At 37.2% G+C, this 120,982-nt stretch overlaps 1 protein-coding gene across 4 annotated transcripts; it reads right to left on the reverse strand.

The window, feature by feature from the left end:
* Positions 1-10,970: 10,970 nt before the first annotated feature.
* On the reverse strand, positions 10,971-78,610 carry FAR1 (fatty acyl-CoA reductase 1). 4 transcript variants are annotated; one of them, XM_055317797.1, is made up of 13 exons: positions 78,525-78,592; positions 74,947-74,979; positions 45,144-45,339; positions 41,392-41,567; positions 34,482-34,661; positions 32,546-32,723; positions 31,428-31,472; positions 31,157-31,275; positions 30,141-30,208; positions 27,991-28,162; positions 21,201-21,330; positions 15,374-15,501; positions 10,971-13,859 (listed from the first exon to the last, which is right to left on the reverse strand). In XM_055317797.1, the coding sequence occupies exons 3-13, from the start codon at positions 45,330-45,332 to the stop codon at positions 13,697-13,699; spliced, it is 1,548 nt and encodes a 515-aa protein (XP_055173772.1). In that variant the 5' UTR covers positions 45,333-45,339; positions 74,947-74,979; positions 78,525-78,592; the 3' UTR covers positions 10,971-13,696. The 4 variants fall into 4 exon arrangements, with proteins under 4 accessions (XP_055173772.1, XP_055173771.1, XP_055173773.1 ...); XM_055317796.1 differs by lacking the exon at positions 27,991-28,162 and adding an exon at positions 28,468-28,639 and having other exon boundaries at positions 78,525-78,589; XM_055317798.1 differs by lacking the exons at positions 27,991-28,162; positions 74,947-74,979 and adding an exon at positions 28,468-28,639 and having other exon boundaries at positions 78,525-78,610.
* Between the last annotated feature and the right edge of the window lie 42,372 nt (positions 78,611-120,982).

Here is a 120,982-nt window from a genome sequence, read left to right on the forward strand (position 1 = left end):
TCACCTCCCTTTACTCATCTGAAAAATGAGACTAAGAATTCCTGCTTTGCCGACTTCACAAGGTCGCCAAGTGGTTGGGGTGAAAGACTACATGTAAACTGAAAGCTCCTTAAACTGTAAATAGCTGCATAAACAGTGGTTGTCACAGTGATAATCATCACGACGGCTGCTGTAGGCCCGGGCTCATGCCAGGAGTGCTGCCGTAAGTGGGCCTCAGGAGCCCAGGGCTCTGGCCGCTGGCCCAGTCACTCTTTCCATTGGATCCACCGCCAGGTGACAGGGGAAGCCAAGCTCTGTCCTGCCCGCCCTGCCCTGTGGAGGAAGAAATAGATTTTCCCTGAGGACCCCTGCCATGTAGCACCTTTTGCATCTCAGGATTGATGATAGAAACCGTGAGAAGTACACAAAAGCTTCTAAGATGTGGTCTGGCCCTTTGGGAGCTGCAGCATAAGGAAGGAAATCGACTGCAAAGCTCAGCTGCATCCTACACCCACATGCCTTTAGGTCTCCCCTACAGCCCATGTCCAGTGTCTACCCCATGCATCCCAGGCCCAGCCCTGACTCTTCCTTTGGAAGCTATTCTCAGCTCAGCTCTGCCTGTGGCTTATGCTGGTGCTTCTTCCCATGGGTTGACTTCTCAATGCCTCCCACTTGATTGACACTGGTTTCTGGGCCCAGAAGCTGCGGCTCTCTTGTTGTAGGTCCAATCATCTGCCTGGTTCACAGTGAAGGCTGCTGTGTTGCCTGTGATATCACCCCCACTGTCTCTGAGTTCCTTGAGGACAGAGGAGGAGTTGTAGCTACAGGTACCTTCCCAACACCTGACCAAGAGCCTAGCACAGGGAATATCTGTGGTTAGACACATGAAGAGACGGTCAGATGGCTGGCTGTATGAATCAATATATATAGGAGACTGCCAAGTGGCCCCTACTCCAACTTTATCCCAGTGAGGCCCCATGATAGTCTAGTCCTCACTATTTCCTGGTATTTCAAAAGATGAGTCTAGCTGGCTCCAGAATTTCTAAATAGAGCTTAGGAATGACAATCAGGTTAGGAAGATCAGTGAAGATATTTGCATTTCTACAGCAAGCACCTTTTAGTGTGTGTGTGTGTGTGTGTGTGTGTGTGTGTGTGTGTGGTAGACATGGGAGATGTACCACCACATTCCCCTTCAAGGGAGGAGGTGCTGCTCAAATGCAGTGTAGTCAGGGGACAACTTCTGAGGTCAGTTCCTGGAGGGTCTGCCCTGGCTCAAGAGTTGGCACACCCAAAGTTCCACCCTAACTGGGGCAGCACATATCATGTGACTGAATAAGGGGGGTGGTGTGTCAAGGCTCGGTCATGTTGGCTTGATCCAAGACATTTAAGAGGCAGTAGTGACTCCCAAGCTCCCTACTAGAGGGTAGAAGTCATATCAGGCTTCCAACAGACTTTAATTTCCCCCTCTGCCAATCCCGCTGCCACTACCTCCTTTTCACAGGTCTTGATCCCTAGGTAAACAGCCTGATCCTGAAACCCTGGACCCAGAGACTGCTCCTAAGAACCCAAGTAGCCACATTAATTTTTTGAATTTACAGATATAGATAGCAGTATTTTTAAACATTGTTATATTCAAGTTTTTCATGCATTGAAAAATTAATCCTTATCAAAAAACACCAAGTAATGGCTACGGAGTTAGTAGAGATGATGGAGGAACTAAGGCCCCTCCAGTCCCACCCTTTCCACTGATACTGACCTCTGGTGGAGCTCTCTAGTTTGGAAGGCACGAGGGTGCAGATGGACTTAGCAAGGGCTATGTCAGGGACAGGGAGCTGGGTGCCCCAGCTGTGTCTACTGGGACAAAGAGAGCTGTAGATTTCTTATTATCAGGCACCTCCCTAGTCACACAGCCAGAAACAGTACCAAGATCACCTGGCTGTCTCTCAGGAGGGACTTCCAGAGCCTTAGGGAGATTCTAGGATTGAGGGTAGTTTTGCTAGATGAAAGAAGCAAAGATCACAGTCTGGAGCTGCTGAGGTGCCTGAAAACTGAAATTCAGGATACCAGAAAGGAGAAAGCTCCTCAGGGCAGTAGCTCCTGCCGAATTTGCATATGGACTCTTGGGTTTTTGGCTAAGTACTAATCTGTAGATGCACAGAGCAAGACACCACAAGTCTGTCAGAAAAGAGTTATCCATCAGGGTCTGTGTAAGCTAAATGGAGATTCTGAAGGTGGCACAATCTGCAGTATTTGTGTTCTAACCAGAATAAAGTGACATCCAGGCACTGAGTGAAGTGCTCAGAGGGCCGTACATAGGAGTAGGTCTGCTCTAGCCTCAGAACAAGGGTTACAGCAAGCCCAAATAGATTAAGTTGATCTACCAATATATTAAGTGCCTAAAAGAACAAAAACCAATGCTCTTTATAGGAAGAAAATAAAATCCAGACTCTCAGTAATGTCATATCCACACGGTTCAGCAAGGAATAAAAATTATTAGACATGAGAAGGGGCAGGAAAATGTGACCTACAACCATGAATAGCAGCAACAACATAATGCTATCTCCAACCCCGCCCCCTGCAAAAAAGCCATCAAATTCTGAGAGGACATAGACATTGGAATTAACACCCAAGGACTTTAAAAGAACTATTATAAATATATGGAAGATATAAGGGAAAAGATGGATGTAAGAAATCGTAGTAGAGAAATGAAAACTATAAAAAAAAAAACTAAAATGGAAATTCTAAAACTAAAAGTTGTAATATCTGAGTTGAAATTTTACTAGATGGGTTTAATAGCAAACTGGAAATTACAAAAAAAAAAATCAGTATACTTGCAAACGGGATAGCAGAAACTTTCCAAACTGAAATACAGATCAAAAAAAGGACTGAAAAATTAAATACAGCCTCAGTGGCCTATGAGATAGTATCAATTAGTCTGATATATGTATATGTGGAGTCTTAGAGGAAAAGATAGTAAGACTGGCACAGGAAAAAAATGCATGTTACCTAAAGGGGAACAACATAAGAATAATCACTGACTTTATGAAAAGCAATGGAGACCAAAAGATGATATATTTAAAATTATATATTTAAAGTGCTAAAGAAAAAAAATTGTCAACCTAGAATTCTTTTTCCAGAGAAAACACCCTTTATTTATTTATTTATTTATTTATTTATGATAGTCACAGATTGAGAGAGAGAGAGAGGCAGAGACACAGGCAGAGGGAGAAGCAGGCTCCATGCACCGGGAGCCCGATGTGGTATTCGATCCCGGGTCTCCAGGATCGCGCCCTGGGCCAAAGGCAGGCGCCAAACCGCTGCGCCACCCAGGGATCCCCAGAGAAAACATCCTTTAAAACAAAGATGAACTAAAGACACTTCCAGATAAATAAAAGCTGAAGAATTCACCACCAGCAGATCTACATTACCAGAAATGTTCATGTTTTCAGGCCAAAGGGAAATGGTAAATTCAAAATATGGATACACGTGAAGGAAGAAAGAACTCCAGAAATGTTTTTTTTTCCAGAAATGTTAAATACATTTTGTTTCTTTAAGATCACTTACAAGAAACACAGTTGACTATTTGAAGCAAAAAATATTAACAATGTACTGCATCTGTAACATTTGGAAAAGTTAAAAAAAAAAGAAAAAGAAAAAAGTTTGACAATGGCAGGAAGAATGGGAGAGAGGTAAATGGAAATACTGTTGTTAAGTTTCTAACATGTTAAGTGGTGAAACAATAAATCAAAGTAGACTGATAAGTAGAAATACTAGCAAGCTGAATTCAGTAGTGTATACAAACAAAAGATAATAGACAACTAACTTGGGTTTAATCCTAGAAAAGTGAGGTATTTTATCATTTAAAGTGGAATAATGCACTTAAGTGTACGCAAATTAAAGTGGAAAAATAGTCTTAATGCTTTTCCTATTCTAGAATTGTGCTTTTCCATCCTGACAAGCTAACACCAAGCCACTTAAAGATGCAGAAGTTTGGCCAAAGACAGCAGATTCACTGCACACATGCCATGCTTGCTTTCTGCACCCATGACAGACATCACCAAATGATCATGCAGGGCATTCTCTTCTACTGAGTGTTTCGAGTCTCAAAATGTTTTCAACACAGGTTTCAGTTATTAACTGATTGGCAGTATAAGCTAAGATAAAACCTGTTTTGTGATCCCTGTTTTGGGCCAGTGGAATGAGAATATGGAATGAAGTTTCATCAGAACTACTGGATCACTTAAGAACAATGTAAGACTGATCTTACTATTATAATACCAGCAATGATTATGGTGACAATAAAGCAATGTTAGAAAAAAAAACTAGAAAAAATTAGCTGCAATCTGGGCTTTTGGATATTTGCAGTTGAAAGCATTCCTGCTCCAGACTTGATGCCTAAAACTGAAATGTGAAAGGTGGGAAGAACAGACAAAATTTTGGAGGTAGATGGATATATCAGGATCAAGCCAAGAGAAAGATTAGAATTTTGATAAAATGGCAAGTGGTTTAAGCATGAAGAATAGGATGAATGTGAGAGACATGAAGTTGTCTGGATCATAATAAGCTGTCGGAATTGTGTTATGATGTATGGACTTAATCCTGGAGGCAGTGTGCAGAAGGGAAGTCATTTAAGGTTTTAGGTAGAGGGGTGAAGATAAACAGATTTGTGATTTAGGAAGTTCATTCAGCTGCTGTAAGAGCGTGCTTTGGAAAGGAATCAGACTGGAGGCATGAAATCAGTTGCAAAGAGCAGCTGCAGAACACAGGAGAGTGGGTCTGCGGGAGTGAAAAACACCTCACATAGGAACTTTGCCTTGGGGGCAAAGGCAGGGGTGGGGAGACTCCAAAGTGAGAACTTGAATCAGAATTAGAAACTCAACCTAAATAGAATAACGAGAAAGCTCTAGCCAAGGGGGTAAAAAGGTAAAAGGTAACTAAGTTTATTTAGTGTATGTACTGGCTTACATTGCAATAGAAAAAAAATTAAGCCAAATCCCCCGTCCCCAAAAGACCAAAACAAAATTCCTGACGACTAAATGTGGAAACATTGCACATTCTCTTTCGAAAATGAAAAGGGTGAGAAACTGTATGGAATGCCTGGTGAAGCAAAGCCTCAAATCTAGAGCTGAGAACCTGTGATTTAACAATTTTTGAACAGACGTACCCTGCAATTTTTAGTTGTGAGACTCTTCCGAATTATTTTTGATTCTGAGGAAGGAGGCTCAAATAGGAGGATTATACATGCATATATGTGAGGATGGGATGATTTCCAGGGTTTGTTTGACGACAGTTAAAGTTTTTTCTAATTACAGGCCACTAGTCTTCCTGTCTTTTCATTTTTCAGTGTGAGGACCACAGAGTTAACTGAATATGAAATACTCTAGAAACCATGCTTTATAATTAGAAGACAGTTTTGTATTTCAGATCCTCTCTCTTAAATACGAGGAGGAGGGGAAGCCCCAAAATGTTCTTGAAACACAATTTAGGCCCAGGTCACATGCTCTAAATCTCTCACCCAGGAGGAAGACAAACCACTTGACAACCGGCAGACTACAGATCACTGGGGTAGAGAAAGAGGGTGAGTTGTCTCAAGGCGTATTAACGAAAATTCTGTGGGAATGGATGATTTGGGAACTGGTCATCTTTAAAGAATTCTGCCCTCGGTGAAATGACTAGGTGGGAATTAGGTCCTTGGATGAGGAAGTTTTGAAGGATCCTCCTTCCAACCCAGTGAGCAAGTTATTGGTGGCAGAAAACCCATAGTGGAGGGGGTGCTCAATGAAAGTGATATTAATATTGCAGGGAAAAAGGAACTGATTTCTTATATTTTTATTAAAAAAATATTCAGAATCTGCATGTTAAAACAAATGTGACAGAAATATTAGAAATGGGAAAATCAGTGTAGAATCAGGATGTAAGTTGAGTTGCATTAGTAGAATTCACTCTATAATTATTCATTTTATTCCTCTGACGTTTATGGTGATTTTGAGGAAGTAGTTAATGAATACTTCTTATGTATCATACACTTTATATTAATTATACCATTACACTCCCAGGCAGGTATTTTACAGATGTGGAAGGTGGGGCTGAGAGGCTAAATGACTCATTCATGGCCATACTGCTGGGAGGCGGCAGTCATTATACCTAGTCTCGCAGCAAAATTAATGCTTTTTCCACTATATATTTTGCTTCTCTGTCTTTAAGAAAAAGTTTTACCAGTATTTTCTGCATTTCAGAAGTGACTGTGTACTTGTGCTCTGCAATTACCATGGAACAGTATGTCAGAGATGCTGACATGGGAGTACTCATTTACAAAACAGAGTATTTGTGGAGAAATGGCAGTGGAATCTGCTGAAAGATGCAAAAGAATCACAATTTTGCATGTTTCTGTTATCTGCTTTTGTCTTATCTTCCTCCAAGGGGATGGTTTTGTGTGTGCCTCTTTGAGATGATGCTAATATGTCTGCCCTAGTGCCAAGGAGGATCTCTGCATAAAATCATCCTATCTAGGATAGGATAGGCTAAATCCTATCTAGGACCTGAGTAATGACATTTCAAGAAATAGTTCATTTACTCTGTAATGACCTAGAATCTGATGGTTTGTTAAGCTAACAGAGTATGGAGTGCTTGCAGGTAAAGCGCATCTGACAATACAGGAGAGGTAAGAGGGTGTTCTTAACATCATGAGTTAGGACAAAACTGAAATTATACAGTGAGGGAGCTGAGGGCTGAAGACATCAGGGCAGGATGCGCAGTTCTTACAGTGTACTGAGCAACCTCTTATGTCAGAGGAAAACAATTCAAAAATTGGCCCAAGACTATAAAATGCATTTTGGCATAGTGGGGAAGAAGGCAGATGATATAGGTAGGTCAAAATGTTCCATTAAGCCATTTCTGCAGTGCTGATGGTACACTCGGCCCACCCTCCCAAAGGCTTTAGCACCACTGATCAAAGTGTTTGTAAAGCTTACCCAGAGTTTTTTTTAATCGAAAGCACACACCATTAGGAATCATCATGTACCAGGAATCAACTTGCCCTTCAATCTAGACAACTAGGTTTCTTTTTTTTTTTTTTTAAGATTTTTAATTTATTTATGAGACACACAGAGAGAGGCAGAGACACAGGCAGAGGGAGAAGCAGGCTCCATGCAGGGAGCCCGATGCAGGACTCGATCTCAGGTCTCCAAGATCACACTCTGGGCCAAAGGTGGCACTAAACTGCTGAGCCACCTGGGCTGCCCAGATACCAATAAGTATCTTGGTAAAGAAAGACTCGAGATAATATAGTCCTCAGCGTTATTACTTTGATTATGACCTGCTAAGAATTTAGAAGATAGTATTTAAGCACGATTTTACAGTAGTGAATAAAAAGTCTGACTGAATAAAAGATGGTAAAATTTGTCAGTTGTGGAGTTTCTAACTTGGGGCATTTGCACTGTTTTGTTAGCATCTCTATGCTTTATATAAACAAAGTTATTGCTGGAAACAATTTTCACATCCTTTCAGCAGCCACCTTGCAAAATCTTGTACATGAGCAGGAAGCTGAACAGTAGTATGACTTCACATTATCAAGAAGTTGAAAAGTTTACTGAGTGATTTCTCAATGCCAGGTAACATAGAAAATAGGCCCTGCTCTATGGGAGAGCTCACAATCAAATGCAGAAAACAAAGTGAAGTGGTATTTTCAATCTAATGAGGGCAGGTCCTGTTTTCATGTAGCTTAACCCAACAGAACCCTGATCACTTCAGATTTCCTCAAATAAGATATTTTAAAATCAGCAATACTTTAAAACTGTCTGTACCAAGTTATGGTAGTTAAGAGAGGTTCCCAAAGCTAGAACTCAGCTTTAAGAACAGAAATACCTTCTCTGTCTACCAAGAGCTGAGTAGCCTCAGTGGGAGCTGACTGTGTAAACTCACAACTGACCGATGCATAATATGAACATTTAGGGATAGGATGACGTGGCTGCTCAGAGGACATATTCGTGGACGGCAAGGCCATCAGAGAAAGACCAAGCAGGAAACTAAGAAGCACAAGAAAATAAACCTACCTACCAAGAGCTAAAAATGAAAAAAAGACCTGGACAGTTTCAAGGGCTAGCGCTGCCTAGTAAATTGTCATTCCTTAATTTTGAGACAGAATTCCATCCAAGATCTGGAGTTAAAAATCCAGAATGAATGGATCTTGACTCTTCCTGCAGAAAAAGACATATATTTTTTTTACATTTTTGTTATTTTTCCAGATTCCATGTGCCCTCATCTGTAAAGTTACTTTAAAACAAAAACTGCCCTCATCTGTAAAGTTACTTTAAAACAAAAACAAATTGCAGAAAACATGAGAAAATAGGGACAAAAAGCCAATCATAATTTCACGTTTATATGCGTTCTTTCCTGAAACACTAAGCAGTGCTTTTAACATTTCATCCATTTCTTTCTTTATACGTTATATTAAAATTATGTTTACTTACCTATGTTAAGTCACAAAATCCTAAAGTGTAGGTAGTGTGTTATAGTCCAGGTGTGTACCACTGAGAAGCTTACAGTATGGTGGGTGATACAAATAGGTAAACAGATAATTGCAATATATTTTTTTTATTTTTATTTATTTATGATAGTCACACACACAGAGAGAGAGAGAGGCAGAGGGAGAAGCAGGCTCCATGCACCGGGAGCCCGATGTGGGACTCGATCCCGGGTCTCCAGGATCGCGCCCTGGGCCAAAGGCAGGCGCCAAACCGCTGCGCCACCCAGGGATCCCGATAATTGCAATATAAATCACAGCACCAAACCCATGATAAGTTCTGAATATTTTGATGAATGCTGGGTTTCAAACTGAGGAAGCCAATAAAGACATTTACAACAAGAGCATGTCAGACAACTTCTCTAAAGAGTCCAGAAACGTTTGTGTTCCTACAGTGAAAGACAGTGTCTTGTGGTGGGCACTGAGCAGTGGGGCTTTGGAGCTAGACCACCTGAGTTCAAACCTTGGCTCTGCCACTACCAGCATAACGTGGGTAAATTGTTCCTTTCATATGCTTTAGTTACCATACCTATAAAACAAGGGTGATAGAGGTACCCTCCTCAAAGTACTAATAAACATAAATGTTTAGAGTTAATATATGTAAAATGTTTAGGGTACTGCCTGACACATAACAAGTGCTCAACAAATGTTCACTAGTATTATTTCTACAACATGAAAGGCGCAAGGCTGGTTTTCCTTTCAAGAAACCAAGAACCAAGTTGGGAGAAATGACAAGAACCTGTGAAAGATACAACACAAAGCAGAAAATTAGGTGTTAAATGTCCAAAAATTAGGTACTGATGCAATATACAATCTCCCAGGATGACTATTGTAAATATAACCACATTCATCTGTATGTTTAGGTTCAGATGTTTGTTAAAATAAAACCAAAAAGCAGCTCTAATATTAGAATGAGTCATATGAAAGTCTTAGATCTTATTAGGTCTAAGAGAATCAAATATTAGCATTTTTATATGGTTCAGTCCAACACTTTCTAGTTATTCCTTGGCCACAAAATCTCAAGGGAGGTTCTCCACAGATATATGCACAAGAGACAGAGAGCAAGAATGTGTTAGGTTTTCTGTACAAGTAGCAAAAAATAACAGAATTCTGCCTCCAAACCATCTTTGGAGGGCACCTAATTCAACCCCATGAAGCTGCAGCATGGAGAAGTTAAACAGCTAGCAGAAAATCTTAAGGCAAGTATTTCAAAGAGAGTAACTATGAATATTTGTATATTTTAATGAATTCAGAAAAATCTCCATTGCCTCTCTTCTTCTTGTATAAAATCATAGGTAGTGTCTGTGGTCTGTGATGAAAGAAAGAAAAAGCAAGAAAAAGCAAGAAAGAAAGAAAGAAAGCAAGAAAGAAAGAAAGAAAGGAAGGAAAAGAAAAGAAAAGAAAAGAAGAAAAGAAAAGAAAAGAAAGAAAAGATTGAAAAGAAAAGAAAAGAAAAGAAAAGAAAAGAAAAGAAAAGAAAAAGAAAAGAAAGACAGTTAAAGCTTTATTCCTCTGAGTTCGGGTCCACAGTAAAGATATTAAATTCATACTCATCATCTTATGTTTTTCTATATAAATGTATTTTAGAGCCATCAACTTGCAAAAGGAGCACGTCAAACTTAATGTTACTCAAATTTTTCTTTAATAAAAAAAATCAAAGGAATTATTTAACAATTATGCACAACTATGCTCAAATGACAAAGATGATTAGCTTAGGAATCTTAAGAGTAACAAATAGAAGAGCATACCACCATAGAAAAAAAAGATAAATTCATTCTATGACTAGAAAATGCTTTAAGATAAAAACATTAATTCAATAAGAAAATAGTTTGTATTTCTTTTATCACAAAGACTATAAGTTTAATTAACTCATTCCTATATCAAACTATGCAGCATACCTTCCTGTCTCTAGTTTCTCATGCAAAAGGTTAGAGAGTTTTTCTCAAAGTAGAGCAAATCAGCGTTAATGGTTTCAAGTGAGGGCTTGGAGGCAGCCTGGAAAGCATTTGTGGAAGGCCATTTACACTCACCTGAACCCAGCCCAATGCCTTCTTTCTTATAGTTAATCTCTATTACTAATGAGTGATTCCCCATCCTTACTCAACAGATAAATTACTACAAATGTACCTATAAATTAAAATGATATTCAACATGGAGGAGAGTAGCTGGAGCCTAAATGGGACCCTGGCAGTCTCCTGGTATTATTTTTGGAAAAAACTATCTCATTCCAGACAATATGTAAAAATAATACTTTAATGAAAGGTATTCATTCTATGCTTCCCCTAAAATGCTTGTAAGAAACTCAATTAAATAACATTAGGATACAAGAGGTAATAAGTGCATCTAAAAAAAGTAAGTAGTATACATGAGGCCTGCTTCTTGTAATTCTAACCACATTACCTTATGGGTAATTTTCAGTAAACTTTTCAGGATAATTACTGTAAAAATACAATAAATACTATACTGGAAATATAGGGATTCATTTATTACTTTTTGGTTTACAAACAAAGGCACCCAATAATGCTTCTATTTACTTCTTATAAAAGATTATCAATTTACATTTAAAACAAAAAGCAAAAAACCCTGAACCAGTTCCTACAGACACACACAAAAAAAGGGAAGAAAATTAGATTTTTTTTTCCTCCCTGCTTCCAAGCTTTATTACCATTTTTATACCATGTTTATACCATTCTTAAGTCAAAGAACGTATTGCCATGCTTCTTTGTTGAGTTTTAAAACACGTTAATGTTGCCAAGTCAAATTTCAATATAGCCACAAACGATGTCACAATTGACAAATGCACAGAATCAAGAGTGAAGAGCGGGAAAAAAACCAAATGTTTTACAATATAGCTTTATCAAATGAATTGAACAAAGTATTAAATATAATTTATTAGGCTATCATGTTAGAAACTGAGTTTGTGTAGAAAATATAATCAAACAGAACTAAAAACCATGTCTAGCAAATGATACAAACAAAAATGATTTCCAAAGTCTTTGAGTTAAGCTTAGTCTAGTTGGTGGAGATTAATAACCTATATGCTCTTCATACTAATTTTAGAACTAAGTTCTAAAATGACATACTAATTTATTCATTAGCTTCTCTGACAACAGAATGCTAAACACACACACAACATTAATGCAGTGGCCTCAGCACCCATTCCAGCTAGCATTTCTTTACATTGGATTACAATGACACAGTCAGAAAACATACCCCCCTCTGTACTTCACATGCCTGTCAAAGTTGTACCTGATACTTCTGTAAAATACAAAAACAATTCATCTGATTCTAAGTATATTCAGCAGAAGAATAAACATACAAATGTTAGCATGTTTTCAACACATTATGGAAATGTATTTGGAGAGATGGAGTACTCAATGTATAGAGCATCTAGAGTTAATTAGTGGGCCACTTTAAATTAAAGGCATCATCATTTATTCCATTTTCAGACACTGTCATGGTCTCTCACACCTTACACAAGGTATGGTCCTAGACCAGAGACTTAGTATCATTTCAAAGAATATATATTTATTTATATACATATTTCTTTTAAAATAACGTTTAAAAGTTTTACTACAGAAAATCTGGCTTCAGCATGGAAGCATTTTTCCTTTTCAAGATTACACACCTGCATGGAAGAAGGTGGTTTCATTTACATTTAGTTTTTTCACAATAACAAAATAAGCTTCTTACACACTGCATTTAAATTGACAGAAAATTAAGATGTAAAGTTTATGTAACTTTTTGTATTGTGAACTGACCTCATTAGACACATTCAAGATATACTGTTGATGATTTAAATATAGTACAACTTGATCAGCTAAATTAGAACATGTTATGCTGATCAATGTTAAACCAAATGTATGTTAAGCAGTAAGGACAGTTAACTACTATTAAGGTTTAAAGGGAATAATAATGTATCATTAAAATATACATTAATTTTCTTGCTATTACTTGTTTCTATAATGCATTTCTTTCTAAAGCTAAAACTACATGCAGAAAAAATAAATGATATCTTGAAACTCATTCAATAGTTTGCGACCTTATGTGGTATGTAAATAAAGTCTTTAATTTTATACACGTTATTTTATGCACTATTTTATTTTTCTTGAAGGAATTCAGCTCTCAAGGTCAAAAGTTTAGTATGTGTTTACACACATGTGAGAACATTTTCTTAATGTTATGACTACCTGCAAATACATTCTTCCATAATAAAGCACTTTCAGTTTTCACTGGAAAGACGGTATAAGTCTTTTAAACATCCTATTAATAAAATGTATAAAGGGAAGAGAGCACAAATATGGTGAATCCCTCCCTACCTGCACCCCCTTTGCCAAAGTCTCAAGAAATTCTCCAGCTTTAGAACATAAAATTTCACAGGACTGATTTTTATTTGGTCATAATGTGGACAAGAAAAGTGTATGCCTATTGTTTTTGATACTAACAGCCTTATTGATATCATTCTCATTTTCCTTCAAAAAATACAGAGCATATGTTGATATGGATTCTCAAACCCATGTAGATCCAGTAAGGCCGTTAGAATAATATATGGCCTTCTGATTATGGAAGTAACTGTTAATTCAAAATAATGTGCATCAGACTGCTAATCAGAGAAAGGAAAAATGAGAACATGTCTTTCATTCATGTTGGAGACCTCTCAATAACGTACAGAATGATGTGAAAATAGTTTGGCTATAGTTTTAACAAAACTAAAACCCACTTCAACTGATGAAAGATATCAAACACTGAAGAATTAAATATCTACCAACTTAGCTAAGTATTCCTGTCCAAATAAATGCTTTCCACTGCACTATATATTAGAGTTAGAAATTCACTATATGTTAAGGCATATTTTAATTAATATGTTCCAGAATTGCACAGTTATACTGGTCAGTGTTCCTATTTCCCCACTCCTACCCTCACCCTACCCCTTGTCCCCAGGGATCAAAATGTTAAATCTTGGTTTTGGTGGCTATCGTAGATTTGAGCTGGCATAACCACAGTGTGTTCAATAGATTTTTATAAGCATAAACATTAAAATGTTACATGAAATGTACCATACTTTACTCCACACTCTGATCTAAGATGTAAGATGGTTTAATGTCTTGACAAAAGGTGAGATGACTTAAGTACATTTTACATTTTGTGCATTTAGACCACTATATGCATAGATGTTCTAATGCTAAATTCTTGTCTTCAGTATCTCATAGTGCTGGATGCTCGAAAGTATGACAGAAACTTGTAACACAGACTAACCACAAAGTACCAGATGTTTCTTGCCATTTGTGATCTTGCAATAAAAATGCGCCAAATCAGGATCACAAGGATAGTATTAAAACCATACCGTATGTTCCTCAACCTGGAAAGCAAATCAAGAGACATATCAGACAATGTTTCTAGAATAAAATATTATTGGATGGCAGATAATCGGTGCTGTTTTCAAATCCAGTATTAATTTGAAACTTATTTGAAAACGAACTAGAAACCCTTAAGAAGTTAGAAAGTGAGCAAAAGTCAAGCAAACCTGACCATGCAGTCCATCAAATGCCACATTACCTTTATTAACAATGAATAACACAAAGCTTTTCTATGACAGTATATTTGGGATGCAAATTTATTCATTCAACAAGGATTACTGAGCATCTTCCTGTGTGACCAGTCTAAATATATTGTAGGTAAACAGTCATGCCCCTTGTACTTCTGGAGCTTCCTATCTAAGCTAAAAAGGTTTGTTCATGATATACATCATTTTCTAGACAAAAATAAACATTTTTTTAACATCTGTGGGTACTTGCAAGTGGTCAGACATGTGAACTTCTTTAGTTATACTGACAGTCACATGATCAAAGGTCAAATGAGGACAAATCCTCACCCATGAATGAAACATGGCACTAGTCTATTTAGGAGGACTCTCCCATTCTCAAAGAGTAATATTAATGTTATCATGTTCATGTTTCAAAACATTTTTTATAATTTTAATGGTTTCAGAAAAGAATACATGTTCAGATATGTAACAATGTTACATAAATTCCATGAACTTCAATAGGCAGTCCAAGATAGGATTATAACATACAAACAATATAAAAAAACAAAAAAGTTTTGAATTAGGAGTTAAAGATAAGTATTCTAGTTTCCTTTGCAACTGAATACATATGGCTTAGGCAAACACAACTTCCATAAGCTTCACTTTCCTCAACTACACAACTAGCTGCCCTGCAAAGCCTCATACAAGTTAGGGACACAGAAAGAATCATAAGGTCTTGAGAATTGTTATAAAAATTGTTATTATAAAAACATCAAATCAAAGAGGTTACTACTGAAATTAATTGCATCTCTGAATTATGGGATAACAATGATTTTTCCTGTATTTTCTGAGCTTTTAAAAAAAAACATCAGTATATATGACTTTTCTAAGGGAATGATTATAACTCTGGTTTTAAAAACAATGAAAAAATTCTATGCCGAATGATGTATTATTTTATCTCTTTTCCTCTTCCAAAGATGCATTTGACTGGGACAACAACAAAACAAAAACTCCTTCAAATAAATTACCTTTAGTTTAAAATACACTTTTATTTCCCCTAATACATTTATTTCTTCAGCATAGAAGAAAAGATAACAGTGATTTTCAAAACTAAATTCCACCTGAAATTAGTGCTAAGGAACAATATAAATTGATAAAATAACGTTTCAACAATCTTAGGCTAATACTAGTTAATACTATCATAGTTTCAGTCTAAAGGCAAGCACTTTTCCTAAATGCAATATATTATGTTAGTAATATCTTTCATTCAATATACCAGCTTACCAAAAAAATTGTGTAATGTTTCATAAGGAAGACAAGATGAAATCAAGCTGATGTAAGCAACTTACTTGTTCAGATGTTTTCTAGCTGCAGGAAGGCCAGACATTTCTTCATTCAATACATATTTCTTAGTTCCCATGCAGTAGTTCTCTATATATTCTGCCCAATGTAACTGCCGTACATCAATATTAAAGGTCTATAGAAAGAAAGAAACAAACAAAAAACATACTGGTTACCTCCTTGAATAATTTTTTCACAACTAGTTAAAAATTCACCCTATCTAAAATTTTTTCAAGATTTATTTATTTGAGAGAGAGAGAGAGAGAGAGAGAGAGAGAGAGTAGGGGAAGGGACAGAGAAAGAAAACCCAAGTGGACTCCCTGCTGAACACGGAGCCCAACACAGAGCTTGATCTCAGGACCCAGGAGACCATGACCTGAGGTGAAATCAATAATCAGAAGCTTAACTGATTGAGCCACCCAGTAGCCCCCAAAATTCACACTTTCTTAAAGGCTAGTTCCACATGGCAAGATTACAAAATGTTTATGATATTAACTTTTAAAATCTTACTGCCATTCACAAAGAAATTCTTATCTCTATTTTATACCTTCCACTAGACACAGAAACATTTCAGAAGATAATCTGAAAACTCATGTCAGCATTTAAAAAGAAGTATAAGAAGTATAAGGAGAAAGAAACTTGTACCATTAAAAAAAGATAAAATTCCATTGTCCAAATAATCTATGTACCCCTCACCACTTTATACATGTACTAATACATTTATTTCCAGTTTATTTCTACCTACAGTATCACTTTTTAAACACCGTGCATAACATACAGAATACTTTTCCTATAGAACAGTGATGACATCAAGAGAAAGAATATGTTATGAAAGTTGGCTTAGAAGTTTAGGTAACTAAGGAGGCCATCTGATGACAAGGATGGACAAATCCAGAAAAGAAAGCTCTACAAAAATGTTACTTCGTGACAAAATAAAGAGGGGTATGCACTGCTCAGTCTCAGTGCTTCTCCATACACAATCAGATAATTTTTTTAGAGTAATAAACAGATCATTCAGTTTACTATCACCTAATTTGTTTTAAAGATTTTATTAATTTATTCATGAGACAGAGAGAGAGAGGCAGAGACACAGGCAGAGGGAGAAGCAGGCTCCATGCAGGGAGCCTGACGCGGGACTCGATCCCGGGTCCCTAGGATTAGGCCCTGGGCTGAAGGCTGCGCTAAACCACTGAGCCACCCGGGCTGCCCTACTATCACTTATTTGAAAATACCAAGTTGTAGACCAAAAAAAACTACCATAAATAAAACATTAAAGTAACACTGCACTAAAATGGAGACTTGACTTCAGATAGGAGATTTTATGAGAAGTCATTACAGATGTGTAATTGGATTCCCACAAGAAAAATGGAAAAGAGTAGAAGAGAAGCACTATCTGAGAAAACAGCTGGAAATTACCCCAAAATGATGACACATAAGCCACAGATTCAAAACACACATACACCACATATACATATGTATCTGAGCACATCAAAGTAAAACTGTTGAAAATCAAAGATGAACATTTTAAAGACAGCAGGAGGGATCCCTGGGTGGCGCAGCGGTTTGGCGCCTGCCTTTGGCCCAGGGCGCGATCCTGGAGACCCGGGATCGAATACCACATCGGGCTCCCAGTGCATGGAGCCTGCTTCTCCCTCTGCCTATGTCTCTGCCTCTCTTCTCTCTCTCTGTGTGTGACTATCATAAATAAATAAAAAAAAAAAGGCAGCAGGAAAAGCTGTTATGGATTACCTCCAAAGGGACAAGTATTAAATTCAAAAGAAGCAATGGAAGCTAATGTCTTCCAGTGCTTGAAGAAAACTGTTAACATACAATTCCATACCAGTGAAAATATCTTTGACAAATAAAGATGTTTCCAGAAGAATAAAAACTGAAAACAATGAGACATCAGCAGATGACTCACACTAGATGAAGTACAATAAAGGGTATTCTTTAAGTAGAATGAACATGATTCCAGATTGAAGTCTGGAGGTGGAAGATGAAATGAAGAGCAATGAGAGGACAATCGATGCTGGTAAATCTATGTGAATACTTACGGCACAGATTGTAATAAGAATAATGATTGTGAGACATATAAACACACATACAGAATTAAAATATGTATTGGTCCTTGTGTTATCCAAAACAAAAGGCAGAAGTATCAGTATTATACTAGTCTTTGATAAAGTAAGGAAGGATGCTGTAATCTCTAGAGTAACCTACTAATACAACTGAAAAATAATATATTTTTATGTAACTGATACAGATGGGAAAACATAAAATTGTAAAATATAACTCAAAGAGAACAAAAAAAAAGTTAAAACAAGTAAGACAAATAGAAAGCACCAAAAGTTATATTTAAATAAAATATCATCAGAAATTACATTATTGATTAGGTCTTCCAAATAACAGTCCAAAACTGTCTGACTGGAAAAAAAAAAAAAAAACAAACCCCACTATATGCTGCTTAGAAGAAAAATATCTGAAAGGTAAGGATACAGAAAAGTTGAAAATACAAGGTCAGAGAAAGATATACCTTCCTACCAACAATCTATGAGAACTCCCACTGGCCAGGGCTTTACCAGAAGGGTATGTTGGCAAGGTTTGTATTTTTGCAAACTGTTAAGTAGTAAATATCTCAGTGTAATTTCAATTTGCACTTCCATTTGGATGAGTGAGGATGAGTATCTTTTCAAATGCTTAAGAATCATTTGCATTTATTCTTCTGTAAACTGTTCATCTTCGCATTTTCAGTAGGATTATTGACAATTTTTGCCATTTCTACACAAACTTTTTATGTAATATGAAATGCATATTAACATTACATTGAGATAACACTATACGCTCACCAAAGTGGCTAAAATAAAAAATTAGAATGAAAAGGCCAACTCTTGGGAGGATGTAGATTAAGAGGAACTCTAATACACTGCCACTTGGAATATAAATTGGTGCAACTACTTTGGAAAACTGTTTAGCATTATCAACTACACTGAACATACAAATACCCTTTGAGTCAAATACCATTTGACTCAGCTACCATTCTATTGTAGATATAGATCCTATACAAATGTATACAAATTATTCCCAATAGCCGAAAACTGGAAATAACTCAAATATCTATCAACAAAAAAAAAAGAAAAAAAAACCACTGTATGATACCATTTACGTAAAGTCATAAATGGCTCTAATTACCATTAAGTGTTAGAATTCAAGATAGTTGTTACTTTTGGTATGTAGTCATTGGGATGGGGCATGAAGGGATCTTATGGGGATGATTATGTTCTATTTCTTCACCATAGAAAGTGAAATAGTGAATAGGAGAAAGTTCTATTTCTTAGAAAGTGAGGGTGATCACTAATAATCCACTGGGCAGCATGTGTTGTGCACTGGGAAGGGTGGAGGGAAGATGGGAAGGAAGAAAGGAATCAGCAGAAGCCACAAATCTTTTAACCTGAGATTACCTACAGGACGCTTGTCCCTTAGACCTTCTGCTTTGAAGGCTGCAGGCAAGGAGGAAGACTGGCTATAAAACCTATGGCCCCATAAATTAAGGAGTCTTACAGAATACTTCTGCAAAAAGGTAAAAATGCCAAAAGCTGTATCCTCAGAGCAAGAGTGGGAAAAAAGTAAACCCACCACACACATAAGTGGGCAGAAAAATTGCATACTTGATGCCTTTGTCATGTAGAACCAGTAGAATGAACTAAACCTCCACTATTTAATATGGTAGCCATAAGCCACATGAATCGCTGGGAAGTTGAAGGGGACCAGTCTGAACTGAGATGTGCTGGGGAGTATAAAATGTACACTGGGTTTCAAAGGGTCAGTATAAAAAAAGTTGAAAGTATATCCTTTAAACGGTTCTTTAAATTTTAAGTAATTTTTAAATTTTTGTTTAAATTTTATCATATTATTTTGGACATATTAAACAAAACATTAATATTTTTAAGGAAGGAAGTGGAGAAAGGAAGCTGAAACTGGGAAGATGGGGAAAAAAAAAACCCCTCTTTTGAGAAACTGTAAGCTAAAAACTTCGTCAGATATTTCAAAGTGGTCCTGGCCTTTGAAATGTCACCTGGCTACTAGCAGAAGAAGCAAGGGCAAATCCGTATTGGAAAACTGCAATTTCAACACAGGCTTCAAAAAAAATTCCCACAGAAATCTTCAAGGAATTTGAATTTACAGTCAAACAGTAAGAAATAAGAAACAAGGTGCCATGAGTGAGACCTAGCTTAAAGGACAGATGGTCAGAGGCTATGTTGCACAGCCCTTAGAAATCTGGATTATCAAAAACAGAATTTAAAACAATTATGTCTACTATATATCAAGAAAAAATATTCTAAAGATTTAAGAAATGTCTATAAGATTTGAAAAATACATCTAACTTCTAAAAATGAAAATATCTGAAACCCAAAATTCAAAGGAAGTTTAGACATAGATGAAAGACTGCCATAGAACTTTGATTAATTATTAGTTCTTAGGCCAGAAAGAGAGATACAAAATATGAAATAAAAGTTAAAAGACATGGAGGAGAAGGGTAGTGGTTAAGGGTCTGCCTTCGGCTCAGGTCATGATCCTGGGGTCCTGGGATCAAGTCCCTCATCGGGCTACCCACAGGGAGCCTGCTTCTCCCTCTGCCTATGTCTCTGCCCCTCTCTCTCTCATGAATAAAGTCTTTGGGGAAAAAAAAAAGACCTGGAGGAGAGAATGATCTAAAATACATTAAAATTTCACAAGAAGACAAGAGAATGGTGAAGAGGCCGTATGTGAAGAAACAATGGTTAAGTATTTCCTGAACTGCTAACAGACATCAAACTTCAGATCCAGGAAGCCCACCGTGAAACAGGTTATATTTTTAAAAAATTATACTCAGACATATTCATAGTGAAACTGCAGAATACCAAAGAAAAACTCTCAAAAAGAGATAACAATAAGAGGTCACCCACAATGCAACAGCAAATAAGATGGATTTTTCCAACAGCAATAACAAAGCCAAATATTAAAGGAATATAAAAAGAAGTTATCTTTAGTGTGCCAAAATCCTGTTACAGAAACAAGATTAAAATAAAGACATGTCAGACAATCAAACACTGAGAGTTCACTAACAGACCTCCTACTCCTCATATTCTGGGGAGATTTCAAGCTGAAAGAAAATGACCCTAACGATAAGATCTAATAGCAAAGACACTGGTAAGTATTGTTTACATCTAAATAAAACTAAACAAACTCATATCTACTTATAAGATTTAAATAGAGAACTAAAGTAATGTATAAACATGCATATTAGTGGGGTGGTAATTACAGCTCAAACACTTTAAGGTCCTAAATATCATTAAAGAAGAAACTATAGAAATTGCTTAATTTAGACTTTGTTAGGTATGCATGTTGAAATACTTCAGGTAATCTCAAAAAGAATACATGTACAGAGCTTACACTTCAAACTAACAGGGAAAAATATGGAATGATAAGACATGAACATATGAGTAAAACAATTTCGGAGAGGTTTTTCTCCTCAAAATTCAAAGAAAACAAAGTGGAGGAAAAATGAATAAAGAAGTCCAAGTTTTTTTGAATTTGACTAAAGGGAAAAAAGAATCAACATTTCAATCATACTTTAAAAGCACCTCTACCACTCTCAAATACATCATAAATTCTAAGATAAAGCAATTTTATTTTACCAACAATTACGACTGAAGCTTTAATGAGACACTATAAATAGGTCAAATGTCTTTCTTGTTGCATACTGATTGTGGAAAATATCCAATTATTTCTCAGGTTGCTAATGGTTCTCCAATGAGTGTGCTACATATTTCCTAATATAAAGCAGAAAATACTTGCCTTTTTATCTTCAGGGTTTAGTTGATTCATCAACATATTGACATTGTCAGTATTCCAAACCCAAGAATTACTTGTGAAATATTCAAGAAACACCATAGCTTTGTGAAGGCGAGTTATTGTTTTCATCATCCTGTATTGTAAAAAAAATGGACAGATTCAAAATTTGCATAGATTGTGAAAAATCTCATTACCACTCAGGGTACCAGTTTCTATATTGAGATTGTAACAGTAAAATTTTAATACATAATTCAGGAAGTATACCAAATCACCAGAGAATAAGAATATTTCTGCATCTTGGAAGAACATTTTATAAATCCAAAATAAAAAAAAAATTTTAAGCAGCAGCAAATGAATTTAATGCTGTCTAAACAGAGTTCTGTTGATATATGAAATTAATTTTCTAAGGAAATACAATAATTTAAGGTCAGATTTTCTACTATAATCCTAAGCAAATAAATGAATTCAGTTAGTATTCCCTTGTTTTCTGTTCCTTCAATCACATTTTAGTTCAGCTACAATTACTAAGATTTCCTGTGAATTCATAACATATGGTATTACATTATAATCTCAACTCTTCAGCATCACGGAGACAAAGTATACAGAAATATTCGTTTGCCATTTAATCAATTCTCTACATAGATTTTTAAAGTAACTTTTTCTTTAACCCAGACAGGTACCACTCTTGATTGTCTGAATGTGCTGTGAAATCAATGACTCATGCTGAAAACTTTCTGAAATAGATATTCAAGATATTCAATTAACTCCCCAAATCCCCTATTATCCATCCTTATAGAAATAAGGAAATTCAATATTTTTTGTTTGTTACTTTTTCAAAGGATGAGAGGCCTTAATCTTTAAATCTGTCATTTTATATTTCATGGCTCACTGTAAGTCATTGATGTCATAACACTAACCAGAGTAGTAACATCTACACAATAATAATTACCTATGATAAGTAGGAAAAGGGAAGAAAGAACTTTCTGAAATAAAACACACACCAAAAATTCCTGGCCTCTGATAAACAGAAAAATAATTTGTGGAAAAATATTTTAAAAGAATTCTATTTATTTATTCCCACAATAAGGATTAGCATTTATATAGTTTAGAAAGTCCTAAAATCAGGGGTTTTAGAAATGGGAAAAATGAGAGAAAATTAGGACATTAGAAGTGGGGGAAAAGTCAAAACAGTAACATTAGCTAAGCAATTCTGAGGACACATTCAATACGTTTAGAAAGAAACCCTGAATCCAGACTTCTAAGAGAAAAGGAGGCAGCATGGACTAGGCAAAGAAAAACTGTGGTTCATGCAAGAAAGTAATTCCAAAATAAAACTTCCATCAAACACGAAAAGAATTACTGAGCATCGAAGGCTGTATTTGGACAAGAATAGTTCAGACAGATAGAAAGCACACGGGGGGCGGGAGGGAAACAAGACATGCTCCTTGTAGAAAAGAGATTAGACCGTTTTTTTCTCTCTAAAAAAAAAAAAAAAGAAAGAAAAGAAAACCAAAAAGATATAACAGATCTGTAATTAAATCAGTATCTACTATCACAACCAGTATAGTACACTTGAATTACACACATACACATATTTGCTTAACATCATTTTCCAACAGACATATTAACAAGTTCTTCTTCCTAATTTTTTTTGTCACTGATAGTTCTCCCCTAGTCTCATCTTCAGATTCACTCAAGAGACAGAATTACCGGGCAACCAATTCAGCCATTCAAAAATAGGATAAAAAATTGGAAAGGGAGAAGGAAATTTGAAAGACCACATACATACGAAGTTCACAGAATATCAAGTGTAAAGTACTGGATTGAATAGTATGAGGACAAAAAGAAAATTTAAACTTGACATAGTCACTCTTTGGTTCAAATGCCCTATGAGCAGATAGATGCCTGAGACTACATTGTCATGTATGTTCTGAGTATGTATTTATTTTTTATAATGGCAACCTGCAAAAAAACCATCACAATCCTTTAGAGTAGGGCAAGATCTTAATGGTCATCTAGTCCAGGATTTGTCAACTTCAGCCCTACAGACATTTTGGTCCAAATAATTCTTTGCAGTGGGGGGGCTGTCCTGTGTATTGTCAGATGTTCAGCATTCCTGGCCTCTACCCATTAAATGCCAGTAGCATAACATCTCTCAGCTGTAGTAACTAAAAATGTGCCCAAATATTTTCAAATGTTTCTTGATGTATGCCAAAACTGCCCTCCATTAACAACCAGAAAGATAAAAAAATATCAGCTTCACAGAGGTTAAGCTAGAGAGAGTTAGATGAAATAACAAAAAAATTGGACAATGGAACCATTTTTCTAATGTCACTTTTAAGAGCGCTAAAGTATCTACTGCATTTCAAGAACCAGAGTGAATAACTTATACTGCCTCCACTTGTGATAATACCATGCATCCTAGTCCCCAGTGACTGTCAACCAGGATTCCTTATGATGCATGTTTGAGTGGTACTTTTTATCATTATGTCAAGATACACAGTAAGTTAGATTTTATCTAGCTGACACACAGAATAATGTAAATAAATAAAGTGGACACCAAGAATGACATGATTAACATAACTTTAGTGCAGGAGGAGGCATTATATTAGGGCCCCAATATAAGATATAAAGCCCAGTGCCTTGTTCAGTAAATATCTGAACAAATTAAATAATATAAATGATAAGATTTTGTATTTAACATTTACAAAACTACCTAAATAAAAACACCTCACTGGCTCTTATTGCTTTTAGACTATAAGCTCTCAGTGATCAGGGATCATCCCTGCTTTGATACTTAGTCTTGCACAGGACAAACCTCAGTTAAGAAGATACTCTACTTGCTGTTTCCTATTTGAAGCAGACTTTAAATTCCAAAGGTGATTACAATGTCATCTCCCTTCTCACATGCTCACCTACAGTAACACCCTGTCTTCCCACCAAGAGGTGAAGGTAACTTATAACCAATAAAATGATGTGGAAATGACACTGGGTAACCTGCAAGGGTGGGTAATAAAAAGCGATACACCGTTCTGCCTTGCTCACTGGAATACTCACGCTTGAAGACTTCAGTCGCCATATTTGCTGTCCAACTCCCCCTAAGGCTGCTTTGTTGAAGGAAGGCCAAATCAGTGCATGTGGAGAGATGGTGTAGAAAGGCTCTGAGACTACATGACATGAGAAAGATGCCCAGCCACTCCTGCTGCTCCGTATCTTTCCTTCTCTTTCCTACTCCCACGGTGTATCTGCTCCACTCCCTATCTGACTGTGTCCATTTGAAAGACCCTGAGCTAGAATCACTCAGGTAAAGCCTTCTAGAATTTGACCCACAGAAATCATGAGAGATAATTAAAATGACTGTTGTAAGATACTAAGATTGATGTCAATTATACAACTAGAAAAAAAAATATCCTAAGTTTGAGGTGATCTGTCATGTAGCACAGGTCATGGGACATATTTATCAGTACTTGGAATGAGGGGCTGCTCTAATAAACAACTAAAACATGTAGTATTGGCTTTAGGATTAGGTATACAGAATCTGGAAGGCCCCTGAGGACACCACTGGTGAAACCTGGAAGGACCAAGAAAAGAATGTTAGTGGAAACTTTAAGAGCTTTAAGGAAGATGCTGGTGAGTGCTTGAAGGAAACTGGGAAAAATATTGTTGGAAGTTAGAACTAAATTGTTACTTCTGGTAAAATGAGAAATAAAAACTGTATCTAATAAACTTGATGATCTAGCCAAGATTTCCTCAAAGAGGACAAAGATGATCTTTTAAAAAATGAACCATCTGAGTAGAATTTGGAAGGAATGTAAAATGTCAGCCAGGGATTCTTTAAGAGACAGCCTCTGAGCACAGATCAAGTCCAGAATACAGATGTAAGATTCTTTGTTAAGACCTCAGAAAGATCTAAAATAATACCTCATAGAATCTTCCAGAAAAACAAAAGGCTCACTCCAATCTTAAAGACATGTCTCATAGAAACTACTGTCGAAAAGGCAGAACCTAAGAGTCTAAGGATTTAAGAGGCAGTGATCGAAGATCTAAGGGTGTTGTTCCATAGCAACCCCATAAAGAAGCCAAGATAGAAAAAGGCATGCCTCAAAGAGATTGGTGGGTATAGCTTTGGTCTAATGGAGTCGATTGTTTTAAAACGAAATATACGGAAAACCTGCACAGTTTTAAGGAATCACATCAGTTTACATGTAAAGAGACAGAGACAGTACAAAATGAAAAGAGGTCTCTAGATCAAGGGTCAGCAAACCAGAGCCTAGGGGCCAAAGCACCTGTAAAGTTTTATTGGAATGTAGTCATGCTTATTTACTTACATATAGCTTATGGCTGCACAGTTGAGTAGTTGCAAGGTAGAAGCTACATTTAACAGCAGAGTTGAGTAACCACAAAGAAACCACATGGCCCTTTACAGGTAAAAGTTTGCTAATCCCAGCCCTACACATTCTCATTTTATGGGCAGGTTGTGGGATAAGAAGGCCATTCAATTGCAAACACTGGCCATTTTTTTCTCTTATGAAAAAGATGACTCAGAGGGCAGAACCAAGAGCCTCAAAATACATCCAAAGAGTAGGACTGAACCCTAATTAAGAAACCATCAAACATACCTCGTTGGAATTCAAAACTGTTACAGACCAGTGACTGCACAAAACTGTCTAGTCGTTTTCCTATGCCTGTCTCATCCTTACATGTTGTGTGTGCAAGCAGCAGGTAACTTGTCACTTTCATTCACAGGTTTTCAGACCAATACCTGAGGAACTACACCTGCAAAACCACTCTTAAAGAGCCTCATCTGCAATTGTGGCAGATTCAGTTGACCCAACAGTGGCTTCAAGCTGATGCCAGAAAGGTCTTAGTAGTGGGAAGTAAGCGTATTTCCCACAATGGAGGAATATGAACTGTTGTGGCCAGAAGGCTAACCATAGCCAGTTGCACTTTCCAAATGTCTTCAACAATACCTTTCAACTAACTTGCTCAAATTTTACATGATCTTGAACATTCTCTACATCCCCTTTCCTTGAATCTTGGAGGACTTGTGACTGGAGTGTGACTAAACGAATGAGGTGGTAATAGGGCCCGCGTGGTTTCTGTGGGTAGGTCAGAAAATGCACATAGCTTCCACTTGCCTGCTGAAAGAGTTCCCCTTAGACACTGTGTAAGCAGTCTATTTCCCCTAAGGCTTCCCCTTTCTACCGCATGCCCCCCTTTCAACTCCAGCTGATAATCACGTCAAAGACCCCTAAGCCAAAACCGCCCAGCTGATTCCCTCCTGAATTCCTGATCCTGAGAGAAACAATAAACCATAAGAAATAATAAAATAGGGAAGCCCCGGTGGCGCATTGGTTTAGCGCCGCCTGCAGCCCAGGGCGTGATCCTGGAGGCCTGGGATTGAGTCCCGCGTTGGGCTCCCTGCATGGTGCCCTGCTTCTCCCTCTGCCTCTGTCTCTGCCTCTCTCTCTAGCTGTGTCTCTATGAATAAATAAATAAAATCTTTTAAAAAAAAAAAAAGAAATAATAAAATAACTTCTGCTTTTCTAAGAGCCATCTAAGTTTGAGATGATTTGTTATTTAGCAACATTTACTATAAATTTCATGAATTTTGGCTATTCATTCATTGCTTTAGTTTATTAAGCCCCCTCTTTTGTAAAAAGCTTTGTGATGTTTGCCCTGTTTTACTTTTTTGATCTAGTTTTGATTTTTCTGCTCTAATATGCAAAAACCTTATTAATACCAGGAAAGCAACACAATGCCATCACTCATGAATTAACATTTGCTTTTTAGCCATGAAAGAATGCTCTCAATCACAAATACTGCATTTTGCACATCACTCTAAAAATACTTGAAAATAATTTTGATATATTTTGGATCTCTTTTCCATTAAGTGTTTTTTTAACCTATCCTTAAGTTGTTCAAGTCAACGCCTCTCACATATTTCAATATTTAACACATTGGGTTAAGGAACATAATGGACAAATGAATCCACAGAAAATCCCTACAGGAAACTCAGAACCTGATACACTATAACTGGCAGATACCTCACTTTTATTTTTTGAACAGTTGATGGAAGTTCTGGAATCAGCATCTTCTTTAACATTAATACTCAAATCCTGAACTCTCCAATCAAAGGTTCCACTGTAATGCCAATGTAGTTAAAAAAAATAAATATATTTATGGTACATTTCACTATAATTCTGATAAAGACAGGAGGAGGACTTTAAGTTTGTGGGGTTTCAATAAGAAAAGAAGAAAGAAAGGCTATATAAAAACCATGAGAAAATAGAAAGCTTCCCATTTGTTAACTCTTGTTTTAAACTATGACATTCTCAACCTGGAAAATTAGTCAAAAAACGTAATTACCATATTATAAGCTGAATGGGCAGCTGAGATATTTCAAGCCATTAATTTTTTTCATATAAAACTGCACAATCCACTCACAGGGCAAAACATTTTGCCCTTAATCCCCTATAGACTCACCTCTAAGTTTTTAAGGGAGAGAGATGGGCTCAATTTCAGCTTATAATAACAATGACAACCTTGATGGCTGGACATTTCCTCTACTATGGTATTCTGAAGGATCAATGGCCCAATAAGAATGAGATCCACAATTAGACTCCCCAAATATCCTTAATTTCTAAGAAATGTCCTAGCATCCTGATTGTGATTGTGATTAATCAGGTTAGTAATTCTATAGGTAAAGCTCATGCTAGCGGACTTTTTGTCTCTCCAGCAAGCTTCCACCACCTTACCAATATATAGGTGTATTTACTGCTATTCTTCTTACCACGGTTTCTGACCTGTCAACCTGAGTGCAAGATCGAGCAATAATGCAGGTACTGTGTGTCTGACACCCTTCCAATAATGAAGCAATAAGTTGTTGGAATACAACTTAATATTGGGGCGCCTGAACACTTGGTTTAAAGGATTCATCTTGAAGGAATGATTTAGATAATATCCTGTAGGAAAAATAAGCGTCAGAGCATTTTGAATGTTATTTGTTATTCAGAAAAAAATACCTAGACCTAGAATTCAACACATGACAATATTTTATCATCCAAACTTTAGAACAAATTACAGTGAGTGACAATACTACCTTTGCTTTTCTGACAAAGTCTTAAATTCGAGTCTTCTCATTCACAAAAGGCCATTAAGCCTTATCATAAGCATAAACAAATACAAAGTTAATGAATATGCATTTTAGCGTAAGCATGGGTTGTTTAACAGTCAGAGGAACAGATAAGACAGAGCTAGTCACCATTACCTTGGGCTTCTTCCAGTCATCCTGAGGTAGATATCATATAGGAATGCTGGGGCCTTATGGCTTACAGCAATCCAGTAATGATATAAAAGGTGATTGGAGGTTAGATTTACATTGGGCCGTCTGAAGGCCTGTTCGAGAGGATTCCTCTTGAAAGTGGAAATTACATGGTATTCTGAGGAAGAAAAGTTGTGTAACAGCTTTGATAATAACCATGTAATGAAGTTTTGAAAAAAAATCATGTTTTTACAAACCAAATATTTCACCAAAGATGTCAGAGTTCGCTCAATTAAAAAACAAACTTTTCTACTCTCAATAGTAGCTAAGAGAATATGGGTATTAGACTGCTGAACCCAAGTGGTTTTAGAACTGCCACTATTTATGAATGGTAATTAGATGAATGAATTTTTGCTACAATTCACTTTTAAAAATCCTTTTGTTTTACCTATGTCAGTTTACAGTGTCACTTTCTATATTTCACCTCTCACGATAGCTTCTTTCTTTCTGTTCCTCTTTCCAGATTCTTATTACTGTACTTACTTAAAAATGAAAAGGAAAATCATCATCCTTTGCTTATAAATAATTAAGTTGCTCAAATTAACATACATCAACAGCTTAAAACAACCCAAAATTAACTTCTGCTGTAATTTATTTAGGTAATACAATCAAAATCAAATCTATTATCTATGTTAATACTTTAATGGAAATGTATATTGAGAAATGCACTCAAAATAATGCTCAACTTGATTTTTACTAAACTTTACAACACAATGAGAGATTACAAAAATAAAAACTAACTCATTTGTGTTCTAAAGTTCTTAGAATACTATTTAAATAATTATCATAAAATTAAAATCACCCTAGATTAGTTTTCTTATATGTTATAATGGTCAATCTTTAAATTGAAATAAAAATGACACAGAAAAAAACCTCAGGACAAATGACATAAAAATCCACTTTAAAATCAAAACTCTTCTCCAAGGATAAAAACTGTTCAATGAGAAGTAAAATAAGACCTCTTACTAAATAATGCAATTGATATATTTTACTTTAAATTTGAATACATAAACTTAAAAATTATTCAATTTCAGTAGGCTTTAAGTTCTATTAACTCTAATTTAGAACAAGCAATAAAGCATATATCTATTCCTGTGATTTGTGAATTTCAAGAGATTAATAAATATAATAGAAAATACTCTGGCAAAAAATACTCTGCTTCCTAACTCCTTAATTTCTTACTCTTGGGACAGCTAGCTAGCTCCTGTAATACAACAACTGTTGTAGTTGGAAGTGATATTGCCTATGGATAGACAACATCAGGACTGAGAGCACCCACCGGGGAGGAAAAAAAAATCACTGTTACCTCACCATGGGCATTTATCTGTGAGGGATGCTGCAGACAGCAGCAAAAATGTAGTAATGGTCACAAAAGGGTGGGCCAGGAAGGGAATTTACTAAGGACATTTTTAAATTTTTTTTGGATATTTTTTTAATTTGTGAAATATTGCTAAAGACCAGAAGGCAGTACAGGATAGATATTCTAAAATGGTAATCAAAATAAGAATAACTTGGTAACTCAATGGCTTTATATTGCCTCGTGGGTATATTCTAACATAAAACCTCAGAGAATATTTTAAGATTTATTCTAACATTCAAAAACACAGGTAAAATCATACCAACTTCACCCCAGTGGAAAGGATTAGTGCTGCCTGTTGTGCAATTATACACCATGATGTTTCTTGGTCTGCAAAGACAAAGATCAAAGCAATGAAACATAAAAAGAGGCCAAACTTATCCAATTTAAATCTTACATGATATTCAAATAGGAAAAAATAATGATTATGGGTATCTTTTCTCCATTGATTATTTCAAAAATTATCCTTAAACTATTAATCTTTGTGTCTGAAGGACTATTTACACCTACTCTTTTTCCCTCCACTACCAAAAAAATTATTAAAAAATACAGTATTTTTCTCTTTTCATATTTTTCTTCCTTATAATAGCAGGAATATCTGTTATTAAATGTAAGGAAACCAACAATGACAAACAACCTCAGCTCTTCCTATCTCCTTCTCATTTCCAGAAGCTTCAGTTTAAAAAATTATGGACTGAGTTCCCTTTTACCAGAAACAGTGTATTCATATAATCATATCCCTCCTTTTTTAGGATATAAAATACTGACTTAAAAAATAAGAGCAGTTTATTAACTAGGGAAAAAATGTTATTGAAAAGTTTAAAATTTAAGAGTTACCTATAAATGCTACTACTCCCTTTCAAAAAGAAGCCTGAGTTGATTAAAGCTGCTTTAGTGTGCCATGTTTAATATATGAAAGCCATTGTCTGAGAATTTCAGCTTTTTATATGTTGAGTTTATATCAAGTTTTAGTTTGGAAAATTAAAAAAGCATCAGGGGGTGGAAGGGTTTTGGGTTTTTCTCATTCTTAATCCCAAATGAATTTTATCCTATAGATAGTATATGACAACTAATGTTAATTCTTAATTACAGCTGATGGAACTACTTGCTCTATTATTACTTGTGATTAAACCAATTCCTGCAATTGGAAGTGATAATACCTGTACATATTGATATGGAAATTATCAGTACTGAGGGATTAATTAACATTAGCCATTAATTCTGTTTTCCCTTCACAGTTACTATATATTTAACAAGCGACATTGTCACCTCATATACCTATTAACTCCGGAATACCAGGCTGCCGCAAGACTCGTGTTGACAACTACATCTACAGGAACAAGATCTGCAAGGGCATTGTTGGAGGCACGCATTGTTCGAAGAATTCCTTTCCCTGCCTTTGTTGAAATTAAAAACAGCACCTTAAGATATGTAAGCCAGAGTGCATGCGCGCGCGCACACACACACACACACACACACACACACATAAAGATATACAGAAAACAGAAAAATGTATGTAGAATGTAAAGAAATCAAAAGGTTTACTTACCGCAATAAAGAGACCACTTGGTCCATTAAAGTTATCAATCCATCCCTAATACAAAAATTAAAAATAGGGGGAGCTTAGAAATATTGTAAACCTAGAGATTTATTTATCTGAAATGTACAACTCCATATATATACTTAGTAGTTTTTTTCTAAAAACTAAAAAACAGACGAGATTCAGGCCAGAATATTTCTCTCCTATAACAGAAACAGTCTTTGCCTGAGATTGCAAATGTGAAGTTAAGTCATTCTCAAAAGGTTACCTACTCTTCCATTAAGTCTCCACAAAGAGAATTCAATAAAAAAGCTTATATTAAAAAAAAGGAGCTTATGTCTGTCAAATATTTTAGCTAAATTACACTTGCTCAAGTTTTATTTTGTGCTATTTATCTGAGGCAGCATCAATGAGATTTGGGGGAAATGGGAAATCCTCCTCAAAACTACTGAATAAAACAGAAGAAAAGAGAAAGCAACAGAAGCGATGCTATCACTTACTATCATTATAGAGACCTAGGTTTTTTGTAAATCAATTCATCTGTTAGTTTATATCTATTTTCTCTTATTTCAGGGATTCACAAATACCACAATGGCCTGCTTTTCTACGAGCAAATTATCATAGAAATCTCTTATGCCTTCTTAGCTTGTGATCTATACAGGGAAGAGTCTACCTCCTGGAAGGCTTGCCTGATTCTTGAACTAAAAAGCAAATGAAAGAAAATAAGATCCTGAATATTCTCATCTCTATTTCCTTCACCTCAACAAAGGAAACTAATCAGTAAATAATTTTAAAAACCAACAAATGCTGATGTGTCAGAGGCCAACATCTTGTCAGTCACAAAGACAATGTATAAGGCAAGGTCTGCTTTGACTCCAGACAACACCGCAGCCTTTGATTTAATTTTCAGTTAGGATTTTTTAAAGGCTTATCTGCATTTCTATATATGCAGCATTATGTTACAAAAAAGTACCAAAAAAGTACTCTATGAATGAGAACAATTTTACCATAGTAAGCCATGTACAGTAAATAACACCTGCTCTTACATCAAACTGCCAACTCTTTTTATACAAAGACAAGACTTAAAATTCTCAATTCCATTATTACAAAAATTTCTCACAACTTACTGGAAAAGGTTCTTTCCAACTGGCACCAACAATCGATGGCCTTACAATCGCCACATTTAGCTTTGCTCCTTCTTGCTGTACAACATACTCTGCCAATGCTTTCGTGTATATGTATGTGTTAGGTCTGTCTCCTATCAATTTTGGTGTGATATCATTTACTAGGCCATCATCCATCCACCTGGTCAGCAAAGAAATTGCATACAAAAATATTTTCAGATGTTTTACTATAAAATCTGAACCACTTAGCTTTGCATATTCAAACATATCTGTTGCTCCTATTCAAATGATTTTATAGTTTTTACTAAAAAGAAAAAAAATACATAAGCAGAAGTTAATCTTACTTTCATTAAACAACTACAGGTCCATACCTGTGTAACTGTGATATTATACAGACTTATATATTCAGTATAATGTCACACTCTCAAGATACCCATACTAATTGATAAGATTATCAAAGTAAGTTTTCTTCTGCATGTGGAAGAAAAAGAATCTAACAAAACTGGAGGTTGTTACTCAACTTAGGAGAAGTTCCACAGCAGAGATGAATTTTGAAAAACGGAACAGTTCCTACTTTAAAACAACAACTGCGAACGCTGGCTAAGCCAAGGAGACATTATTAGCCTTATCACAGGGAGTGAGTTTACAGAGCCAATCTATGAGTTACCCTAAAATGATCTGTTAGCTAGATTTCTTTGTAAGCAAAGAAAAGAGATACAGAATGAGAAGGTTAAAAGCATTTTCTCAGCAACTTAGATGTTTGGATATGCCAACTGCTAAAAAGAGATAAAGTAAAAAGCTTCATTAGCTTCTACTTTCAACTTTTCCCAGACATATTAAGCACTTCCAACTACTGACTCCTGGGGACAATGAGCTAAGTATTTGGGACCATCTAAGAAATAGAGTCAGAAAACAGAGACCAGAGAATTAATGGAATGTCTTGGTAAATTCCCATTCTTATTTATTTTCTTATTATCTGTCTGCTTCTTCATACTGAATAGCAGGAATGCCTTAAAGAGACTTATATGTGCTTACTCTGGGAGAAAACATGGAGGAGCGATGAACACCCTCTAGTGCCCTGAGGAAAAAAGGATTTAAATAAGGGACAGTAAACAGAGCTGAAAAGGGATAGGATCTCTGAGAAAAAAGGAAGCCTAAGGGAAACGAAGAAGAATAAAGGAGGAAAAAGCCTACAGGGCTATTATAGGAGGATTAATGATATGTTTGGATATAATGGACATGAGAATTTTCTATAATTCTAGTTCATTAAAGAAGATCCTTCTTTTTATTTTTGCTGTGATCCTGTTTGTTTCATTTGATGAGAAAGTACAGCCTGAAGCAAATGAATCTTGACCCTGCCGAATTCACTTACGCCATATCCATCAAATACTCACAAATTGTAATTGCTGATAGGATCCTAGTCCTCAGAAGTGATAAACAATAACACCAGGAGTATCATTTAAAGGAATGAGACTGATCCTCTAATAATTTAAGGCCTTTGTACAGATTTACTCCATTGGAGGGGAAAAAAAGGGGGGGTAATTTTTTAATCAATTAGAACATTGCTATTCAACAAGCAAGTCATTAGTCTCCATGGGTATCAGGCACTTCTTACATTTGCTAGATTAACTCCCTGGAAAATAGAGAACCTAATGTTATGGATGAGTTGTTCAGAGACCTTCCTCCAACCATCACACTTCTTCAAATGTGAAAGCTTCAACCTGACTTTACCAACAGTCATTCAGATATAAATCTACACAATTAGAACTTAGTAGATATGTAATAATTGGTTGAATAAGGAATAGATAAAATAGGTCAGGGGTGGGGGAGGGAGAGGGAGAGAGAAACTGATATAGACCAAAAGATACATATCAATAGATACTTAAGTCCAAAGTTTTGGGGATCAAAGCAAATGTGCATAAATTTAAAATAAACGTACTCTAAAGAATCAATCAGCTTCTTGGGATCCACGGGAGGTGGATAGACTACTTCATCAATATGCTTCCGATTACAGTAGGCATATGCTGTTGATACATGCATGAATACTTCCAGATTCTTCATTTGTTGTGCAAGCAGGATTAGCTGGCGTGTAGCAATCACATTTAACTGCACAGCATCTCTATAAAAGAAAAAGTGACAATGAAAAATTGGGAAGCTTTCCCAGGGAAAAATTAGAAAGTCATTTATTTTACCTGCTTAAACAATTTTATCTTCATTAGAGAGACAAGGAGACAGGAGATTTTTGTTTCTTCACAATTGACCCCTTATGTCTAATTTTGTAGATTTCATTTCAATATAAAGTACATTCAATCAGTTGTATTTAAAAAGAAAGATTTTCAGATTATAAAAGAAGCCTCACACTAGAACTTAAAAAATAAAAGTACAAATTAAAAATTTTAAATTACCCAGAAAGAAACACAGATAACTTCAGTCTTTGGCTTTTATATGTACATTTTGAAGTCATGCTAGACTGCTTTTGCACCTTGATTTTTAAAAGCATATTGTTTCAATATATGGAATTACAAAGAAGTAATCAGAATGGTTAAGTAATTTTAAAATGCTAAGGCAGAGTCACTAATAAGGGTAAAACAGTCAAAAAAAAAAAAAAAAACTCCGAAACATTAAATTACATTAACATATAATCAACTAAGAATATGTTTATTTCCCTGTGTAGCAATTAATCCAAACACTTCTTAAAGACTAGCTTACAAAATTCAAAGGGGTACTATAATAAAAACGGGTACATTCTGTCACAAGAGACACATACAGGACTCAAAAATGATCTATATATTAACCTCTTTTTGAAATTTATCCAAAGTAAATGATTTTACAAATGCAAAAGCATATATGCAGAAAAATAATCAGTGAAGCATCTAGTAATAGCAAAAGTCTAGAGAGCCTTTCATTCACTATGAATGAAATGAATAAACTTTAACAAAGCAGGTATTTTATCACAATGAAAGAATAGTGTCATTTTAAATAATTATAATAACTATAAAAACATGGGAAATCTTTATGAAGATTTTTAAAACACAGGCATTACAAAGTAAAGCAGGATTAAGAACAAGACTCTCGAGTACCTGAATTCAAATTCTGGCCTGGCCTACCTCTCAGTGACCTTGTATAGTTCACCTGTAAATAGGAACTATAACAGAGTCTACCTACTAGGATTTATACAAAATTAAAAGAAATAAATAGCTTGCAAGTATTTAGCATTATTCCTAAATAGGCACTAAAACAGGCATTCAATAAACATTACTAAAGGTAAAGAGATGGTGGATAGTTTTTGCTTGTTATTTGAACGAAAAAAAGTTGATATACTCAATACCAGTAATACTGTGAAAAAACTGGTAAAGTAATAGACTGTTGGTGACTACACTGATAGAACTGATTCAAAGAGATTAAGACAAAGTACCAGAAAAAAAAAAAAAGACTAAGTACCAGGAAGTACAGAAATGATGTAACTACTCCTCTAGTGAACCTACTGAAATTCACTCAAAGGAAAAAACTGTTCTTTTTTTAAAAGATTTTATTTATTTATTCATGAGAAACAGAGAGAAAGAGGCAGAGACACAGGCAGAGGGAGAAGCAGGCTCCCCACGGGGAGCCCAACACGGAACTCGATCCCAGGACCCCAGGATCACGCCCTGAGCCAAAGGCAGACACTCAGTGAGCCACGAGGTGCCCCAAAAAACTTGTTCTAACATTAATTTTTCAAAGAAAGAAATGAAAATCCCCTAAATTTGTTATACCTAGTGAACATTATACATAAATTATGGCATATCAACATGGTGGAATACAATCATACCACAAAAATTTTAACCATGAAAAAATCAGAAGTGTGGAAATTGTTTCCCCAAGTAAGATCAGTTCTATGTTTAAATTTTATGTAAAACAATGTATATTTGAAGACAGACCACAATGAGGATGTTTTTAAAATCACAATAGTTTTGAGTACTTTCCAAAATTCTTACATTTTCAGTATTAAAGAAGAAAAAAAATCTAATTATTCTTTTAAAGGCCAGGATATGTCACTGATAGAATCTGATCCACCTAACTCTAAAGCAGTGCTTTGGTATCTGTTCGCATTTGCAAAACAATGGAGATCGGAGGGTACTGTTTTGGAAGAGGTATACAGAAAATATTCTGTTACGGGTTCCTGAGGACAGGACAACAAGTTCTGGGTCACCAAGAACAAGAAATAATTCATGAGAGGAAAACTCCTGTGCATTATTTTTTCCTTTAATTTAACAGTATCCAAGGGTTCATGAAAACAGACTAAAAGTAATTTTTTTTAAATGAAGTAATTGGTTTGTGGTCTTAAAATCATGAGAATATCTTTTTTCTTCCTTATCTCAACTGAGAAGGGAAAAATCTGTTCAAATGGAAATCCAGCAAAAAAGGCATTTCACAGAGAGGATACAGTCCACTAGACTGTAAGGCAATATGCTATTTTCTTTTGCATTTGTGAAACAATGAAGCTAGGGAGGGTAATGTTTTGGGAGCAGTACACAAAGGATATTCTGTTACAGGTTCCTGAGGATGGTAACAGAATTTCTGGGTCACTGAAAATAAGGAATAACTTCAGAGAGAACACTCTTGTACCTTGTCTACTACCCTTGTGCCTGAGAGCCCAAACATGATGGCACTTTATATGCCCACATAAGTAACTCTCAATATCACTGTAAGGCTAATAATCTCACTCTATTTTACCACCATCCAAGTTCTACTCCACTGAACCTCAGACTGAGATCCTGACTCTGCTGTTAGATCAGAAAGCCAAAATAATAATAATAATAATAATAATATTAATATTCCCATGGTTTAATTATATGGAGTCATAAAGACATCTTAAATAACATTAGCTTTTGGAGGAGGAGCAAAATGAACAAATCTTTGTTAATTTATGGTCCACCATTAATGTCGACACAGAAGCCACTTCACAGAAAAAAAAGAATAAAGAACTCAACTTGAACTGACAATAAATCTTGTTTACCTGTCTTGAAAATATATCTTGAATTGCTCAAACTCTGTGTTGATATACTTCTAAAACCTTAAACCAGAGATCTCATGCTTGGCATGACAGACACCTGAGAGTCAGATTGCTGGAGCTAATCCTCAGATACTCTGTAATACCTGAATTGATGCCTGGAAAACTATATATATATGTTACACATACATGATTTATAATCTATATGTAATATGTAGTTTATAATATATATTTATATATAAAATACATATATTTATATTTTAAGATTTTATTTTTTATGTAACTTCTAGCCTCAATGTGGGGCTCAAACTTAGGACCAAGTCAACAGCTGCATGCTCTACTGATTGAGCCAGCCAGGTGCCCCTGGAAAACTATTTTTAAAAAGTTCCCCAGGCCATTCTGATATCTCTTTCCCCCTTCCCCCACTTCTGAGAAAATACTTCATACATGAGATCTCATCACTATCGCTGATTTTTTTTTTTAATTCAACAAAGACATAGACACAGATATCTCGGGACCAATTAGTCAATCTTAAGGTAGGAGACCCAGACGTCTGTAACTTAAAATCACACACAAGAGTCTTGCCACAAATAAAGATTCTTGGGGTTATTATCTAAAACCAGAGGGTCCAAATATTCCAAGTAGAGTCCAATTCTGCATTTTTAATACATTTTCCAGGAATTCCTAAGATTCATAATGCATTCTGAAATGGGAGAGTCGATGCCCTTAGACTCAACAACTTCTTGATCTTTTCTCATCATCCATCTTTACTTCTACTCCTTTCTCAATGCCTACTCGCACCTACTCAACATATCCCATGTTCATATTCACATATTATCCTATTCAAACTGCTGCATCTCTAAAATCTCATACTAAGAATTTCCCCCAGACCACCCCTCCACTTCCCCCCATAAGCCTGTTTTCTGTCCTCATCATGGTCTCCAGTTTCTTGATATGCTTTTACTCTCAACTCCACTAGCCCTATCCCACCTTCACTTTCTTTATTACCTTAGGAACACCAGACCCCAGGATCAACTATTTAAGGAATTCCTTTTATTATCCTCAGTATCATTCTCCCCTCATTTTTTGCCAGTATTTCTTTACAATCCCTTAATCTTAATACCCACTTTTTCCCACCTCAAGATTTATAAATTATCATATCTCAAAATAAATGCATACTACCACCTCTCAATTCTTATAGCACTTAATGTATGCTCTTCACTAATTTCTTACTTTCTACACTACACTATGATTATTTAGGCAAATCTATCTCCCTTTTAGACTATCTGGACTTTGCAAACAGGATCTGTGTGCAATTTCTTGGTTTTTCCCAAAATAATGGGTATAATGTTGGGAGTAAAATCTGGATTATTTTTTGCCCTGGTAATAAAGTCTGTGTCATTTTTTAATTTTTGAGTAAACTTAAAAAATGATTATGAAGAGTAACTATTTCTTAAGCAGTTACTACATGGCAACTTACAGTATTCTAGAATGCCTGGCCCAAATATAATGTTGCAATATCATCATTTACAATACCCATTAAATAACTGCTTTACCAAAAACAATAATTTCAGTGAAATGACTATGGTTACGTCAGTAAAGGCAATAAATTTTATTATTCATCTATATATCCTCCTTGCACTATGAGATCACTAGAGTAAGAGAAGAAAGAATAATGAATAGATTTCCCTTTCATTAATTGCAGACTTGCTTACCCCAAGGGGAACGGAAAGAGAAAAAGAAGGTTCTTCTCATAAAGATTACTTTTGAGTAGTTTCACCCTAATTAATGTTGTCTGTTTGCCAGTGTATGTTCTCATTCATTTGGGGAATATGAATAATAGTGAAGGGGAATATAAGGGAAGGGAGAAGAAATGTGTGGGAGATATCAGAAAGGGACACAGAACATAAAGACTTCTAACTCTGGGAAATGAACTAGGGGTGGTGGAAGGGGAGGAGGGCGGGGGGTGGGGGTGAATGGGTGACGGGCACGGAGGGGGACACTTGACGGGATGAGCACTGGGTGTTATTCTGTATGTTGGTAAATTGAACACCAATAAAAATTAATTTACAAAAAATAATAATAATAATAATTCTGCATTTAAAAAAAATGTTGTCTGTTTGCAAATCCATTTCCCCTTTAAAAGCACCTAATTTTTCCTTTAAGCTAATGAGGACTATACCACAATTATCCAGTAAATATGTATCATTTTTTATTGAAAACAGTTTCAAAAGACTGTGTGAGCTTTCTTTTGGTTATGAAAAATAATGAAAGCTAGAACTATGGGGGGGGGAAATATCTGTTAGACTGTTTAATATTAAAAACCTACCTATTATCACACTATCCAAAGATAATAAGTGGCAAGTATAAAAAGCTGTATATAAATACACATATATGTACACACATCTTTTATGAAAGTGAGATTCTAACTATAGCTCTACTAAGATTCTCTTGTCACTTTTGAATCATGAACACATGATGGTTATACAGAAACAACTAAAAAGTAAATAAATTATTATCACCAGATAATAAAGGATAAACTCAAAGTTAGAGCTAAGGTATGTAATTCCAAAGCTCATATCCTTTCCAGTACACAGTGCTGCCTCAGCTTCCTCAAGTATAAAATGCACTTGCTCACAATATTACAGTGGTAATATTAACATAGAATAAAATAATGAAAGAGAAAATTTACCCTGAAAACTACAAAGTACAATTAAAGAAATGTAAGTGACTATGACAGTGCCCTCACCTGGAATATGGATAAAACTTACTGTAATGCTTTGGTGCTGAATTATCACATTATATAATATCAATTAAGACTTATACTTTTATATCAAAGACTTTATGGGAAATAATTCAAAACTCTTTATAAACAAAATTTATCTTAAAAACACTTTAAGGAGGGTTTCAAGTATTTGTAAAACCTAAAATAGTCTGCACTATTTTAACTGGTATGAGACCATACAATTAGGTTAACATTATAAAACTATTTTTTAACACACTATCAAAAAGAATCCTCTGAACTAAGCACCATTATTTGATAATGCATATTTTAAAAACGCTAGGAAACGTTTAAAACATTATTTTTTTCTTGAAACAGGCATTTTGACAGAAGTCCAAATTATTTTTTTTTAAAGATTTTATTTATTTATTTGAGAGAAAGAAAGAACGAGCAGTGGGGAGGGGCAAAGGGACAGAGAGAGAGAAGCAGACTCCCTGATGAGCAGGAAGCCCAATGCTGGGCTTATTGTTCCCAGGACCTGGAGATCATGACTTGAGCTGAAAGAAGATACGTCACTGACTGAGCCACCAAGGCACCTCTTTCATCTTTTTTTTTCAAATTATTTTTTTAATTAAACATATGTCCACTGCTGCCTGTCCCTAACACTGCTACCAAGTTCTAAAACAAAGACAAGGTATGACTTAAATTTATTAGCCATTTTATCTTACTGTGTAGAACCTGAGCTCAATTTTTTTTTTTCTAATTTTCAGGTGAATATGTGTGGGATAGAAAAATAAAACTGCTGAGGTGCAGGCTTCTGAAAGAATGAAGGGAAGAAGAAACAAACAGTTGTTAAGACTGAGACACTTACTGAAGGTAAATTTCTCTTTCTTCTATTCCATACTTCCCTACCCTACAGTTAAATTCAAGGCAACTTCTAATACGCAGACACTAGCTGTCCAATATTTCTAAACTAATAACAAGAAGAAAATTCTCTTAACACTCTTTAAGACATAGAAAGCTACCATTAACATAGGGCAAACAATTTCAAATCACTTTCAAAACAATCTGACTAAAAAGAATTCAAATTTTTAAACTGTGATGAAGTTCAAATATCATATAAATACCTTTACTTACCTTAAATTTTCATTAAACCTTACTGTAGCTGCACAGTGGAATATAATATTGATAGAATCTATGATGATATCTTTATCTTCTTCACTAAGAGCCAGTTTAGGTTGGGTGAGTTCACTGTTGATCGCTATAACTTTCTCTCTAAAATCTGGATTTTCATCTCTCAATCTGTCAAAGAGCTAGCCAAGGGGAAAAAATATTTTAGAACAATATTTTTCAACTTTCTAAAACCCTTGGCACCCCACCAAGGGTCACTTCTGAAAACTTCAACTATGTTAATCCTAAAGTTGCCATTCTTAACTGCTATCATTCTGTATAGAAAACAGCCTATGAAACCCACATTATCATCCTCATTTTACATATGAGGAATCTGAGATGCAGAGTGGTTAAGTAACTTGCCAAGGACACAGAACGGCTACTTTTAAGAGTTATATTTGAAGTTCCCATGCTTTTGCTGACTAAACTATATTGTACTGTTCCTCAAAATAGACTTAAGCAGTATAGACATCAGGACAATGTTTGAAATGATAATTCAGACTTCTAAAATCCCAATCTTAATTTATGACTTCATTTTATTTTGGTTTTATTCTGTTGCAGTAGATTACAGTAAAATACCATTATTGTCTATATCAAGTGTGAGGCCAATATTTTTGAAGAAGAAAAAAAAAGTAAATATGCTGATGGAAAAAAAAAGTTGGTGAGGAAATATGAAAATTAGAATCTGGACAAACTTGAGAAATACCATATATACAGGATTCTAACCCCAAAATTCAATATCCTTAAGGATACTAGAAGAAATAAATTAACTAAAAAATCAGTTAGATCCCAAGGTGATTTTAGTGGCAAAGGCACATTCGATTTTGAGTCAAATTTAATTTTTTATCCCAGATTTTTTTAAAGGAACATTGATGCTATCTCCAGATCACTGCTCTTTTACACTTTGACTCTCCACTTCATTTAAAATCCATACTTGTGGTTTAAGTAGAGATTCTGAATCTGGGAAGAAAGTCTATACGGTACATAGAATGCTCACTTATCTTCCGAAGTGGATATAACAGTGTTGCCCCTTCCACTACTGTTAGGTAGCGACTTCAGTATTAATGTGTTCCTTTATTAATTATTAGATATCTACTAAGCATTTCAGATGAGCAGGCACCTTCTAGACACTGAGAAAACAAAACAACAATCTTTGCCTCAAGCTATTTAGAATCTGACAGGAAAAACCAGACAAGTAAACAAACAATTAAGATACAACGTTAAAGGTAACATTACAGGGCTAGGAGTCTGTACAGGAGAAAGAACTAACCCAAATGAAGAAGGACCAGAAATTAAAGAAGAATAGTGTTCCAGGCAAAGAAAGCAGCACATATAACCACCTAGAAATAAGAGAGCATTAATGTTTGGGGAATTAAAAATAATTCAATACAACTTGGCCAATGACTAAGAATGAGGGATAAGTGAGCTCCACAAGGAAGGGATCACATCTGTTTTGCTCAGCACACAGGTCCTAGTTAGCCTAGTGCCTGGCAAGATGTAGACATCATCAATGTATGTTATGTGAATACATCCATTAGGTGGGAAAGTTGGGAAGAGAATCTAGTACACTTTTGGAGACACAAGTTCAGTGTTCTGAATGCTGGCTATTAAAGGGCCTGTGCGATACCCATAAGACAGGTCTAGTAGAGGTAAATGGCTCTGTGGGTCTGGAGCTCAGGCAAAAGAAGAGCCAGACTACCCATACAGATTTTACTAACCACATACAGGGAGCCCTGGGAAGAAAAGATCACCCAGGTAGCAGTGGTGATGAGCACCCATGGTTCAGACTAGATGAAGCTTTTCCCAAATCTAATTTAAAATACAACCATTTGTCTCACTTAAGAGAGTGCTGAGTAATCACCTAATTGGATCTAGTAAGAAAAGATCAAGGCCTAGGACAGAACTCTGAAGAATATCGTTTAAGGGGCAAGCAGGATAAAAGCAACCTGAGGAATGCCCAGAAAAGTCCTTTAACACCTTGAATTCACACTTTTCATTCTCTCACACTGCCAATGACCTTTAACTCCTCTTCATATCAGATATCTCCAACCACCAAGATAAGCTCATGCTGCTTCCCAAGTTCATGTCAAACCTGATACTCTTCCTGTCTCTAGCCACCATCTCTTTATTCAATACTATCTCTTCTGGTGCTTTTAATCCACCGGCACACCCCAATCAGTTCCTACTTGACTATGTTCACTAATGCCCTCTTTGAAATACTTTATTACCTTTCCAGAATTTATTTTGTGGTCAATCCTCACCGTATTAATGGAGTTTCTTTTCCTGGAGACATTCATCAGTGGTTCTCACCTTGGGGAAATTTTACCCCCCAAGGGAACATCTGGTGATGTCTGAGACATTTTTCGTTGTCACAACTGGGAGGTGGGTGCAGCGGGGAGGAGCTTCTGGCATCTAGTGAGTAGAGGCCAAGAACACTACTCATCACCCTATGATGCACAGGACAGCTCCCTATAATAAAGAATTATCCTGTCCAAAATGTCAATAATGCTTAAGTCTAGAAACTACTATAAAACAATGTCCCACTATGATATATGCTTTTTGCCTATGCTCTTTACTCCTGTTTCAAAATTATAGCAGGCTTTATCTATTAGTTTCTTACTAAATTCAAATGTGCATTTTTTGATACCTGACATAAAAAGAACTCATCTTACTGACTTACTAGCAATGCTACACATAATGGGGAGACCACAGAGGAGATGCCCAAATCTTTGACATTTTACGCAGGCTCTCAATTCCAGCCAAGACTTTAACTTCAGTAACTGCTCCTATCCAGTCTCTCTTGACACTTCTATACTCCCTCTTCCTTCCCTCTTTCCTCTTAAAAACTCTCTGGCCCAAAGGCTCCATTAAGGCAAGGATTCTATTTTATTTATCCCTCAGTTCAACCCCTTACATCAAATCAAGTGCTCAATACTGAGTATGCACAGTAAATGTTTTCTGAAATATAAAAAATGAGTAACAATAAATAACCTCTTACTAGGCAAGGATATCGTTGGGAGGGGGATTAAAACATACTAATTACAAGTGATTAAAAGGTACTAGATACTACCTAATTAACTAAAAAATCACATAGCTTCTATACTAAACTTACTATCAATGAACGTCAGATAAATTCATTCACTGAGAGAATTCAAAGCTTACAATTATGAAATAATTTTACTCCAGGTCATTTCAATTTTTTCTTAGCAATATTTTTCTAAAGGTTCAAAATGCATGACCTATTCTTGTATTCTAAACGACCTCTCTGTCATCATGTTCTTATTTGTCAAACGGGAATATGTTACTTTGCTACTTCCTAACACTGCTGTGGGGAACAACCAGTGCTTACCAATTTTTAAGTGGTATCAAAGGATGTTTGGCAGCACACTGGGTAGTTAGAAACTACCTTGTAATTACTTACTATTCTGAATACTACCTAAGATATCTATTAATTATAAATAACAGGTCCCAAATATTCTAAAAACACATTAAATATCTACCATATAGGTATTTTAGAACTTGTTACACAATTTTGCCCATCACAGAGGAAAGTTATTTTCTCCTACTCATCACAAGACATACAGTTTATTGCCATCCTGTAGAATTTTTTTTTTCACTAACTTTTTTCAGGACACTGAAGAAGCAAACTGAACTGCTGAGGATTACAGTAATTATATATACAAAAACATACTCTTTTCTCAATCATTTCCCCCACTTACCTTGCCACTAATTACTTCTTCTACTCGCTCTTGGGGTGTCTGTCCAGCTTTCTGTCTCACCAAAACATACACTGAATTCACCTTAGGACAAGACCTCAGCAACTTTTCCAGAAGTACCTTCCCTAGGAAACCGGTAGCTCCAGTGAGGAGGACATTCTTGCCTTCATAGTATTCTGGTATTGAAACCATTCTGATCCTAAGGAAAACATAGCAAATAAATATCAGTTCAAAGATTTATGTTAATTCTTCTGTACTAAAAATCTCTTGGTATTGAAATAAATATTTTAAAGGATAGACAAAAATTAAAGTCAATGTTAAAAAATGGGGACCTTATCCTCTGGGTCATTGTAGGAGGTGAGAAGAACAACAAACTGCACAACTGGTTTCTGATCTCAGCGTTTACCCCCTGGATCACCTCAGACAAGTAACTCACCTTTTCTGCACCTGGGTTTCTTTAGTACTGTTTGTATTAAATGACCTCTAAAAGTTCCTTCCAACAATATGAACCCAAATCTTCACTTGAACCTCAGTTAAACCCTACAGACCAATGAATCCTATTTCTCTGACTCCAAAAGGATTTATAACACCAAATACAGGTCAGCAGTAAGACTCAATTGCTAGCTTGTATAACATGGCAGGTATCAAATTCACCTATCATCACCAGTTGGAACAAGAAAAGGAAACACCAAGCCCTTCTCTTCCATGTCTGTAGTGACAATATATCCAAAAGGTGCTTTAAATCTCCCTTTTAAAAAAGTCACAGTAAGAAATACTTAGGCTGACTTATCCTCCCTGTCCAAATTCTACTAAAACAGCAGAAAAGATAGTGTACTAAGAGAACAAACAAAAGAACCATGATGAATGGAAAAAAACAAGATGCAGAAGGATTCATGCAGTATGTCACTATTCAAAGCTCAACACATTCAAAACAATGCTCTTTATTGTTTAGAAATGCACATACACACAATAATAATAGATGCATGAGAAGGAGTGCAATACAATCAGAGAAGAGAATAGGAACTTCACTTGTATTTATGGGGTTAGGGGGGTTTTGTTGTTGTTTTGTTTTTAAGATTTTATTTATTCATGAGAGACACAGAGAGGCAGAAACAAAGGGAGAAGCAGGCTCCTTGCAGGGAGCCCAATGTGGGAGACTTGATCCCCAGACCCGGGATCACACTCTGAGCTAAAGGGAGACACTCAACCGCTGAGCCACCCAGGCATCCCTTGTATTTCTGTTTTAAGCTCAGGAGTAGATATGTGTGTTTTATGTCCAAATTTTTCATAATGATAAAAATAATAAATTTATCACAATCTGAAGATAAGAAGTAGACCCATTAACAAGCAGAAAGGAGGGAAGGAAAGAAGGAAAGTATTTCTAGAAGAAACAGACACAACTAAATTGACAGAGAAGCCATAGCAAAAGAAATAGCAATCTAGGCAAAGCAAGCACAGGAGAGAACTTACATGGGGGCAAGAGCTCTCCCAACTCCCTGAATAGAGAACACCAAGCTCAGGATCAAGAAGCTGAATTAAAGCACAGGGAAATCAAGGTAATTAGAGGACTGCTCACACAACAGCTGAGCCACTCATGACAGTCTTACTTCCTGTATAAACTTGAGCTCCCAAGGCTTAGTATCCAGGTCTGCTGAGAACATCCAGCATTGGTGCTAGGGACAAAATAGAAGTAGGGCTGAGCCTGACATTTCTCTTAACAGCCACAAATCCTGGTCGGGGAGGTGGAGAATCAGGACAGAGGAAACCAAAGCAACCAAAAGGAAAAACGTCTCGCAGCACTTGAGGCCCAGAATAAATTTTAGGTCCTAAGCCTATCTGGCTGCTGTTGGCCCTTAAAACAATCTCATGCATAACTCTTGATCAGTAATCTCCCTTAGAGAAAAGCTCTTTTGGAAAAACAGAGCTCAAAAAAAAAAAAAAAAAAGGAAAAACAGAGCTCAAAAAACTGAGAAGAGCCAGTATCAGCCACCAAAACCAATCAATCATCCTGGTCCTTTGTAAATATGAATAGATAACCAAGGATCACCAGATATTTAAGAAATATCTAACTAAATTAAGAAGGACCAAAATGAAAAGCAATAGAATCAATCACAAAGGAAACGAAGGTAATGAAAAACTTAAAGAAAATTTAAGTTCTAACAGAAATTCTCCAAGCCATTACAAGAATATTGTATCCATAAAATAAACTACTATGAAAAAGGAACAGAATAAGAAAGCATGTGGAAATCAGAAACTCAAATGTACAGAGAAAAACCCAATACATAAACTATTAAATGTAAATGAATTTAAAAAAATAAATGTAAATGAATTTAAAAAGGTCATTAAATACAAGGTTTATATGGAAAAAAGCAAATGTATTTCTATACATCAGCAACACAGAAAATGAAGTTAACAACAAAAACACTATACCATTTATCACACCATCCAAACAGCAAAATACTATAGAAAATAGCCAGTACTGATGAGGACACAGAGAAACTGGAACCTATGTACATTGCTTGTGGGAATGTAAAGTGGCTCAACTGCTATAGGAAAGGCTGGTCGTTCCTTAAAAAGTTAAATACAGAATTATATGTCCTTGTAATTGCACTCCTAGATATATACCACCCCCCAAAACTGCCAACAGGTATTCAAACAAGTACACGTACATGTATGTTTATAGCAGTATTGTTCGCACAGCCAAATAGTACAAACAGCTCAAAATGTCCATCAACAGATGCATGGATAACCAAATTATAGTTCATATCCACAATGGAATACTATTCAGCCATAAAAAGGAATGGACTGACACATACTACAACAGGGGAGCGAACTTCAAAAACATACTAAGTGACATAAGCCAGATACAAAACATCACATAGTATATAATTCCATATATAGAAATATCCAGAATAAATCAATCCATAGAGACAGAATGCGGATTGGTGGTTGGCAGGGGTGATGAGGAGAGTGGACAGTGGAGAGAAACTGCTTAAGGAGTTTTACTCTGCAGTGATGGAAATGTTTTGGACCTCGATGGAGTTGGTGGTTGCACATAACAATAGTTGGTGGTTATGATTGTACTAAATGCCACTGAATTCTTCACTTTAAAATGGTTAATATAGGGCAGCCCCGGTGGCTCAGCAGTTTAGCGCCCCCTGTGGCCCGGGGTGTGATCCTGGAGACCTGGGATCGAGACCCGTGTCGGGCTCGCTGCATGGAGCCTGCTTCTCCCTCTGCCTGTTGTCTCTGTCTCTGTCTCTCTCTCTGTCTCTCATGAATGAATAAAATCTTTAAATTAATTAATTAATTAAATGGTTAATATATTGTGTAAATTTTACCATGATAAATTGTTTTTAAACTACCAAAAGTTAGAAGTAAGTCTGAAAGGTATTTGAGAGCTCTCTTCTGAAAACTACAAGACAGAGATAAATTAAATAATACCTAAATACATAGATACACAATGTACATTCTTGGATTAGAAGACATCTTAATACAATGTCAGCTCACCATCCTTAGATTCAATACAATCCCAATCAACCTGTAAACTGTTTTACATGTGGATGGAAACTAAGATTCTAAAATGTTGTGGCAATAGAAAGGGACAAGAATAGCTAAGACATACACTAAGAATAACAAAGCTGGAGATCTTCAATACCATACAACAAGTTGTATTATAAAGCTACAGGAATGTGGTATTGGGACAAAGAATAGTGCAGTCAATTCACTATCCCTATAGAAAATGAATCCTGACTTCTACCTAATACCACACACAAAAATGAATTCTAGATAAACACCTAAAGATGAAAGGTATCAAGAGAAGGACAGAACAGCTCCATGATCTTGGGGTAGGCAAACATTTATTAAATAGGACCCAAGAAGTGTGTCCTAACCAGAAAACAAAAATACTCATAAACTGGAAGACACCAAAATTAAGTTCATCCCATAGTACTATTAATAAAGAGAAAAGGCAAATTAAAGTAAAAGATATTTGTAGTAATAACAAATGATTACTATCCAGAATATATAAAGAACTACAACTCAATGAGAAGAGATAAACCCAGAGAAAAATGAGAATGGCTTGGGGGAAGCATAAAGGAGAGTATCCAAATGGAATTACCAAAGAAGGCCCAAATAGCCAATTAGCACATGAAAAGGGGGCTCACCTTCATTAGTTACCAAGTTAAAATCACAATGTGATCCCAATACACTGTCCCCAATATGGCTAAAATGAAAAAGACAGACAATAAGTAGTATTGGTAAGGATCCAGAGAAACTGCAACTTTCACCTACTGCTGGAGGAAGTATAGATTGGTATAACACTTAGCAAAAGTGGTATTACATACTGGGGCTGAACACTTACACATCATATGACTTAGCAATTCAACTCCTAGTTATATACCCAAGAGAAATGAGTACATATGCTCACAAAAAAAACTGATAAGTATGTTTATAGGAGCACTGTTTCTATTGGCCCCAAATTAAAACAACTCAAATGTCTGTCGACAGTATCTTGTATACATTAATAGCATATTCATACAATGGAATATTTTAAAACAATGAAATGAAGGAACAATCACTATATACAATATGGATGGGTCTCACAAAGAGAACACTGAGTCAAAGAGGTCAAACATACAAAGTGTATACTATATAGTGTCATTTACATAAAATTCAAAAACAGGCAAAGCTCATCAGTTAAAGGTTAGAACAATAGTTATCTTACAAAGAAGAGGTAGTGACCAGAAGGGGGTGTGAGGGAGGCTTCTGAGATACTGATAATCTATTTCTTGATGTAGATTGGTTCATTTTTTTAAAATTCAACAAGCTGTAAATTCAAGATTTATGGACTTTCTTAACATATGCTATATACCAATAAAAAGTTTACTTTAAAAAATAAAAACATCGTATGACCATATGTCTTGGTTTCCCTGGAATAAACTTGGTTTATACATGCTATCCCAGCTTAAGTTTGAGTAGAGCCCTCTTAAGTATTTCAGTTTATACAATAATTATATAGTTACTCTAGTTATAACCCACTTTAGATCTAAATAAAACTATTTCAAGATTTCAGTGACTAAAAGCCTAATTAAAACAACAGCATGTTAAAGATAAAATGTTAATAACCTCATAGGGGAGATAATGAAGAAAACTGTGCACCAATATACCTAACAAATCAGGCAGGTATTAATAAAAATTATATGGTAATTACATGTTAACCATAGTGTACTTAGAACATGGCCTAGATGGGGATCCCTGGGTGGCTCAGCTGTTTAGCATCTGCCTTCCGCCCAGGATGTGATCCTGGAGTCCCAGGGTTGAGTCCCACGTCAGGCTCCCTGCATGAAGCCTGCTTCTCCGTCTGCCTGTGTCTCTGCCTCTGTGCCTCTCTGTCTGTCTCTCTCATGAATAAATAAATAAAATTTAAAAAAAAAAGAACATGGCCTAGAACAATCACCTGATTCTCTGAGCTTCATTTTCTTCATATGTAAGAGTTTATTCAATAAATATTTATTAAGCACCTACTAGACACCAGGCACAAGAAAATTTTCCATGGGTGTACATATACATTTAAAATAGAAAAATATAGCAGGCAGGTTTCCCTTTAATAACTGAGGATTTACAGCCTGAATATATGATTGGCTCAACCCTAAACTAATAAACTACATACTTTCTTTCCTCATCTACAAAGACAACTTCCCTCTAAACCCTAAATAGCAAATCTGTTAACACAAAATAGCAGAAAATCTTTATCAAACCTGATTTTTACTAGTTTCAGGTAACTAGACAAAGCTATTTATTTACATGTGACTTCATGGAAGAAAGAACAGACTTTCTACAAGTTTCCCATTTTATCTCTATGCTACCAAAAGCTTGACAGGCCTTAAGTATTTTAAAATTCTATGTCTAGGTATTCTTGATTCCTTTCATCCACCAATACATTTATTTCACCATACTAATTTATTGGCAAAGCTAGCACAAATGAGAATTCTTTCAAGGCAAGTCCAGGCTTGTCATATCTTCCACATAGTCAGTCCTGCCAGTGTAGCCAGAAGCTACTAGAAAATTGAAAGCCAGGAAAGGAAATGCTGCCAATCCTTCTAGAGCATGCTGTTTTAATTCCGACTGCGTGATTCTATTATATAGCAAGATATCTAAGCGCCTATCATCTGCTGACAAGTAAGTAGCTGCAGCATTGCAACACTGAGGAAAAACAGCAGCACTGCCATTCCTGTGTGCTGGGGCGGAGGGGCTATGAAATGTGATTCATATTTATTTTTACTGTTCTTGAGCTGTCTTTTAGAAAACATCACTTAACAGTGACAGCTGAGTATTTTTTTTCAAAAAGTATCTCATCCTCACAGAACTACAACAAATACTAAAATTTGTATGGAACCATAAAAGACCCCAAATAGCCAAAGCAATCTTGTGAAAAAGAAACAAAGTTGGAGGGATCACAATCACAGATTTTAGGGTACACTACAAAGCTGTAGTAACCAAAACAGTATGGTACTGGCACAAAAACAGACACACAGATAAATACAATGGTATAGAGCTCAGAAATAAACCCACACTTATATGGTCAATTAATCTATGACAAAGAAAACAAGAATATACAATGAGTCAAAGACTCTCTCTCCAAGAAATGGTGTTGAGAAACTGGACATCTACATGCAAAAGAATGAAACTGGACCACTTTCTTACACCATACACAAAACTAAACTCAAAACAGATTAACGACCTAAATGTGATGTGAAACCTGAAACCATAAAACTGTGAGAAGAAAAAACACAGGCAGTAATCTCTTTGACTTCAGCCTTAGCAATATTTTTCTACATGTCTCCTCAGGCAAGGGAAATAAAAGCAAAAATAAACTTCTGAGACTATGCCAAAATAAAAAGCTTTTGCACAGCAAAGGAAACCATCAATAAAATGAAAAGGCAACCTACTGAATGGGAGAAGATACTTGTAAATGATGTATCCAAAATACATAAAGAAGTATACAACTCAACACCAAAACCCACAAATAATCCAATTCAAAATGGGCAGAGGACTTGAATAGAGATTTCTCAAAAGACATACAGATGACCAAGAAGCACATGAAAAGATGTACAACATCACCAATTATCAGGGAAATGCAAATCAAAGCCACAATGAGTTATCACCTCATACCTGTCAGAATGGTTAGTTATCAAAGACAAAAAAAAAATCACAATGTTGGTGAGGATGTAGAAAAAAAGAAACCCTCATGTGCAATTCAGGGGAATGTAAATTGGTGCAACCATTGTGGAAAAAAGTATGGAGGGTCGTCAAAAAAAAAAAATTAAAAATACAATTACCCTATGATTCAGTAATTCCACTACTAGGTACTTACCCAAAGAAAACAAAAGCACTATTTCAAAAAAATATGTACTCCTATGTTCACTGCAGCATTATTTACAATAGCCAAGATATGGAAGCAGCCTAAGTCTCCATAGATGAATGGGTACAGATGTGAGATATAGATATCTCTACACACACACACAATGGAACATTACTCAACATAAAAAAGAGTGAGATCTTAGCATTTGGGGCAACAAAGATGGACTGAGAGGGCATTATGCTAAGTGAAACAAATATGACAGGGAAAGACAAATACCATATGACTTCACTCATATAAATGAATGAGTGAAGAATACAAATGAATAAACAAAAGGTAGAAGTGGACCCATAAGTACAGGGAAAAAAAAAAAAAAACACTAGTGGTTGCCAGAAAGAAGGGTCAGGGGAATAAGCAAAAATGGGTGAAGGAGAGTGAGAGGTTTAGGCTCCCAGTCATGGAATGAGTAAGTCACAGGGATGAAAGGTACATTATAAAGAATTTAGTCAATGGTATTGTAATAGAGGTTTTTGGTAACAGGTTGTGGCTACACTTGTGGGTGGTACAACTACTTGTTGCAACACTATGTTGTACACCCAAAGCTAATGTAACATTGTGTGCCAGCTATACTTCAATTTAAAAAAAAAAAAAAAAAAACCTTTTCTGGGATGTCTGGGTGTTTGCCTTCAGCCCAGGACGTGATCCTGGAGTCTGGGATCAAGTCTCACATCGGGTTCTGTGTATGGAGCCTGCTTTTCCGTCTGCCTGTGTCTCTGCCTCGCTCTCTCTCTCATGAATAAACAAAATCTTTTAAAAAAAAAAATACCTTCTCTTATGGTTCCAAAATTAAGGAGGCAGAAATCATTTAAAAGACCAGTAAAGGGACGCCTGGGTGGCTCAGCGGATTGGCGCCGCCTTCAGCCCAGGGTGTGATCCTGGAGACCCAGGATCGAGTCCTGCATCGGGCTCCCGGCATGGAGCCTGCTTCTCCCTCTGCATTTGTCTCTGACTCTCTCTCAGTCTCTCTCTGTGTCTCATGAATAAATGAATAAAAAAATCTTTAAAAAAAAAATAATAAAAAATAAAAGACCAGTAAATATCACTATTACTTTCAAGGTTTTCTTGCTAAAGTGGGTTTTCCCAGTGGTTTTACATTAGGCATTTATATTTACATTAAGAAAATATATTACAAATGTACTTAAATGGAGATACAGTCACTTACTTCGTACATTACAGTCCAGATGCTGCCACTTTGAAGCCAGGAGATCCTAAGATAAAATTACTACTCTGAACTTGTATCCTTATCAGTAAAAAAAGAACATGCAATAGAGGTGTCATGGGCAAAAAGAGCCTGAAATAGCATCAAATAGAGAAACCAGAGAGAAGTTCCAAAATAGCACTCAGTCAACATAAACTGCACCTTTGTAACACAACTATGCTCTCATAATAAATGTCCTAATATTAGTGAAAGGCTAACCATGTTGTCTCAATTAGTTTTAAAAACTTAGTTAAGATAAATGAGTAAAGATCAGGTCTTCTCTCTCATTTCAACTTTTTTTAAAAGAGTTCTTTCAATAGATACAGCTATTAAAGTGAGAGACTGGGGTATTACAATCACCAGAAAAAAAAAATCTAGCAAGGAAAAAAGAGTCAGCTCTTCAGTGCCAAGAAATGGAGATTCCTTTCCCTGTATTAGAGCTAAAAACAACTGTAATTAAAACTCTTAATACTCTTTCACCTAGTTGTTTCAGACACTTGCTAAGCAGAGAACAATTATTCAGAGAGTAGGGCATGGTAAGAAGGAATGAGAGGCAATTCCAGGGGCTTGAAGCCAAGTTTTATAAAAGGCTCACCAGTGATGAGAAAAATACATAACAAAGGGAAGAAAGGAAAAGGAAACTCTATCAAGCACAAAAAACCTCGTATCTCCATGCTTTCAGAAACAATCTCCTATAAGTTTCCTTAATAATCATCTTGTCTGGGAACCTGGGTGGTTCAGTGGTTAAGCATCTGCCTTTGGCTTAGGGAGTGATCCCAGGGTCCTGGGATAGAGTCCCACATCAGGCTTTCCAAAGCAAGTCTGCTTCTCCCTCTGCCTACGTCTCTGCCTCTGTGTCTCTCACGAATAAATAAATAAAATCTTTTTAAAAAATTATAATAATTGTCTTGCCTTAGATCGCTCAGCACATCTGCAGGCAGAGCTGAATTTGAACCAATATCTTCAAACTAAATCCCACATGGGGGGATGGGGTGCAGGCAGGGAATTAGGTTTCTACTTGTCCTGTGAGGTAAAAGTAAAGGTAAAGATAAAGGTAAAGGTAAAGGTAAAAAGTAAAGGCATCAACTCATGGATAAGGACTTGAGTGCACAACACTAGAAGAGAGGTTCAGAGAAAGTGAAGTTGGAAAAAATGATCTGGAAGGTTCATTTCATTTTGTACAATTTCCTACAGGAGGAAACAGAACAGCATTCTTCACTACAGGGCCTTCTTGGCATGTAACAGACAAAAATCTGCTTCAAAGAAATTTTAATATATGAAATAAGGCAAATTCTGGCTGGCAAATCCACATTATTCTACAGTAAGAGTGAATGGGCCTAATTAACGACACAGAAAGAACAGAACTGGTTTGGGTAGACCCTTAAACAATTAAAATTTAATTTTAAATTAAAATTTAAAGGCAATTAGATCTTACAAGGATTTCCCTGGGGGCCATTTCCAGAGGCAGCCAACAAAGAGAGGGAACAGAAGAGGTCCACTGTCAAAGAGAACTTGACTCAAAGACCATCTAGTTGGGCTTCATTATTGTCACTCTCAGTCTGAATAAAAAAGATCTTTTTTTTAAAAAAAATTTTATTTATTTATTCACAAGACACACACACACACACACACACACACACACACAGAGGCAGAGACACAGGGAGAGGGAGATGCAGGCTCCATGCACGGAGCCCGACGTGGGACTCCATCCCCAGTCTCCAGGCAGGATCAGGCCCTGAGCTGAAGGCGGTGCTAAACCACTGAGCCACCCGGGCTGCCCTGAATAAAAAAAGATCTTATCCTCAGGTTAAGAAATATGTGCTTATCAAAAGTAAGTGGATTTATTTCCAACTCTGCTCCACCCAACCCACTGAAAGAGCCTACCTAGGCAGAATCATTCATTGGAATGTTAGAAATAAAAAACCCAGGTCAGTAGAGAGGAGAATAAGACAGAGTAGAAGACAAGAAGCTCTGGGGTCTTAAGATAAACAACACATTCAAACATGTTTCTACAAATATCTATACCAAAGTAATCCTAAGGATCACTGAACTTTGAAAACACGTATGGTACGTAACTATGAGAAGTGTTGTGTGAGGGAGCAGGGAGGATCAGAATATACACCTTAAAATAGGTCACTGTGGCATACTTACTTTGAGATAAAAGCAATTGAGATTTAACAGATGCAGAAAGAAGTCCTCCCTGAGCTTCCCCAACCTGACTAAAAGCAGGAACTTCGGAGAAATGAGCACTGCCATAATGAGGACTCTGGGGGAGTTTCATGGCCAAGAAGAAGTAAATAAAGATAGCACTGAGATGAGTCTGCACAACAAACCTTACTAAAATAATCTCTATCTTCTATGACTTTCCCCATATACTTTCTTCCTACAATGTACTGCTGCTTCTAGAAGCGCAAACGCCTTTGCCTTTGTCTAGCCACTTAGCCATATTTTTTTGCATTTTTAATTAGCTTTATCTTTTAAATTGTTTTTTAATTCCAGTAGATTAACATGCAGCGGTATATTAGTTTCAGGTGTACGACACAGTAATTCAAAAATTCTATACATTGCTGGTGCTCATCATAAGTGTACGCTTTAATTCCCATCACCTATTTCACCCATCCTCCCATCCATCACTTCATAATGTATCATCCTATGTTAATACAGTACCTAAGCTTCCAAGTCTTACCACCTCTCTTTGGGTTTTCATGTCTTTCGGTGACATGTAAAGCCTAGTGCACACACATACAAAAAAACAAACTAGAGCACATGCACACACCCCTTTCCTCCTGTTAATCTGTCTTTTGTCAGTTTAATTAGCAGGCACCAGCCATAGAACTAAAAGGGTAGGAAAAAAGTGTTTCCTCCCCTACATAAGTAGGAAACTAAATCCCATTTTCAGTACTGTATGAAATCATACCCAGCTATATGCTTTTTCCTGCTAAATAACATAGGTCATCTTTTGTGGAAACAAGCCTTACCTATAACCTGATATCATGATATAGTAGGAACTCTTGGGCTCTGAGTCTAGCAGGACTGGGATGGAATCTAGCTACATTAATTTATCTTAGGGCTGAACTTACCTATTTGGTTCTCTGGTTTTCTCATCTTCTAAAATACAGAAAGCATACCCAGTCCCTTCACTTCATAGCATTTGTGTGATGATTAGACACACAGTTACACTTTCTTACTTATCTTCCCCTTAACTTCTTTGACAGTGATTCTCAGTATGATCTCTTGGCAGTCAGTACAAACTACAATATTTTAGTCTAAAAATGTTTTATGGTCTTTTCCGGGAAAAAAAAATATCATTTCATTATGAGTTTAATTTTCAGACTTGGAACAAATGTTTAATTACCAAAGCAAGACCAATAGCTATTTTATTTTGGAGTTATATATTGGTATGTTCATATGAATATATGCCCATTTTTTTTAATTTGGGTAAAGAAATTAATGATTTTTAGCAGAGGCAATCTTAAGCCAAATCACTGAGGGCCTGACAAAACAATTGACAAGATATACCTACTTAGTGGCTAAATAGGGGTTAACAAGCTGTTAATTGATTCCTAAGGTGGGAAGTCAGGCTATAGGCTCAAGGCAGACTTATTTTAGGAGCAATATACCCAGGTAATCTCTCTACACTCGGTGGCATCAAACTTGCAGATGGTGGTATAGCTCTCCTGACACTACTAGTACAGCAGAAATAGGTACAATTATTTTGAAAAACTGGCCATATTTATTAGGGAACATCAAAAGATGGGAAAAACTCAAATATTCATTAACAAAATGGATAAATAATGGCATAGTCCAACAAAAAAAATCCTATATAGAACTCATTGAGTTCTCAATACTAGCCAAAGAACCCAGATGCAAAAATAATACAGCCAACATCATTCCATTTATACAAAACTCAAACAGAAGCAAATTAATCTAAGTGTCAGACATGAAGGTAATGGTTACCTCTGGGGACAAGGGAAGGGTCACTAGTGGGTCTTCTGGGGCTCTAGTACTTTCTGTTTCTTGCCCTGAGTATGATTACATAAGTAAGTTCATTTTATGATTATGCACTGATTAAACTGTACTTGTGAATTTCTCTATATTGGACTTCAAAAAAATTTATTTTTCAGATGCTCTTTCCTACATCATTAAAAGATGCTTTGGTTTTTTGTTTGTTTGTTTTTTTGGATTTTTTTGTTTTTGTTTTTAAGATTTTATTTATTTATTCATGAGAGACACAGAGAGGCAGAGACATTGGCAGAGGGAGAAGCAGGCTCCCCATGGGGAGCCCGATGCGGGACTCGATCCCATGACCCCAGGATCATGACCTGAGCCAGACGCTCAACTACTGAGCCACCCAGGTGTCCCAGTTGCTTTGTTTTTTAATGTATTTCCCAAATCTCACCATCAGTTTTAAATAGTTCCACAAAAGCCCTCACCAAATTCAGGAATCAGTTGATTTAAGGCAGGCTGCCTAGAATTCCAACTTTGAGAAACACTTCCTAGCCATTTTCAAGGTACAATGAAAGAAATAACAAGTAAGGATTAAAAAAAAAATCTTTAAACCTAACCTTTAGAACCTCGTTTCTGTCCAGCTCAGGGGGATGAAGAACTTCAACCTAAAGGCCCCATCCAAACCACTGCACTAAGAGAAAAACCCTGGCAGAGTTTTTAGAAACTTGGTTTCACCAGCAATGTGGGATGTATAGAATAGTCACTTGCCTTAAATTTGAACTCTTATTATTTGTTAGACAAGCTTCTGAGGCATCCACTTACTCAAAAAGCTGCAGTTAATTCCCTATTCTCATAATATGAGTCTAGACCAGAAGGTGGCAAACTTTGCCCCAAAGCCAAATCTCTCCTAATTCTGTTTTTTGTAAATAAAATTTTGTTGGAACACAGCAATATCCAGCCTTATGAATCACTCATACCTGCTTTTATACTTCAACAGTGAGCTGAGTACTCACAACAGAGACTTTATGGCCCACAAAGCCTAAACTATTTACTGTCTAGCCCATAACAGAAAACTTGTAGGTCCCTGGCCTACACCAAGATCCCAGTTTTTGTTTCAGTTCCTGGGTCTTGGTGTGTTCCCCCAAGGCCATAACGCTAACTTGAACCCTATTCTTCCTGGCTGAACTCCTCACGATCTGCCTAGCTCTTATAGTTCTTACCAGTTCCCTCTCCCCAGAATCTGTCCCTAAACCTAGAGCCTCTATTTGGAAATTCTATTTCAATCCTAATAAATTCTGGACCCTCTGGAACCTATGGAAATGAAACATTCTAGTGAGAAATAAAGCTATTTCCAAAGACCCCTGCTCCAGTTCCTCAAGGCACAAAAATTCACACCTCAAATATTTTTACCAGTCCAATTTAGAACCAAGTTCATGAGCCATTGCCTGCCACCACCATCCCCCCCACCAAACACCATCCCCACCCCACCCCCGCAACCTGAAGATTAATTTATATACCCTCTTTGGGAGGCTATAGCCTTATTTTTAGGCCAAGTGAATCCCTATATTGGTGCTTCCTTAACTTTAATATGCACACAAATGACCTGGAGACTTTATTAATTCACAGATTCTGATTAAATAGGTCTGGGATGAGCCTGAGATTCATTCTTCATTGCTAACAGTTCCTAACTGATGCTGGGAACCACACACTCTGAGTGATAAGACTGTACTAAACCCAGTGATCCAGAGTGCCAAGACTAATTATCTGTAATAATCTTTCAAGTGCACACACGTACATCTTTACATTACATATTCATGGTATTTAACATAAAATGTGATATTCCACGTGTAACTAATGCTCAATTCTACTCATTCTGAAAATGCAACTTAAAACTACAAGGCTTATTTTTTTCACTTATGAGACTTACAAAGATTGATAATCAGTTTACACATGTAACAGACTCTTAAATTGCTGGTTGGGCTTTAAATTAGTACAAATTATGGGGGGATGGAGTCAGACTCTGGCAATATCTACCAAATTTTAAGTGCTTGTGATTCTATTTCTAAAAGTTTATCCTGAAGCTATTCTTGCAAGCATGTGACATGGTGTATTTTAAAGCAACACTGATAGCAAAAGACAGGAAACCCAAATGTCCACCAACAGGGGACTGAGCAAACAAAGCAGTACATTACTATAATGGCATAATCTGCACCTAAAAAAAGAATGATGTGGTTAAACATATGTATAACTGATATGCGACAGCATACATGATAAATCTTAAAGATTTTTTTTTTAATTTGACAGAGAACAAAAGCAAAAGCAGCTACAAGCAAAGGGTGAGGGGGAAGCAGGTTCCCTGCTCACCTTGATCCCAGGACTCCAGGATCATGACCTGAGCTGAAGGCAGATGCTTAACCGACTGAGCCACCCAGGCACTCACATGATATATTTTAAAAGCCAAAAAGAAATATACCGTATGATACATCATCTTTTATGAAAAAGAAAAGGAATGGAAAAAAGTATGTGCATGCTTATAAATATATAGATTACTGCTGGCAAAAAAAAAAAAGCCAAAAAATTGGTAATGATGGTTACCTCTGGGAGGGAGAATTTGACAAGTAGGTAATAGACATGAGCAGCATTTACTTCTCACTACATATCCTTTTGTACAATTTTAAATTCTGTACTATGTGCATCTATTATATGTATTTTAAAACATTTTTATAAAATAGAAAAATCAGAGGATACCAAAAAAAAATTTAAAGCACAAATTTTCCTCTCAATTAGCCAGTCTCCACTATATTTTGTCTTCTAATCATTTACAAATTCATTTACACCTGTTAGAAAAAAGCTGACAAATCTTTTTGTTGTTGTTGTTGGAGTGACACAAGCAGGCAAGTTTATTAAAGCAAAAAGAACACTCTCAGCATATATGAGAGAGCAAGGAAGAAAGACAGAGACAGGGAGGCAGACAAAGAGACAGAGTGAGCTGCACCTAACAAATCTTTTTAAAAGTGAAAATAAAAGGGTAGTGTATTTTTAAGGGGAAAAAAAGCGTATTATCTTTCTTCTGCTAATCTTCATTACTTATATTTTCATTCCATTTATTAGATGGAAAATCTATTAGATCACAAACCAGATGATAACTATGAAACTGTTCAAAAACAAGTCTCTAATAGTTTGGATTTCAAGAATGGAATGTGAGAAATTCATTCCCCCTTCAGATGATGTTGACCTTCGGATCATTGACCCCCCTTCAGATAATGTTGACCTTTGGATCAGATGCCCCCTCTTCCATCTGAGAGATCCCCTATGTTCACCACATTCACTAAGTAGTCAAATACACAGAACTATCAAATACAGTTCTGCAGTGAAGTCTTGACTTGTTCTACCTGTATGTTTCTTACTGCACAAGCATTTTCTGACACAAACTGTAAAATCCAACAAATCTGTATTTATAAGGACTAAGTTCTACATTTTAGAAATTATAAATTTATTTAGAGCAACTAAGTACTGAATATGAACGTCTCAAGTTAATGCCTAACCATTCAATCCATCATTTAACAGCTGTATCTTGAAGTAGGGTCCATTTAGTTGTCTTACTCTTAAAATCTGGCTCCTTTCTGCCTTCATCATGTAAACAAAGCCAAAGTCAAAAACTACCAATGGAAACAGGAGACCCAATGGACAAGGAATAAGATATTTCAGCTATCTTTTCATTGGGAGTCACTGACTGACTCCCAAACAGAAGTCATTCTTCTGTGTTTAATACAGCACATTCAATGCTGTTTTTGTATCACTGTCCCAGACCTCTAAGCTGGATGATCACTTGGTAGAAGTACCTAAGGAAATTCAAGCACCAGACAAAAAGTTAAGGTAAATGGTCTTTTAATAACCTTCGGGTTCCATCACTGAAAAGTGAGAAAAAAGTTTCAAATATCCCTAAAAGGAATGAATAACAAAACATTCTAAACCAACAGTTAGCAAAGGTCTTCTGTGAAGGGTTTTTAGGTAGTAAGTATTTTCAATTCTTTGGGCCATACACTCATTATATCAACTACTCAATTCTGCCATTTGGGGCAAAAAATCAGCCATAAATAAATAAGTAAATGAATGGGTATAGACGTGTTCCAATATAACGTCATTCCCAAAAAGAGGAAGGCAGTGTGAAAGCCATAGTTTGCTAGCACCTATTCTAAATAGTGATTTCTAGTATTTCATATTCAGGAAAATGAACACAAATGAGAAACATATAGATGGGAAGCCAGTCTAGTCTGAAAATTCATCACCTGTGATTTCACTAACTAGACTTATCATGAACATCACTGTAAAACATTAAATACCTATTTGCCATAATATCTTCAAAAACAAACCAACACATGAATGCCAGGCTTCAGAAATAAATATGCCAGTGGCTAAATGCAAAATGAAGACATAATCTATAGCCTATTTCAATGTGTATTTTAAAAAATCTGTATTTTTAAAAAGGAAAGACTATTAAAAGATGTTCAGAGATGAGGTTTGGGCAATATTATTTTGGAGAAAAGGCTGCAAGTAAAGAAGAGCACAGAATATACGCCTGTTGCAGACTCAGAAACCCTAGACCACTATCTCTTTAAAAATAATTTTGATAATCAAAAAATAACACAGAAATGGGGCGCCTGAGTCGCTTGGGCATCCAACTCTTGGTTTTGGCTCAGGTAGTGGGTGATCTCAGGGTTGTGAGACTGGGCCAAGCGTCAGGCTCCATGCTCAGCACAGAGTCTGCTTGAGTTTCTCTTGCCCTCTACCCCTACCCACTCTGCACTTGCACACTCAATCTCTCTCAAATAAATAAACCTTAAAAAAATATTTTTTTTAATAATGGAATTTAAAGAGGTCAGCTAATCCAACACTATAGCAAGATATAAAAACCTGTATACTGGTACACGCCTAAAAGAACCTCAATTATTCTCCTCTACAGAAAAGTAGAACATTATTTACAATTTTACTTAGGTAGAGGTTATATAAGGAGGTTGGGAGCAGGAGGGAGGGGAAAAGAGTCTAAGCACAGGATAAGACTAAGAATAAATATCACATAAACATGAAAATTCCCCAGAAAGCTGTAGGTAGCCACAATGACAGTGAGGGGATCCAATAAACCCTATACGTATGCCTCTGTTTCCTCCTCCTTTTCCCTTTTGTTTTTCCAATAAAAGAGAAATGGAGATTTGAGGTATCTCTAACCAACTGAAATTAGTTAACTCTCTAATCCAGAAGTTCATGAACAGGCTTTGGTGCATCTGTTTATATATGTGTGCAAATACACAGTCCTACCCATACATCTGCACATTTTTCTAGGGAAAGAATCCACTGCTTTTATCAGATTCTCAAAGAGGTCAATTAGCCTAACAGTTAAAAATTACCATCAAATTTTATATGTATTATGCATGCATGCCAGAAGGAAGGGGGACTTAACATGCAGAGAATAGACTTCATGGGTATGATGAAAAATCCCATTCACATCTACTCTGGAGTAAAAAAATGTATATAAATAGTTAAAACATAATTATACCAATCTCCCTTGAGACCTGTTATGGACTGAGCTGTGTTCCTCTAAAAGAGATGTTGAATTCCTAACTCCTAGTACCTCAGAATGTGACCTTATTTGGAAACAGGATCGTTGAAGATGTGATTAGTTAAGGTAAATCATATCACACTGGAGCAGAGTGGGTTGCTAATCTAGCTATCACTGGTATCCTTATAAGAAAGAGACATGTAAAGACACAGAGCTACACAGGGAGAACTCCATGTGATGACAAAACCAGAAATGGGAGTTACACAGCTACAGGCCAAAGAACACCAAAATTACCAAAAAAAAAAAAAAAAAAAAAAAAAAAAGCTGGGAAGAGGCAAGGAATGATTCCTTTGCAGGTTTCAGAGGGAGCACGGATTTCAGACTTCTAGCCTCCAGAACTATGAGACAATAAATTTGTTGGTTTGAGCCATCCAGTTTGTGGTATTTTGTTATACAGCAGCCCTAGGAAACTAATAGAAAGCCAAATATCAGCATCAATAGCAACTAAAATTAGGGTACAGTGAAAAGATGATGCTTATGGGGCAGCCCAGGTGGCTCAGCGGTTTAGCGCCGCCTTCAGCCCGGGAGGTGATCCTGGAGACCTGGGATTGAGTCCCACATCGGGCTCCCTGCATGGAACCTGCTTCTCTCTCTGCCTGTGTCTCTGCCTCTCTCTGTGTGTCTCTCATGAATGAATAAATAAAATCTTAAAAAAAAAAAAAAGATGATGCTTATGCTCTCATGTCATAACAAACATATCAGGGACACTTCGCAACACATGAAATATAGTTTCAGTTACCAAAATAGACTCTCTTTAATACTCAAAGATAGACTGGCCTTTGCAAATGGGTGTAGGATACAGTGGTTAAAAAAAAAAAAAAAAGTTTTATATTCCAAAAAATAAAAGACCAAAATAAGGGTAATGTTTAAATCACAAAACAAATAATTTAGGTGTATTCATTACCGTGCCTTTGCACATTGTCAAATCTCAGCATATAAAGGCAGATTCAGCAAAGCAGTGCTCTGGTTATCTATTGCTATATAACAAAATCACTCAAAAACTTAGTGTCTTAAAACATAACCATTTTCATCTCTTTCATGATATCTATAAGTTAGGAATTTGGAAAGGATTCTAGTAAACAGTTCTAGCTGAAAAGTTCTAGCTCCTGATCTTAGATTCTTCCTACCACTCCACAGGAAGTAGTTTGGGCTGCTTTGCAACATGGCAATCTCAAGCTAGATTGCTTACAAAGCTGCTGAAGTCTCCAAGATCAGTATTCTAGTGAGTTATGTATAAGCTCTCTCATCTTTTTCTGATTGTGCCTTGGAAGTCACACAGTGTAACTTCCGCTGCATTCTACTGCTTGTAAGCGATTCACAAGACCACCCAAATTCAAGGGGAGGGGAACACATAAACCCCACCCCTCAGGATGAGAGAAGAGTCCAGGTCACACTGAAAGAACATGTGAGATGGGAGATATTGTTAAAACCATCTTTAGAAAATACCATCTGCCACCAAGAGTATGGTGAGATAACTGCTTATAACTTTTGAGACGGGATCCCTGGGTGGCGCAGCGGTTTGGCGCCTGCCTTTGGCCCAGGGCGCGATTCTGGAGACCCGGGATCGAGTCCCACGTCGGGCTCCCGGTGCATGGAGCCTGCTTCTCCCTCTGCCTGTGTCTCTGCCTCTTTCTCTCTCTCTGTGTGACTATCATAAAATAAATAAAATTTAAAAAAAAAATAACTTTTGAGACTATCAACTATTTAATCCATGTTGGACCTATTTCTCCTGTCTAGGAAACAACAGAGTTGTTCCTTGTTACATATTTTTAGCTATCCAAACTCCTTTAAAAAATATGGCCCCATGGGCCTCATACTTTGAAATATTTTGTCCACCAAATAACCTCATTTACTGAATAAAAATTCCACTTTCGCTTATTCACTTACTTGTGAACATCTAATCAGTAAGCTACCACTTGGAGTTGACACATTTCTAGCCAAAAGCAAACCAACTCATTTTAGTTTGACTATGAAGAGGTTTCACCTTGTAGGCAAGTACATATTTTAAGATTTTTGATAGTCTTCCATCAAGAGGCATATTGGGATCCATTGGTCTTGTGTCTTTTCCACTGTATTTTAATAACTCTGCAATCATTATTTCATATTTTAAGATTCAACATAAAACCGCCTCTAAAAGTATGCTGTAAGCAACAAATAAAGGGCCAAAATGCAAACTCAAAATGCACAAACTATTTACTGTACTCAAGCTGGTAAGAATAGTGGGTTCTTTTTTCCTTTTTCAAAAATTAAGGCTTATAAGGCATTTTTCCACAAACAAAAGAATAGCTGTAGCATCTTGGTTAACATTTCTTTTTTCAATAAAAGATGCTAGTGTCCAACTCTGTTGTAAGAACCTATTGAAGTAGATATAATGGGCACTCTGTTTTGCCTACACAGACACTGGCCTATGAATACTTAACTCTCTGAATCCTATCTCCCTCAATGTCTAAGATACTTCTTGGTGGTATGGAATCCCAATAGGTTCATTAGTTCTCTTACGGGCACTACAGAACTACATTATACACTGAGGTGGCTCCATAAGCATGGCACTTTGACCAGCTGTAAGTGCCTCATCTAAGGTAAGGCTTCATTATCCTGGAAAGTATCAGACATTAACAAATATCAGACTCCAAATTCCTTTGAGTGATATAAAAAACACGAAGATATTTTTAAAAAGTCAAGCTTTCCTCCATCAGAAGGTAAATGTCAACTTTACAGGATTAAAATGATCTGCTGACTAGAAAACTTTAGTTTTTCTTTTTTTTTTTATTTATGATAGTCACAGAGAGAGAGAGAGAGAGAGAGAGAGAGAGAGAGAGAGAGGCAGAGACACACGCAGAGAGAGAAGCAGGCTCCATGCACCGGGAGCCCGACGTGGGATTCGATCCCGGGTCTCCAGGATCGCGCCCAGGGCCAAAGGCAGGCGCCAAACCGCTGAGCCACCCAGGAATCCCAAAACTTTAGTTTTCCAATAATATCCACTTTCTTGTTTCACTTTCTGTCTTCAAAACCTGTACCAGTAGGGTAACTTTTCTACTGTAAAGCACACAGAAGAAGGGTTGAGTTCCTATTAACACAGTTTGGTAATATATAGTTCCGTTGCTTGTAGAGAAGTATGTGTTCAATTGCATTCTGGGAGAAAACAATTTTTAAAAAGTAGTTGCCACGAGTCACATGATTTTTTTCTTATTTAAACTACTGTTCTACAGACTCAACTTACCGTAATAAAAATGTTTCATGTTAAGACATGAAATTGTTACACTAATATTTTCAGAAAAGTGAAATAGCCAATATACATAGCTGTACTAATACCTTAAGTGTACTACCAAAAATCAGGCTTCTTGAACACAACTTTAAAAAAGGGAAATATCCCATTTGGCTTAGCAATTAGCAATTCATGGAAGTTGTACATTTGACTCCATAATATATGTAAGGGTTAATATAAAAATATTTCAAGCTACTCAGTAAAACTGATCTTAACAGGAAAATGTATCATGCTTACCATGAATATTACATGTAGACTATCTACAGGTTTACCCAAAAATTGATTAGTAATCAGGCAGATGACTAATTATATATTTTGTAGGGTGTAATTTAAAACTACCAAAGTCGGGATCCCTGGGTGGCGCAGCGGTTTGGCGCCTGCCTTTGGCCCAGGGCGCGATCCTGGAGACCCGGGATCGAATCCCACGTCAGGCTCCCAGTGCATGGAGCCTGCTTCTCCCTCTGCCTGTGTCTCTGCCTCTCTCTCTTTCTCTCTCTGTGACTATCATAAATAAATAAAAATTAAAAAAAAATTAAAAAAAAAAATAAAACTACCAAAGTCTATTCATGAAGATTAGAACAAGCTGGTAAAATCAGGTATTTCACCGCTTACAGAAGCAGTTTAGATTCAGTTTAGAAGCATTTCAGACTCAGTCTGAGTATCATTGCAAATGCCAAAAGCAGAGAAGTGCTTTGAAGTTACTGCTTTATGCTTTATTTCCTGTTTCTCTCGTGTCACTTTCTTGTACACCTTCTGAATCTGTTCTCAAAGCTGAATCTAAAAACAGATACATCCTCCAAGGCAGCATTTTCCAAATCACGGTAAATGGGGCTGGGAAACTGTATACTTTACCCCCAACCAGGGATCAACAAAGTATATTAGCAGATCAAAGACTACCAAATGTCCTGAGGTAAAGAAGCCCACTGCGCTACACTTAAGCCCAGCCTTTTACAAATTTCCTAACACAGCTAGCGAAACAATGCTCAGATTACCTTCTAAAGTAACGATTATATAAAAATGGACCAAATTTTCAATGGACTACAAATGATTTAGAAAGCACGATCTTCCTTTGTTGCGTAAGACTACTTATAAATAAACGATTAAGCCAGTCATTAAGAGTCGCAAAAATGAGCATGTTATTAGAATGCACTGAAGAATTCAATCTGTATAAAATCAATAACTCTGGTTGCTGCAACTCCCAATGTTACAAAGCTCCTACCACATATGCACACTCAAAAGCTGGAATTCTGTAATTTTCAAGAAAGGTACTTGCTGTCAGCGAAGTCGTGTTGTCTTTAGCTGGCCATGGTTTTCAATAGTCATTATTTTTTACTTTTTAATTAAAAATTAGCATTAGTTGAGCTTCGTACATATCATTTGAGTTGTTTTCTTAAATCTGCAGAATGTATTACACGACTGCATCTCTAGGATTTGAGACCTACAGTTTTCGAACTAGTCAAGACTTTAAGACAAGTACATTTTTTGTGATTCAATTAGGATCTACGCATATCTCTAACTGCTGAAGAAAATCCCTCCCCCCAAAAAATGCTTGTACTTTGGTAATTATTACTATTTTTCCACCAGACAGTGGGAATTATTGAGCTAAAGAATGACACAGCTAAAAGGCTGGGATTAAAACAGCTTGAGAGTCACTGTTTTAAGAAGGATCCCTGCCCTGGCTATAAGGTCACCAACACAGGTGACAGACATAGGGGCAGGTGTTGTCCCTGTCCACCAGGTCTACATCAACCAAATGTGACGAAAGGACTTGGAATCAGGCCCCTCAAAGTAATAATTATAACTTCACTTAAGCTGGATGTGAACGACCCCTCCAGTCTCGGGAACCATCTAGAACTGTCTTTAAAAGGACCAAATCGGGGATCTCTGGGTGGCTCAGGGGTTTAGCGCCTGCCTTTGGCCCAGGGCGTGATCCTGGAGTCCCGGGATCGAGTCCCACATCAGGCTCCTGGCATGGAGCCTGCTTCTCCCTCCTCCTGTGTTTCTGCCTCTCTCTCTGTTTCTCTCTCTCTCTCTCTCTCTCCCTCTCTCTCATAAATAAATCTTTAAAAAAATAAAAGGACCAAATCCCATAACAAAACCCTCTTCTCAAAAATCATTTCCTGGGGACACCTCAGTGGGTCAGTGGCTGAGCGTCTGTCTTCAGCTCAGGACGTGATCTTGGGTCCAGGGATCGAGTCCTGCCTCAGGTTCCCTGCCAGGGGCCTGCTTCTCCCTCGGGCCTGTGTCTCTGCCTCTAAGTCTCTCATGAATAAATAAATAAAATATTTTAAAAAAATTGTTTCCTAGTTTATCTTTAAAACTTTGCCAGGTTCATAGATACAGCTTGCAACTAAATGTTTTCAGGTAGGGAACAACTCAGGTACAGAAAACATAGGGGAGTATTTGATGACTTTGTGAATTCCTAGTATCCTTTTTTAGCTGTGAAACTGATTTCAACTCTTAAGAACCCTACCTGAATAAGCCTTATAACCATGGGTTATTGTGCTAAATATGGGTTGAGAACTATACATCAAAGTAAAAACATTAAGAGTATAAAAATCCAGATAATCCTTAGTCAATTATAAATTGAAAATCAAAGCCACAATGCTAAAAACCATAGTATATAAAGATACTTTATGGTCAAATCCTCTTCAGAAACTGAGATCTAGAATGAAGACAGCCAAAATACACAAGTACAACAGACCTATAAAAATCAGTAATGAGTAACACTGTTGGCACTGCCACTAACCACCTGACCTTGAGCCAGTTAACTGCTCTGATCATTCAAAAAATTCACTGAAAAGGAGGCAAAATCACTAATGGTTAAATCCTCCTTCTTCTAGTTCTCAAAGTCTACATATCTATTATTATGCTCTTTCCTAGTAGTACATTAGATACTCAGAGAATTATTAACTATAAAGGTCACAAGGGTTATCACTTTAAAGCAATACACTTAAAATTCACTGATCTTCAAACAGTCAAATGTCTCAATAGCAGCTAATTCAATTGTTCCTATCTCCTGAGGATTCTGCTTATGTTAAAAACCATTATTATGATTACATTTTAGGTGCAGCCCACAACCTTTTAAAACCACATATTCCTTTTTTTTTTTTTTTTTTGAAGATTTTACTTATTTGACAGAGAAAGAGAGAGCACAGTAGGCAGAGTGGCAGAAAGAGGGAGAGGGAGAAGCAGGCTCCCCACTGAGCAGGGAGCCCCAAACGGGACTTGTTCACAGAACTCTGGGATCAAGACCCCAGCCAAAGGCAGACGCTTAACAGACTGAGCCACCCAGGTGCCCCAAAACCACATATTTCTAAGAAACTTATTTAGGACCATCCTTCAAACTAGACAGAGATAAACACAATCTCAGGGCTCCAGAGAGAATCAATCCTTTCAGTCCAAAACACATTTCTAAGTCCCCATATCACATGTAGGAAGTAATTTTAACTCAAAATACTTGAACAAATCCTCTCCTCCACAGATGTCAGCTATATAGAAGAGTAAGTTAGGCTGAAGTAGTTTTCCTTTACCTATGAAGAAATACTTATATATTCATTCTTAAAAGTCATAGATTGTACTTCCTCTTAATTTAGGATGGGTAGCAGCCATTATATGAAGTACCAAGCAATTAGTCCAAAATTTTTGGTAATCATTCAACATATTCATAAGCTGGCTATATTAAGCAGACTAGAGCTTATTTTTTCTCAAGAATCCAACTAAGAATTGGTCTGGGGCACCTGGCTGGCTCAGTTGGTAGTGTTGGTAGAGTGTACAACTCTAGATATCCGGGTCATGAGTTTGAGTCCCACATTGAGTGTAGAGATTACTTAAAAATAAAATCTTTAAGGGGTACCTGGGTGGCTCAGTCGGTTGGCAGCTGACTCTTGATTTTGAGTCAGGTCATAATCTCCGGGTCCTGGATCAAGCCCTGTGTTGGGCTCCCTGCTCAGCAGGGAGTCTACTTGAGGATTCTCTCTCTCTCTCACCCACCTCTGTCCCTCACCCATTGTGCTCTCTCCCTTTCTCTCTCTAAAATAAATAAATTGTTTTTAAAAATAAGATAAAATCTTTCAAAAAAGAATTGGCCAAAAAAAAAAAAAAAGAATTGGCCTATTTTTAAAAATTAGGCATATGCATAATGAGTTTTATAATTTTTATCACTCAATAATGAAAGACATTTGTTTGTAAAAGGTGAGCGGCACATTCAGAAATAAATTTGAATTGAATTTTAGCAATATGATTTCTGACTATACATTACAGAATTGTTTATTAAATAACGATTCATAGACCCCCCCAATGGGTTCTGAGAGTCTTATTAAACCTCTGAAATTATATGAAAAACAAAGTGTGCAAGAATAGTAATCCCTCCCCTTACCTGCAGGTGATACATTCCTAGACCCCAGTGGATGCCTGAAACTCCAGACAGTACCAAATCCTATACATACTGTTTTTTCTATTCACACATACCTATGGTAAATTCAATTTATAAATTCAGCATAGTAAGAGATTAACAGCAATAGAATAGAACCATTATAACAATATACTGCAACAAAAGTTATGTGAATATGGTCTTCCTACCTCCCAAAATATTTTATTGTACCGTACTCACTCTTCTTCTAATGATGTAAGATGATAAAATGCCTACACCATGAGATGAAGGAAGGTAAATGACAGAGGCATTGTAACTTAGTATTAGGCTACTACTAATCTTCTACTACGTCAGAAGGAGGTTTCCCTGTTTCTGGACCAAGGTTGAACATGGGTAACTAAAACCATGTAAAGCAAAACTACAGACAAGCGGAGATTACTGTTTATTTTTCTAAGGAGATAGCACAAAGCTTTGAGGAGATGCTCAAGAGGTTCAGGACCTTTGACTAAAAATTTCTGCATTATGGAACAGATTACTTCAAAATATTCAAATCAATACTCCAAAATAATAATATATAACAGTAAGAATTCCTTAAATTCAAGTAGGAATTCTCACACGAGAAAACTCATGTCATGACAACATTTCTGGCACGAATTCCATAAAAGACAAAAATGATATAAACTAGATGTTTCAAAGTAATCTTAAGATTGCCTAATGCTTAGCATTTATTTTTTCTTATTTTTTTAAATATTTTATTTATTTATTCACAAAAGACACAGAGAGAGAGGCAGAGACATAGGCAGAGAGAGACGTGGGCTCCCTGCAGGAACTCAATCCCAGGACCCCAGGATCATGACCTGAGAGGAAGGCAGGCCTCAACCACTGAGCCACCCAGGCATCCCAAACAGTTAGCATTTAAACACACATACACATCACCATTTAAGATCTCTAAATGATTTATATTTGAAAGCTGATGGCACAAGCATTCTAGACACAGCGGACCTGTCAATACATGTGGTACTAAGATATGGAGAAGGTTTTTTAATGGAATGTGTCAAATAATTCACCACACAGTGATAGTAATAAAGCAGTTTCCTAATTTATAATATAGAAATTGGCTTTTTTTCAAACACTGATTTAAGATCAAAGTATGTCAATAACATGCTGCAGAGGTCTAAAAGACAGAGATACAGATTTAGAAACAACTTTTTCTATGAAGCTACAGTTAAGCTTTTGCTAACTATATGCTTTCTCCATGTCATCACCCTCATCACCCTGTGAACAACTCTAATGTTCTTTCTCCCTATCTGAATCCTACTTTCATTCAGAAATAATGTCCTCTTTCATTTAGAATCTCTATCACCAATTCTGGTATATGATCATGTTGTTTATTGTTTTATAGATGTATATACAGTCTATCCAATTATATTACCTCTGCCTACAGGAAATTATTATACCTAATTTCTCTTGCCTAGCATAGTATAACACACAAGTCTCGGAATATATTTAAATGAATGATTTCCACTTCACTTAGACAAGTATGTCTATTGTCACACTCATCATGCTATACGGTAGTAACTGATAATAATGTCTAGGAATTTGCTTCAAAATAAAAAAGGGGCAAGTGGGTGGAGGTAAAAATTAAATCAGATTAACCACAAGTTTGTAAATGCTAAAGTTGGTGATATGCATTTTATGTTGGCAACTTTCCATAATACAAAGTTTAAAGGAGACACAGAGAGAACTTCTCAAAGACAGGTCCAGTAGTTTTTTTCCTTTGTATATCTGTGCTTCACTAAACACAATTCATTATTTAGGCAGAACTATATTTCAAAGAAACCTTAACAGCTTCTGTATGATATTTCATTTAAATGATCCTTTTATTAAACTCAAACAAAACATATTCATTTGTTAACTACTTACTAAGTACCTACTTTCTCAAATATCCTGTCTTAGTAAATGTAGAATATCAAAAATAACACATCCTCTCTAATATATTGGATCTGATAGTACTCTCAAAGATCCCTAGAAAAAAAGGGCAAGGAGAGAAGGTAAAGAGATGCAGACAAAGAAAAAAATAGTAGAAAGTTAATACATATAGTTTTTAAGAACCTAGGGCAACCACGTTGTTGTTTTTTTTTTTTAAATCTTCCCACTAATTCTTTTTTTGTTTTTTTTTTTTTTTTGAGATTTTTATTTTATTTATTCATGAGAGACACACACACAGAGAGGCAGACACAGGCAGAAGGAGAAGCAGGCTCCCCGCAGGAAGCCGGATGTGGGACTCCATCCTGGGACGAGGATCATGCCCTGAGCCAAAGGCAGGGGCTCAACCTCTGAGCCACCCAGGCGTCCTAGCATACACATTTTTATCTAAAATGAAGGCATACAGTTTGTTCAAGCTGGAAGGTCTAAAAGTTCCCCTCCGCACTCCACGTTACAGATGAGAAAAACTAAAGCTCAGAGATGGAAAGTGACTTGCCTCAAGTTACACATTAAGTTACTAGCAAAACCAAAATTAAAACTCAAATCTGCTGATTCACAGCGCAACGTGAATTTTCCACATCAAAGTACTTTCTTCGGGATCCCTGGGTGGCGCAGCGGTTTAGCGCCTGCCTTTGGCCTGGGGCGTGATCCTGGAGACCCAGGATCGAATCCCACGTCGGGCTCCCGGTGCATGGAGCCTGCTTCTCCCTCTGCCTGTGTCTCTGCCTCTTTCTCTCTCTCTGTGTGTGTGTGACTATCATAAATAAATAAAAATTAAAAAAAAAAGTACTTTCTTCTACACTATAATATTCACCAACTAAAGAGAATGACTATTTTATTGGCGATATATACTTCAGTTCTATATTATACCATACAAAAAAGAAGGCAAAAGGCTAAAGGCAGCAGCTGGGAAGAAAATGCACACAATAAACTTGTAAGACATTGCACATGCAAACTATATGCATATACTACACTTCCTCAATTCTGAGACACACTTCTGACTTTAAGACATAGGAGTCATTGGGAGTGCCTCCCTACTTACTAGAGGGGGTATGGTCCAATTTATGAATCATTTAATAAAGACAATTAGATCTTCAAATTAAAAAAAAGACATAGTACTCATTTCAGAAACATTTTAAAACAGACACTATAAATTACATTTTCATTTCAAAAAATACTAAAATGTGAAAACACATACCTCTAAAGGTAACATAATGCACCCCTAAAACACACGGAGTAACCACCATCATTTAAGAGCCAGTGTCACAATGCAAACACACAGAGCAACAGTCCCATCTTCTAAGGTAACAAACAGTTATCAAACACCTAAGGCTATGTGGCATTTTTTCAATTTTAGATATTAATATAAAACAAGTCTTCCTTGCCTTTTATCTCATATGCGTGAGTTTTGGCGTTCTGTTTGAATCTCAGCTCTGCTCCTACCTCTCCAACCTTTGCAAAGTTACTAACTTCTCTGAGCCTCATTCTCTCATCCATAATAGGTTATCCACCTTAGAGAATTGGATGAGAACTAAATGTAATCATTTATTTAAGGAACATAGTACCGTACCTAGATGAAATATTAAGTGTCCTCCCACCACCCCTATGGGCCAAATTAAACTAAAAACTAGATTCTATTCTTGACTTACAAGATTCCTCCATCTTCATTTTAGAGACTGGAATAAAACTGTACTGATCCTGGGGCAAATCCCATTAGTTTGCTTTCAAATTATTATTTGATAAGAAAAGCTTATTTCATTGTCTTGAAATTGGTCTCTTTCCTTCTTCAAATTGGGAACAGAAAGCAATGACAAATTTTAAGTTAAATTAGTTGTATGTAAATTCAGCACTTTCATATCGTCTTACTGAACTGAAACTCTAAACCCATTACAAACCCACTGAGGGAGGAACTATAGAACCAATGCGTGGGAAGGAAAAAAAGAGTGTAAAGTCCAAAAGACACAGTTAAAATGACTCAATCGAATGAGTGGTGTACTTACTTTTGTTTAGCCTTAGATTCATTTATTAATATTCTAAAAAAAAAAAAAAACAAACAATGTTCAGAAGAGCCAAGACCACATCTCCATGCTCCAAGATGATTTAGTAACCTGATCCCTCAAGATTAAGCAAATGCCATCTTTCATTATATACAGTTTCAGGATGTGTCTAGTCATTTCCAAGACGGGAATGTACTTACCAAAATATCTCAGATGCAGCAATTTACACTAAAATAAGACCATCTTTTCCCCTTCCCCAAACATAATTCAGAGAAGCCCATTCACATGTTCCCTATTAGCTCATTATTTTCAGTAGAATGATTTTCTCCTTTACTAATTATAAAAGTAATGCTTATTTTTTTTAACTTGGAAAATACAAAGAGCATGAGCGTTTTTAAACCATCCGTGATCTTACTAGTGGAAGACTAAAGTATTAGAGAGGGACATACCAACATCTTTCCTATAAATTTGACCGTAACTGCCATCATCACTTTAAATCTGTATAGAGCACTTGCCACTAAACATGACTACCTATCTGCCTATATCTTAATATCTTAATTCTGGTTTTTGAGACTACATTCACACAAGTTTTTTCCTGACTTAATGGTTTCTTCTCTATCTTTGTTCTTCTGAGTCTCTCAGCTACATATTTTGCTGTTGACTACTTCCTCTTTTTTAAAACTATTTCTATCCTAAGTTTCCCAAAACAGTATATTCCTCAGTGTCTACAAAAGTCTCTCCGACTCATCTTTTCCTCTTCCTTCACTGACTCTCCTCTATAATTCCTGACAGTCTCTAAAAAATACGGCTCTGGCCTGACCTTTGAATCTGCTTGTCGACTGTGAACCTCCAGTATTCAACACAGTGGCTGGCATGAAGCATATCCTCAAGTGATGTTTATTGACTTTATCAATCCTGACCTACCACTGACTAGCTGTGTGACCATGAGCAAATTAAATCTCTCTAAATCTCAGTTCCCTCATCCATAAAACAGTGATGCTCAAAAAACCATGATGCTTGAAAAGCTCAAAACAGTGGCTGGCACAAAGTGGCGCCCCATAAATTTTGCTATTATCAACATAATCCAGTACAGGACTCAATAATGTTTCTGATTCTTTTACTCTTGAACAACCAATCTACCTCTCAATAACCCAACTTATTTTTAACATATTTTCTTATCACAGCTATCAAAAAATATCTTCCTGCTCCTTCCTTTACTGTCTCCAACCCATTATCAACTGTACTAATTCTTCTCTCCTAACAACCGGACAGAACCATTATTTATCAACTAAGCTACAGTCACAGACTTAATTGATCTCCACACTTTTAAATCATTCAAATTTTCCATGCCCCTTATAAACCATTATTAATGCCACTCTTATCCACAGCTGCTGATACCATTTCCGAACTACTGGACTGTCATCCTTATGTCTTCCAATAACCCATATCCAAACCCCCCAGTTCTAAAGAGGTCTTAAAACCCAGCTCCTCCTGGAAACCTTCCCCTACTAACTCCACACCACTCAGATCACTTCTCTGCTCTGAGTTGCCTCCGCACCTGAGCCCTTAGGTATTCTGTTATACTAAGGGTAAAATGGGATCCATGAATAACAGAACCAAGAAATTACTCCCACAGAATCATTTCTACCTCCTCAAGGATGGGGCATTAGCTATGATGCTCCGGTGATACGGCTAAGGAAATATCCTGTACAACACGTGCCCTCTTTGGTGTCTGCCCTTGGCACTTCATGTTTGTCAAGAAGTGTCTAACTCGGGCAGCCCGGGTGGCTCAGGGGTTTGGCACCACCATCGGCCCAGAGTGTGATCCTGGAGACCCGGGATCGAGTCCCACGTCAGGCTCCCTGCATGGAGCCTGCTTCTCCCTCTGCCTGTGTCTCTGCCTCTCTCTCTCTCTCTCTCTCTCTCTTTCTCTGTGTGTGTGTGTGTATGTGTATTCTCACGAATAAATAAATAAAATCTTTAAAAAAAATAAGTATCTAACTCTTTGTGATCCTTTCGTCCTATGTTCAAGCAGAAATGATTCCTCGGTGCCTATGGCCTCCATCCAATCTAAATCTAGAAAAACAAAGTAGTAGTGGGACACTTTCTCTTCTGCTGCTCTTCTCAGCCCCCAACCTCCACCCACACCCCACAAATAAAAACTCCTAAAGCAGAGCACAGAAAGGTGGTGGCAGTGATACACACATACCACATCTTTCTTTTCCCCTAAGTGAGATTGAACTGAGTTAGCTACAACACTCTACCCAAGACTAAAAAAAAAAAAACAACAAAAAAAAAAACTTCCCAACAAGTATTGATACATAATCAAATTCGACCGCATCAAAGTGGGTGATCCTACAGTAACAGAATTGCATTCGCAGGTTACCTTTCACTGTGTTACTCTAAGGGATCTTGCATCATCTTCACGCTGTAGTACACACACACACACACACACACACACACGCACGCACACGCACGCACACGCCCAACAAGATAGTTGAGAAACTCCCCCTACGGGGCCGATTTCCTGCAAGTACCTTCAGAGGCCGCCTTTAAACCAGCACATCCTAACGTTTTTCAAACCTAAAGTGAGTGATTCCTCAAGCGCCATCCAATCAAATGCAAGCCATAGATTTGTGCCTTTACTTTTTCAGACGGCGAGTGTCTGCGCTGCTGGGGCGGGACAATTAGAGGAACTGTCCCGGGGAGGGGGGGGGAGGGAGGGGTTCTGCAAAATCAGCACCACCACCACCCCCCCACCCCCAGGTGGGAGTTAGGTCGGAGGGCTTGGCCCTCCCCGAGCAGGGAAAGAACCGAGGATCCTAACCTATGGCCGACCGTGACCTGAGGCCCTGGGCTCTGCAGCCTCTCCCGCCCGCCTGCTCGGTCCCTACCGACCCACACCGCTCGGCGACCCTACCTAAAGCCCCTCGCCGGCCTCCGTCCGCATCGCACCTGAAACCTTCTGCTCTCGGTCCCCTTCCGGTTAGAGTAGGTGTCTCTCGAACCCACGTGTCCCCCATCTGCCCAGGGATCTTAACCTTAAAGACCCTGCCCTCGCGTGGCTCTCCGCGGATCCCCCGCCCCCCCCCCCCGCAATGCCTGCCTCCCAGGGGCCAGCCCCGTTCCCAGGCTCCGCACCTTCTCCCCGGGCACCCTTTCCCGAGCATCATCACCCGCTCCCCATCACTTTTCCCCTCCTCAGACCAGAAACCCTCCCCCGCCCGGGCCTCCTCCGGGACGGCCACCCGCGGAGCACCCCGCCCCACCTCGGCCCCCTCTGCGCGGCCTCCCCACCCGGGCTGAGCCCCCGAGGCTCCGCGGCTCCGCGGCTGCAAGCCGGGCCCCTCCCGGCGTCGCCCTCCCGAGGGCGGCGCCCCGGCCGCAGCCGCGCCCACACCCTCCCGGCAGGGGCGAGCGCCCCCGGCTCCGGGCGGCCCAGGGTGGGGGTGGGGGTGGGGGTGGGGGCGGGGACGGGGCGGCGGGTGTCGCCTCTGCCTCCGGCGGCCTGCCGCCCCGGCTCCCGCAGCCTCCGCCTGGATGGGCCGGCCGAGCAGCGGCCCGGCGCCGCCGCCCCTCACCTCGACGCAGAGGCTCGGGCCTCGCTTCCCCCCCGGCCGTCCAGCCGCCGCCGCCGCCGCGCTCCCCTCACTCGCTCCTCCACCGCCCCCGGCCGGCTGCTGAAGAGCGGACGGGTAGTGGCACGCCCATTGGCTGCCGCCCACACTCGCGTCAACCTCCCCGACCCGGACCTCGCGCTGCGATTGGCTGGCGCGGCGCCTCTTCTCCACGGCTCGTCCTGATTGGCCCTTCTGGTCTCTCGCGCCCCCTTACCGGGAGGAGGAGAGCCCACCCCCCGGGCCCCCTCCGCGCTCCGGCCCTTCCACCGCCCCCCGCCCCAACCCGCTTCCATCACGGCGGGCCGGGGGCGGGAGCGGGCGCGAACCGCCAATGGGAGCGTCGAGAGAGGGCGGGGAGGCGGGCTCTGCGGCCGGAGGTCCAGCCAATGGGCGCGCGCCGCACATCCCGGGCTCGGGAGCGCCCCCGCGGCTGCTCGGGGTCCCCGCGGGTCGCGCCCGGGGCCACGCCCGGCTGCGGGTGGCGCGCGAGGGGTGCCCACTGGCGAGGTGGGAGGGCGCGCGAGGCCCCGGCCCGGCGCGCGGGAGCGCGGGCAGCCATTGTGGCGTGGGGTCGGGCGCGCGGCGGCGGAGAGGCGCGGCCGCCCCGGGGCCTCCTGGCAGCCCCGCGGGATGCTCCGCCGGGAGGAGGCCGAGCGTGCGCCTCGGCCAGCGCCGCGCTCCCAACCCGGCCACGGTCCTGGGCACAGAACTTAACCGATGGTGAGAGAAAGTTAGAATAATGGTTACCCCGGGGGATGGAGGGGGCACACGGGACCCTATCCGGAGCTGGAAACCTTCGGTCTCTTGATCTGGCCGGTATCCGGACTGGTCAAGTGGTCAAGCCGCACAGTTCAGATGAGTGCGTTCAAGCCACCTTCATATATACTATGATGTGCTCTCTCTCTCTCTCTCTCTCTCTCCTCTCTCTTTACAATTAAGGGATTGTCAGAACGACTCTGTAATAATGACATTACGGCTGCCTTTGGCTCCGTGTAAACAGTCTCACTAGGATTTAGCTATCATTCAAAAACTACAAACCAGAGGAAGAAGAAAAAGAAAAAAAAAAGAAAAGGATTGTGAGAATGTGAAGTGAGTGAGAGCTCTTGGCGCACTTAAGAGTGAGCTCGCTCGGATGGTTCAGGCTGATTTTCTTCTTTCAGGATTGAGAGCTTGTTTCAGCCCCCTGGCCCCAGTTGGTGGCATAGGAGCACCCGTGATGCTGCACCCAGCTGGAAGCCACAGAAGTGTGCTGACCTGCGTGCTTCGTGGCCCACCTAAGTTCTGAACCCAGGAAACTTTCGTTTAAATGTCATGGCTTTTGCCCTGGAGATGCTCACAGTCCAGCATCGTGTGCAGTCATTCTTCCAGGAGGACACAGAACACAAAGTTAACACAGCTGCTCGCCCTCAGGGATGAGGCATTCCACTAGGTTAGGCCAGATGTGTGTGCCTGGAACCCAGGCCTGTAGCAGAATTCCGAAATCGCCAGGGCCAGGTGAGAGAAGCACTTGCTGTTGAGTGGGCCAGGGATAACGTTTCCAAAACAAGCATGACTCTGGGTCAAATTCTAACTTGTGAAAGAGCACCAGCAGCAGAAGAATTAAAGATTACATGATTTTCATTTATTAAGTTAGTCATTAAATTGTTCAGATAAATGCCTTTGTTTAGAGTACTTGTCCCTGAGGTAGGCATATAATTAGGTAAGACAATATTTTCCCAAAGACCATCGAGTGTAATAGGAAGACAGACATAAAGGGTTCATTATAATATAATGAGGAAATACATTTAAAAATGACCTAATGACATGCCAGCTATCTAACAATCTAAGTCTATGTTCCCTAGAGAACATAGGGGCATATTCTCAGAAGAGCAGAACTAGTAAACCACTGCTAAGATTTATCAGCATGGGCAACTAGACACTATTTCTGGAGAATACTTTCATTGTAAGTTTTTAAATTTCTGTGCAAACATCTTGATTTTTTCAAATAACTATATGTAAATATGAAAACATAAGCTATTAGTTCTGAGGAAACCACATGACTAAATTAAGTAATTGCTTAATGAGTACATTATGATTTTCAAAAATGACTTTAGGGTTGAGCATAAAGGCATCTCATTTGATTGAAGTCAGTGTGTATGTAACAAACGCCTCCAGAAGAGACACCCAGCACATACAAGCACCCCCTAGATGGGCTTTCTGGAGGAGAACTTAAAACAGTGGTTCAGTCTCCAAGATGGTACAAACTCATGGGGAGGGCAGTGTCCTTTGGTGCACCATCATTCTAAAGTGAATTCAAAGAATTTATATATCTACAAAAAAGTGCCTCCACAAAAGGCAATGAACGCTTTTGCCCAGAGTCTAACTTATAAGTAGTAATGTGTAATACTAAAGAAAGTAATCATTCATTCAAAGGCTTTTCCCATCTTTCAACAAGAGCCCTGAAAATTGGGCTGCCACTTATTGGAATCAGCTGCATTGTAATTGTATTCAAGTATGAAATACCTGTATGTGCTGTTGATCCTTACTATAGAAACACAGTTCTGGGAAAAAAAGAAAAAGAAAAGAAAAGAAAAGAAAAGAAAAGAAAAGAAAAGAAAAGAAAAGAAAAGAAAAGAAATACAGTTCTGTAAATGAAGGTAAATTCCACCAAGCGAAAATAATTTACGCCTATTCACAAATAGTTGACAAGCTAAAGAGAAATATCATGTATTACTGAAAAAAATTGTAGGAATAAACACAAAAACACACGTGCTACATATAGCTGTTTTGAATCCCTTGGAATTCAAAACTTTTTTAAAAACAAAAAACAAGGAAGGTCAAGCACTAATTTTTTTAATGCAAATGCTGCATCTTCCTGCTCTGAGGAAACACTTTTCTTCTTGCCAACATCTCATTAAGTGATTCTGATGAGATTCTTTATCTTTCCAACAACCCTATGCAAGTATTCATCTACTCATCTGAATTTCATAGGCAGGAAAACTGATGCTCAATGAGACAAGGAACTTGCCCAACATCACATTGCTTTTAGGTGACAAAAGTGAGATTGAAATCTAAATCTGTTTGATGGCAAACCACATAATTTTTCTACCAAGCCACATTTGCCATCTCCAAAACAAGATCAAGTCATTTTGCCTTGCCCTTATCATCTTTGTGTTCCCCATAATGAATAGCATGGAATCTTACATATGTCTTTCATGGACCTCACAGAATTAGCAATTATTTTTACGACGCTTGATCTTTACAGATTTCATGACAAGGGAGAATGTGAACTATCTAAGAGTAACTGTTCCACATTAAAAATATTCATGTCGGGATCCCTGGGCAGCTCAGCGGTTTAGCATCTGCCTTCAGCCCAGGGCATGATCCTGGAGTCCCAGGTCAAGTCCCACATCAGGCTCCCTGCATGGAGCCTGCTTCTCCCTCTGCCTGTGTCTCTGCCTCTCTCTCACTCTCTCTCTTTCTCTCTGTCTCTCATGAATAAATAAATAAGATATTTTTTAAAAATACTCATGTTGACAACACTAAAGTTGAACACAACTTCCTTTGTAGTTACAGTGGAGAACCCATCACAGCTATCTAGAATGCATCACAGATATTTTCATAATGTGGAAAGAGTTTCAGGCAACTGTTCACAAGGGATTCAAATTTCTGGTGGGGACATTTATTTTCTGCAAGTCATTTGGTGATCTCTACCTTTCCCTGTAGTCAATTAGAATATCCAAAAGCCATCTGCTTTAAACACATTTTAAACACTGTTATTAAGGGGGAAAAACAATTTTGCCAAGTTTCTGATGTTTCCGCTGTCCATCTATTGCCAGTCTGAACAAGTACACGCAGGTCCTTGTACCTTCACTTCCTCAGCTATAAAAGGAGGGTAAAACTTAATGCATTTGTTCTGAGTGTTTCAGAGATCTGTAAGATAAGTTTGGTTTTCACATGGAAGTGAATCATATGACTCTCAGTTATTTAGCAACTTCAGAAATGTAGGTGATATGTTCTTGGCCCTTCTAAATCATTCCTTGTATCCCAACTATTGACTTTTCAGTTCTTGATGGATGGCAGGATATGCCAGCCCCAAATATGCCACTTTGGCATAAAGACTATTTTTGAGCTAAGGACACTTAAAAAACAGCAGATGCAAAGAAGAGCATTCTAATTTCCCCTGTTCTTCCTGAAAACAGGAGATAAACACTCCCATATGAAAGATGCCCTCCCTGTACCAGGAGAAAAGGAATATTCTTCAATGGGAAATCAAAGCCAAGAGAATCCTGCATAAATAGACCATGTTAAAATAATACTTATCTTTCTGTAGCCTCCCCATGTAGTTTAGATACTTTTTCACAATTGCCTTTTGTTTAACCTAATATAAAAGCTTGTAAGTTTTGCCCTTTCTTTGGGTCTCCCTTTTCTTACAAGAGCTCCTGCATCACATAAAACATAGATTTGTGTGCTTTTCTCCTGTTATTTTATAATATATCGCTTTAATTCTCAGGATCAACTAAAAATAACCCTAAGAAGATAGAGATATAATATTGCCTCCCCTACAACTTCTGGTGGCAATGATGGAATGTCAATGACTGGAACACTAAAAAATCTTGGGACATCTGACCAAAAAACCAGCAGAAGGTAAGAATCTTACCACATCAGTATCTCAGATCTCTGCCTACAGCCCCCCTCTCATCTTGATGAGAACAATAAGAGGCTCCCCTTACCTTTTTTTTCTTTCTAAATATAGATTGGCAGGAGAAAAATATTTGTAAAAATTAGTTCTTTGAATTGTGACTCTTATAAATTTGGTTCTGGGTACCCACTGGTATAGCCTCCTAGTCTTTGTTTTCCTGTATGTCTTTTCTGGTATTTATCATAAGGGGGGAAAAATCAGAGAATGTTCCTTTCATCTTGTTTTATGTCTTGAGATCTTGGCTTCAAGTGTCCATCAGCTGGAGGGTACAAGTGTTGGCTTGTGTCAGGGAATCAGACAAACAGGCTAGAAACCCAAGACACGAAATGACAAGCAACATTCTCTTTGTCCAACATCATTAGCTTTTTAGGAAGTTTTTCTTAATGAGAGGTCTTGGTCTATGAAGGGCCTTTGTTGTCTCACCCTCATTGCCTTCGTAGTGTTAGAAAACTCTTCATCCTGATATCACCTACCTAGTACCACAGATAAGCTGGTCTATAGCTGGAGGCATCTCATCTTCCCATAGGTAACAACAGACACCAGTTTGACAAATGATATTGTTACCACCTGTGAGAGTGAAAGTCTTTGTACTCTTAGGCTAACTCTGGGAATGAACTTACTGGATTTTGGGAGGGCTGCATCCTTTGCACTCTCTTTGGGGACTCCTCTGGTGTCTATGGTTGAGCCATAAAAGGTATATTGATTTGAAACCATAAGAGAACATTTTGTTTTTAAGTCACAATTCAAATAGGTATATTTTCTGAAATAAGTCAGACAGAGAAAGATAATACCATATGATTTCACTTATATATGGCATCTAGAAAACAAAACATGTGAACTCTTCAATACAGAAACTCTTCAAATACAGAGAACCAACTGGTGGTTACTAGAGGGGAGGTGAAGGTTGACAAAATAAAAGAGATTAAGAGGTAGAAATTTCCAGTTATATAAGTCATGGAGATGCAAAATATAGTATAGGAAATATAGTAATAACATTATATAGTGACAGATGGTAACTACACTTATCATGGTGAGCACTGAGTAATGCATGGATTTGTTGAATCAGTATGCTATACACCTGAAGCTAATATAACTTTATATGACAATTATACCTCATTTTTAAAAGAAGATATACTTTTGAATATTTGGACTTATAATTAAAAGGATTTTTTGAGAGAGAGCAAGCACGCCTGTACATGCTGAGAAGGACGGACGGAATCCCAAGAAAGCTCCATGCCCAGCACAGAGCTAGTGCAGGGCTTGATCCCAGAACCCTGAAATGATGACCTAAGCTGAAACAAAGAGTTGGACACCTAACCGAGTGAATCACCCAGGCGCCCCTATTCAAAAGGATTCTTTAGAGTGCTCTCATCTTAAACATCCTGTTGTAACCTATAAGAAAATCAAATTGAAATGAGAAAATTAATAAGGCAAAGATCAGTCTTATATAAGTCAGAAAATTTTGTGTTTCTGAATTTATACCTAACTCATGGCTGAGATTTAAAATGAAAACTCTAGGGGCACTTGGGTGGCTCTGTTGGTTAAGCGTCTGACTTCTCAGGTCATGATCCCAAGATCCTGAGATCAAGCCCTGAGCCCTGAGCCCTGCATCAGTCTCTCTGCTCAGTGGGGAACCTGTTTCTCCCTCTCCCTCAGCCTGCCACTTTGCCTACTTGTGCGGACATGCACTCCCTCTCTCTTACTCTCTCTGTCAAATGAATAAATTTTTAAAAATAAAATAAGATGAAAACTCTAAGATCTCTTTTTGCATGTCTGTATGTGTCTATCTAGGTATAACATGTTATATAACATTATTTTTCTACTTTCATGTGATATAACCAAATTTACTTTGTAAAAGAGCTATATTTAATTGGTTTTTAAAAAATAAGCACTTCTATGAATTAAGTAGTCCTAAAACTCTCAGAAATATAGAAACTAACCTAAATATTTTTCAAGCTCACAAGATACAGGTCAATCTTTGGCAAATTAAAGTTACAGTTTGTTAGATTAGTAAAAACAGTAATCTCTTCAGAGTTGTAAACATTAAACATAGTGAAAACATGCTACTTTTTCTACTTGGGTTTACTAATCAAATGAGTTTAGCTCTACTAGATCCTAAGATTGTAAAATTATAAATTCTGTTTAAAAATAAGTTGTTCAATAAAAATAGTTTCATGTATGTAAAGCACAGCAGTACAAAATAAAAGTTAGAGAGAGCCTTATGTCTTAACTTTTAAGTTCTCTTCTGTGATTTTTTTTTCTATATAGGTGGGATTATGTAAAAAAGACTAATTTAAGATTATGCTACCTTTATTAAAGTATTTGGTCTACTTAAAAATAATTTTTAAAATCTTTTCGGAAACTTGAAACCTTAAAGTTATACTAAGTTAGATTAAATGATGGATATTCATTGATTATTTAGATCATTTCCAAAAAAGATAATACACCAAAACATTAAATGCTAAACATAAGTTTATCTGGTTTTGGTTTCTTAATTTTTATAGAAAGAAAAGAGATATTTGGGTCTGTTTGTAAACATATCATTTACCCCATTTAAAAAACTATACTGTGAAAAAGCATATTAGTCTTTAACAATTATAAATATCTGTAATTATGTGTATGTATTATGTAATTACATATTTACTAAGCTATTAGAGGATGCTAGTATATAATAGCTCACAATTGCCTGCTCCCTAATTTTCACTGGAAAAATAAAGGTTACTAAATGGTTAAAATTTGTAATCTGTAATATTTATAATCTATATATGAAAATAAAACTACTAAAAATAAAAATAGCAAAGGAAAAAAAACTGTGCATACAAAGTATAGCAGAGGGGGGGTGTGTTTTTATATAAAGAGTATACGATGAAGGCAGAATGTGTTTTTGTTAAGAAAAGTAGGAAGTAATTTTGTCCTAAAGCAAAATAACTAAATGTTCCAAAATAAGAAAAAGGAATAAGACAAAATCTAAATGGATGTAGAAAATTGCAGATTTGTAGAAAAGAAATTTCATGTTGCAAGGTCAAAGCTGGCCCAAATTAAATGGGTAATCTATAAGAGTTTTAAAAAATTAACTCAATAATATACAAAATAAGTTTAATTTTCTCCCCATTAAAATGACAGTTTCTTAGACTATTGGTCTGCTTTTATTTTTTTTAAGATTTATTTTTATTTATTTATGATAGACATAGAGAGAGAGAGAGAGGCAGAGACACAGGAGGAGGGACAAGCAGGCTCCATGCGGGGAGCCTGACGTGGGACCCAATCCTGGGACTCCAGGATCGCACCCTGGGCCAAAGGCAGGCGCCAAACCGCTGAGCCACCCAGGGATCCCTATTGGTCTGCTTTTAATAAGAGATTATAAAATTTTTCTTTACCTTTTGTATTATCTGCCAAGGAAATAAAGATTCTATTCTTATCAAAATAATTCCCTGTGCTTCACATGGTCTTTATCAGGTTTTTGATTGCTTAGGAAAACTGAGTCTTCAATATTAAAGAAGCTGAGTGGGTTTTTTTTTTGTTGTTTTCTTCCAATTTCTGTATGTACCTCTAAAATCTTTTAATTGTCACATTAATTAGATAGATAGCTAAGTATTTTGTCATTGGGATACTACCTAATCAAATGTTTTAAACCTTAGATTTTTTTTTTTTTAGGTAATAGGTGAATATTAAAAATGAGACAAAAATCACACATCACTTCTCAACCTTTTGGCTAAGATCAAGTGGAGAACAAAAATCACAAAAAATTTTAAGTTTTAAAAGATGGCCACACAAATATCACAAAATCTAAACATATAACAATATTTTCATTAACTCCTTGGTACTCTACAATCTTTCCTACATTTTAGGGTTTTGGATCACCTCATTATATGCCAGTGATTTTTGTAATATTGTCTATGAAAATAACAATGATAACTAAGACTTTCCTTCAGGGCCACCTGGGTGGCTCAGTTGACTATGCATCTGACTTTTTATTTTGGCCCAGGTCATGATCTCAGGGTCACAAGATTGAATCCCACCTCAGGCTGCACATTCAGCAGGCAGCCTGCTTGAGATTCTTTTCTTCTCCTCCTCCCTCTGTCCTTCACCCCGCACCCGTTTGCACTCTCTCTCTAAAAATAAACAAATAAATTTGGAAGGCAGTCTTGGAAAGGAGATTTGACTTAGGTCTTAATTGTCTTATCCCTGAAAAGCAGTAGCAGGAAGAAGTCAGGCAGCCAGGCACAAAGCTGGACTGCTGGCTGCCACCTCAACACCATGTCAAGGGGAGCTCTAAACCTTTAAACATTTTTAATAAATTTCCCAAAATCAAATTCAAAATGAATCTTTTGACATTGAACTAATTTTGGAATTTCTCAGAGGGTCCCTCAATGATCTCAAAGATTTGTTCTCTATCCTAATAAAAAGAAATTAAACTAATAGCTTATTTGAAATGTGATATTATATGGGAAACATTGTTAAATAAAAATGATAATTAAATTCCTTTAAGTCATATTTGTATGAGTAAATGTTACCAATATTTCAAAAATTGTACAGAATTCCTAGAAATCTGTCAGTATCCTTACTGCCTGTATAATCAGCTAAAATTCCAATTATTATTTGAAAACATTGCATGTCTACAGAAATAACCAAATGTTCTTGTTAATTGTATCACTTTTTTAATAGTGAACTCTCACCAGATCTGTAACCATGGCTATTTTTAAGTCTTTTGTCATTCATAGATCATTTTTGTCTTACTCTTCATTGTTCCCTGAGAACATTTACAATCAACTGCAGGCAAAAATACTTCATCTTTAAAGAGATCCATGGAAAGGACCCTGACAAGTACTCTAGAACACAGATTTCTGATAACTCTAAGATCATAACACTAAACTGGATAAGAATTTCTAGAATTCTGGAGCACCTGGGTGGATCAGTCAGTAGAGTGTCCAACTCTCAATTTCAGCTCAGGTCATGATCTCAGGGTCATGAGTTAAAGCCCCATGTTGGGCTCTGCGCTGAGCCTGGAGCCTGCTTAATATTTTCTTTCACCTTCTTCCTCTGCCCCTTTCCCTGCTCACACACCACTCTCTCTCTCTCATGAAAGAGTGGTTCCTAGGTGGGTCACTTGGTTGAGCAACTGCCTTCTGCTCAGGTCATGATCTCAGGGTCCTGGAATTGAGCCCACATCAGGCTCCATGCTCAGCATGGAGTTTGCTTGGAATTCTCTCTGTCTCTCTCTCTCTGCCCCTCCCCTGCTCATACATGTTCTCTATAAATAAATAAATAAAGAAATAAAGAAATAAATAAATAAATACAATCTTTTTAAAGTAAAAAAAGAAAACCTTTTTTTTCTCTTTTTCTTAAGCTATCTATAACTTATCTCAATTTGATAGACTATCTCTTGGTAAACAAAAATTAAAATATTTATCTTTTTCTGCCTATCTGATCCCTCCAGAATTTGGAAACTGCTGTTGACTCAGGTCATGATCCCAGGGTCCCAGGATCGAGCCCTTCATCGGGCTCCCTGCTGGATGGGTAGCCTGCTTCTCCCTCTCCAATGCTTGTGCTCTCCCACTCTCTCTCTCAAATCAATAAATAAAATCTTTTTTAAAACAATCTGTTTTCTTTGCAACAATTGGAAACTTTGTTATATTATCAGGGCTTTGATTATAATGTCATACTTGACAACAAGGTACATAGACTTAAATGTGACCAGATGGAGGGATGCCTGGGTAGCTCCGTGGATTGGGCATCCAGCTCTTGTTTTTGGCTTAGGTCATGGTCTTGGGGTTATGGAATGGAGCCCTGAATTGGGCTTCATACTCAGTGTGGAATCTGCTTGAGATTCTTTCCTCTTCTACTCCTCTCCCTGTTGTCTCACTCTCTCTCAAATAAATAAATAAATAAATAAATAAATAAATAAATAAATAAAATCTTAAATAAAAATAATGTAACCAGATGCATTTAAGGAACTATGGTTGACTATGGAGTCAATGCTTATAAAGCCTCTTGAAATACCAGCCCAATCATTGCTTACAGGATCCCTATCCCTACAGTGAGTAGGGAAGTTTACTTCCCAGTAGGCCCAAGAAACTTAAGATCCTTTGGGTGCCTTGAAAAGAGAGGAATTCACCCAAATCTATGGATGCTATAGACAATGTCTGATGGTGCATTCTTGGCTTGATTTCTTAGCCTCAAATGGCTTTTAAGGTTTAATCTAAGATTCCCTATTAAAAGTTCCAACAAAATAGACTATATGTAGTAAATTCTATTCTTGGTGCACTTATATAAATAATTAGGCCAAGTTTAATGAGACTAAACTTATTTTACAAACAAAATAATCTTACTGTAATTATATTCAATAAATATGGTGAGAGAAAATTACATTTCAGTGAAAAACTATAACATACCCTTATAATTAAGATTCTAACCCTATTCGTTGTCTTTGAGGTTGTGTTATCTAGCTATAAACTGGTCTGAATCCTGAATTTTTCTAGTTTCCTCCAGTATATAGCCACAACTCCCCAAACTAATATTCCATTTTTCTCCCAACCTTCTGACTTGAAATCACAAAGAATGAAAACTGTCCTTTTCCCAAAATCCTGTAAGTGAAAGCTGATATAAACTTAATTTCTTAAGTTTATCACCACAACAGATCATAGATAAAAACAACCTTCATGTCTACCTGTGTAGGCCACTCAGAAAATTCACTGGTACACTCAGTGCGACAAGAGACATTCAAACTACAAACCAGGAAATTTCTCAAATTACAACTGCCATCCTCATTGTACCATATAGAGAAGCTTCTTGCTGAAACCTAGAAATCTTTTTGGGGCGCCTGGGTGGCTCAGTCAGTTAAGTCTCAGACTCTTAGTTTCCACTCAGGTCATGATCTTAGGGTCCTGGAATCATGCCCCAGTAGGCTCTGTGCTCATCATGGAGTCTGCATGAGGATTTCTCTCCCTCTCCCTCTCCCTCTCCCTCTCCCCTCCCCTCTGCTCTGGTGCTCACTTTCTTCCTCAAAATAAATAAATCTTTTTAAAGAAAATCTAGAAATCTTCTCAACTGGCTGTTCTCTGGACTCAGAAATAAAGTTTCCAACTATTAATGTTTGCTTTTCTTTGGTTTCTGTAAAAAAAAAAAAAAGGTCTTTAGTAAATGCCTGATTGCTCATATCATGTGGTGACCTAACTTAGATGAACAACTACCCTCATCTGCATCACCACCTCCTGAACAAACACAGCTGTTTGAAAGAACGTACCTATTCTCAAGACTGAGAGACTAAATCACCGAGAAATAGAATAATCTGCCAACTCAGACCGTGGGCCATGAATCTTTTTGGGGGCATCTTCAAAGGGGAGGAATAAAAGGAGACAGAATATACTACTTTGCCGCAAGGGCTATTTTGAACTAAAGGCACTTAAAAAAGAGCAGATGGAAAGAAGAGCATTCTAATCTCCCCGTTCTTCCTAAAAACAGGAGATAAACATTCCTGTATGAAAGATGCCATCCCTGTACTGGGAAAACAGGAACATTCTTCAATAGGGAATTAAAGCCAAGAGAATCCTGCATAAATAATAGACCACGTTAAAATAATACTTATCTTCCTGTAGCTTCCCCATACAGTTTTGTTACTTTTCTACAATTGCTTTTTTGTTCAACCTAATGTAAAAGCTGTGGGTTTGCCATTTCTTTGGGTCTTCCTTTTCTTATGAGAGCTCCCATGTCATATAAAACATCTAAGTTTGTATACTTTTCTCCTTTTAATCTGTCTTGTAACAGTTTAATTCTCAGGCCTGGCTGAAAAACCCTAAAAAAGTAGAGGTAAAATTTTGCCTCCGCTACAGTCTCACTATCTATCTCCTCTATTGATTAAATAATAGAGGTGTTTCGCAGGTGTTGGGAAGAAGAGGAATAGGATTTGTAATATTTCTTTAAATACCATCTGTTGTCTGTTTTTCAAGCATCGTTATGAAAAAAATCATCTTGCTGGCCAGTTTCTTTCCTCATCTTATTAGGTGGTCAGTTTTGTCCTTTTTTGTGGGTGGCATTGTCAGTGTTTAGACCTCATTTTTGGATGGTGGTAAATCGATAGAACTCTGAGACCTGGAAACTATTCTTTTCTTTTTCCTGTCTCCTTTTTTTTTTTAACCTTTTTCTTCATTTTTTGGAGATTGACTCCCTTTGTATGTACATCAGAGCAGGACTGCTGCAGATGCCCAGGAATGGGGATCACCAGGTCATCATCTGTATTCTAACATCACAGCACATCCATGGTGAAAGCCACTGGACTCTGACTCACCTATTTCCTGCTTTTTGGGTGGTGCTTTTTGAGAACTGTATAAGTCTCTAAGATCAGTACTATAACATCTTTGAGCTTCTAGGGAGATGCCTGTTCCAAGCCAGGAAGAACTTCAGGCAGAAAACCACACCTATGTGTAAAAATTTATCAGTAAATACAAAGGTATGATTCTTTAAGGAAATAGGATTTACATTTGACATAGTCTCTAATCTTACTCTCCAGGGCAGAGTGCACAGATTAGTTTCTCCACAACAAAAACCAGTTAATTAATGTAATATTTATTAGAGCAGCCACTTGTAGGGTTTCTTTTTGTTTTTTTTTAAGATTTTCATTTTCTTATATATTCATGAGAGACAGAGGCAGAGACACAGGCAGAGGGAGAAGCAGGCTCCATGCAGGGAGCCCTATGTGGAACTTGACCCCAGGTCTCCAGGATCATGCCCTGGGCCGAAGGCAGGCACTAAACTGCTAAGCCACCCAGGGATCCCTGTAGGATTTCTTTCTCATGAATTAGGCAATGGTTGGCTTGAGAGTAAGAAAGCATAGTAATTAAGAGTCCTGACACCGTAACTGAACTTCTGGGTGTAAAATCCTAGCACCACCTTATTAAGTGACCTTGTTTCCTCTCTGTGCTTCAGTTTCCCAAGGGTAAAGAGGAAATGACAATAATAGCACCCATCTCATAGGGGTGTTATGCAGCTGCATAAGTTAATATTTTAAAGCCCTTAGCACAGTTTCTGACACATGGTAAACCTTATGTAAGTGCTCACCTTTAAAACTGTTAAATCTTGGGATGCCTGGGTGGCTCAGTGGTTAAGTGTTTGACTCTTGGTTTCAGCTCAGGTCATGATCTTGGGGTCATGGGATTGAACCCCATGTTGGGCTCCATGCTCAGCTTGGGGTCCACTGGAGGGTTTTTCTTCCCTTCCCTTTCCCTTCTCCTCTGCCCCCCACCACTCGTATACACGTTCTCTTTCTCTCTCAAATCAATAAAATCTTTAAAATTGTTGACTCTTGAGGGAAAAAAGTGAAAGACTTTCTAGAACCAATAATAATGCCTATCTTCTAGCCAAATACTTTGAAGATGTTATTTACAAACCTCACAAGATGAGTATTATTGTCTCCATTTTACAGATAAGAAGTGGAAAATTAGGGAATTTAATGAAATTGCCTAAGAGCATATAAGTGAATAGTAGAATTGGGAATTCTAACACAGTGTGTCTAATTCCAAAGCATGTGCTCTTCCATTGTGCAGCTCTGTTTCTTAAAATTTCTTACCCATCCTCTATTTTAGAACTGGTCTGAGTCGTTTTGCTCATACCCTCTGTCCTTTCACAAATAGAATAACTGAGATTGTAAGAAGTTAAGTGGCTTACCCAAGACTACATAATTACATTAACATAATTAATGTTATGTTACGGAGCAACCGAATGCCAACCAAGCATTTGCTGATGAGAGCGATGTACATTGCTTATCACAGTGCCTTTTCACATGATAAGCAGTCAACATTAGCTATTTTTATCATTGTTCATCTATTCATTCATTCACTTAACAAATATTTATTAGGCACATCTTACAAATCAAGTACCTGGGAATTAAAAAATGAACAAGATAGGATCCCTTTTGAAGCTCACACTAGCTGTCCCACCTGGGTGCCACTAGATATATGTGGCTGTTGAACACTTCAAATGTGGTTAGTCCAGATTGCAATATGCTATAAGTTCAAAGAACACAGGATTTTGAAGACTTAGTCCAAAAAGGTAAGCTAAAATACCTCATTAATAGATTTTATATCAGTTACATACTGAGATGATAATATTTGGGATATATTGGGTTAAATAAAATATAATGAAAATTATTTTTATCTGTTTTTTTTACTCTTTTTAATGTGGCTAGTCAAAAAGTTAAAATTACATGGGCTTGTGTTAGGTTTCTACTGAAGAGTATTGGTCAAGACAGCAAAAAAGATGAACAAAATAAAATATAAATGCTATGAGAAGAGTCAATAGAATATTCTATGGAAGCACAGAGCAGCAACTGCCTTGAGGATTTAAGAAAGGCCTTACAGAAGAGATATTTGGCTTGAATTCCAAAGGGTAAGGATTAATGTTAATTGAGTATTTTCCAGGCAGAAGATGAGCATGTAGCATGTCACATAACATGAAAGAGTAACCATCAAGTTGAAATATGATAAACAGCTTGACTTTTCTCAAGTATGGGATAGAGGGTGGGAGTACTCGATGCGAAGTAGTAGGAGATGAAGTTGGAAAATAGATTAAAGAAAGATTATGAAAAGCCCTGCATGGCATGCACTATTGGAATTTTTGATAAAAAGGACTGATGCTATTTTATTTGAGCTTTGGAAAGATAACTCTAGTGGCCATATGGAAGTTGGCCTGAAAGGAAAAAGACTTGAGATGAGAGCATGGGAAATGAGAATAGATTTAGGTGGTGATAATTTGAGCAATGGTAGTAGGAATTTAGAAGATGACAAGACCAAAAAATGTCTCAACTTATGAGACCTGGTAAGTCATGTCAGGGAAGCAAAGGAAACAGGAATCATGAGAGGCACCCAGTTGTGTTAGTTCATGGTTATATAATGACATTTCCTTCTATTCATTCAACAAATACTTAAATGAAACCATACTTATATGCCAGATAATAGATAGTAGTGCTTAATGGTCTCCTTGTGACAATGTCTTAGCTTTATGTGATTATGTTTAAAACATTTGCTACAGATCAAAAGAGAATAAATTATTAAATTCATATCTAATTATTGGCCCACTAATGAATTTCATTTCTCTGGAACTATATCTTATTCTCAGGGACTTTATTCTCTAAAGTCCTGTGCTAAGGTGAGAATAAGAGTTTCTCATCTAGCCAGTTAGAGCAGAAATCTGGTCCCTTTGGGGAGAGGTCAACTCACAGAGTGACAGGCACTAAGTCTGATAATACAAAGTTTATGAAAGGATGTGAAGAAACAAGAACTCTTTCATTAACTGCTTATAAGTTAGTACATTGCATTTTTTAAAAGAAAGTGGCAGTTTGTTGTAAAATTGAAAATGTATATTTCATAAAACTCAGTGTTTGGATTTCTGTGTCCCTGAACAGTGTTTTGTAAAGCAAAGCTCAAGTACCTTAAGCATGTGCAGAAGGAAAATATGAGAGCTTCTAATTACATGTATTTTTAATGTATTTATGCAGAAATGAAAAAGAAATTGAGCTTTACTAAAATTTAGTATAAGGACAGAAACTGGTGGCTTCGTTTTTTGTTTTGTTTTGTTTTTTAAGATTTTATTTATTCATGAGAGATACGGAGAGAGAGGCAGAGACCTAGGCAGAGAGAGAAACAGATTCCCTGAGGGGAGCCCAATGGGGGACTCGATCCCAGGACCCTGGGATCCTGAGCCAAAGGCAGATGCTCAACCACTGAGCCACCTAGGCGTCCCTGGTGCCTTCATTTAGTGTGTATATTAGATGTCATATGGATGCTGACAACTCCCAAATTTAAACATCCAGGCTTATCTTCTCCCCTGAACTTTGTCTACTAAGTATCTTTAGTTGGAAATATATGATAATATTAAAAAGATTGAAAAAGAGTATGAATGTTGTAAATGACAAAATTCAGGCAAATATTCTCTCATTACTATGGGCACAGCACAGAAATGAGGACCAGAACTGAAGGAGAAACTGAGTTGAGGCATTGAGACCCTGGCTAGGAACAGTTCCCAGAGGAGAGGAAAACAAGGAGGGGTTAACTGCTCATCCACAGTGTAAAGGCAAGGAAATATCCCACTCTATACCCAATCCTGGGAGAGAATACACACAGTGAAGCATTTTTAAACCCAGGCTTGTCTGTAATAATACGACAAAAACTCTGTGAGTCAAAAATTACTCTTCCCAGGGCACCTGGGTGGCACTCCCAGCTTAGCACAGAGCCCATCTTGGGACTTGATCTCACAACTCCAACATCACAATCTCAGCCGACACCAAGAGTCAGCACTTTTACTTAATAAAATATCAAGGGTCCTAAAGGAATCTCACTTTTAAAACTGAGACTCATATTATTTGAGAAAGTAAAAGGGATGCTAAGGCATCAGAAATAGGTTTTATTGTATAAAGCAAGGGTGGTGTTCTTGGAGGTTACTACTGGCTGCTGGGAAGCCTAATGGGCTAAAACAACAATGTGGATAAAGGGGTGGAGGTAGGTAGGAATTGCAGAGGGAACCTACCAGATGATAGGGTCTGAATTTAAGGTTTGCTAGTCCTGAATCTAAGATTTGGACCTTGGGACGAGTAGGTTCTCAGTGAGAGATTCCTAACTAAATTTTCTGAGGTTGGTGTGATCGGCCTGGATGCCAGTTAATTGATTAATTTATAATTAGGGGATTTATCTTTTCTAAAGACAGAATGCTCATTTGACTTCTTCAATGCTTTCATTTACCCAGAACCAAAGCTCCCTCTAGGCAGAATTGGCAATCCAAAAGTTTTTGGTAAGCAGGGATCTTCAGGCAAAGGACCTGGACCTGAGATACATTTTTAGCTAGCTCAGGCCTGGGGAAATATTCCTGACCCACAGAACATTTTTCTTGTATTAGACACTCTACCAGATTTTGCTGAACCTACTTATACTTTTTGGAATAATTTTAGATATACAAGGTTAGTATTGAGGGTTACCTTCATCCAGTTCCCCCTAATGTTAACATCTTACATAATCATGATACTGTACTGTTGTTAAAACTAAGAGATTAACAATAACCATGTACTTTATTCAAATTTTACCAGTTTTTCCACTAATGTCATTTCTCCATTCAAGGATCCAGTCCAGGATTCCATGTTACATTTAGTTACCTTGTTAATCCTCTCCAATCTTTGGCAGTTTCTCAGATTCTCCGTTCTTCATGACGTTGATGTTTTTGAGGAATACAGGTCAGATCTTTGTAGAATGTCCTTCAGTTTGAGTTTTTCTTATGATTACACTAGTTTTAAGTTTGGGGATAAATTACCACAAAGGTGAAGTGCCTTTTCCTTATTTTTCTTTCCTATATTCTGTGCTTTGGAAGCAAGTCACTCAGTCTAGCCCATCCCCCAGGAAAGGGTAATTCAGGTCTACTTCCTGGAGTGGGGCAGGGAGGGATCTACAAATATTGTTCTGAATTCTTCTATAAGGAAAATTTCCTTTCTCTCTGGCACTTGTCTACTTATTTATTCAATTGTTTATTTACATCAATATGGACTCGTGGGTATTTATTCTTCAGAATATAATGAGTACGATCATTATTTTGTTCAAATTGTTCCAACTTTGGCCAAATTCTTCCCATTTTGAGAGTTCTTTTGGTTACTTCCTGTATCCTGTTATTGGAGAATTTTATTTAGGAACTAAGATTCAGGTGCTGGGTGTGCTCATTGCTACTAAGGTGTCACTGTTTCTAGGCCTACTCAGGGACCAGAGCTAGCAAATAAGTGTGTGTGTGCATGTGTGTTTGCACTCATATGTGCACATGCACATACACATAGATATTAACCTCTGTAAAAATACACATTTATATTACTGTATCTATCTGAATATATATTAAGATAAACATGAGTTTATATAGATATCTCCAATTCTAATACTACAGGATTCATTCTAGCCTCTTCTTGATTAACTTCTTTCTCTGAAGTGAGAAATCTGACTCCCATTGTCTGTAATTTATTTATCTTACCCTATACAAATAAATCAGTTTCAGATATACTGACCCTTACCAACTAGAGTATAGTGTTTATAATATTCTTTTTCTCTTTAGCCTTTAAGTATCGAATCTAAACATGGTTTTCCAAAGTTACTTAAGTCAGCTTCTGTTTTCCCCCACTTCCTTCAGTGAGGTTATGTCATATATTTGTAATACAGTCAGATTCATTTGTCACTGTCTGCATTCTGTCCTGAGATCCTTGGATATCCTGATTGATTTTGGTTCATTTTTTTTATTTGCATGCAAAAAAGTTCACTATTTGTGATGTATGATTTTGTGAGTTTTGACAAATACATAAATCATAGGTCTACAACTACAGTATAATACAGAAGAGTTCCATTATCCTAGAAATTCCCTTGTGCAGCCGCTTTGTAGTCAGAACTCCTTTAAATACTAGTTTCCCCTATTCATTGATTCATTCACTTAAGGGACACAACTGCCCTTAGGGCCTTGGAGACATTTTTCTGGCTTCTCATATGTGCTAAGTTGATAAATTTAGGGTTCAGAGGGTGGGAATTCTTTCTCTAAGAATTTGGGTTTTTAAAAGATTTTATTTATTTGAGAGAGAAAGCAAGAGTGAATGTGATATTGGGAGAAGCAGAGGTAGAAAGAGGGAGAGAATCTCAAGGAGACTCCCTGCTGAGTGCAGAAGCCAACACAGGGCTCAATCTCATGACCCTGAGATCATGACCTGAGCCAAAATCAAAAGTCGGATGCTCAACCACCTGAACCACCCAGGTGCCCCTCTTTCTCTAAGAATTTGGAAGGCTCCTCATGGCTGTTCACTCCTTAGTATGTGTTAACTAAATAACTCATCCATAAAACTGTAATGACCAAGAAACTTGCTTCTGAGACACTCATTTAGGACCATTCCATCTCAGTTGTAATACAGTAAGAGATGACAAACCTTGTTGGAAAGCAAAGATATATTTACTCTATTATTTGCAGTTGGTGAGGACTTTGTATTTATGTAATAAGCAACTCCGAGAGAAGTCTGTAAGAGCGCTGATCGTTCAGACATCAGAAACCCACCTTCAAATGTCAAAAATGGTTCACTCAGTTTAGATGTCTGTCTATAGGGACTCCATACCTTTCTTGGCCAGTATCAGACCCTTTTAGACTTCTGAGAATATGGTGAAAGCTCGGGATCGCTCCCCCAGAAAAAATGCACGAACATGTATCCACTCAAAATGCTGTGCATAATTCAAAAACTTTCATGAACATTCTCACCCAAACTGAAGATGAGAGAGATTCTTGGGGCCGTGGATTCCAGATTAAGAAACTAGGTCTGAACAGTAATAAAGCAAGTTCATGAACACAACAAAGAATTCGTTGATAATGAATGAGCATATTCTACTAGAGAGTTAAACGTACTTATGTACATTGTGATGATTAATTTTATGTGTCAGCTTGGCTAGGCTATGGTGCATAGATGTTTGGTCAAAACATCAGTCTAAATGTTATGTAAGGGTATTTTTTAAATGTGATTAACATTTAATTCAGTAGACTTTGGATAAACCAGATTATCTTCCATAATATGAGTGGGTCTCATCTAATCTGTTCAAGGTCTTAAGAGCAAAAACTGGTGCCTAATGAAGAAGAAATTCTCCTAAGCCTGTAATATAGGAATGCTGCCTGAGTTTCTAGCCTGCTGCCCTATAGAATTCTCAAAATTGCAACTCAACTCTTACCTGAATTTTCAGTCTGCCAGCCTGTCCTACAGACTTCAGACTTGCCAGTCCACTCTCACTCCCAATTTTATGAGACAGTTCCTTAAAAACACACAACACATAGACAAAACTCCTATGGGTTCTGTTCTCTGGAGGACCCTAACTAACACATACATCAAACTATAACAAAAACATAGTGCATTTCCATAGAAATGTCCAGTTCCCTTCTCATTATGAGAAATGGCAAAACTCTTAGTGTTTATCTACATATTGCTTGTTTTGATCCAGTTCTGATTCCTCTTGTTTTTGCATTAGGCAAGGCCTGTAGATTTTCTTTGCTATGTCTCATAATGATCTTACTCTATGTCAATCTTCACTTAAATGTTCTATTGCTGCTGTAACAAATAATGACAAAGTTAGTGGCTTTATTTATTTATTTTTAAAGATTTGTTGATTGATGAGAGACACACAAAGAGAGGCAGAGACATCGGCAGAGAGAGAAACAGGCTTGCTGCAGGGAGCCCAATGAGGAACTCGATCCCAGGACCCCAGGATCACACCCTTAGTCAAAGGCAGATGCTCAACTACTGAGACACCCAGGTGTCCCAACTTAGTGGCTTTAATAACAAATTAACACATAGTTATTATCACACATTTCTGGAGGTTGAGTCTAAATTGGGTGGATGTCAGAAGGGCGTGATACTTCTGGAGGCTCTGGAGGAGAATCTGTTTCCTTAACTTTTCTGGTTTTGACAGGCCACTTGCTTTCATTGGCCCCCCAAAAAAGTTTAGAGGGATGGGGGAATGTTTAAAAAGCAACATCTGGGGGATCCCTGGGTGGCTCAATGGTTTGGCACCTGCCTTCGGCTTCGGGTGTGGTCTTGGTGTCCCAGGATCGAGTCCCACGTCGTCGGGCTCCCTGCGTGGGGCCTGCTTCTCTTTCTGCCTGTGTCTCTGCCTCTCTCTCTCTCTCTCATGAATAAGTAAATAAAATCTTTAACAACAACAAAAAAAGAAGCAACATCTGTGACTATTTAAATTACTATGCATATTCGGTACTAAGGAACAGAATTAAAATGTTCATGATATTCTACAACTAAAGAAAATTTAATAAGATATCAACTTAATAAAGCAAGAGCTTGAACACCAGATAAAATGACAATAGGAGATGGAAAAGGAAATTGCAGAGTTAAGAAAGCAATTCAAGGGCCAAAATAACACCAACTTTCATCTAACAGATTAATGTAAGATAGCAAGAAACAGAATGGACACAACTGAAATGAGATTCTAACACAAGAGAAAGCCTAATTAATCAATATAATGACAGGGGAGAAGAAAACAAATGTTAAAGCAGTTAGAGAGAGGTTAGTCATTCTAGAAAGCATTGTCTACATAAGACTAATAACCCTAAAAGAGTAAGCCTAAAAATGTAGCAAGTGGGAAAAAAAGTATTAAAGAAACTGAATCTGCTAATTAAAGGCCCCAGCTTGTTTCTGAAAAGTGGTATGAGTGATTGGCCTGAAATGAAACTTGTCAAATTAAATTGAATATTAAGGATTAAAGAATGTTCTTCAGGCAACCACACAGAATATTATCTGTAACAGGGAAAAATTGGATTGTGATCTGATTTCAACAGCGATATGCAATGCCAGAAAATAGAGCACTATTTAGAAAATTGAAATAGAAGACAAGAATACAGGATCCCTGGGTGGCTCAGTGGTTTAGTGCCTGCCTTTGGCCCAGGGCATGATCCTGGAGTCCCGGGATCGAGTCCCACATTGGGCTTCCTGCGTGGGGCCTGCTTCTCCCTCAGCCTGTGTCTCTGCCTCTGTGTGTGTGTGTGTGTGTGTGTTTCTCATGAATAAATAAATAAAATCTTAAAAAAAAAAGAAGACAAGAATACTACACAGGCAAGTTGTTTGCATATAAGGAAGCATATTTATATTCCTAAGCATAAACTAACTTAGGAATCACAGTACCCAGGAGTACAAAAAAAAAAATTACTTTCGATTAAACCCATATATCCATGAAATTTCAGAGAAGGTAAGATAAAGGGACTGGAAGTAAACAATGAGTACAGTTAAATATAGAATTGAATAGCTGTGATATCAAGCATACTCTAAAGTGATATTCACCAAATATTACAATTATTATTTCTAGGTGAAAGAATTACTTTACTTTATTAATGTTGCTCTGTTGCTTGAATGTTTTTCAGAGAACATACTATATTTCCATCTTACAAACACAATAATCATTAGTCTAAAAATAAATGTGATATAGCTTCAGTAAATTATTTCTAGAAAATTTATGTGTGGGTAAACTTCATCTGATACAAAACTTGTTGGCTTGATTTTTGTCTTTTAAATATTTATTACTTTGTCCATTAAAGTCCATCTTTGCTTAATGACCCCATCAAAAGGCGCAGAGTTTCAGACTGGATAAAAAAACAGGACCCATCTATTTGCTGTCTACAAGAGACTCATTTTAGACAGAAGGACACCTACAACCTGAAAATAAAAGGTTGGAGAACCATTTACCATTCAAATGGTTCTCAAAATATACCCTAAAAACTACAGAACACTTCTGAAAGAAATTGAGGAAGACACAAAGAGATGGAAAAATATTCCATGCTCATGGATTGGCAGAATTAATATTGTGAAAATGTCAATGTTACCCAGGGCAATTTACACGTATAATGCAATCCCTATCAAAATACCATGGACTTTCTTCAGAGACTTAGAACAAATTATTTTAAGATTTGTGTGGAATCAGAAAAGACCCCAAACAGCCAGGGGAATTTTAAAAAAAGAAAACCATATCTGGGGGCATCACAATGCCAGATTTCAGGTTGTACTACAAAGCTGTGTTCATCAAGACAGTGTGGTACTGGCACAAAAACAAACATATAGATCAATGGAACAGAACAGAGAACCCAGAAGTGGACCCTGAACTTTATGCTCAACTAATATACGATAAAGGAGGAAAGACGATCCACTAGAAGAAAGACAGTCTCTTCAATAAATGGTGCTGGGAAAATTGGACATCCACATGCAGAAGAATGAAACTGGACCACTCTCTTGCACCATACACAAAGATAAACTCAAAATGGATGAAAGATCTAAATGTGAGACAAGATTCCATCAAAATCCCAGAGAAGAACTCAGGCAACACCCTTTTTGAACTTGGCCACAGTAACCAGAGAAGGACAAACAGTGTATGTTCTCATTCATTTGGGGAATATGAATAATAGCGAAAGGGAATATATGGGAAGGGAGAAGAAATGTGTGAGAAATATCAGAAAGGGAGACAGAACATAAAGACTTCTAACTCTGGGAAATGAACTAGGGGTGGTGGAGGGGGAGGAGGGTGGGGGGTGGGGGTGAATGGGTGACGGGCACTGAGGGGTACACTTGACGGGATGAGCACTGGGTGTTATTCTGTATGTTGGTAAATTGAACACCAATAAAAATTAATCTATAAAAAAAAAAATAAAGTCCATCTTTGTATATAATATATTATAACCTAGAAGGGTAGAATTATTTAGCATAAAACAGTCTTTCATTTTCTTAGCCTTAGTTGTATTTTTAGGATTTTTCCAAACTCTTAGAAGAAATAGAAGAGGAAGAAACACTTTCCAAATCATCCTGTGAGGCCAGTATTATTACCCTAATACCAAAACCAAAGACATCACAAGGAAAACAAAACAAAACAAAAGAACAGAATAATATTCCTCATGGATATAGTCACAAAAATCCTCAGTAAAATACTAGCTACATATTTGTGCATTTGCAAGGAAATCCAGTAGCATAGCATATAAAGAGGATAATATACCATGAACAAGTGGGACTTATCCCAAGAATGCAAGGTTGGTTTAACATACAAAACTCAATGTAATACCCACATAAATAGAATAATGTTTAAAAAAATATGATCATCTCAATATTTCTGATAACATATTCAACAAACTAAAAATAGAAGGAAATCTCCTCAATTTGATAAGACCACAGCCAATATCGTACATAATGGTAAAAGATTTAAAGCTTTCTCCTGAGATCAGGAATAAGACAAAGCTGTTTGCTATTTACACTTCTATTCAACATTGTGCTGAAGAGTCTAGTAAGGGCAGTTAAGCAAAAAATAGAAATAAATGGCATCCATATTGGAAAGGAAGAAGGAGCACAACTTATACTTTCAGAGAACATAATATTCTATATAGAAAATCCTAAGGAGGGGCAGCCCGGGTGGCTCAGTGGTTGAGCATCTGCCTTCGGCCCAGGGTGTGATCCTGGAGACCCAGGATCGAGTCCCATGACGGGCTCCCTGCATGGAGCCTGCTTCTCCCTCTGCCTGTGTCTCTACCTCTCTCTCTCTCTCTCTCTGTCTCATGAATAAATAAATAAAATCTTAAAAAGAAAGAATTAAAAAAAAAGAAAATCCTAAGGAATCCATTAAAACTAAGAAATTAATTAATTCACCAAAGTTTCATAACAGTTCAATTTATAAATATTAATTGTACTCTATATATCAGTAATGTACAGTCGAGAAATAAAATTAAGAAAAAATTTTGTTTATATTAGCATCAAAAATACTTAGAAATAATTTTTTAATTATTAGATTTTTGAAAGAACTTAAAGAAAACCTAATAAATGCAAAGATGTGTTCACAGATTAGAAAATATAATATTGTTAAGATGGCAATACTCAGATTGATCTATAGATTCAGTGTGATCCTTATCAAAATCCCCAGCAGTTTTTCTTTTGCAGAAATTGACAAGTTAATCCTACAATTCACATGGAATAGCAAGGGACCTAGAGTAGCAAAAACAACTTTAAGAAAGGTCAAAATTGGAGGACAAACACTACAAAGCTACAGTAATCAAGATAGTGTGATACTGACAAAAAGATAGCAATATGGGTTAATGAAATTGAATTGAGAGTCTAGAGGTAAACCTTTATATTTGCAGTCATTTGATTTTCAACAAAGCTACCAAGACAAGGCAATGGGGGAAAATACTCTTTTTTACAAATGATGCTGGGACAACTAGGTATCCTCCTACAGGTGAGATTGGGTGCATTCAGGGTGGTATGGCTGCAGACTAGATATCTTTCTACAAAAGAGTGAATTTAGATCTCCACCTCACACCACATACAAAAGTTAATTCAAAATGGATCAAAGACATAAATGTAAAGGTTGAAACGTAAACTCTTAGAAGAAAAATGAGTGTAAGGTTTTGTTACCTTGGATTAGCCAATGATTTCTTAGGTATGCCGCCCAAAGCACAAGCAACCAAGTAAGAAAATATATTGAACATCATCAAAATTAAAAAACATCTGTGGGGCACCTGGGTGGCTCAGTTGGTGAAGCATCTGTCTTTGGCTCTGGTCGTGATCCCAGGGTCCTGGGATCAAGCCCCACCTTGGGCTCCCTACTCAACAGGGAGCCTGCTTCTCCTTCTCTCTCTGCCACTCCCCCCACTTGTGCTCTCTCTGTCAAATAAATACATAAAATCTAAAGGAAGGAAGGAAGGAAGGAAGGAAGGAAGGAAGGAAGGAAGGAAGGAAGGGAGGAAGGAAGGAAGGAAGGAAGGAAGAAATTAAAAACATCTGTGCTTCAATGTGAAGGAAGTGAAATAAACCAAGTGGGGGGATCCCTAGGTGGCTCAGTGGTTTAGCGCCTGCCTTCCTTTGGTCCAGGGCATGATCCTGGAGTCCCGGGATCCAGTCCCACATTGAGCTCCCTGCATGGAGCCTGCTTCTCTCTCTGCCTGTGTCTCTGTGCCTCTCTCTCTCTCTCTCTCTCTCTCTCTCTCTCTCTCTCTGCCTCTCAGGAATAAATAAATAAAATCTTTAAAAACAAACAAACAGAAACAAAATGGGAAAAAATATTTGCAAATCACAGATAAGACACCAGTATCCAGAATAAATAAAAGGACACTTTTGACTAAACAATAAAAGATTATCCAGTTAAAATACGGGCAAAGGATTTGAATAGACATTTCTCGAGAGAAGTTACACAAATGGCCAATAAGCACATGAAAAGATGCCCAATATCATCAGCCATTAGGGAAATGCAAAACTAAACGACAATGAGGTACCATCTCACACTCACTAGAATGGTTAAAATAAAAATGATAGACAAATGCTGTTGAGGATGTGAAATGGAACCCTCATGCTCTAGGCACTCCGGAAAACAGTGTGTCAGTTTCTCAAAATGTTATCGATAGAATTACTGTTTGACCCAGTAATTATATGCCATAGATACCAAATAGGATTGAAAATATGAAAAAAAATAAAATAAATTTAATAAATTAAAAAAAAGAAAATATGCTGATACAAAAATTTGTACATTATTTTATTTATTTGTTTAAAAAGGCTTCACACCCCATGTAGGGTTTGAATTAACAGCCATGATATTGAGATTGGCATGCTCTACCGACTGAGCCAGCCAGGTGTCCCTGTACATGATTTTTACAGCAGCAATATTCATAATAGCCAAAAAGTGGAAACAACCCAAATATCTATCGTTATGCGTAGATAAATTGTGATGTATCCATATGATGGCAAATTGTTTACCCATAAAAATAAATAAATATTGATCCAAGTTACATGAATGAACCTCAAAAACATTATGTTAAGCGAAAGAAGCCAGACACACAATGTCATACATATTCTATGATCCCATTTATACGAAATGTCTAGAATAAGCAAATTCTAGAGATAGTTAGATTAGTAATCATCAAAGGTTAAGAAGAGAGGAGAACAGGAAATGACTGATGATAATATTCTGGAATTACAGATGGACAAGCAGGAAATAGAGAGCAGGGTAGCATGCAACTGTTACTCAGAGCGTGGCTGGGACAGAGGTCACTAACTTTTCATAGCTGTAACTCTAAGTGGTTATTTGATCTGATTTTTTTCTAAGTGGTTATTTTAAAGGGTGCCCTGGAACAAGAATATGGGAATTTATGGTGGGAATCCTAGACTTAAATCTTTATCTAAACGTTCAGACTCAGTGTGAGTAAGGTTATCATACTCTAAAATGTCTAGGTAACAACTTAGAAAAACAAAAGTTGTTTTTCTCATCACACCTTTCCATGTGAAAAATATCCCAAGAGAAAGCTGACAGTAAAGACTAAAGTATCTAGCAGAACCAAAGACCTCCTGAAGAAGGAAGTGTAGAGTTTTTTAAAGAGAGGTTTTTATAATTTCTGTAGGAGATAGACAAAGAGCAGAACAGCACAGAGTTCTTCATCAATTTGCCTCAGCTGTTTTGGTTACAAGGGACTGAGAATCACTCATGTAACAGTTATGGGATAGCCGGGGTAATGATACAGGAATAAAAAGACCTGAGTCTCAGGCACGTGGGAAGGTCTATGAGAGCCCCTGAAAAGATAAAAAGCTATGCTGCTGGGCAGGGGACAGTTCTTGTTTTGGCGTTGCAAAATTCATCTCTTCACTTTCTTTGTGCCCCAATTTCCTTTTCCCCCCATTGCCTCTTCAACCTAATTCGATAGAACAATTATGTGGGGCTTGGCTTGTGATGTAAGCTAGGAGGATGGAGGGCAGGCCTTTGACCCCAGCTAAGCTAGGGCATCCCATACTCCCCTCTACCCTGGAATTTGAATGTAGCACTATACAGAAAGCAGACTATAGCTATCAATAATCAAATTTGACTGTCTGTATTACACATCCTGACCAGATCTTTCCTGCCACTGAGACCACGTTGTCTCCAGGGCTGTCTGGGTTCCCACCAGTTCTCACGCATGACTCTGCCCCCTCCTGTCAATTTGATGATATCCCTAATGCCTTTTGAATAAATTTCCTCCTGCCTAAGTTAGAGCCATTTTCTGCATCTTGCCACAGAAAGATTCGCTCACGAATGGCAGAAGCCATAGTAGGGCTGGGTTCCATAGGCTAGATGGTCATGCAGAATCCAAAACAGCTCTAGGGTCCTCAGCAGTTGAAATTAAAGAATTATCTGTCTAATGTGACATGACTGACTACTCTGTGTATATATTTCTCTCTCTACTACCCGTTGACTTCCTCACCCTTTCTCTTTTTTCCAACTTGCCTTTTCTGTTTACTCAAACTTTCATTGTTCTCTTCAACATACTCATGGCCCCTATAGGGAAAGAAAATTCTTTCATCCACCTTCTTAGATTCTGTAGCTGTACCTGAGAATTAAACTGACATAAGATAGATTAAAAGAAGAAAAATTTTTTTAAATTATGTAGTATTTTTACATGAACTTGGAGCCTTTATAGGGAAACCAAAGTCCTGAAGAAGCAGGTTAGGATCAAGAGCTTATATACATTTTTAAAAGCAAGCAAACAAAAATGATAAATTTGTGAAGTGACAAGACAAAGGAGAGTTTAGGTTTTTAGGAGTGGTAAGTTGTGAGGAAGTGAATAGGATATATGAGGGAACTAAAAGAAGCTAAGGGTTATTTTAGTAGATTTGTACAGATCCATTTTGGCATTGATCCCTTGCCTCTGATGATGAGACTACTCTTCCTGGTAGAGTACCTTTCTTTTCTTTCTTTCTTTTTTTTTTAAGATTTTTTATTTATTTATTCATGAGAGACACAGAGGGAGAGAGAGGCAGAGACACAGGCAGAGGGAGAAGCAGGCTCCATGTAGGGAGCCCGATGTGAGACTCGATCCTGGAACTCCAGGATCACACCCTGGGCAGAAGGCAGGCACTAAACCACTGAGCCACTCAGGGATCCCCTAGAGTACCTTTCTAATGGGAAACTTTATGGTCTGTTTTTAGGTAGAAAGGGTGAAGAAGTCAACGGGTAGTAGAGAGAGAAATAGTAGTAGAGAGAGCCCTTCCTGAATCTTCCATTTTTCAGGTGCCTTCAGCTCAAAATAATCAATATGCAAAAGTGGCATATTTTGGGTTGGCATGTTCTGATCCTTTCAGAGATTAGAATTCTGAGCATCTGCTCTCATTTTTAACTTGCTGGATCTTTCCATATTCTGCCGTTAAGTTCCCGCAACTGTGAATTGGTTTCCCATAATTTATTACCCAGTAATCCAGAGTGCTACACCAAGCCAGGACTATGGTGAAGCAAGCAAAGTGCCAAGAGCATAAAATTTCAGAAGATACTGAACCCTGTGATACCAACCATGCACTTGCACAACCCTAAGAGAGAGCGCGCCTCCTGAGATGTTTCCTGGTTGCCTTGTTTGCTTCACCTTAGTGCTGGCACTGGACTGCCTTGGCACAGTGTTTAGAAGCTGTGCATTATCCTACCCCCATGGAAAAGCAGCCTAATTCATGTTTAAGTACCATTGATTAAATTTTTCCTCCCTAAGATTCCATTCCTCAAATTCCCAAGGTTCAGGGAGGAGCATTGCTTTTATGTTTCCCACAGTGTTCTCATTTTATGTTCCAGAATTTACTTTTTTCCAGGATGATTGAAGGTAGGAGCACACACTGTCTTTAACCCTCACCTTTAGGAAGTTCTTTCCTTAGTTAGGCTCTCACCAGAAGGATCCTCTGAAAATAATGAGAATTACATTTTCCAGAATATGAACAATTCCGTTTTTAATAATATTCACATATAGGATTATGACCAAACATTAAAGTTCATTTGGATAATTGTGGTTGTCTTTAGTTCTGATCTTCTATTTTTAGTTACTTGGACAGATACATCTATCTATTTCTTCAAAGCAGTGTTTTTAATTTTAGGCTTTTCTAATTCCAGATAAGGGGGGAAATGTCTTTAATATTGTTTGCAGGGACAAGGTTATCCTACAAGATATAACAATTTGCTGCTCTAAATAACACACTCAACATACATCTTCCTTGTGTGAGTATTTGCATTGAATTTCCCAAGAAAAGTTGATAGATATTTGACTTATATCCATAGAACTAAAAAATTATGCAAAAATAATACTTCCTAGCACACAGAGAGGGTCTGCTTCCAAAAGCCAGCTGTTTTTTCCATCCTGGGTGGCAGGAAGTGCTTGCAATATACAAAATAAAAGGCAATTCACGGGACATGGGCCAGACTATGTTGTTTGTCATTCAGGGGCCCAACTGACCTCTATTAGCTGTGGCCACAGAGTATAGAGAGAAGTGGTCACATGATACAAAACAAGGTTACTTGGTCAGCATGAGACATTGATAGGGCTGGGAACATGACAACTATCTCAAATGCTCTCTCTTGTATTCAACATCATTACAAGTAAGGCACAACCACAATAAGGAACTTGGTGGTGAAGACACAGAGAATGACAGCATTCTAAGAGTTGGTGTAGGACCCCACCCTGTCCCTCCATGAACAGCCGTTGCAAGCACCAACCCAAGTTCCTCATTGGGGTTTCTACTTCTACAGAGTGGCACTGTGTGTTTGCAGCAGGCTGCACTGGAGGAACAGTGAGTGTCCAAAGAGCAGAACAGAGTAGGTGAAAGAAGGAGTTCATTAAATACTGATGGAGCTATAGAGGTTTGGTCATTTGGTAAGAGTGAGTTGACTGATTTTCTAGCACTAGCAATCTAGCACTTTATTGATCCTTTGAGTTTCCTTTGTGCAAGAAAAGAAGAAAGTGGGACAAATTACTGTATGGATCCTCTGGCTTAGAATCATGTTCAATAGGACATTATTTGACATTTTATTTTACTTTGTTTTGTTTTTAAGGTTGAACAGATGACAATAGACAAGAGCCAGAGGTTGGATTTTGCAGTCCTTTCCTTTTACCTTTACCTTCAGGAAGGTTTTGGTTTGGTTTGGGGGTTTTTTGTTTGGTTGGTTTTGTTTTGTTTGTTTTGGTTTGGGGATTTTTTTTTCCCTTTCTCTAAAATAGTGGCTTCCTTATCTGGCTCCAACTGTGCTTTGGGGAAAAATTCTCACTTTTTAAAAAGACCTTTACAAATTTTCTACTTTTAGGGTATAGAGGAGAGGGCTTGTGCCTTATATTGCCATAGATATTGTGAAGACTATAGTTCACTAAATCTGGGAATCTCCTTTCCAACTCACTTTACTTCTTAATATAGAATTTGGTAAGTCTGATACTTCTGATACTTCTGCTCAAAATGTAAGTTCAAAACCAGATCCCCATGCTTCTCCCTCTGCCTGTGTTTCTGTCTCTGTCTCTCTCTCTGTTCTCATGATTAAATAAATAAATCTTAAAAAAAAAAAAAAACAGATCCCCAAGTCAAATTTTATCAAGTTGTCCTTATTCAAGCCTTGGATTCCCATGGGAACATGGAATGAGAAAATCTACCATTTACTGTGTTCTAGGCACTATGTGTCATTCAATCCACACAGCAGCTCATTGTAGTAAGTGCCATTATTTCTAAAAGATAAGAAAAAAATGAAATTCAGAGGAGTTGAAAAACCTATTGCCTAAGTCACCCATTGGATAGGAGGCAGAGGTAAAATTCAAATTCTGATCCATTTTTTTCTTAAATGTATTTTTCTTTTGCATCACTTCAGAGGATGACTAGATAACAGTTACACATTGCTTATACAAATTGCTTTTGCCTCTATGTTCATACTCTTTTGTTGGATACTTGAAGAACTCCAGTTTTATTAAAACTTCTTTGTAATTCTGTCATTTCACAAATATTTGTCTTTCTTTCCTTAAGAAATTACTTTTTCTTGGATGATACCACTATGCCAATTTTTTACTTGTTCAAAATTTAAGTGGCAGATTTAACTCAATTACTCCAGCACTACCATGCCTTTGTTTAAACATCTCACTACAAAAATTTCTGACTGTCTTCCAAGGTAACTCATATTGAGTTAGGGCTCAATTGTTGATTTCTTACCATTTATTGGAGTCCACCAAGGGATCAAGCCCTGTGTAAGGGTCCCCACTCAGCAGGGAGTCTGCTTCTCCCTCTGCCCCTTGCCCTGCTCATGCCCACTCTCAAATAAGTAAAAATTAAAACAAAACAAAAAACCTTAATGGCTTAAATCAACAATTTCTTCTCTTATGCTTCTGAAAGTCAAAGAATTCTAAAATCAAGATATCAGCAAGGCTGTGTTCCTTCTGGAGATTTCAGGGAAGAAGTTTTGAATTTGTAAGCTTCTAGAAGCTGCATACATTTCTTGCCTCATGGTCCATTTCTTATAACACAGTAACCTCTTGCATCCACTGTCATACTTTCTCCTACTACTCACTCCGATCTCCTGTCTCCCCCTCATAAGGGTCTTGTCATTTATATAGACCCACCACCTATTTAATACAAGGTAATCTCCTCCTTTCTTTTTTTTTTAAGATTTTATTTATTTATTCATGAGTGAGAGAGAGAGAGAGAGAGAGAGAGAGAGGCAGACACAGGCAGAGGGAGAAGCAGGCTCCCCACAAGGAGACTGATGCAGGACTCAATCCTGGACCCCAGGATCACACCCTGAGCCAAAGGCAGATGCTCAACCACTGAGCCACCCAGGCATCGCTTAATCTCCCCCTTTCAAAATCTTTAATCACATTTGCTAAATTCCTTTTGCCATATAAGGTAACATTCACTAGTTCTTGGGGGACCACTATTTAGCCAACTACAATATTTTTCTCACATTGTTCACAGAAATAAATTTTGATGGATTACAGTCCCATATGTTTAAAAAAAACACATTATCTTTCAAAGAATGAAAGAAAATTTAGAGGAAGATATTTATAACTTTGGAAGTAGAAAGTCTTTAAATGAGTTTCTAAAACCAGAGTGAATTAGTGAAAATCGAAAAGTATGGAAATCCAAAGTCCTGTCCCTCACAAATGCAGTAAGTAAATTAGTAAAAATTATCAAAACCAACTTTATCAGAACTCCCAAAACTAATTAAAATTTTACAATAACCAGGCTTAATGCTTAATCAACAAAAAACAAAAAAAAATAGAAAACAGTGAAATTTTAGAGAGCTTTGTGGCATTTGAACTTACTTGCTCCCCATCCTTCAACCCCTGTTGCCTAGTTTAATAGAACCTTGTGAGACAACAGCTTCCATTCTAGGTATAGGTTTCTAGTACAAGTAGGAACAGAAGAAATTTTATTTTCAAAGAATTGTAGTGGTTTATTTTGACTATCTGATGATTCCCTGAAAGACCAGACCAAAGGGCTTGGCTTTATTTCACCTAACTTAGATCTCTCCTAAGTCTGAAGCAGCTATCAGGGGCAGGATGTTTATCAAACATATTGAAAGGCAAATGTATTTGCTGCTGATGCCTGGGGTGAAAGATTTAAGTTGTGGCAAGCAAGAGAAAAATAGAAAGCTTAGGAAGAAAGGATGAAAAATGAGTTGCTTTGAAGAACAGAGCCTTTGAAAAGCTTCCACACATTTTGAGGCTCCAGAAGCCTGGGTGCATGTCCAGAGCTTAGTGTATGCTCAAAAAAGACCTGAGAAGATCCTGAACTTTCACCTCTATCTGGCCTTCAAGTTCTGTTCAAGGCAGAGTTGTTCACTGAATATTGAAGATGTATTCTAACATGCACACAGAGACCCCTGGCAAATGGGAAGGTTTTCTGTTACCTTTGTCCAGGCATTTAAGGAAATCCCTGCCAAATCATTAGCTGACCACTAAATGAATGGAAAAGAGACTTCAGTGACCCTAAACAACTACAAACAGCAACAATAAAAGTTTACAAAATTAGTTGCAAAAACTCAATAAACAAACAACAACTACAATAAATCCTGGGGAGGGAAGAATATAATTTCTGTAGTTGCTGCACTGTGGTGTTCAAAATATTCTTTGTACAAAGGAGTAAAGGAAACCAGAATAACAAAATGTCATCAAATAGAGAATGCCAATGAAGAGACACAAAGTATAAAAAGGAATAAAATAGAAATCCTAGATTTGAAAAATGCAATGATTGAAATTAAAAATACATACTTAAGGGGTTCAAGAGTATATTTAAGCAGCCCAAAGACAGAAGCTGTGAACTTAATGATAGGTTGTTTGAGGTTACCCACTCTGAGGAGTGCAAGGAAAAAGGAAGGAAGAAAAATGAGGAGTCTCAGAGACTTGTGAGTGTACCCACATACACCTCATGGAAATCTTAGAAAAAGAAAAAAGAAACAAAGAATATTGGACAAAATAATGGCTATACCTACCAGATTTGATGGAAGATGTGAGTCTTCATATTCAAGAAGCTCAATGTACTCCAAGTAGAATAAACTCAAAAAGATACACACCAAGACACTTTATAATCAAATTGCCAAGTATCAAAGACAAAGAAAATCATGAAAACAGCAAGTGAAGTGACTTGTCAAGAACAAGAACTCATCAATAAAATTAACAGCTGATTTCTTATCAGAAACTATGGAAGCCAGAGAGTGTAGGATGACATATTAAAAGTGTTAAAAGAAAAAAAACCTGGCAACCAAGAATGATACATCTGGCAAAATAATCCTTCATAAATGAAGGAGAGATGTTTATTATGGGATAATTAACAATAGCCAAGATGGAGAAACAATCTAAATATCCATTAACAGATGAATGGATAAAATAAATTTATTATATACATACAATGGAGTATTACTCAGTCTTTAAAAAGGAAATTCTGTTACACACTGTCACATAGATGAACAATGAAGGCATCATGCTAAAGACAATAAGCCAATCACAAAAAAAACAAATACTGCATGATTTTACTTATACAAGATATCTAATCAAATTCAATGAAACAGAGTAAGTAGTTACCAGGAGCCACAGAGAGAAGAAAATGGGGAGTTGGTGTTCAATGAGTATAGTTTTAGTCATGCAAGATGAAACAGTTCTAGGGATCTGTTGCACAACAATGTGCATATAGTTAACAATACTATAATGTGCAGTTAATAATTATTAAGAAGGCCAATTTATGTTTTGTGGTTTTTTTTTTTTTACCACAAAAAACCTGCTCCTCGGGATCCCTGGGTGGCGCAGCGGTTTGGCGCCTGCCTTTGGCCCAGGGCGCGATCCTGGGGACCCGGGATCGAATCCCACATCGGGCTCCCGGTGCATGGAGCCTGCTTCTCCCTCTGCCTGTGTCTCTGCCTCTCTCTCTGTGTGACTATCATAAATAAATAAAAAAAATTAAAAAAAAAACCTTTAAAAAAAAAAAAAAACCTGCTCCTCAAAAATGAGAAATCTAGACTTTCCCACATAAAAACTGAGAGATTGTTCCTAGTAGACCACCCCCTACAAGAAATGCTAAAAGGAGTCCTTCATGCTGAAATAAAAGGACATTAGACAATAACTCAAATCCATACAAAAATAAAGAACACTGGTAAAGGTAACTACATAACTAAATATAAAAGTCCACTAAGGAGAGCACTTGACAGATGAACACTATATGTTGGCAAATTGAATTTAAATAAAATATTTAAAAAATAAATTTAGAAAAATAAATATAAAAGTCCATCCTTATGTATTTTTTGTTTATTAAAGTCTATCCTAATATATTTTTTTAATTTACTTTATTATTCATGAGAGACACACAGAGAGAGGCAGAGACACAGGCAGAGGGAGAAGCAGGCTCCATGCAGGGAGCCCGACATGGGACTCGATCGTGGGACTCCAGGATTACACTCTGGGCTGAAGGCAGGCGCTAAACTGCTGAGCCATCCAGGGATCCCTTATCCTAATGTATTTTTATTGTAACTTCTCTTTTTAGTCTACTTGACCTAAAAGGTAACTACATTGTATGCCGATAAATTATATAATCTGGATGAAATGGATAAATTTCTAGAAATAGATAAACTGTTAAAACTGACTAAAGAATAAATAGAAAATTTGAATAAATCTATAGCAAGGAAAGAAACTGAGTCAGTTATCTGAAAACTTTCAACAAAGGTAAGTCCAGAACTAGATGGTTTCACGGCTGAATTTTATGAAGTATTTAAAGAAGAATTAACACCAATCCTTCTCAAACACTCTCCTGAAAATGAAAGAGGAGATAAAGCTTTCTAACTCATTGTGCAAGGCTAGTATTACCTTGATACCAAAACCAGACAAAGAAATCACAGTAAGAGAAAAATGTAGACCAATGTCTTATGAATATAAATGTAAAATTCCTCAACAAAATATTGGCAGATCAAATCCAGCAATACGTTAAAAGGATTATAAACCATTACTAACTGGGATTTATTCAGCAATGTAAGAGTGTTACAATATATGAAAATCAGTCAATGTAACATACCATATTATGAGAATGAAAGCAGAAAAAAAATCCAAAAAAAAAAAAAGCAGAAAAAAATCATATTTATCTCAATGGATGCAGAAAAAGCATTTGACAAATTCTAATACCCCCTTTGATTAAAAAACAAATATAAATTTTTTATAAACCATGCTATAAACCAGAGGGAAACTTCTTCAACCTGGTAAAGGGATCTATGGGAAAAAAACACACAACTAGATATCATACTTAAAGTTTTCCCTTATAATTAGGACAAGACATGGATATCTGCTTTCAATTCAACATTGTACAAGACATTCTAGGCAGGGCAATTAGGCAAGAAAAAATTAATAAAAATTATCCAAACTGAAAAAAAAAGAGTAAAGCTATTTCTATTCACAGATGACATGATTTTATGTACAGAAAACACTAAAGAATTTATTAAAAACTATTAATGCTAATAAATGAATTCAAAGTTGCAGGACACAAGATCACACAGAAAAATACGTTATATTTCTATACTCTGGAAATGAACAATCTAAATATGAAATTAAGAAGAAATTCCATTTATAATATTAAAAATGATAAAATACTTAGGAATAAATTTAACTGAGAAAGTTCAAGAGTCATACACTGAAAACTATAAAACACTGCTGAAAGAAACTAAAGAAAACCTGAATAAATGGAAAGCATTCTGTACTCATGGATTGGAAGATTTAATATTAAGATGGCATTATTCTGCAAATTTGCAGATTTGTTACCATCCTTATCAAAATTTCAATGCCTGCCTTGTGGAAATGGACAAGCTGATCCTAAAATTCATATGAAATAGCAAGGGACCCAGAAAATAGAACATAATCTTGAAAAAGAAAGAAGTTGGAGGATTTATAATTCTAAATTTCAGAACTTACTACAAAGCCACAGTAATCAAAATAGTGTGGAATTTACAAAAGGATAGACATATAGATCAATGGAACAGACTTGAGGGTCCAGAAAGAAACCTCACATTTATGATTAACTGATGTTTAACAAGGATGCCAACACCACTTAATAGGACAAGAATGATCTTTTCAACAAATAGTACGAGGACAACTAGTTATCCATTTGCAAAAGACTAGAGCTGGATCCTTACCTCACATCATACGAAAAAATTTAAAATAAGTACCCAAATATAAGAGCTAAAGATATATAACTATTAGAGGAAAACATAAAAGCAAATTCCATTTCTTAGATTTGACAATGGATTCTTAGATATGATATCAAGATGCAACAAAAAATACGTAAGAAATAGAAAAGAAAATAAATGTTAGATTTCATTAAAATAAAGAACTCTTGTGTATTGAAGGGCACTATCAAGAAAGTTAAAAGAACTCACAAAATGGGAGAATATATTTACAACTCATATATCTGATAAAGATCTGGTTCCAGAATAAAACAAACAGAAAGAAAAAAAAAAAACCTCTTACAACTCAACAACAAAAAGACAAACACCCTAATTTTAAAATGTCAAAAGATTTGAATTGATATTTCCCCAAATAAGATATAAAAATGGCCAATAAGCATATGAAAAGATACTCAACATTAGGGAAATGCAATTCAGAACCACAATGAGAGACCACTTCACATCCACTAGGGTGGGTATGATTTAAAAATAGGAAAATAAAGAGTGTTGACAAGGGTATGGAATAATTCGAATGCTCATAAGTTGCTGGTGGGAGTGAAATATGGTACAACTGTTTTGGAAAACAGTTTAGCAGCTCCTTGAAATGCTAAAGATAGACTTACCATAAGACTCTGTTACTTCTCCTATGTACACAAGAGAATTGAAAACAGTTAATAAGACAAAAACTTGTACAGGAATGTTCATAGCAGCATTATTCAGAATAGCCAAAAAATGAAAACAACCCAAAATGGCCATGACTTACTAATGAATAAATAAAATGTGATATATTCATATAATGAAATATTGTTTGACAAGAAAAGGAGATGAAGTTTTGACACATACTACAACACAAATGACTATGAAAACGTTATGCTAAGTGAAAGAAGCCAGATACAAAAGGCCACATATACAATTCCATTTGTATGAAATGTTTAGAACAGGCAAATCCATAGAAATGTAAAGCTGATTAATGCCAGGTGACGGAATTCCCTTGGTGAGGGAAGTGGGTGTAGAGTGAATGCCTACAGGGTACAGTGTTCTAGAATTAGAGAGTGGTGATGATTGCACAACATTGTGAGTGTACTAAAATCACTAAATTGTATACTGTAAAATGGTGACTTTTCTGTTATATGTATTTTATCTCAATTAAAAAAAAAATCAGGGGCGCCTGGGTGGTTCGGTGGTTGAGGGTCTACCTTTGGCTCAGGGCATGATGCCAGAGTCCAGGGATTGAGTCCTACATCAGGCTCCCCTTAAGGAGTCTGCTTCTCCCTCTTCCTATGTCTCTGCCTCTGTGTGTGTGTGTGTGTGTGTTTATCATGAATAAATAAATAAAATCTTTTTAAAAAATCAAAAGTCACAATTTGACTTCATCAACACGCAAAACTTATTTTCACCAAAAATAACACTAGTGGTGAGAAAAAGACTACCTATATAGAAAAAGCACAAATGGTATAAACATACAACTTACAAAAGAAAGAAAAGCAGCCATAAAGATATGAGAAGACACTGAACTTCACTAGAAAACAAAACAAAAATGTAAATTATAACAATGAGCTAGCTTTTTCATTCAATAGATTTGCAAAATTGGAAGAGTTAAAAATATCAAGGGTGGCTAGGGGTTAGAAAAAGAGATCATCTCATGCACTGCTAATAGTAGTTTAAATTGCAATTATTTTGGAAGGCAATTTGGAAATAAAGTATTACAATTTTAAAACATACCCACTCTGACTCAGCAATTCTACTTCTCCATATTTACCCAAAGAAATATCAGTATACCGGCAGCCCCGGTGGCGCAGTGAGCAGCCGCGGTGGCATAGCAGTTTAGCGTCGCCTGCAGCCCAGGGTATGATGGAGACCCAGGATCAAGTCCCATGTTGGGCTCCCTGCATGGAGCTTGCTTCTCCCTCTGCCTGTGTCTCTGCCTCTCTCCCTCTCTCTCTCTCTCTCTCTCATGAATAAATAATTCTTAAAAAGAAAATTTTTTAATCTACAAAATATTACAAAAATAATAACTACAAAATAACTTTGCTTTTCACGGGAATGTTATGTATATATAAATGCAGAGAAAAAAGTTTGGAAAGACAAAAACAAAAGTGCTATCAGTGGTTACCTATGGTGGAAGGAGACAGATCTAGATGGTTGAAGGTAATAAATTTTAACCTTTTCTAAAATATTTTTCCATGGGGATGATATTCATTTAAAAAAAAATAGTAGGGATGCCTGGGTGGCTCAGTGGTTGAGCATCTGCCTTTGGCTTGGCGTGATCCCAGGATACTGGGATCGAGTCCCACATCGGGCTTCTTGAATGGAGCCTGCTTCTCCCTCTGCCTGTGTGTCTCCCTCTCTCTCTATCTCATGAATAAATAATTTTTTTTTTAAAAGGTAGACTCAAAGTCCAAGATTTAAATAGTAAGTATATTTTACCTCTGAATAAATATATTTTTAACTTGTCAGTGTGACTTGATTGAAAGGAACCTTTGATTTGTATCCTTGTCTTCCTAAGATTAGAGGCAACTGTAAGAGGAAAGACTATAAGAAGACCTTTAGACTTAATTTCTGATTTTGCTCTGCAAAAATGAAAGCCAGGTGAATCTTAGATGATATTTTTTTAAGTGCCTTGAATCAATTGTTTAGTCATACAAAGAAAAGCTTTTCCAAACATCTAAAAGCTGAGAATTCGTCAATAAGGAACCGTATCTCCAAATAATCTCTCAAGAATGCTTGAATTAGGTCATCAAGATCTCTTGCTAAGACCAATATGGATACTAAAAAAGGCTTGTTGTTGCTGCATGTAATCATTCAGTGTAATAGACTAGGGGGAAAAGAACAAGACAAATGAAAAAGCAAAAAGAAGTGGCAAGAAAAAAAAAAGGAGGAGGAGGTATTTTAGAATGCTGATTGAGACAGAATATAAAGAGCACTGAATTGGAGATAATAACTTTGGCTAATTTGGCTTCTGCCCACTATCGAGTGTAATCATAGGCAAACCACTTAACTGGTTTGTAAAATGAGAGGAAGAATGCCTACCTGTTTACCTCATTGGGTTGCTGAGAATGGCATTGTAGAAGGAAAAGTACTAACAAGATCAAAAGAGTCCAGGAAGGATTGAGAGACCAATTCAATAATGTGAAATCTTTAGGAAGATGAAGAGCTGCCAAAAGACTTGGGACAGACTGTCCAGAGAGACTTATTTTTCCCACATACATCTTCATTTTTTATCCTCTGCCTAGTAACACACATCTGCTTCAATTATGCCTCTGTTTCCCAATGATCATTTCAGGAAAACTACTCTTCAATTACCAGCTAAATAATTTCCCTCATTTCTATCTCATGGGTTCATTGACCTAACTAAGATATGCATTAGTCTCTCCTATCTACTCAACCTATGTGTTTTTGAGAATCCTGTATCAAAGTGAGTCAGCATTGGATTAATTAAGATGAGGGGTCTGGGGTCAGATTGCCTTGGCTTAAAGCTGAGCTCCACACCTTAAGAAATATGTGGGCTTGGAAAAATTACTCAGTTTCTCTATGTCTCATTACAATGGGCTATGAAAAATACCCAATATGTAGAATTATTATGCAATGAAATGAAAAAAAAATATTTCTTAAAATATTGGCTAGCACATGTTAAACACTCAATATATGATAGCTCTTTACTAATTTATCAGTCTCTTTATCTTCCTGAGTCATGTGGAACCTAAATGAGTCCTTTCTGGATCTAAACTAAGGAAATTCCTCATCCCAGTTGGATGAAAACACCATATGGGCTTTCACTCTCTTAAATAAAAGAGAATACTCAAACTCCTCATTCTCCCACCCCAAGAGGTCTGATTTTTCAATTTCAATGGATTCATATATTCCATATTCTAAGAACTCCCTCTGCCCTGCACCCTCACTAAAAGTAAGTTGAAACCTAAACAGAACACCCATTTCATCAGCATAGCTACAGTCCCAGTGCTGATCACACATTTCCAGGCTATAACTCTGTATTTCCATAAAAATGAGGACAATGACTATGATGATAGTAACATTTATTGACCACAAATATATACAACATCTACTATGTACTACGCCTCGTTCTCGTACTTTATGTGTATGATTTTATGTGATCATAAAAACAATCCTATGGAGAAAGAGAGGTTAAATAATTTGTCCAAGCCCACTCTGATACTAAATAGTAGAGTCTTGACTACTACACCCCCACTCCCTTCCAAAAATCTAAATTACTTTTCAATAGTGTGGAGTTTTTTACAAATCAAATAAAAATCAAGAATCACAGCAAGTACCAAGACCCTTAACTAGAGCACTCCATTGCTGATGAGATTTTAAATAAGTAGAACTACCTTGGAAAACAAGCTGACATTATCTACTAAAGTTGAATATAATGCATACCCTATGGCCCAGAAATCCCATGCTATTTCTAAATATAGATGTTCACATTTTGACATCTACTAAATGTGTTGAAGATGGTAGATACCACTAGAAACCCCAGATAGAACTAGTCATGGGCTCCATTCCAGGCAGCTGATCTTCACCCACTGAGCATGTTTCCCATTTGTGTTTGTTTACATTCAGGGAAAAGTTCACTGAATTTTCAGAATTGGTCATGGCAGAGCCTATTCTCTTGGAATTATGGCTATATTCTCTGGGCCAAAAACAACAAAACAAAAAACCTGTGTTGGTCTTGTTCATTATAATCTTCTCAACACCTAGCATGAAGTAGGTGCTCACAAAATGTTGGTTAACATAAAGAAATTAAGGATAACATGTATACTTAAAGCCAGAAA

This window comes from Nyctereutes procyonoides, unplaced genomic scaffold, assembly GCF_905146905.1.
Source record: "Nyctereutes procyonoides isolate TBG_1078 unplaced genomic scaffold, NYPRO_anot_genome, whole genome shotgun sequence".
In the NCBI taxonomy this organism is placed as follows: Eukaryota; Metazoa; Chordata; class Mammalia; order Carnivora; family Canidae; genus Nyctereutes; species Nyctereutes procyonoides.

What these genes read in the sequence shown, in the direction of transcription:
- FAR1 (XM_055317798.1), bottom strand. Translation starts at nt 45,332, where the DNA reads ATGGTTTCAATACCAGAATACTATGAAGGCAAGAATGTCCTCCTCACT. An exon ending in TTTCCACTGGGGTGAAGTTG is followed by an intron (nt 28,640 to 30,140) that starts GTATGATTTTAC and finishes TTTCTTCCTCAG; the next exon opens with AATACCATGTAATTTCCACT. An exon ending in ATGACTGGAAGAAGCCCAAG is followed by an intron (nt 21,331 to 28,467) that starts GTAATGGTGACT and finishes TTTACAATACAG; the next exon opens with GATGATGAAAACAATAACTC.